Below are 117,807 nucleotides of genomic sequence, written 5' to 3'. Positions count from 1 at the left end.
TTTTTTTTTCTAAATGGAAAACACTTTTAGCAGTAGAAAATATTTTTGACCCTCTTTAGAGAACCTGGTGATTTTCATTTTGATGTGAAAATTGAAATATTAAGCTTGAACACTAAAATTACAGTAAAGGGAAAGTAAGAGTTATTATTTTAAACTAGTTCCTACTGAGTAATTATATATTTATTTTATTAATATTTAGTAAATAATGTATTCTTGTTACAAAACCTGGTCACTAATCCATAGCAATGTAATCTAAGTAAATCAAGCCAAGTATATTCAAAGTGATCTATTTTGCTGTCTTGTTTAGCTCTTAAATATTATTTTCTTTAAATGCTCTTAGAAGAATATCAGTGCAGTGACTACAGCAAGAAGTAGTTTATAATAGGATGTCCTGCCTGATAATACAGTCCTTGCAAATCCATGGCTGTTTGTAATGCAGCATAGCCAGTGCACATTATAATCAATTTTGATGTGTTTGCAGACACGACTTAATCACTTTATTTTTAGATTTGGTGGGATCTGGTGTTTGAAAGGTTGACATGCCTGGGAGCATGTCATGTAATTTGCTCATCTACAAATGAAAGTAAACACTGGAGCTGCAATAGATAGATAGATTGATAGATTGATTGATCGATCTTAACTACATATATTTACTTGTCATAATTCCAGCCTCAGTTTGAAATCCATATGTAGAGACCTTTGGTTTACTACTCCATAATAATGTTGATTTTTTTTTTTGTTGTTGATGTGTTTTTGACAGTCGGTTGTTTAATATCCAATATATATTTTTCTTTTCTATTTTTTCGTCAAGCTATTTATAGAGGATAAAAAATATATATTTTATAAAGGATAAAAAATTTGAATCTGATCTGTTTATCAACGCACTACCCACAGTGTTATTCTTTGCTCTAAATGTACTCACTATTTTCCTAAACTGAATGCTTAGTTCTGTAATCACCTGCTAACAAATCTAATTACATGTTCATGGGATCTGCACACCTTTGCTAATAATGTGTCTCCTTCACAGTGATATATGACATTGTATCTCACTGGGTTAACATTTACGTTTATGACATTAGGCAGACACTCCTATCCAGAGAGATTTATAATTAGATGTGCAGCCTAGAATAGATGTAAGAATCTGCAGACTACTTTTGTCTAGAGCATATAATGTTCCTAGACTAGCCTGTTCACCATTTACACACAAACACACACACACACATTTAAACACTTATTTACACTTTATTTACACCATGTTTTTGGATTGTTAAAATAAATTGGAGACGCATAGTCTTGACTGATATACTACATTTACTATACACAGTGGTATATCTATTGATTCCAGACAGGAAACTGCAAATGCCCATCTCATTTCATACCTATGCCATTTATTAGACTCATAAACTCTGAACATGAAGAGGACTAAAAGTTAGTAGGCTAGAAGTTAGAATTCCACTTGTCTGTGCAGAATCCTTTTTTTTTATATTGTGATAAAATGCACAGTGACAACCGAATTCAAATCCATGTACACATAAGTGGTCTTGGCTAAATGAAGCATGAATTTGATTCTAATGATCAGAGCTTTCCTCACTTGACTTTGCACATCTAACAACACATGGGTAATGAACTATATCAGTAATTCATTTAAAATGTTCACAGACATGGAAAGGGCATGATGTGAGGATGGGAAAAATCTTCTTTTTTTTTTTTTTTTAAATAAAGGTAGCAATAAGCTTTCCAATCACTGAATGTTTGTTGCTTTTTTCTGTGGTAAAGTATCAGATATCACTAAATAATCTACTTTTCTTGTAGGTTCCTTGACAAACATGATTTTCAGAAATGTTAAATAAATAAATTTCAATACAAATTAAATATAATGTAAATATAATGAATAATTTTTTTTTTTATATAATAATAATATCGATGGTAATAAATGCAAACATCAAAGAGTGCCAGTAATAAAATTGTATTCTTTCTTCCCACCATTAAGCAGAATTTCAACTGCAACAGATACATAACCCAATCATAGCGAAGGCCATGCAGCATCTGTGCTTTCTACCACCGCTAGAGAAATGTACTGCCACAGAAGCTGTTGATCTTATTTGACACAGCAACCACGGAATCAATCGCCACATCTTACATATCTGTATAGTTCATCTCTGCAACTTCGTGCATCAAGCACATTGTGTGGGGTGTAGAGAAAATTATTGGCTGTCAAACCCCCAGATCTATACCATCTAGAATAAATAAGAGCACGAATTAAGTCATGGCCAGCAATGAACATACCAATCACCCTCCATTGCAGTGTTTTCCTTCACATCAGAAACTTTATGCCCTTAAGTGCATATGCCAGTATCAGTCTCAGTGTAATTGCACTCAGGGGAAACCTTTGCTGATATTATATTTAACTGTAATTTTTTTTCCAATCATTTCCAATCATAACTTCATCAGTAGAAGTATTTAAATACTAAATGCATACATATATACAATCACGAAAATGAAAGTGCACCCTTTGTGAATTCTATGGTTTTAAGTATTAGTACATAATAAAAAATAATCTGGTCCTTATCAGGTTTTACAATTAGGTAAATACTACTTCAGATGAAAACCACATGACATTGCACCCAAGTCATTAGTTATTTTTACAATAATCAAGCCAAAGTTAAGAAACCATGTGTGAAAAACACATGCATTAAAGTACCGGTGCACATTATTCACTAGCATGTTGAACCACTATTAGCAGCAATGACTTAAAGAAATAAAATTCTGTTTAACTTTATTAGTCTCTTGATTCAGTTCATTGAGTTGTCCAGTCATTTGTGTATGGACTTAAGCATTTGAACCAGGTTACAGACTTGGCTTTCACATCTCTATTCTGTTTATTTTCTGCCATTCTGTTGTAGATTTTCTGGTGTGCTTAGGATCATTGTGCTGTTGCTTGATCCAATTTTGGCCAAGCTTTAGCTGTTGGACAGATGGTATCATATTTGACTCGTGAATTCTTTAGTATACAGAGGATTTTATGGCAGACTCAATGACTGCAAAGTTCCCAGGTCCTGTGGCTGCAAAACAAGCCAAAATCATCACCCTTCCACTGCTGTGCTTGACAGTTGGTATAAGGTGTTTGTGCTAATATGCTTTGTTTGGCTTTAACAACCATGGCACTGTGCATTATGGCCAAACACCTCCACTTTGATCTAAACTGTCCAAAGGATATTGTTCCAGAGGTCTTGTGGAATTTGTTTGTACAGATGCAAGTTTGTGAACCTAAGCCATGTTGCCATGTTCCTTTTAGAGAGAAGAAGCTTTCTTCTAGCAACACATCTACCAACAAACCACACTTGTGTACTGTCAGGAACTTTAATATGTAACATGGTAACTGATCCCTGTAAAGTCTAAGATGTAATTTTTGGATTTCTTTCAACATCTCTGTGCATTGCATTTGGACATTGGGGTGAATTTGCTGGGACAGTCTTGAATACAGTTTTAATATTTTCTACTTGTGAACAATCTTAGTGATTTTAGAATAAATTGATTGAAAATGGCATTATAACCCTTTCCAGACTGATGAATAGCAACAGTTGTTTTGCTAAAAACATTGATGATGTTCTTCTTACTTGACATTGTGTTAGCATGCACCTTAATGCTCCAGACCCCTGACTGATAAAACTTTTTATCAGGGCATAAAAGGGCATTTAATTAGCAGCACCTTGCCACTTAACTTCTTCACTATTTATTTTTAGGACTTTTTGCTTTCACTCATTACATTTTTTACACAAATATCTGTACTTTCTACTTCTTACATTTTCAAAACAGTCCCTTAGTTTAAATCTATTTGGTGAAATATCATTTTTTTCCTCTCATTGCACGCCATTTTCAGTCCATCAACATATTTCCTGTCATTGCGCGGCTTTTTTAATCTATCAGTGGTGTATAATTTCCTGGCTCTCACACACCACATATGTATTCTAGTTTACAAAGATAACAATGTGCAAGCCAGAAGGCAACAAGCAATATGGGGTTAACGTGGATGAGACAGAGGGAGTCAGCACTATATAGAACACAACATCCACACAATGATCATCATGATCTTTTCTCTGCTTGTGTTCTATAATGTGGATGTTCAGCCTGGATACATTCATTAGGTAACAAAATTTTTAACTCGTTTTGCATAAGAAATTAATTAACATGTCAAAATTAACATGTTAATAACGTTAACGAAAATTCATTTTAACTGCACTAATTTTATTAACGCACGATTAATGCAGTGTCTGTTTGACCATTTTAATTAAAAATATAAATAAATAAATATAAAAGAGGCGAAAATAAACGCTGCAGCGCAACATACATTTATTTACGACATCCTTTCTTTACTCAGATAAAAAAAAAAATTAGTAAACATTTGTTGTTTTTTGATGCGCTGAGTCTCAAATCAAGCACCAAAATCCGCCATGATGTACACAACCAACAATTAACCCTCTTGAGGTCGACAAACGTGGCGTTTTGTGGTATTTTTTCCTCATAATGCCGAAACAAACTCAAATTACTCTGTTTTTTTTGATCGTACAGATAAGAGCAATACATCGTTTAACCTGAAAAGGGTCTACTTTTATTTGTATACACTCATAATAACAACAAAATGCTGTGTTTTTGTAAAAGAAAAAAAACAGACAGGGGCGCTCTCTGCGATCTCTCTTCACAGACATAAATATAACATCCTGAATATCAGTGAATACTTGCCATAATAAATATATGAATAAAAAGCTCAAAATGTTTACACCAATTCACAAAACATATATTCTTTGATGGTTTCATCCGTATGAAAGTTAGAAGAGCTACAGTTTCTATGGTATCAACTAATTAACCGTAAATGTGAAAACCTAGCAAAGGTTTCGTTTGGTGTCCCTATTTACTTACTTTAAAACACCATAATTACTTCAATTAATTTACAAGAATATTTTGTTGCTCTATGTTAAGTTTGGTTTCACTAATAAAAAACATACATTTGCATAAAGCATCCATATTTGTTCATGCACATGCTGATAAGAGTATTAAAATGTGAAAAGAATTAAATTAACATTTATATTAACATTTAGAACAGATTAAAACTTGTAATTAATAGTGAGTTAACTCGTGACAATTATGCGATTAATCATGATTAAATATTTTAATCGATTTACAGCCCTAATATTAATATGACGTAAGGTCCAGTTATTAGTGTGACACTAAAACAGGTAGTAGAATTGGCTACTTTTTACTCAAGTACATGTCAGAGCCCAAACTTCTTATCTTTAACTTGAGTAAAAAAGTATAGTCAGTCATTTAACATTTACCAGAGTCTTTTAAAACGAGTATCTGTACTTCTACTAACGTGAAGGATGTGTACACTTTTGCCATCTTTGGTGTGGCTCAGTTTCTCAAGTTTTCTTTTTTGTTATATCTAACAAAAAAAAAAAAAACTAAACAAAAACTAAAAAACTGAATATTTATGCTATATGCATTCATTCAGCAATATTGCCTGACGGTGTCCAAAACCAGTCCTCTTATTTGTGTATGTAGTTATGGGTTTATAATCATAATTTATGTAGGTAAAGAATCAATTAGCCAGTTAATTAGTTAGTTCGTTACTTAACTATGCAAAACGAACGAAGGCATCAATATAATCTTAATCTAAACAGTCTAATTCATTATTAAATGTTCAATAACCCTTGTGCCCATATCTCCATGTTTGATGTTTGACAACTAAATGTGATCTGTTAATACATTATATGGTTAGATTTAATTTTTTCATCTGTGTCCTGACAACATTCCTCAGATTGTTTTTCTGTCTGTGTTTTGTCTTACTCTGTTGCCTTAATTTCTTTTATGTTTCTCATATATCCTAACTGCACATAAATACATTTGTTCCTTTGCAAATTTTAACTTGGTTGACACCAAATTTTCTAGACTGGTTTTTAATATTTTTTTATATTTGTGTAATGACATGCAATGGTAGCTATGACTGATCATATGGTTATGATTGTACCTATGGCAATTTAATTGTAAGCAAAGAAGTGATTTTTTTTTAATAAAAGACTGCCGTGATGATAGACTTCAATTAAAAAAAAGTTGTCAGTATCAGACAGACCAAATTGCAGTGTTTAGTGTAGCCAATGATGTGTATAATGTAATATAGTCAATTATGCTAGCGAAAAATATATTTTGTTAAATAAAGTTTGTGTTTATGGGTCAGTATTTTTTCACCTGGATGCTGTATGTATACACACACCCACACACACATACACATGCGGTTAAAACCAATGCTGCTGTACCCCATATGTCACTGATTTGTACATAAGTCTACAGCGGGTTACCTTCAATTTTGAGAAAAGGTTTAACCTTTTATATACATGATGTCTAACCTCCATCATCTTAAAGCTGTGTTAACATTTTTTTTAACAGTAGGACAAAGTTCTGACTTTAGTTCAAATGAATTAGTTCATTAAATCCTAAACCATTCTAACTGCTTTGGGAAGAAAATACAGCAAAATTAATATGCAATGCCAAGCATCCTAAGAGCTCAAAGACAGCAAAAGTACCCCCGAAACACCCAGGAGTTTTCATACCTAAGCATATAAGCAAATTCACCAAAAACCTTAAACAAGTATCAACAGTTGTAGTTTACAATCAATTCACGATGGTGTGGAAATCAGACAAGACTTGCTATTAAATATTTCCATGCCCTTATGGCACAAAAAAAGAAAAAAAATGTCAAAGGTAGACCCACTGGTTCAAACATGCAAGAGCATGAATGTGCATATTATTAATTGGCCCATCAGGCAGTGCTTAGATCTAAGTATAGATTTCATTATGGAGCTTGGAGTGAGTCCCATGGAAAAGCCTAATACATGGCCTACTTATTTTATAGATGTGTAATTAAAATCAACCTCTAATGGTTCTTAATGAATATAAAAAAAATTACAGCAACTCCTGAGAAATTCTCTTGACAAATGTAATACTAACACATTTTGCAAGCAAGGCTTTGCTTCTGATTACGGACCTGTTATGTGCTGCATATTAGATCAAGTTTCATTTTGCTGGTTACTCCACCAGTATTACATGAGTGGTGCTTTATAATTTTAAAGGAAGTAGCAAGGAGAACAACTTCATCCTGGTCTGAGGAGCAATGGATCTAGTTCTGTTTGGCAGGAATAAACCTAGAAAACACACAACACAACACTTCTTCTTCTTCTTCTTTCGGCTGCTCCCATCAGGAGTCGCCACAGCGGATCATCCGTCTCCATACCACCCTGTCCTCTACATCTGCCTCTTTCACATTAACTACCTGCATGTCTTCCCTCACCACATCCATGAACTTCCTCCTTGGCCTTCCTCTTTTCCTCCTACCTGGTGGCTCCATCCTCAGCATTCTTCTACCAATATAATTCATGTCCCTCCTTTGCACATGTCCAAACCATCTCAATCTCGCCTCCCTCACCTTGTCACCAAAACATCCTACATGCGCTGTCCCTCTAATAAACTTATTTCTAATCTTGTCCATCCTTGTCACTCCCAACAAAAACCTTAACATCTTCAGCTCTGCTACCTCCAGCTCCACCTCCTGTCTTTTACTCAATACCACTGTCTCTAAACCATACATCATCGCAGGTCTCACCACAGTCCTATAAACTTTCCCTTTCATTCTTGCAGATACCCTACTATCACAAATCACTCCTGTCACTCTTCTCCACCCACTCCACCCTGCCTGCACTCTTTTCTTTACTTCTCTAACACACTCTCCATTACTTTGCACTGTTGACCCCAGGTACCTGAACTCCTCCACCTTCTCCAGCTTTTCTCCCTGCAACCGCACACCATTCCACTGCCCTCCCTCTCATTCACACACATGTATTTTGTCTTACTCCTACTGACTTTCATTCCCTTTCTATCCAGCGCATATCTCCACCTCTCCAGGCTCTTCTCAACCTGCTACATACTCTCACCACAAATCGGAATATCATCCGCAAACATCATAGTCCAGGGAGACTCCTGTCTGACCTCGTCCGTCAACCTGTCCATCACCACTGCACACAGGAAAGGGCTCAGGGCCGATCCTTGATGCAGTCCAACCTTTACTCTGAACCAATCTGTCGTACCTACTGCACACTTCACTGCCGTCACACTGTCCTCATACATGTCCTGCACCACCCTCACATACTTCTCTGACACACCTGACTTTCTCATACAATACCACAACTCCTCTCTTGGCACTCTGTCGTACGCTTTCTCTAAATACACAAATACACAATGCAATTCCTTCTGTCCTTCTCTATACTTCTCCATCAACATCCTCAAAGCAAATAAGGCATCTGTGTTGCTCTTCTTCGGCATGAAACCATACAGTTGCTCACAGATGGTCACCTCTTCTCTCAGCCTGGCTTCCACTACTCTTTCCCATAACTTCATGGTGTGACTGATCAACTTATTTCCCCTGTAGTTACTGCAAGACTGCACATCTCCTTTATGCTTAAAGATCGGTACCAGCACACTTTTTCTCCATTCCTCAGGCATCTTCTCACCTTCCAAAATCCTGTTAAACAATCTGTTTAAAAACTCCACTGCCATCTCTCCTAAACATCTCCACACTTCTACCGGTATGTCATCTGGTCCAACCGACTTTCCACTCTTCATCCTCTTAATCGCTGCTCTCACTTCCTCCTTACTAATCCTATCCACATCCTGCTTCACCAACTCCACATCATCCAACCTTCTCTCTCTCTGATTTTCCTCATTCATCAGCTGCTCAATATAATCCCTTCACCTTCTCAACACACTCTCCTCACTAGTCAACACATTTCCCTCTCCATCCTTTATTGCTCTAACTTGCAGTACATCCTTCCCAGCTCGGTCCCTCTGCCTGGCCAATCGGTATAAATCCTTTTCTCCTTCCTTAGTGTCCAACCTCTCATACAGCTCCTCATATGCCTTTTCCTTGGCTTTCGCCACATCCCTCTTACCTGCTGCCGCATCTCCTTGTACTCCTGCCTACTTTTCTCATCACTCTGTCTATCCCACTTCTGTTTTGCCAACCTCTTTCTCCTTATGCTCTCCTGCACTTCCTCATTCCACCACCACGTCTCCTTGTCTTCCTTTCTATTTCCAGATGTCACACCAAGTACTTTTCTAGCTGCCTCCCTCATCACTCCTGCAGTAGTTGCCCAATCATCCAACACCTCTTAACACCACTGAGCCTCTGTCTGACCTCTTCCCTGAACCTCACTACACTCTTCCTCCTTCAGTTTCCACCATCTTATTCTTCCTTCAGTCCTCACTCTCCTCCTCTTCTTCTTCGCCTCCAAAACCATCCTACAGACCACCGTCCGATGCTGTCTAGCTACACTGTCCCCTGCCAACAACTTACAGTCTCCAATCTCCTCCAGGTTGCATCTCCTGCATAGCACATAGTCCACCTGTGTGCACCTTCCTCCACTCTTATCGTCACCCTATGATCCTCCTTCTTCTTAAAATAAGTGTTCACCACTGCCATTTCCATCCTTTTAGCAAAATCTACCACCATCTGCCCTTCCACATTCCTTTCCTTAAAACCATACCTACCCATCACCTCCTCATCACCTCTGTTCCCTTCACCTACATGCCCACTAAAGTCTGCCCCAATCACCAACCGTTCTTTCCTAGGTACACCATCTACCACTTCATCTAATTCACTCCAGAATCTTTCTTTCTCCTCCATCTCACAGCCAACTTGTGGAGCATAGGCACTAATGACATTTATCATCATCCCTTCAACTTCCACCTTCACGATCATCACACCCAACACAACACGCTCAGGATTAAACCATAGAGCTGGAGCTGTGAGTGGGTGAAGCTACCCACCGTACCACCATTTTACCCACCTAGATAGTGTGTGGGTATTATTTCTATGGGCTCATAAACCTCCAGGACGTTTTGTATACAGTGCCCTCCACAATTATTGGCACCCCTGTTTAAGATGTGGTCGTGGACTTCTAAAAATTCTCCTTTTTTTTAAAACAACATAGAACCCAAATGCAAAAAGAGAAAATCCAACCTTTCATTTAAGTACATAACTTTGGTGGTAAAAAAAATCATACATTTAGAAAAAAAAACTTGAAATCATGTGTCCCACAATTATTGCCACCCCTAACAATTCCTCTGAAAAATTTAATTGTTTTTCTTTTTTTTTTATATATTTTTCTGTAGTTGCTAAGGTTGGTCAGGGTATCTAGGGACTTTTACTTAGTAATTCATGATTTCCTGTTTCCCTGGGGTATAAATATGACGTGACACAGAGGCCTAATTCTCTTACCCATTTGTCAACATGGCAAAGACAAGAGAACACACCATTCAAGTAAGGCAGATGTGTGTCGACCTTCATAAGTCAGGCAATGGCTACAAGAAAATAGCCACTCGCCTTAACTTGCCGGTATCTACAGTCAGAGGAATCATTAAGAAGTTTAAAACAACTGGAACAGTGACAAACAAGGCTGGAAGAGGTCCCAAGTTTATCTTGCCACAACACACAGTGAGGAGGATGGTAAGAGAAGTAAAAAAATTTCCCAAGCTCACCGTCACAGAATTGCATCAAAGAGTGGCATCTTGGGTCTCCAAAACAACCATCAGACGCTCTCTACATGCCAACAAGCTGTTTGGGAGGCATGCAAGGAAAAAGCCTTTTCTCACTAACACTCACAAACGTAAACGCCTGGAGTTTGCTAAGCGGTACTGGGACTTCAACTGGGATCGTGTGCTTTGGTCAGATGAGACTAAGATTGAGCTTTTTGGCAACAAACACTCTAAGTGGGTCTGGCGTAAAACAAAAGATGAGTATGCCGAAAAGCACCTCATGCCCACCGTGAAGTATGGTGGAGGATCTGTGATGCTGTGGACCTGTTTCTCTTCCAAAGGCCCTGGGAACCTTGTTAGGGTGCATGGCATTATGAACGCTTTGAAGTACCAGGATATTTTAAATAAAACCTGATGGCCTCTGCCAGAAAGCTGAAGATGGGTCGTCATTGGGTCTTTCAGCAGGATAATGATCCAAAACATGTGGCAAAATCTACACAAAAGTGGTTCAGCAGTCACAAACTCAAGGTCCTCCCATGGCCATCTCAGTCCACAGACCTCAACCCAATCGAAAACCTGTGGGGCGAGCTAAAGAGAAGAGTGCATAAGAGAGGACCCAGGACACTGGATGATCTAGAAAGATTGTGCAAAGAAGAATGGTCAAAATCCTCTCTGTGTTCTCCAATCTTGTGAAATGTTATAGGAGGAGATTAAGTGCTGTCTTGTTGGCAAAAGGAGGTTGTACAAAGTATTAACATCAGGGTGCCAATAATTGTGGCACACATGATTTCAAGTTTTTTTTTTCTAAATGTGTGATTTTTACCACCAAAGTAATGTACTTAAATAAAAGGTTGGATTTTTCTTTTTTGCATTTGGGTTCTATGTTGTTTTAAAAAGGAGAATTTTTGAAGTCCACGACCACATCTTTAACAGGGGTGCCAATAATTGTGGCACACATGATTTCAAGTTTTTTTTTTTTTTCTAAATGTGTGATTTTTTTACCACCAAAGTAATGTACTTAAATAAAAGGTTGGATTTTTCTCTTTTTTTGCATTTGGGTTCTATGTTGTTTTTAAAAAAAGGAGAATTTTTTGAAGTCCACGACCACATCTTTAACAGGGGTGCCAATAATTGTGGAGGGCACTGTATATCCGTATGACCGATATTATTCTCTGCAATCTTAGAAAAATTCTTAATAAAAGGTATACTGTCAAAAATCATGGGCACTGAATCCTACACTGGACTCACATGTCACACAAGGTCACAAAACATTGCACATAATGGCTTTATTGACATATTCTGTAGCATATTTATGTAGTGGATAATGGCAGTTATATAAATAGGTTAGCGCTCTTGCACTACATAAAAACTGATTGAGATTGGTGATTTCTTTACCTCATTTAATGTCTACAGGCATAATTTTTTTTTAATAACATTTATATAATAATATAACATTTGTTATGGTTTAAAATATTATCTCAATTATCTCAAAGAAATTCTACACCAATAAAAAGACTATTAGTGAGTGCATGACATTCACTTATTTAAGAAAAAAATCGTATAAATAAAAACACGTAATAATAAAGCAATGAGATTTTCCATGTTTGACCAAAATAAGGCACATTATAAAATAAGACTGGTGCTCTGTCCACATTAACAATAGTGTGTGTGTTTAATATGAAAATATGTTTCTTATAGTTTTCTAAATACTAACAAAAATATTGGTGCTTGTGGTATATCTCTGATGTGCTGATGTTCTTTGTAGTGTCATTATGACAAGGATTGTTTGAAGGTAAGGTACTAGTAAAGTGTATTGTGAAATGCTGCTGCTCTTTCTAGGTTATTTTTTAAATAATTAAAAGGCTCACTCAAGGCTTGGTAAGTGTTTGTGAATGCTGTGGTTAATAACAGTAGGGTATTCCTTGCTGGCATTCTCAATGCTCATGAGAACATGAAAGCATTATTGTGCCTTACGTAGTATGTCACTGTGTTTGTGGGCTTCTCCATCATTACTTAACAAATAGACAGCATTGAATGGTGGATGCTTATTGCCAGTGGTATTTGTCCTTGGTTTTCTCAAAGATGTTTGTTTTTAATATCTCTGGGGTGCATTTCCAATCTTTAATTTTACCTTTCTTTAGAATTTTTAAAGCTGATCTTCTTCTTTTTCTTTTAGCTGCTCCCTTTTTGGGTCGCCATAGCAGATCATCTGTCTCCATACTACTCTGTTCTTTTCATCTGCCTCTTTCAAACCAACTACCTGCATGTCTTCCCTCACCCCATACATAAACCTTCTTCCTGGCCTTCCCATTTTACTCCTTCCTGGTGGCTCCATTCTCAGCATTCTCCTTCCAACATACCCCATGTCTCTCCACTGCAAATGTCCAAACCATCCCAATCGCACTTCTCTCGTCTTTGACTCCAAAACGCCCCAGATGTGCGGTCTCTCTAATAAACTAATTTCTGATCCTGTCCATTCCCATCACTCCCCCCAAAAAATCTCAGCATCTTCAGCCCTGCTACCTCCAGCTCCACCTCCTGTCTTTTAGTCAAAGTCTGTCAACTAGTCTCTAAACCATACAACCGTATCTAGGTTACATATGTAACACTAGTTCCCTGAGGGAATGAGACGCTGCGTCGAAACGCTTCGGGAATGCGCCGAGTGTGAAATAATGTGTGCAATCAGTCAAAAATTTAATGCTGGCCGTCACCGGCGGGGTGACGTCACAACCAGGAAGTATAAAATGCTATGGAGTAAGGAGAGTGCCAGCTTCTGTAAGGGAGAAGGTAGCGCTGCAGGGAAGCTGAAGGTGTGGCATAGAGATGCAGCATCTCATTCCCTCAGGGAACTAGGGTTACATACAGGAACTCGAGCGAAAACGAGTGTCCAATCACGACAGACTGACCAGTCACTACCCAAGCTGCCATCTGCCAAGGTAACCGCCATGCTGGCCCTCCAGCACATATTTCGTCTCCATGGTTTTCCCAGAGATATCGTCTCAAACTGCGGACCCCAATTCTCGGCTCAGTTTTGGAAAGAGTTCTGCCGCCTCCTGGACATCTCAGTCAGCCTCTCATCAGGGTTTCACCCCCAAACGAACGAACAGACCGAGAGACTCAACCAGGATCTTGAAACGGGTCTCCGCCTCCTTTGCAGTCGAGAACCCTCCTCCTGGTCAGACAAACTGATGTGGATTGAGTATGCCCATAACACCCTTCCCACTGCTGCCATAGGGCTTGCGCCCTTCCAGGTGGTCCACGGTTACCTGCCTCCGACCTTCTCCAACCAGGAACCCTGGTCCGCCGCTTCTTCCGCCACCCTTTTCTTCAGACGCTGCCGTCATGGCTGGAGAACCGCCCGAGCAGCTCAAAAACGGCATTAGGCTTTGCCAGGGGGCCAACTGTAAGCGGCGCCTAGCCCTGCACTACTGTGCCGGACAGCGTGTATGGCTCTCTACTCGGGACCCTCCCCTTAAGGCCACCTGTCGGAAGCTCGCCCCACGCTTAATCTGCCATTTCCCTATTTCCAAGGTCGTCAATCCAGTGGCCCTCCTACTCAGGCTCCCCAGAGCGCTCCGGATCCACACTACCTTCCAAGTGTCCAGCGCTCTTTAGTGCCCTCCGCCAGACCCCCTTCGCCCACCCGGGTCGTTGATGGGGGTCCTGCTTACACCGTACGCTCCCGTCGCCGTGGTAGGGGCCTCCAGTACCTTGTGGATTGGGAGGGCTATGGTCCTGAGGAGCGCTCCTGGGTCCCCTCCCGCTTCGTCCTGGACCCTGGCCTGATTGCTGGCTTTCATCTGGCCCACCCAGAGCAGCCTGCTGGGGCGTCCGGACTCTCCCCTCAGCTTAACGGCTCTACTCTGCTCGCGCTGAACGTGCTCCGACTCCCGGCTCGGTTCTGCTCACGCTCAACGTGCTCCGGTTCCCGGCTAGACTCTTCTCTGCACGCGCTAAATGCACTCCGACTTCCGGCTGGGCATCCTTGCCCTCCCCTCACGTCGGCTCTCCGAATTTGGCTCCCTGAATCGGCACCCGGAATCGGCTCCCTGAATCAGCTCCCTGAATCGGTTCCCTGAATCGGCTCCCTGAATTGGCCCTCTGAATCGGCTTTCAGAATCTGCTTCCCGAATCAGCTCTGCACGTTCACTTCTCCCCTGCTCTCTTCGCATCCACCTTGGATCCTTGAACCTGAACTTTCTGACAGATTCCTGACGAACTCTCTCCAGAAGTCCCAGAAGCAGATGGGGGTAAAGGCGTGCAGAAGCAGCCTCGGCCACGCCTGATCCCACTGGGGCTGGAAAAGTAAGAGAGAACCAGAGGGGACAGGGCAACGTCTCACAAGACGCGAACAGATCCACCTTGGCTTTTCTCAAACCTGCTAAAAGCACATCCAGCATCTCTAGGCAGTTGATGAGCCAATGTAGCTGGGGCCGTTCCCACAGACCTCAGGCGGAGCAGCCACTCTTGATCGCTCCCCACCCCGTGAGGGACGCATTTGTCGTTAGCGTTAAGTGACGACCCAGGACTCCCAGCATGGGGCCTAGAGATAGGAACCAGGGATCTTTCCAAACATCTAAGGCATGTAGGCATTGCCACGTAACCTTGATGGTGTGGTGGGAATTGCCCCTCCGTGAGAACCCATGGTTTCTTAGCCACCACTGAAGTGGTCTCATGTACAGCAGGCCAAGTGGAATGGATGACACTGGACGCAGCTGCCATAAGCCCTAGCAGTTTCTGGAACTGCTTGACAGTGAGAGGCTGCCCTTTTCTGACCTTCCTGATCGGCGTAAGGATGGCCACAATGCGGGCAGGAAAAAGCTGCGTGCGCAAAGTAGTCAAATCCCATATGACACCGAGATAGGTGGTTCTATGTTATGGAGAAAGCACACTCATCCCGGCGTTCAGCCGAAACACCTTCATGTGAACGAGAACGACATCTCGATGCCGGACCGCCAACTGCTCTGATTGAGCTAAGATCAACCAATTGTCAATGTGGTTGAGGATATATACATTTTGTGAAGGTACGGGGTGAGAATGCAAGGCCAAATGGAAGAATTTTGTTAAGTATATTTGATTTGGCACATGTGTATATTTGTATATGTTTTAGGCTGGATGCCCTACCTAACGCAACCCTCCCCATTTATCCAGGCTTGGGACCGGCACTAAGAGTGCAATGGTTTGTTCAACCCTAATAGCTGGGTTAATTTCTTAAGCTGATGTCCTCCAGAAATCGGTGGAATCTAGCCATTTTTAGGATGCAGTTTTCAAAAAATATGAGTTCTTAATTGATGCTACACATAGGTCTCATATTGAGAATTTTTTTATTTAATCTTTATTAGTTTTTGTAGCCTTTGATATATTGCCAAAGCTGGTCTCTTAAAAAAACTAGTTCTATTAAATGTTAGGCCTACAACAATAAAGAACTGTAAACACAAAATATTTCTTATTTAAATATATGCTACCGGTGTGCAGAAACAAAAGTTTTTGGGCGCAAGTAATTTTAAATATGTCTAACAGTCGTTTATGAGCCACATGAGAAGACAGGTAATGAGAAAATTTTTATTTAGGCTAAAGCATCAAAATTAATTCTGGGCCCTGCCCTAATGGCTGTTTTGTAGGGGTGGCTGTGTTGTTTAATATAGGTGAGCAGATTGACACAGTAAAATAATGCATAAATGCACAAGTCTCATTTTATAAATATATATTCAATTCTTCTTGTCCTCATTTCTAAGCATCCTTTCCTTACTTAGGAGCTAAAACATGTGGAAAGAAAACAAGGTAAGGGATAAAGGAGATGCCGTGTAAGAAAGGAGACATGGACTTATATATAATAAAGATGCCTTCAGGGGCACATGTTGACAGACAAGGTGTAAAAGCATAAACTATTCTGGTGAATCATCTGCTGCAAAGTAAATACACTATGGAGATCAAAGTAACACTATGCAACTTTTCCCCCAATCCTATATTTGATCGGCATTAGAGGCAGCTACAGCTAGTTAATTAAATAATGTGTTGGAAAAAAAGGTTTTTAGTAAGCATTTTTGATTTCCCCTTTTTGTCTTTCTTTCCTCCTCATATTTTCCCCTTTATCATCTTTTATCTTCAAATATTCCAGAGTCAATCTCTAAGTGATATCATACAGATCCATCCCCGGTTTCTTACTTATTTATTTAATGTAATTGGCTTATATCTTAAAAGTTCTTTTCAAAGGGGCTGTAATTAGATGGGCTTTTACCTTTTGTTTAGTGTATTCCGACAGAGGTACAAAGCAGGTTTAGAGCGTTGTGCTACTTTTTTGTAGAGCTTGATAATTAGCCCTGTGTACTCTGCATTTTCAGGTTACTTAATATAACCTTCAGTTGGAAGTCCATTCTTATGACAGCTTTAATCTCCCTGTGCTTATCTTGATGACTCAGCTACTGCAACACTACATGTATTGACTATGAGGCAGATTCAGATAAATTAAGCCTGTGAACAGGAATGCAAACATTGTGGTTAAAAAAAGTCTTTACATTAATTATAAGAAAAAAAAATAAGCCAATAAAAATAATTTAACTGCTATATTTATGCTATGTTGTTAGGAGATTTCGGTAAGTAGATGCCACTAAGTTACAGATCATTTGATTTAATTTTCACACTTAGAAACCAATGGAGATGCGAAACAGCAATATATACAATCAAGTCAAGTCAAGTCAAGTCAAGTTTATTTGTATAGCGCTTTTCACAACAGACATTGTCTCAAAGCAGCTTTACACAAATCAACAGTGATGGTGAATGGTGTGAATTCAATCAACTTCCCTTTGTTGAACAAGAGGTATTAGATGGTTATTACTAATAACCTAGTATCTGAGAACAGTGCTAATTCTGTTTGTGACCTGTGGTTGATGTGAGTTTTAGTCTGACTATTGTATTCATTAATTGGACAAGAATCGTCACCCCTGTTTGCTCTCATTTATGAAGAAAAAAAGGCTGCACCATAGGGTAGGTCATTAAGGCAAGAATAGCACAATTAAGCAGAAATGTGACATTCATTGTTTCATGCTGGCACAAAATTCCACACTGAAAGACTCAGGATAATTAGCATCTTCAAGGTTAAGTATTGTTATTTGAATCTGCATCATGCCGTTAATAAAAAGAATCCAGAAAATCTTAATCATCGCTCATCAGCAGGAGTCCAAACACAGGAAGCAGTGACGGGTGGTCAAGGCCAGCAAAGCTTTCTCTGCTGACCTAAACACGATCAGAAGCACTGACCTACATTTACAACATAAATTCTAATATTTGTTACTTGAAATTGTATTAATTTATTCCCAACAGTTTATCTTAATTTTGTAGCGTTTCTCTTGGCTGCACTGCTTCCAGTACGTGTATGTGGATGTAAATTTTTTTGACCAATCAGATTTCAGCCTCTATGTGCTGCCATGTCAATCTAATCTGCCCAGGGCCTTCAAAGTCTGTTCTGCTAGCTCTTTTACCTTAGTCTCTATTAGCAACGGATCTGTTTTTAACCAATCAAATTTCAAATTCGCTAGTTGGCCCAGAATAGCGTCAGCATTTTTACTTTGATTGGAGAGGAGAGGTCGGCTAACCCCGAAGCTAGCTAGCTTGTCTCAGCCTGGGAAAAGAGTTTGTTCACCACTTCCAGACCAGTGAATTCGACCGGTACCACTGGCGTACAGCCTCTGAGGAGCGATGCAAACTATGAGTATGCATCTCTGGTGAGTAGGTTGTATTTAATTTACATTTTTATGTTTTACTCATGTTATAAGATGAATATTGATTCTGAACTGCTCCAGATGATGTAGGTGCACAGTTGCGGTGGTAGTGTAGAGGTTTGGAGTTGTTTTAACTGGGATTCTTGCTTTAATAAAATGGTTTTCACCCTCCATATGTGAAATGCCTCTCTCTTTCTGTAGTGCCATTGTTATATTGTGTTTTTGTATAGTATTGATGGTTTATAAAATTGCAATGTGATAGTGGTGGTATTAAGAGGTGGGTCAAAACTGGTCAAATTCAAGCATAAAACAAGGAACTGAATTACGGAAATCATTGCTTAGGCTTCAGGACAAATGCATAACATGACACTGGCAAGCTTAATACAGACAGTGTCATATATTGATTTATGCTGCATTAAATATGCTGAGCATAATTATTTTATGAGCATATATTATGAGCATATTTATTTTTAGTTATGTGGTATTGGTTGTGTGAGACTTACTAGAAAGTTAGATGCTTATCAAGTTTATGCCCATTGGAGGGAGGAGGTCTTATTAATGGATGAACAATTGAGAAGAACTCATGCATGTACAGTAAAAATTATCACAATATCTTTTGCTAAATTTCTGAGCTTAACTTATTGTGTTTGGTTTCTTTTGTACTATAGAATTTTGCATATAAAAACTGCCTTGACTGGATCATATTGCAACCTGGCAACCATTGCCTATAGGACAAATAAGCAGGGAGCTTGAGTTACTGTATGTGTAAAGCTTTGGGGTTTTGATTTGCCTTTGAAAGCGCAGGGACAATAAAATCCACATCTCTTGGTATAACGCATATAGCACAGTGTCATTTAGGGCAAGAAACTGAGAAATGATCATCTGTATGTGCGTGTGAGAGTGTGAGAGAAGAGACCAGAGAAAAGCAATTCAACAATATGATTTTTTCTTTAAATATTTTTTCCACATTTCTTATTATGCCCTCCATTTTCAAGCTTTTGTGTGGGGAAATGAGATCACTGTGTTGATGACATAATGTTTATGTTTCAGGAACTCTGTATATAAGCTAGTCTTTTGTTCTTAAAATGCCATAGGAAAATCTGAGCTAATTTATCAAAATTAGTGTTCTATCAATAGTTCAAACTTGTCACTGTTATCTATGCTGTCGAAAAGTGAAGGACAGCAGGTTTCAGGCAAAGATGAGCAACTCCGAAATCTGGAGCACACATTCAGAAGATGAATAGGTGTCATTCAAGCTCCCTCTTCATCTTAATGAAATCGATTTCAAGTGAGATCCTCTGCCACTTCTCCTGCCAATCTTATAATTTCTTCTCCTCCAGGAAACTAAAAACAGTGCCAGGGAGCTATGGTACCAGCAATAGCGGCTGTTTTTTATAATCCCTGGAGCACTAGACAGGAAGCCAGGGCACCATCTGTGTAGGGAAAGAAAAAGGACAATAAATGAAACAGAAAACCAAAACAGAAAGTGAGAAGCGTTAGACATGCAGATACCCAGGGAAAATCAATAGATCGTTGAACCATATTCATCATAGTAGTAGTATTTTTATTTCTTATTTGAATTCCAGTTAGAGATGCGAATAGGTGTCTCTTCATGAAAAAAGAAGTGCTAGCTTTTATCATTCATCAGCTATCAACTAATTAAAGCAAATACACCAGATGGTTGCATCTGGGCTTAATTATTTAAGTAAGTTTATATTTGTATAAATGAATATATCAAGGCCTTTAAAGAGTTTACACTGATTTAAACACACTGGTGCTCTGGCCCTGGCACTACTGCTAAGTCCATGTCAGGGAGCCATCTTGGTACTAATCTCGTTGTATGACTGAAGGTTTTTCTGTATCTCTATCTTCTTCTTACTTTCTTGCACATGCACACACATACACACACTGAGTTTTGTCTCATTCCACCTGCTTCATTAACCAAAGCAACTAAAAGGAAATTATTTTTATATAAAGGGAAAAAAACATGTTTCTTTAGATAGATAGATAGATAGATAGATAGATAGATAGATAGATAGATAGATAGATAGATAGATAGATAGATAGATAGATAGATAGAGTGCTTAATATTTGCAAAGGGTAATTGTAAAATAATACATACAATTTTCCTAAACAAAGCACAAAGAAGAACAAAGCAAGGTTTCCTTATACAGTATATGTGAATACCAACTTTATTCCTCATCACTCTTTACTACATGTGTAAGGATTCAATGCAGAAGCTAGAAATTGATGTAAAAACCTTCAAAAGAACCTTGAACCTTGTAAATGTCTACAATATATCAAACTTCTATTACATTTTAAATTCCGAAACACCCACATGATGTTATGTAACTGTGTTTTAGCAGTGAATTTAGATGATTTGAAAGTAACTCAATGCAATACATAGAGATTATGAATTGTATGATGTATATTGATTTCTTTTATTTGTATCTGACATGAACTCTCAATATGATAAGAGCTGTGGATCAAACAGAGTGGCTTACTAGCCCCCACCAACACCCCCACACACTTTCTATTACTTCTAAATAGCGGGATGCGTCGTTCTCAAGCAGATGAAGTCTTCCACAGCTTCTGCAGTGCAGTGATGGACATGACTTCAGTAACCTTGTGGCTCTGGTACTGACCCACAACTGTAGAGTAATGAAAATGTTTGCAGTAGCTGCTCTATATTGCTGATGAGACTAGCACTATCCTAAAATCTCATTTTGAAACAGTATTCAGTTTGTATGAGTATCATACCAGTTCCTACCTGCTTAGATTCATATTCATTAGGAAACCAAAAACGTAGTCCATGTTTAGAACCCTGAGTGGACCAGGACACTGGTACATATTAACTATCTTATCAAAGAAGGTGCTAAAATATTTTGGACTGCTCACCCGGAGTGTTTGTCTCATGCAAATATTGGCAACAAATGCAATGCAAAACATGGAAAAACATGGTTTGGGTAATGTTCATCAATTAAAACAATAGTGTACAAACATTGCTTCACAGCTGTAATTTGTAAATTACTGAAAGGCATATTAAACAGTACATTCCACTTCCAGACCTTCCACTACTTAACCATGACGAGCAGCGTTGACAACTTTCAGGAGGTTGTTTTAACAAAGGAACAGTCACAACAGGTTATAGAATTATTGATTCATCACTAAAACAAATTGTAGCTTAAGACTTGGTCCTGGCCCTCAGTGGCTTGGATTGCTTCCAAACCTATTTCCCACTTACTTCAAAGCCATCTTGCTTGCCTCTTATCTATCTTTAAATTCCATATTTGTTATTTTTCACTTTCTGTGTAGACCTTACCGTCTACAACAGAAGCTTAGAAACTTTCAGTCTGGCCATGGCATTTTCTGATATCCTTATATCAGATATTTCTCAGTACTGAAAATTATTTTTTTTACAGTTGTATGTAATGATTATTTGCTTGACCATGCATGTCATGCCTCTGTTTTATATCATATCTGTTTCACTGTGAACTGCACTTTATATGGTTAAAATGACAATAAGGGTACTTGACTTGACTTGACATGATGTTTTCTTTAATTTTGCATTTGCCAAAAATCCATAAAAGACAATGTTTCCTACTTTGCCTCCTGTAGTGTTCTATATATAGTCAGTGCTAATATATATATATATATATATATATATATATATATATATATATATATATATATATATATATATATATATATATGCAGAGGAAGAAGAAAAGTAGGAGGAAAAAGAAGAAGAAGAGGAAGAGGAAGAAGAACAAGAGAAACAAGAACAAGGAGTAGAAAAAAAATTGAAAAAGAAGAAGAAGAAGAAGAAGAAAGGAGTGTTGTTTGAAAGTCTGTGGACACCTGACTATGACACCATAATGAAATCCATTCACACAACAGGAGACCATGAAAAAACAAAGCAATCTGAGCCAAAGAATGAATCTGGCACCCTGGAGCTATGAGTCAACACTATTTGCTTTGCCACCCTGCTGCCACATTGCTGTGTAAATTTGGAATATGGAGAAGGCAGTGAGCAGTCAAAGACATAAAAAAAGTGAGAAGAAGGAAAGAAATAAGTTGTGTGTACCGTTCAATGGCATTAGTTTACCAAACAATACTGCTTCTGTTAGGCAAGCAGAACAGAAGACATTTGATTGCTAATGTACTTTCCTCAATGACTTGTATTTGTTGACGCACCGATTCAGAACTGCTTTCAGCTGTAGAAATGCAAAGAAAATGCTAGTCCTTTGACTGATGACATATGCTGCTTCAGTGAGTGTGTTTTCTGCTCTTAGACTAAAACATTGTTTTTTTGAGGAAGTGACCCAATACATACAACACAAAGCGTTCCTATTGCATGCTTTTCCCCTCTCTACATACAACAGATGACATTTTGCCAGCTAAATGGGCACCTTCTTGTGTAAGACTCGAGCACTGCTGATGAGTGGCAATGCTGACCTTTTGTTTGAGGTCATAGAAAAGGCTTCCCCCTTCACAGTCTTTAAAACTTCTAAATGGGTCACATGATTCACTGAGTCACCGATGGACATTATATCAGGCTAGAAGTGGGTTACTGGTAAGTCTGAGGGCAGTGATACAAGTGTTGATAGAGGCAGTGTAGGCTTTTGTTCACTCACTTGTCCACTTGTATACATTATTTAATATCCTATGCACAAACAGGACAAAGTGTTAGCAGAAGAAGAGATGATTAGGTTGAAAGAATAATGACACGGGTAAAGAACTAAGGGAAAAACTGTTGAAACAAACGACTTTTGTTCCTGATCAGTCCTTACTATGTGTGTAAGGCTTCAATCCAGACACACGATAGTGATGCAAAATACACTTTGTTAAATTTGTTCAGCCTGATATTTAGCATTTAATGAAAGCAAGGTAAATATGATTAAACAATGAAGTATATTGGATTTTTGGACAGGCTTTGTAAATATATAAATTGTAAAAACTCACATGCTAGCACCAGCCAGATTACAAATAGACCAACATTTTATCTGGAGATAAAAAGGTCAGAGATTTCCCTTTAACAGATCTGTTTGCCAAGATTGATGATTAAAGCTGTTCAGCATTATTGATGAGTGGAGGACTTGGATCTGCTAGCTAGCACAAATAAAGGTTAATAACTTTGATTAATGAGCTTTTCAAATGCAGCAAAGCTTAATGAACCATTGAGCATACTCAAGTGCATGACAAGGCACTTTTCTAAAACGCTATACTTTATTAGTTTTTTACAACTGGGAAATACTGCATAAATAGTGGCCAGCAATGGTGATATAAATGGTGAATAAATCCATGAGAAGAACAGATTCGTACAAAAAGATGAGCTGCCTTGCTTTTAATTACCTTCTCTTCATCATTTTTGTACTGTATACAGCACTTTAACATCTGGTCATGTATCAAGTGCATTCAACATAGAAAAGATTGTCTTCAGAAAATCCTCACAAACATCATCAAAATATATTCAGTGTATATATCCTTTCTATGTGAATGCTTTGTATAGGTAATACACAATCACTTTCTTGCCCAGAACACCTATATCCAAACCATTCTGATATCTGAGCAATAAACAGAAACAATCCTTGTGGCTGTTACTAAAAAGCTAACTCATTGGTGTTCATACACCTGCATTATAGTTTATGAAATACATTTTATGACAATTTCTCTATGTGATCAATAAAGTATTCTGATACAAACGTAATAGGCCATATCAATTTTGTGGTCTTTTTCACTAACACTCTTAAAAGCATTAAACATTTAACATTCAATGGTGAAACTCAAATACAGAAATAAACAATTGTAATCTTTGGGTCACTGCAAATGATCTTCTTTCAGATGTTCTAGCGCTCTACATTCCCATTGGACCTCTGAGAACAGCCAAAATGTGTTGATGCTTACATTTCTAGATTTTCTTGCAAGCTAAGCTGGAGCAGTGGATTTGAGTGCCAGTGTTCATATCAGCCCGCCCTGCCCCGTTCAGTAAAATGTTTTCAAAGGATGCATTTAGAACACTTGTACACTTTTTTTGCAAATGCAGCTTTTATATTTATGTATGTTGGGGCCTCTTTTGGGGTCTGTCATTTTAGGATATTCTGAAATAGACAATGCCAAAATCCAGCATACCACACACAATTTTGGCAGACACACACTGTAAATATATATTATATACCATGCTGATTCCACTTGAGCAGCCACCGCGAAAGAAGCTATTTCTAAAAAAAAAAAACCTGTATTTTAAATGTAATTACAGTTCACTCCTTTTGCTATTCTATCTCCCCTGGTTTTTCTCAGGATCCCCACCCCCTTAGAGCACCTGCAGCTTATGTGCAAAATAACCAATCGATTCAGTTTTGAAGGAATTGATTGGTTAACAACCCGTAAGCTGAGCTTTTTAGAAACTGCATCTGAGACAACAAACTATAGCTCAATGCAATAGATGGAATACTTGTATTTTTGCTTTTCATCAAAAGAACATTTCGACTATCAGCTAGAGCTTTCTGAGTAGTTTTCTAAAGTAACACTATTAATATAATTTTTTTTCAATAAAACTATTTTGTAGTGCTTAAAAATGTAAAGCATTTTTGAATAAGCTCTAAACTCTTTAGCACACACACACACACACACACACATACTCTTGACAAAATTTTTTTCACAGGAATCCCTACAAAAGAAATGAACATTGGCAGTGAGGAACAAAAATACATTTCCGAAGAAAAAAATGACAGCCTATGCTGACTTTCTGACTAGTATAAATCCATTTAACATAGATTAATGTTGTCAAAATATTTGTTCTTGAGATACACTATATATCCACTATCAACCCATATGTGCTTGTCTCCTTTGCTCTAAAACATCGTTGACTCTTATGTCGAAACTGTTAAATGTATTGTTGAATGTAGCTGTTTGAATTTCTGCTTATTCCGCCACAAGAGCATTACTGAGGTCAGGCATTGCTGTCTGGTGAGAAGGCTTGGTGTTTAGTTGGCATCCTAATTCCATTATTACATGTTATATTGCCTGAACTAATTTAAACAGAATTCTTTGCATGTAAATGTAACCATCAAAATTGATTTACAAGAGAAATAGATTACATAGATAAATATGGATATAATGGCAAACTGATAAGTATTGAATATGAATTATTTCTGTATTGTTTAAATGGTGAATATTTTTAGACACCTACTTTTATTTTGTTAAATAACAGAACTGATGTTTTTTTAGCCCAAAGGACTAAGTAGTGAATGCCTGTCAGACAGAGCCCTAGCAGACTGCATTTAAATGTGTAGTGGGAAATCTGTATTTTAAATTCCTGTCTGCAAAACAGAACCATTCAAGGTCTGCCACTACTCTAAGTAGACCATGTGAGAGTAGACAGTATCTTTATGTCAAGTAAATGACACCTCATTTTGTTCTTATATGTTCTGATATGTTACTGACTGGGGTTAATTAATGAACAGAAACAAGCTGTTTTTCTTTTGTCCCACTTGTCTCTCCTGTGTTAAAAGAGAGGGCAGCTGGTCTTGTGTTCTTTAGAGCTGACTAACAGTGTTCCTCTGCTAAATTTGTCTGTCTTTCTTTTTTTCTCCCCTGTCTTCTCTTGGTGCTCTTCACCTTTCTATGACTGTAAATATATTATCTTGTTTTATAGGCAATGTTTAAAGATAGACACAAAACAAAAATTCTTTAAATTCTTTGCCCATTTTATTTCCCTCGTACATTTGCTGTTGTTGGACACCGGATTCCATTGATTCCTCATCGCACACTCGAAGGATGCTTCAGTGCATTTGTATTCTGCTGCTGCCTTCAGGTTCTGTAATAACATGAGGAATTAGTCAGGGCAGAATAATAGGTCAGGCTCAGACAGCAGAGAGGGTTCCCCATCAACACTGGGAGGAAAATGCTTTACAGATTCAAGCCATAGAGTAGAGCAAGCCTGCTCATATGCCTTCCCACTGTTCAGAGATAACAATGGTGTATAGAACAGAAGCAAGGTGTACTTTGGGCATACAAAGTCACTCATATCGGTATCTGAATGGGCCAGTGCAGACAGGAACATGCTAGCTGTTCTGTAGACTTTCTTAGTTGTATTTTATGTTTTCACACAGGCACCTTGTATTGAGAATGGTATACCGATCAGACAATTATATTGAAAATAATCAGAAGGCAATTTTGGTCTAACAATATCAAAAGTGGTAATAAAGTGTTAAATCATTGCCTCTTGAGCCACAAATGCTAGTGCATTATTTTGTACACTATTATACACTGATTCATTGGTTTAGTAACAGAACATCCTTACAACACATACAGATGATTAAGCAGATGAATAAGTGGCAGGTCATTTCAATAATATCTTAATTTGCTATAAATCCTGTGCTATAATGGACAACAATCATAGAGACAATTATTATATGATTAATAAGTTGGGTATTTGTGTGAGTTTCATTTTCTGTCATCTGGACTGTGCACTGTATTGTCTGGATGAATTGACTACATCCCTCCTGTGGCTCTCCCTTATCTCTTTCATGCCTCCAGCTGGGAATCTACTAGCACATGGCATTTCTGCTCAGACTGGTAACACATGAGATAATTTCTCTGAGTATTTTGGTCAGCAAGTTAGCAAGCAAATCTTTATTTATGAAGCACTTTTCTAGATCCAATCACAGAACACTTCACAAGGAAATACATAAGTAATAAAATATAATGTAGCACAGTGGTTTGATAAAACATGATGTATTTGCAAATGTACAGCATGTGCAGAATATTTTACATTTATTACCATAAACATTTAGTTTCATGTAAAACTAAATATAACAATCCTTAGCAACCAGAGATGGTAAGCAGGATGGATTCTTATCAAGCATTTATATAAAAAAAATAAACTATTTATATGCTGTGTGAGAAGATAAGCCACAGTCCCTCTGTTTTTGAAGTGGATGTGTTTTCAGCCCAATGGTGGGTAATATATGCTTTTTGTTTATTCTAAAGGGAACTGTTACATTTCATACTACTTTACTCAACATCATTCCTGCACTGTTGGGCAGATGTAAAAGTTCTCAGGTTTTCCCATGTGTGTTGTATGATTGACAGGTGATGTTTAGTGACTGTGCGAAAGGCTCAGGGGGCAGAAATTTCAAAGTCCTTGCTATTCCCTTTCAAGTCCTGGAGGGTGCTGGCTATTGGGATGCCTGTCCTAATAATGAAATGCTAATGGCACAATGTACACCCAGGTATCCACACAAGCTCATGTTTAAAAGACACACAGACACAAACATACCCACTACTTTCTCCTGGTCTCCCATCATTCATCCATTCTCCCATCTGCTCATCTAGCATAATTACATTTCAAATCTTTACTCCAGTCTGGATGCTGTGTTGAGAGGGTTTGCTTAACCTTCTTATAATACGCATAATAACATTTGTGTAATTATTTGTAACACTCTGTCAAAGATCTGTAAGTAATGATCTTATTTAGTTCTCACTTTGAGGCAAGAAGAGCAGCACAGTGTTAAACTGTCTTCACACAAACATCACTTGAGTGACATCTCAGGCAGCAGTAGAGCTCTGATGTGGTGGCAGAATGGCTAAAAATATCCTGTAATACCAAGGTTCATGCTCTTCAGATTTCAGCTTTCTGTTCTTAAGCAGAGATGCTCTACTCAGCAAAATAAACCGAAGTATGCTTGACCTTTACTCGACAGATTCAACCACTACAATGCTACCTGAAGCCTGACAATGCACAGTCCTTCTATGATACAAGTGTTGTATTTCAGAAAACATTGGCATTCAGCGATTTGTAGCTTTCACTGAAATAAAAAATGGCAGGAATATTTTACTGCCCTCAAACAAAATCTAAAGGCTATTAAATGGTTTATTAGTTTATGGTTAGAGCTAGATGCTAGATAATTTTTAGTTAGAACACCATCATGTCACTGGATACAACTCATTAAGATTGATAAATAAAAAATATAAATAAGATCATCATTAAGATAGTTCAATATAAAATCCCCATAAAATCAGAAATTATTTAACTGTGCAATTAAAGACAAATCTATTAAATTGAGATCGCTTTAGGTTAATGACTAAGCACTTTAACCCATGTAGTGCTGTCATCTTTCACAAATCACTGTTAACTGTGGTCAGTTTTGTGTAACTAAAACACTGCATACTCTTTATTCATTATTCTCATTGCCTGCTGTCACATTCTGAACATGTCAGTTTCCTGCTTGCCAACCTCAATAAAAAATGAAAGGATTTACATCCTGAAAAACTAAACAATGATGTATATTCTTTTGTTTGATGTGCAATAATTTAAAATTCTTATATATTAATAATTTCATGTAGCAAAGACAGGTTTCATAAATCAAAATTTACGATACTTTCTAACTCTGGATTTATTTGTTCCATAACAGTTCATTTATTTACCTGGTTCATCACCATGGTAACATGCTGCAGGATAATTTCCACTAATTAATCAGCTGTTTGAAAAGTGGCACTTATTTACATTTTTTCCCCAGAAGCAGTGGTAGCATTGTGGTGTGATATTCATTGAAATCCTCTGGATTTATAAGAGTGGCCAGTTCATGGTTCAATACTATTTAGAGATAGCAATAATCTCATGGCTTGCACATATTTTTGTAAATATTTAAGGTACATATATATATATATATATATATATATATATATATATATATATATATATATATATATATATATATATTTGCAATATAAATTTTTTTGTCAGGATCATATTGCAAATGCCTAGGCCATGATTATATATGCACACCACATCACATTATAGTCTGAATATAGCCTTGATGTTCAGGCAGTACACGTCTTTTTCTTTGACATTGAACTGACAGAGCTGTACATCAAATGCAAATTTTTTAAGACTTACATACACATGATCTATATCAAAGAGCTGATTAAAGACAGGATCAGAGCACACATTATTGAATCTCACCATAAGATAACCCTACTATTACCCTACACTACATTACTAACAACTCTACTGAAGTACAGTATATCCTGGCATAGGTGGAGACCAGTGATGTTTGCGGATAATATTGTGATTTGTGGTGAGAGTAGGAAGCAGGTGGAGAAGAGCCTGAAGCGGTGGAGGTACGTGCTGGAGAGAAGAGGAATGAAAGTCAGTAGGAGTAAGACAGAGTACATGTGTGTGAATGAGAGGGAGGGCAGTGGAGTGATGCCGTTGCAGGGAGAAGAGGTGGTAAAGGTCGAGGAGTTCAGGTACCTGGGGTCAACAGTGCAATGTAATGGAGAGTGTGTTAGAGAAGTGAAGAAAAGAGTGCAGGCAGGGTGGAGTGGGTGGAGAAGAGTGACAGGAGTGATTTGGGATAAAAGGGTATCTGCAAGAGAGAAAGAGAAAGTTTATAGGACTGTGGTGAGACCTGCGATGTTGTATGGTTTTAAGACAGTGGTACTGAGTAAAAGACAGGAGGTGGAGCTGGAGGATGTTGAGGTTTTCGCTGGGAGGGATGGCGATGGACAGGATTAGAAATAAGTTTATTAGAGGGGTATTAGAGGCATGTAGGGCGTTTTGGAGACAAAGTGAGAGAGGCGCGATTGAGATGGTTTAGACATGTGCAGAGGAGGGACATGGGGTATATCAATAGGAGAATGCTGAGAAAGAAGCCACCAGAAAGGAGGAAAAGTGGAAGTAGGAGGTTCATGTATGTGGTGAAGGAAGACATGCAGGTAGTTGGTTTAAAAGAGGCAGATGTAGGCTGTGGGGACCCCTAATGGGATCAGCCGAAAGAAGAAGAAGAAGAAGAAGAGGTGGAGACCAGTGAGATATACATATATAAGAATATTTTGATTGGTTCAATAAGATTAAATTATTATTAGGTATGTGGCCAACACTCAACATAAAATAGAACTAAATACAAAGAGCCAATTCATTGTTTTTATGTGTTGAAAAATAATCTATACCTATAATCAGCAAATGTCAGAAGTGAATCTAAATAATAAATCAGAACTTTGGACTTATTGTTATGGTTACTTAATATACACAGAAATATACACTTCACTGAGTGTCTTTTAGTTTGTGTTAAATTGACAAATTCACAAAAAAATTAAAACAAAATTTTGCAATTTAATACACGTCAGCAGTTCTCAGGTTGATTTTATAGTTAACAAAAATCATCTCACAAAAAAAAATTATGTCAGGCATGGTTTATATTTAGTGTCTCATGCATCTCATGCAAAGTCTTTCACGAAACATATCCTAGAGGTTTATCCTCTTTATCTAACAGAATCCAATAAGTTATATCCTCTGCTTGATCTGCTTTTTCATACAAAGTCACTTTTGTGCATAAAGGAGGACAGTGTCATCTATTCTGAGTAAGATGTGCTAGTTTTATTCTTGATGTGTGCTTTGAATATCACCATATATTAATAGATTAGTGGATTATCTTCAGAGAAAGACAGAGTGATTGATCAAATGTGATTGTAGTTTATACAAAATGGCAGAAGCTCACTAATTTTTTTTTAGGGACTTCAGGAGTCTTAGACTCCCTGAAGTCTATCTCACACTGTGCTCTCAGTGAAAGTAGGCTATAATTTGCTCCTAGTCATGGCTCTCATGAAAAACAGAATTTTCCTAGTTCTTTCATGCAATTCTTTTTCCAGTATACCTCCTCTACACAATCCTGTTACAACCTATCAGTTTGTTGAAAATCAGAAAGCCCCCCAGTATGTCATCTGGTGGCTTCAGGTTCAGTAAGCAGACGCCTTTGTTATTCATGTTCATCCTGCTAGCATTAGATTGATCTACACTCCTGCTGCACGCCTGTCGGCTCTTAAATCCTCTGTAGCATAGTAGAGTCACAAGTCCAGTAATGACTGCAGGAGCTTGTTTGGAAAAGAAAGAGAGAAATAGAAGAAGGGAAAAAGTTATTTTCGCTCTATTCTGTCAATGGCATTTAGGTCACCTCGGTTAGGCTCGGCTTTGTCATGTCAGTATATGTGTATGATGGTTTTGTATGGTATTCTTACTGGTGAATTTGCATTGTGTTAACTGCATGTTAGTGTAAGTTGCATGTTTATAGTAGCGGGGTACAAAGCTTTGGTCAATTTTGCCCATTTCAATATATTTCAAATTAACATCTTTAACCAAACCTCTGGCTGCCTTAAAGACTACAGAACAACCGAGAAGGTCTGTAAGCACACACATACCACACCAAATCGCATCTTTGATTTCAAAGAACGTCATGAAAGAAAGGTTTTTAGTCTAATACCAAATGTCTAATATGATTCATTTTTAAATAATTTGTATAATTTCAGTAAAATTTGTTCATATTCAATTTGCACTTTAGACTGCTATCCTGCTAGCACCACAGTGATCAAGAAACTTTATTCTGAAGGCTAAATCTACCACCAACACTGAACTTTTACATGTAAATACAGTTATACAATTATACAGTTATATGGTAAATATTTGTTGACACCTGACAATATTTTTTATATTTGCTTACAAAACATCCCATTCAAAATTTTGTCTTCCCTTTGCTGTTTTATTAACCTCCACTATTCTAAAAAGTTTTTCAAATAAATTTTGGAGCAATTCGGTTGGGATTTACCCATTCAGCCACAGGAGCATTAGTGAGGTTGGGCAGTCATATCAGGTGAGGAGGCCTGAGGTGAAGTTGGCCCTTCACATCAGCCTTGGCAAACTATGTCTACTTGGACTTCTTCATCTGTTCACAGGAGCATTGTCATTCTGGAACAGGTTTGGGCCCTTTAGCTGCAGTGAAGGTAAATTGTAATGCTACAGCATAAAGATACATTGCTGCATCAGTTTGGTAAAAGTCCACATATAGGTGCCATGGACATGTGTCCACATAATTTTGCCAATATAGAATTTATTTGGAAAAAAATGGAACACTTTCTGTTATAGCCATTACATAATCAGCATTGTGAACAGAATCTTATGCAGTAGAAAAGTCATTGTCTTGGCATTCCACCGGGAGTAATTGAGTTTGATTAAATTTAAAAACACTTTTCCAATTTGTTAAAACAATCCACAGATCAGCTCTAAGAAATCCCAGAGGAGATTCTGTCCACTACTCCTGAAGAATTACAATAGTCTTGACTGGGTCTAGATTTTGTGCTTTTGCCTGCTCTGGCTGCAGGACAAACTCACTGATTGTTTTTTAAAAACACAAATGTATGTATGCACACTGACACAATACCATGTGCTCAGGTATATTGTGTCCTTCAAACACTTATAAGCACGACTTATAAAATCCATATTCTGTATAGGTTACTTTTACCTCTCTCTATATTGTATGTACCTCTCTAATACACACACACACACACACACACACACACACACACACACACACACACAGACAGACAGACAGACAGATAGATAGATATGTATGTAGATTTCATTACATACAGGTACACAGCAATTAAATGCAGTTTAGCATCTAGCAGAAGTGCAAATAGTAGCAAGTGTGCAAATTGACAAGTGCAGATAAACATGTAAGTATATGTACATGTAAATGTTTTTTCATGCTATAGACTTAATATGTATTTGATGTACATATATATATATATATACAGTGAGGAAAATAAGTATTTGAACACCCTGCCATTTTGCAAGTTCTCCCCCTTAGAAATCATGGAGGGGTCTGAAATTGTCATCGTAGGTGCATGTCCACTGTGAGAGACATAATCTAAAAAAAGAAAAAAATCCAGAAATCACAATATATGATTTTTTAACTATTTATTTGTATGATACAGCTGCAAATAAGTATTTGAACACTTGAGAAAGTCAATGTTAATATTTGGTACAGTTGCCTTTGTTTGCACAATTACAGAGGACAAACGTTTCCTGTAGTTTTTCACCAGGTTTGCACACACTGCAGGAGGGATTTTGGCCCACTCCTCCACACAGATCTTCTCTAGATCAGTCAGGTTTCTGGCCTGTCGCTGAGAAACACGAAGTTTGAGCTCCCTCCAAAGATTCTCTATTGGGTTTAGGTCTGGAGACTGGCTAGGCCACGCCAGAACCTTGATATGCTTCTTACAGAGCCACTCCTTGGTTATCCTGGGTGTGTGCTTCGGGTCATTGTCATGTTGGAAGACCCAGCCTCGACCCATCTTCAATGCTCTAACTGAGGGAAGGAAGTTGTTCCCCAAAATCTCGCAATACATGGCCCCGGTCATCCTCTCCTTAATACAGTGCAGTCGCCCTGTCCCATGTGCAGAAAAACATCCCCAAAGCATGATGCTACCACCCCTATGCTTCACAGTAGGGATGGTGTTCTTGGGATGGTACTCATCATTCTTCTTCCTCCAAACACGTTTAGTGGAATTATGACCCAAAAGTTCTATTTTGTCTCATCTGACCACATGACTTTCTCCCATGACTCCTCTGGATCATCCAAATGGTCATTGGCAAACTTAAGACGTGCCTGGACATGTGCTGGTTTAAGCAGGGGAACCTTCCGTGCCATGCATGATTTCAAACCATGACATCTTAGTGTATTACCAACAGTAACCTTAGAAACGGTGGTCCCGGCTCTTTTCAGGTCATTGACCAGCTCCTCCCGTGTAGTTCTGGGCTGATTTCTCACCTTCCTTAGGATCATTGAGACCCCACGAGGTGAGATCTTGCATGGAGCCCAAGTCTGAGGGAGATTGACAGTCATGTTTAGCTTCTTCCATTTTCTAATGATTGCTCCAACAGTGGACCTTTTTTCACCAAGCTGCTTGGCAATTTCCCCGTAGCCCTTTCCAGCCTTGTGGAGGTGTACAATTTTGTCTCTAGTGTCTTTGGACAGCTCTTTGGTCTTGGCCATGTTAGTAGTTGGATTCTTACTGATTGTATGGGGTGGACAGGTGTCTTTATACAGCTAACGACCTCAAACAGGTGCATTTAATGTAGTGGAGGTGGACATTTTAAAGGCAGACTAACAGGTCTTTGAGGGTCAGAATTCTAGCTGATAGACAGGTGTTCAAATACTTATTTGCAGCTGTATCATACAAATAAATAGTTTAAAAATCATATATTGTGATTTCTGGATTTTTTTTTTTTAGATTGTGTCTCTCACAGTGGACATGCACCTCGATGACAATTTCAGACCCTCCATGATTTCTAAGTGGGAGAACTTGCAAAATAACAGGGTGTTCAAATACTTATTTTCCTCACTATATATATATATATATATATATATATATATATATATATATATATATATATATATATATATATACAGTACAGACCAGATGTTTGGACACACCTCATTCAGAGAGTTTTCTTTATTTTCATGACTATGAAAATTGTAGATTCACACTGAAGGCATCAAAACTATAAATTAACACATGTGGAATTATATGAATTACATGTGGAATTGTGAGCTTCAAGAGGTAGTCACCTGAAATGGTCTTTCAACAGTCTTGAAGGAGTTCCCCGAGAGATGCTTGGCACTTGTTGGCCCTTTTGCCTTCACTCTGCGGTCCAGCTCACCCCTAAACCCTCTCGATTGGGTTCAGGTCCGGTGACTGTGGAGGCCAGGTCATCTGGCGCAGCACCCCATCACTCTCCTTCTTGGTCAAATAGCCCTTGATGCCTTCAGTGTGACTCTACAATTTTCATAGTCATGAAAATAAAGAAAACTCTTTGAATGAGAAGGTGTGTCCAAACTTTTGGTCTGTACTATATATATATATATATATATATATATATATATATATATATATATATATATATATATATATATATATAAAATCAGTTTATATATGTTGTCAAAGCTTTGGTTTTTATTTTGACCTTGAAAATGTATTGGATATAAAATATATTCCTAATGGCTTTTTGATTATTGATGAATTTTAGTCCAGAATTCTTTTACAAAGTAAATTATGTTCCCAATTACAAGTACCATATAAAAAATATATATATATATTTATTTGTTAAAATATATTAATTTGTTATAATGTAGTTTTTTTTATTTATTAACAATAGTTGTTAGTTTTTTTGGATCACGTAAAGCACTGTCTGTTAACTCCAAAAAAAAAATTTAATAAAAAAAATTAAGCATTAAATACAAATATGTTTAATAGATTCAGGATATTTTGCAAACTGGCATCCTTTCCAGGGTGAATTCTCATATCTTATCCAGTGTTCCCTGGAGAGGTTTATGCCTGGGTTTTTTTAGCGGAATCACCTCTCGTGTTTTAAAAGAGCAAAAAGAACCCAGCAGGAGGAATTTGGCATTTGGCAATTTGTTCCATTACAGCACCAGCATACAAGCTGCCATGTGGTTGTCTGTACCAGCACTCAAGCCAATGTGATATTTTGTGGTAGTTATATAATGTATAAGGGCATGGCACAGCACTGTGTAGGCTGTAACTGCCTCTCCAAATAATCCTAACCTTGCTTTATAAACATGAATCTATATTAAAAACATCAGAAAACACTCATTAATCGTTAAACGTTGGAGACACTGGGGACAAGGCAGGACAATACACTCCATATGGTGCACATCATAGTTACACCAAAGTGGAAACTAGCATAACTAATCAAAACAAACTAAGTGAGAGGATGTAAAACAGACAGTAACTCAAGCTGGGCATCACACCCAGAACACCCAATGCTACAGTGTATACCTATGCATGCTGATGCCACTTGCAGTAGAAATGTAGTAGTGTTCATTCCCGACTTCTCCATGCTTTCTGACCTTAATGTTTACAACAGGGGTCATCAACATGGTGCCCGCAGGCACCAGGTAGCCCGCAAGGACCACGAGTAGCCCGCGGGCCTTTTCTAAAAATAGCTGTTTCCTATCTTGTAAATCATTGTTGATAATTATTATGAGAAATCATTTACATGATCAGTGTCTTCACATAGACGAATATCAATAATTATTAATAATAATAACATATAATAAAAGGTAAATTAAGCAAATTTGTTATTTTAGATCAAACTGAAATCTGTGTATCAAACGAGTAGCCCTTCACATTAATCTGTACCCAAGAAGTGGCTCTCAGTTTCAAAAAATGTTGGTGACCCCTGGTCTACAATATAACCACCTCTCCAATAACCCCAAACTAGCTTTACTGGAAACAGCAGCACGTTACTGCTTGTCCATGTTCTATGATCTCTGCAGGAAAACGTGAATGCCCTCTGTGGACGCCACAGAGGTTCTTCTCGCTGTCCACACACGAGGTAAATGATTCGAAGTGTATGAACTGTCCATGGAACAGATCATGAAATCCTGCATCATGCACAATACAGAAATGCCCTCAGTGAAGGAGGGTTTTGTATTTTGACTTGATACAATTTAAATTTTCGAAGCGTCACAGCTTGAAAAACGAGGGGCAGTCACGTGCGCCGCTGGAGGCAGTCGAACATAAGACGCTACACACTCACCCGCGCGCGCAAGCACACACACACACACACACACACTCTCTCTTTCTCTCTGTGTCTCTCTCTCTTTCCTTCTCTCTCTTACCCGCCCGCGCAAACACACACACTCGCTCGCCCGCGCGCTACAGAGGGTCGGCGCAAAAGACTGCACAAGTACAGACCCCGGCGCACGCGCGTGCGTGCGTGCGGGCGTGTGTGTATGTGTGCGCGCGCGCACGTGTGAGTGTTCAGCAGAAGCTGTGTTTTACCTTTCATGACTCGGACTCCCTACAGGCAGAATGCGCTGCGCATCCTGAAGCTGAATTAGTGTGTGAATCTTTGAGGCGGCGCGTGTCTCCGCCAGCTGTTTTCCTGCTGCACTGAGACGTGTACGCTGTCGAAACTAACTGACACACTTCTGTCTTCTGGACGGCGGGGAGACACACACACAAACACCTGCGAAATGGCTAAGGAAACAAAAGGCAAAGGTGAGTGCATTTTCCGCCTTATTCACAGTCTCGTTCTGCCGTGGCGGTTTTGGTTAACAGGTAGAAACAGACCCCGCGCCTTAGCCGCTACTTTAGTCGCTGATGTGCAGGAATGCGTGCTCTAAGCGCACTGAATACCGCACTGTCAATACTAGTCACGTGCTTAATGCCTGAATGGACATGAATATATTTGTGTGTCCTGTTTACAAACTTATATTTTGTGAACGATTTGAATCGATGCATCAGTCAACAGACAGGTTAAACCGTACGGTTTATTTTTAATGGAAATCACAATTACACATAATGTATTTGATGAGTCTTTGCCTCTCAAATGGGTTTGAATATGCCACGACATTGAACAGTACTAGTGATCATTGCAAAAAAACAAAACAAAACAGTATTAGGTAGAAGGGAAAATGCAGTTTTCAAAAGAACAGGTCTTATTTTAGAGATCAGATCTCTCTTGTTTTACTAGCTGTACTTGTATATGCTGTGCACCATGCACAAGAAACACTATGGCTTGACAGTTATACAAGGCTATCCCCTTGTATACTGTCAGAGATAGACAGTGTTGTTTCAGTCATGTCTGTCAGCTACAATATGAGTAGGGGTAGGGGTCCATAGCATTATTTTAGTCTCAAATGTCGAGGGCACTTTAGTGTAAGGCTATTCTACTTCAAAAAAAGATTTTCCAAATTAGAAGCTTTCTCAATATCCGTTATTTTACATAGATTTGTTGTGCTGTCACCGGAATTAACACACACACACACACACACACACACACACACACACACACACACACACACACACGCAATTTCATTTATGCATGTTTACAATTTTATACTTTCCTTCTAAGAATTTCATGTCCAGACTCTCTGAATTTAGTGCAGCATCCTTGCCAAAAGCTATCAACCAATCTGAGGTTTGACCAGAGAAATTCTTTTAACTTTATATTCTCATGACATTGGCTGAAATCCAGTATAAAAAAAAACGTTGCCACATAAATTTCAAACGACAAAGATTTCCTAGGCAAAAAGAATATAGAATCCACATGAAAAAAAGTGTAGACAAATGCATACAGTAAAAAACTAGTCTTGTTTGTCTGGTCCAAATATCTTTTTAATACAATCTGCTTTGGCTCATTTAGGACCTTCCAAGTCTGGTTAGCAGCAAGCATCTGCCCACATCTGCTGTGTTGAAATGCATACAATTATGAACACTTCCTACAGGTGTGTCACTTCAGTATCAACCCTTTACTTCCAAACTACAGTAATAACCTGTAGTCTGGTTCCCCTCAAGGTTTCTTCTTTATGCCATCTCCAGGGGTTTCTTTGCTGCAGTTCATCAGGGACAAACCTACACTTATAAAGAACATATTCATTCTTTATCATCGCATTATCTGTGTAAAGCTGCTTTCAGACAATGTTCATTGTTAAAAGCGCTATACAAATAAAAATGATTTGAGGTGAATTGAATAGAATAGAATTGTATAACCATTACATATTACAGAGTGTCATGGACATCACCTATGTGTCTGTTAGTATTATATTTGTAATCACACCTTCACCAGGGAATACTTTAAACATATATTGCTTGAACAGAATCATGTTTAATATTTCCTTGCAGTGCCTTATCTTTGATATTAACTATGGAACTAGGGTTAGGGTAAGGGTTAGGGTAAGAGTTTCACATATTTTGTTACTTTGTCATCATTTTACAAACTTCAAACCATTAACACAAACCATTGTTTGTCCACTGGTCCAATAGTAAAGTTAGTCCAGTTTCTGGTTAGTCTATTTCTTTTAATCCTGACGTGCATAATTAGTGTGCTGTTGGGAAAAAAATACATTACATTATAATACTTTGTAACAGATTATATAAAATGTATAACACACACACACACACATATGTAAATTGTGTATATATATATATATATATATATATATATATATATATATATATATATATATGTGTATATAAATTCTCTAAACTATTCTAAACTACTCTAAACTATATATATATATATATATATAATTTATAACAAATTATAAAGTAAACAACACAAACTATATATATATATATTCACTTAGTGTTGCACTGATTGCTTATACAAACTTTCTATATTGCATTGACAATGGAAACACTTGATGATAGAAAAGAAAAACGGCATTTTGATTCCTCTGTATGTCTGCACAAATAGTGGCATTAACAAATACAAACCTTGAACCCTGAACCTATGACAATAACATAAAAATCATTAAGCCCATGATAAAGATTTTAAATTAATCACATATACTTTACCATACCTCTGAAATACCGTTGATTAAGGGCCTTGCTCAAGGGCCCCAAGAGTAGCAGCTTGGCAATACCGGCAATAGGCTTCAACCCACAGCCTTCTGATCAGTAACACAGAGCCTTAATCACTGAGCTACCATTTATGCATGAATTAATTAAATAATGAAATGAGAGTAAATAACAAATAGCTGGGTTCTTTGTGGATTGTCCTTGCCCAGTTTTACTACTGCCAATGAGGCTTTGTGAGAGCAATTTTACTGGACGTTTCCTGCTTTGTTTTTACACTGATGATTTGTGATCAGGCTGGTTGGCAGGTTGCATGCAACCAGCATAATTCTTAGTTTATGCATACAAATTTGTGCAATCACTTATAAATCAATGTCTGAGAATGATTCTAAGAGGTCACAAGTATTTTTTTTGTTGTTGACTGAGAGCAAAGTAACCAGATAGAATTCTATTCATAAATTATAGGACGGAAATAATGTGTTAGTGATCTTTCATAGCAACCCTTTGATTTAATATGGCTACCTTTTAACTGCTGTATAGCTTTTATGTTGCATTTTATGTGCTGCTGTATAAAAGGGATTTGCTAACAGCCTGACCAAGACATGAAGACATGGAATTTAATGCTTCTCACATCCCACATCCTCAGTCCATTTCATTTAAACGGGGGGGTTATTCCTAGTTTTTTTTTCTCCCCAACATAAGCAATGTAGCGATATTGCTGTTTAATATAGATTGATGTGAAATATTTAAACTGGAGGAGATGTGGAGAGATAATGGTGGGTTTGTTTTTTTTTTTACACAGTACCAGAATTTTAAACATTTAATTAGAGCCTCTTGTTTATCAGCCAGTAATTCTTTATTAGATCTGTCATCATTTTTGTCAAGTATCAAACACACGATAAAAAAATACATGATTAATTGGAGTATAGTGTATATCCGTGGTGTTTTTACTTTAAGTAAACACATGATTTTCCTGTGGTAAACATCTAAGCAGATGATTGTCTGACAGTTAAAAAGGCTGGTAGTATTCTGCTCAGGTTGATAAAAACATTTGTAGCTGTGTGTATCGTCATTATTACTATAAAGTACATTCGTTATATAGTAAAAAATTGTTCATTGCTAGTACATGAAACTTAGAGTAAAATACTCTGTACCCAAGATATGTGAAGTAATCAGTATGATTCTTATGTGGAATCTTAAATTTAGTGTTTTGTAGAGCATTAATTTTAAGAGCAGCATGATTGCCAGTAAATGCTTTATATTCATTTAAGGTGGTTTAAAAATCATAGTTCATCTAAAATATTTTAGTGATGATATTTTAATAACCTTCAATGTAATGTTGGGCTATAATAGAATAAAGAATGTGTTAATAGACTTAAACAGTTTAAACTGCAACACCTAACATTGATGGGGCATCAATAGGGGGAGTAAATATAACCTGCTGTGCTTCTGCTTATTTTCTGTTGCTATGGTGATGTGAATGACTTTTCACATGTCCAACTTGCCTAGGTTAAAAAAGTAAAGCCATTGTAGGACTTTTTCTTAAAATATCTTATTCACTTTTAAAAAGTCATTGACAAAAGCAGCTCATTATAATCCTTCAGTCCCGTGCAATTGTAACATGATGTCATGATAAATGTATGTGTTGTTTTCATGGTGATGCATTTTGTATGCAGGCTATAATACAGCTTATATATAGTGATACTGAGTACAAATTATTATAACAGATAAATCATCTCATTCAATATGATCGGCATTGTGTTTAAAAAAATGTACAATTACGGGGGAAGCTCTCATTGTATTAAATATTTATGACATCACGTTTCATCAGACGCCTTTTTTCCAAAGCAGTAACCATTATGATAAGCATATGATATTTTTACAATATGATATCTATGCTTGGAATTGATAAGGTGATGCTGTATCCATCCTTAATGGCTTTAAATCTTTATACAGTACATTTTCAGTTCTCTCTGAAATGTTTGTGTTCTGTCTAATTTGCACAACCATTTGGATGGAGTACTGAGCTAAAAATAGACTTTCATGAGAGGCAATAACAGACAGCAGGTCCATGCTCGCTGCTACCCTGCAGTCTACTGTGAGCAGGAAACGGTGGGTAAGCAAGAAAGACAGGGTGCAAGCAATCACACAGCCATTCATGATATATCCAGAAAAATGAAATAATAAAGCTGATTCCTACTGTAAGTAACCAGATAACTGCCAAGGGTTTTAAAGAACACCAGGGGGCTCCTGATAGGGTGGCACATCATTGGGGATGGTCGTCTAAGTTTGTCTCTAGGCAGTAGTGATGCTCCACGACATGGAAGCCATTTATGCCTTTCTTTCAATGGTCTGAGGTACTATATGTTATGTGGCAGAAAAATGGTGTTCTGGGTTGCCAAGGCCCATCCATTCTAACTTGGGCAATCACATTTTAAGTGTATCTGGCAAGGCTAATTCAGAGCCTGTTAGTGATGTCTGAGAGCCAGCAGGGACCAATTCAGGTGCACATTCAGATGTTGGATTTGAACATGGCGATTTAACATGGTCATTGTCTTCTTGAAATCTCCAATAAGACACAGAATCCTGGTATTCTATCAAGGACTTTGGAGTCTAATGCTCGTAAATATCGTCAGTGCTGAGGCAGTGACTTTTCAGTTTCACATAGCAGCAGTACAGTACATTATTCTTGCAGTGATCTGTGGGGTCCACACACTCCTTTCAAATAGCATTTTCAGAGGCCAGTTCACGCTAGGATGCATAAAACAGTAAAGAGACCATAACATACTCATCAAGTGTTTTTCACAAATGTAATATTTATCTTTTTCTATTTAGGTTTGAGATAGGATTTTTCACAGCCCATATCACAGGATAATGTGGTGAGATAATCGTTTTAGACAATTGCTGGATATTGCGCAATGCCTTTAAATCGTCAAGTAACAAATAAGCAAAAGCTATAATTGAAAAGCAGACATAAATGGATACTCTTCAAAACAGCAGGGTTCAGTTTGTGGTCTTAGCAACAAGGTTCTTCATAGCGGGCAATCAAACCAGTCCTCATGGCCCCCAGAGGGTCTATATTTCTGTTCGGTTCCAACTTGTAGAAAGAGTCATAATGAACGGTTTGAGAAGCACTGCATGATAAAGCAATTTACAATTTAACAAAAAAAAATTACTAACTAATGGAGAAATATTTTGTATTTTTATGTGTTCAGTTCATATGACAGCAATGATGATAGTATTTTTGACAGCATTTTTATTGCAGTCACACATGTTTATATTTGTCTCCAATTCAGACCAACAAAAGCAGGGTTACAGTTTTTGTGGTTTACTGTAAAGAGCCCAAACCACTTTATATCAGCTCTGCTAGGATGTATTCAGTGCTGTGACCATATAATCAAATTCGTATTAGTTGTTATTACTTCCAAGTTTGGCTTCTGTTTATATTCTTTTTGCTCAATTATGCACCCCAAAAACTCTTATTCTCTGCATGCTGCCTATGTATGGTAGTTGATATAGCTTGTCCTAGTTTCTTTGCATGCCTTTCCAGGAATAGTAACTAACAAAGGAATGCAGTGTAGTTGTGTTTTTGTCTTTTTACGGTAAGCACACTTGAAGATTTTATTAGCACATCACTGTTTTAAAGGGGTTAGAGGGCCATATGCAGCATTTCACAATGGAGAGTGCCACTTCAGGCAGAGAACTACCAGATGGGAGTGTTTACCAGCCACACTACACATATGCTGCAGGGAAACACTTTCATAATAGGTGTGTGTGTGTGTGTGAAGTTTAACAGAATAGCTGATTGATATTTCTGATAGACCTTACTTCACGAAGCTCAGACCTCCAGATATTAGTAAAATTAAAAGTCTCAAATGGATTATATTTTTCTTTCCATCTAAATGGTACTAAATTAGGTGAATGAACTGTTATTGTTTAAACATTTAAAGCAATCTAAACAGCCCTCATTAATCTATTAAGCAAATCTTTAACATATTTATCTTTTTTCACAAAGCCATTGGAAATTTATTTTGGTGTTTTACTTTTACCCAGCCATTCGTTATTTATATACAGCTATCTGCTTTGAGAATAATGTGTTGTGTCACTGTTATTCTTTAAGTGAAAAAGCTTCCATCCATTTATTTGAACATTTTCCATATTACTATTGTTCTTTCATCACAGCCAGTGTGACCTCTATTTTATTATAGCATTCTCTAATTTTAGTTATTTATTCCAGAGAGAAGCAAGCACAGTTTGCCCCTTATGTTTTCTTTAGCTCATGCTTTCAAGAGTTCAAGTGAAGTTCAACTAAACTCAGCGTGGATCGCTTTTTTATGTGTTCGGTCTGACCTCCTACATTTTTCTTTAATGTAAGTGAGCAACTTTTACATTGCAAGTAAATCCAGGCAGTTTGCTCGTTAAAAGAAATTAATGTATAATTAATTAGAGGTTGACTGATATGGGTTTTCCTCTGGCCAATGCATTTACAATTGGCAATTTTTTTTGGCCCCTTCATCTCAAAAAATATAATTGGCCCCTTCATCTCAAAAAATACAATAGTTAATTTATGAGAGGTGATACAGAAAAATGCCTGAATTAAACATTTAATGAACAACACAGGCCTCTACAATCAGTGGACTTGTTATCAGGTTTTGGTTTTGGTACCTGAGTCTACCTTGAGACTAAAGTACAGCTGGTTGAAGAGTCACTAACAATACAGTTCTAAAATATTATTCTCATTCTCTCTCCAAAAGCAGCATCATATTTAGCCTATAAAATATAATAAGCTAGATAAAGAACGTATGATAAGAACTTCAGGGATTGTTTTTGTGGAGGGTTGGGGTGAGCATTGGTCGGCTTTAGTTTTTTCCTCGTATCGTTGGTTCTATTCGGACGGCTTCAGCTGTTTTTTTTTGGTGTCAAATTGCATGTCAAATTAGCGGCAGAACTCCTTTTCGAATAAGAGAACTCCAATTGGATAATTGGCTTAGCAAATGTGCACACGAGAATAAACGTAACACAGTTGTTATTCTTGCTCGTTTTTGCAACTTAGCAGACATGAATAAAAAAAGCTACACAAATCTGTTGGCTAATGACCATGGCACAAGGAAATGCTGCTTGCTTTATATATTCACAGTTATAGCTCTCTCAATTTCCCCTTTTGGATGCCTAAGACAGACTACTGCCACCTGCTGCTATGGGAGAGTTATGTTCTCTCACGCAAGCACAGAACGTACATGCACGTTTTGGTGCATCAAATGCGCCTTTCTAATAATCTGCCTAATTTTCAGCACATTTGGTCTATTTTGCAGCACATTCGGCTGATGACGATTAATTTTAATAAAATTTGCCCGACTAATCGGCCAGCAGATCAATCGGTTGACCTCTATAATGAATTATACATTAGTTTTTATTTTTTAGATTTATATATAGAAATATGGTGTATTGTATTGAGATATAGAATCTACTGTATAGATTTTCCATGCTTTTTGTCCTGCATCTCTGCAAGCTTTTAGCAAGTGTGTGATGCTTTTCATAGGTTGGGGAAGATTGTTGTCATATTCTGCTCAAGTGAATCAAATGAAAACTGCAGCAAAAATTTGAGAAACAATACGTTAAGTTTATATTGTCTAATACAAATTTGTAACACCTATTAGCAATAATCAATTAAACTAAAATGATTGAATAATAAACACATACATCAGTAATATTATTAATTAAGATATCATCACTATATTCTCTTACTTTTGGAGGCTGCCTCTAGTACCTGCATTTTTGTGCAACCCCTTTGTCCAATTTGAAGGATAGAAGTGCATTTTTTTGAGGCAATACTTTGAACACCGAGGCATTTTATGTATGTACTAAATAATATTAAATTACTTTCAGTAGAAAACTAATCACCCTGAGAGCATTATTCTGCTATTGGTGGACTCCGAGTTGACTGATGTGTGGGCAGACCCGCTCAGCTCTGGCTCAATTAGGCAAATTGAACTTTAAACTACATAAAAATGTGAGGGTTTTTTTTGGAATCCAGAGTGGTCAGTAAACTGTTCTTTTTCTACTAGATATTAGCACATCATTCATTTGTTTTTATCTTGGTAGACAGCAATATAAAAAATAAAATTGTTGCAGTAACTGGTATATAATAGGCTTAAAGTAAACAGTAATACTGTGAGAAACTTAGTAAACTAACTTGTCTTTTGAACATTCCATAGCATCATCTCTATTTTTTAAACCATTACAATGCTCCAGACACATGGCACATTAGTCCTTCTTTGCTTATCAGTTCGAAGTCACTTCAAATGTTCATATGCCCAGAATATATTTTCTGTTTTCTTATATAATGACCTGGTGGTGCACAAAAAATGACTTTTGGTAACCTACATTAGGCCACTTAATTATGTCAGTTTTGTCATTTTCTCTTAGGTCTAAAAAATTATAAGGCAAATGCTTTTTCAGAACAGACCAGGTTGTGAAACACCATAGTGCTGGCACATTTTGAATGTCACACCCTCTGTTGTGCTGTTCCACCCACACAAGTGTAGCATTTCTATTTTTTGACAAATGGATCTAGCAACTGTGCTTAAATGGCAATAATAATAATAATAATACACCAGAATTATATAAGCAAATTAAACTTACGCCTGCATGAAAATTGTTATTGTTTTAATTAACACAATTGCAGTTTTCTGTCATTAAATTAAAAACCTATTAACACTGATCAGCTCCCCAGGGAGCTTTTATGTTTGCCCTGACCCAAATTTTCTGAAGCCATTAAAATTTTATTCAGGGTCTTATAAACTTTATGCCAATTGAATTTATGTGATATACAATTCCGTGAATACCTTTCACATTTTTATTCAATATTTTTGCTTTAAATGCACAGAATAATTCAGATTCATGCTAGTCACATTCGGCTGAGTTATTTGCTAGTTATAGGAGTTATTTAATCATATCTCTGTTTTCTGCCCTGTAGCGACTTTACGCAAACACAGCACTTCTCACTGGTGTATGCGTAACATCACCCAAGAATCCATGGACAGCTCTGATGATGAGTTTTTTGATGCCAGAGGTGAGTGTCATGTTCTTCCAGTGGTGTATTCAATTTGGTTCTTCAGTCTGCTGTTCCAGGTCTCTCTCTCTCTCTCTCTCTCTCTCTCTCTCTCTCTCTCTCTCTCTCTGTATTATCAGCAAAACTACTTTATAATAGAAGCAGGATATTTTAATATTTACTGCAAAAAATGGCACCCAAGACCACTGCTGTAAGCATGATACTATATTTTGCTCCCGCAAATATTCACCTCAACTCAGGATTAGATTTTTTTTTTTAGCTCTTATTGACTTCAGATTGTGCTCCATAGGATGTTTCAACTTTGTAATATATTTTTTTTTAAATCCAATCACATTTTAAAAAACAATTTCCAAACCTTGTCCAGGTCTTGTTTTGTTGTGTCCTTGGTGTTCAATGATCTTCATTTAACTAGTTTTGTAATTTATGGTTATACCAGAACTAATCTGAAAGTTTCATACCAAAGGGGAGCAAAAGAAAATATGGATTATTTTTGGCCAGATTCATGATCCATTCATGATACTGTTGGTTCAGGTCATTTAAAAATATGTTTTCCTTTGTAAATAGGATTTTATTTAATTGATTACTTTTGGTTTTGTTAAACAAAATCTTTAGGGATAAAGTGAACAAAACATACACCAAATTGGGTATAGGTATGCAAGTACTTTCTCTGACTCAACAACCTTTGAAAGATTTATTTATCTTAATCTGAATATTCACCAAGCTTTAAATAGCCACTGGAATCAAGCCATGAGTAAAAACTAGTGTCATCACAGAGCATTACATGCAAAATGCAGAAGAAATGTTTGCATTATTTACACCTCAGGCACATAGAAGCTGCTTCAACATTGAATTGTTTGATAGACGTGTTCTCAGCGGAACTGGGAAATTGGATAATTGGTCATTTTCACAGTAGGGAAGCACTATGAAGTACCCCATAGTGGTTATATAATCTGGAGTTTATATCATGATCTAGGCATATCTTGGTAAATTAGTTGCTATATCAAATGACTAAAAGGCTCTGAATCCCAAAACAATTAACTGGATTAACCAGTTGAGAGGATGTCAGCAAATAATTGAAAGATTCACGTCTGGGGCACAGCTTCCATAATTTTAGCCAATGCCCACCTCTTAGTAGACAAATACACATTTAAACACCTTATATTTAATTTCACATTTGTACAAAGCCTAATTTTGTGTAAATGTATAATAGCATGCGGTGGATAAATATCAGAAATAACGTGGTATAAGAGCATATGGGTGTCTACAGTTAAAGCCAAAAGTGTACTTGCACCTAGATCAAAGATGATCAGTCTGTTTTTCACCATTACACAAAGTATTTTGCCATATTTATCTCTTTTGGCAAGTCAAGTAGAATAGCTACTATATTTAAATTGGAGGAAATTTTAAAACAATTAAGTCAGGGTCTTTTGTCCTTGATACTATGGACAAATCCAAGCAACTGAGCCAAGCACCTCAGTCTGAATTTTATTAACAGATTTCTAACAAATTAAAATACCACAACTTTAGTCTGAAATGTTTAACTGACAAAAACAAAAGAACCTGTGAAGGATGCATCTGATATCAAATATATAGTGTACTGCCACCATTAATTAACTCTAAGTCACCTGACATGCTGCCATGCAAGAAAAGGGTTCCTATGACCACCATAAAAAAGCCAGACTCATGTTTGAAAAAACTTTGTTCATAATGATCAGTAGTATGGAGGGAGGAAAAAAGGTTCAGGCTTTTAATTTGAGAAACACAATTTCAACAAGAAAGCATGTGGGTAGAATCATCATGTTGTGAAGGTTATTTTGCTTGGAAAGGGACTGGTACACAAAAATCAGATGCCATCATGAGGAAAGAAATTACCCTTTCAGGATAGTCAGGACAGAGATTCTAAAGTTATAACAAAATGGCGTAAAGACAATAAAGTGAAAGCTTTGGAGTGGAAATCACGAAGCCATGAACTGAGTGTCATTTTCATCAGTCCCATCTGTAGGAATAGGCAAATGTATTGGCATAGTAACTAGTCCAAGAGTTAGATTTACGGTAAGATTTAAGTTAAATGTATTATGCACTAATACAATTCTACCAAATACAAACAGAAGGTATGTAAACTTCTGGCCCACTTAAAATTTGATATATTATCAGATTTGAAATAAATATAAAGTTCTTTGTATCTTTTTATCAAAATGATCTCTTATGAAAATCAATTAGATATCTTAATTTACTTAACACAGACAATCTATAGTAACATGAGAGATTTTTGAATGTCTTTAGCTAAGCTATATGCAAACATGTAGCCTAATTTGGCCTAGGTATGTGTATGATCTCACGCTAGTTCATCTCTTTGTTATACAGTTTGTCTACAAAGTCCCAAATATATTGACACCTTTTTGCAGACATCAGGAGGGTAAAGAGTAAATGTGAGAGGTTGGTGGCTTTGCAAATGCAGCCTGTGGTGTAAATGTCTGTGATGGAGGAAGACTCCAATGATCTTCTACACTATCCCCACTATTTTTATTTTTAAGCACAATACTGATATAGTTAAGTGTTTCACTGGTTTAGAGATCATTATTATTATTATTATTATTATCTTGTTATAAGATTATGGTTGATTTTATTATTTTAGTTAATCTTGCTTGAAAAACCTCCATTGTGAGCAATCTAACACTAATGACTAATGAAAAGAAGTTGTCAGAGTTGCCCTAAGCATGCCATTTGCAATAGACTCCTTTATTTAATAAAAGGAAACTATACATAGCAACACTGAAATGCATTTATTTATTTTATTATTGATTAAGTGGCAGCTCCTGCAATTCACATCGACTGCTATGTTGTTATTCTTTCATCATAAACCATGATTTCTTTAACTAAAATTGATTTAGAAGGGTGTCTGTGATTTCTAAAATATTAAAGGGCTTTTCTAATGTAATCACCTTGCATTTATAGTGTACCTGGCATTGTGTCCCTATTTAGCCTTGTGTGGGAAATCAAGCATTTCAGTTATGTTTAGCATCCGGTGTGTCTGGTTTGAATCATCAAATGTATAAATATGATGACAGCTAATCCCCTGGCACCCACATTCTCTTAACAAACAGATGGACTATTCACCATCTCTGAATGTGTTTACAGAACAGTGTGAACAGTCATGTTGTAATTTAATTGTAATTGTGTAATAAGCAATTATTTTTCGCTTATTTGGCCGTCATAGATCTTATTTTATTCTGCCAGTGTCTATATAACACCCCGAAGCCACATTTATTCTTAAAATGCTTATATATCGTTAATGAATTTCTGTAGAGTGGCCTTTTCAGTCTCTCCAACCCAAAGTCTGTTATTACTGAGACTGCCAACTAGTTATGAATATTTATAAGCACATTTCAAGTATTCATTAATATTCATTATTTGGCCCATGTTAGTTTTAAAATTCAGTAAAGCTCGAGCGAGTGATGCAGAGATGGGTAGCAAAATATTTAGCAATTAGGGTAACAAGAAAATTGGGAATGTTGACCTTATTACATCTTTTCAGCAGCATTTACTTGGTTGTAGGAGTCAGAAAAGTAACTTTAACTTGCTCTAGTCAAATGAGCTAGATAATAACATTCCCAACAAATGGATATGCATTTTACATATTACTAAGCCATTTTGAAAACAGCAGCCTGTTGCTTGCTTGGGTGTTTATATGTTGTCCTGGTAGACATTGGACTCCACATTAGAGTATAAAAGTGCACTTTTTTTTACTGGTTTTATATATATATATATATATATATATATATATATATATATATATATATATATAAATTTGTTTTTCTAAATCGCTAGAGAAATTGTGTTTTTTTTTTTTACATTCTCTTTATTTATTATTTGTATTGTTTTGAGGGTCAGCTAGCTAGTTTTACCCAAAATCTTTAACACATACTATTTTGGAACACCAGAATTTATAATGTATGACTTTTTTATATAACAGTATATTTGTCAAATTATAATAAGTGTCAGACTCAGGATAATAGAATTCAGCTCCAGATCACAATCCCAGGAATTTGAATATTAAATATCTGCATGCAGATTGTGCATCTTGCATTCCAATCCACCTGGTCACTGTGAATCATTACACCCTTAGTTCTAGAGATTTGTATAGCGCCTAAGTATTCTTCATTTATTCTGTAAGGGTTTATTGAATAATTAAGGGTCCCAAATTTGTACTTTTAACCCTTTCTGGGGATAGCTCTCTTAAAGGGTTAACTCTCGTTTAGGATTTGACAAAGGATTTGGCTTCTAAAAGTGAATGTGTAGCTATAATTGCCTAACTTTCAAAGGTAGTTTTCTTTTAAATGCGGATCAAAGTATCGGTTGCTGTTAATTTGTTTCGATGTGCATGCTTTCTCCTGATTAATATATATTATTTCCTATCCTATTGCTCAGGATGAGAAAATGACAGCTGGTATAAATTAGGCACAGCAGATAGTTAGATAACTATGATATCCTACACAATGATTTTCCACACCATATCATTAATTATATTCTTTGTTGTTTCTGTGATTGTCCTCTACACAAGTAGCTTTTATACAATCATATTTGTTCCATGTGTCATTTCCACTCATTTTGAAAGATTGTCTGTATGTATTTGTGGCTGTTCTGGTGTTTTTATCTCTGGTAATCTAAAAGCACAGCTAAATACTGTGGAAAGTAAAAGGAACATCCATCATAAAATACACAAGTGCATATTGTATTGAATTACTTTTACAGATCATTTTGACAATGCAAATATACAATGTAAAATATTGGTCAAGTAATGCGATAAAAGCAAGTGTACGAAATGCCTGAGAAATCTGTTAGACTCTTTGATTGTGTTTACATGTCAGTCTTATTATAGGCATTTCCCAACGGGACCTTTACTTCCTCTCTAAGAACTACAACCCCAGCATTTCCAGACACATTTATATCCAGATACACTACAATCAAAACAAATAAAACAAAAAAGGTTGGAACTGCATTTGGAAGAAATTCCACTTGAGTTCTGTTGGATTTTATGTATTATGCTGTATAGCTTTATATTTTTTGTATGTCTGCCAAAAAATATTTAACTGGTTATCTTGTCTGCATTGTATGCCAAAAATCACTACACTGTGCTTCATTATGGCCAGATAAAGCAATGTTTATTGTACCAAGGAAGGACTAAGGCAGATTAATGCAGGATGAAATCAGCTCATACTGGAAATAAAGCAGCGCTATGGTGCTCACTAAATAGCTCAGAGGTGGTAGTAAAGTGGCCTCATAGCAGAACTAAAGCAGCTTCATGGCAAAGATAAATCAACCATGAAAGGACAAAAGTGGCCCTGTGGCAGGTTTAAAGTTGATAAATGGCAGGATTAATGTACACTATATAGCCAAATTTTTGTGGATTGTTGTAGGTACACAACTAGGATGTCATTGTATGCTGTGGCATCAGGATTTCCCTTTATTGGAGCTAAGAGTTGACAATACCACATTAAACAATTAAACATCTTTGGGATAAACTGGAATGCTGACTGCACCCAAGGTCTTATTGCCCAACACTGGTCCAACCCCCTAATGCTCTTGTGGATGAATGAGCACAAATCTTTACAGCCACACTGCAAAATGTATTGGAAAGCCTTCTCAGAAATGTTTATTGTAAAAGAAAGTACATTTTAAATTCAATAATTTTAGGTATTAAAACATGAAAAAAAATCATCTGGTTCTTAGTTGGTCTTTTAATTTGGTATTTACATCAAATAACAACACACGACATATTATATACATTATAGATTTTACAAAAATGCAGCCAAAATAAAAATGGCATGTGTGAAGTTTTTAACAACTTTACCATAGCTGCCAATCACATGGCCTTGAATAATTAACATCCGCAAGTGTGACCAAAGTTTATGCAGTTAAGCATTTAGGTGTGTGTGTTAACACAACACCATGGAGGAACGACGCCAGCGATGATCTTAGAAAAGCAATTGTTGCTGCCCATCAATCTGTTAAGGATTATAAGGCCATTTTCAAACAGTTTAAAGTGTCATTTTACTGTGAGGAGCATCTTTCACAAGTGGAAACATTCATGACAGTTGCTGATCTTCTCAGGATGGTGTAAAAAGAAGTCCCAGCAAATTAACCCCAAAGTCAGACCCTGCAGCACTTGGAGAAATTGCAAAAAAAAAAGTGTTTTCTCTTTATATTCTCTCTATAGTTTTCTCTCTTACATAATTAATAAAAGATTGAACAAGTATTATTTGTTTGAAAGTGTTGCCATTAAAAAGCCTCTTAAAAAAACATAGCAGGTTTCTCAAGAGCAAAATTGAGATGTTTGGCCAAAATTGGTTCATGCAACAGGACAGTGATCCCAAGCAACCCAGAAAAATAGACAAAAATAACTGAATATAGGATTTGCAATTGCCTAGTCAAAGTTCAGACCTCACCTTCACCCTAAAATTCTATGCCAGCTCCTTAAGGGAATACATTCCTGCAAACCCAAATGAACTTAAGCAATATAGATTAGATAGTAAGCCAAAGGTCATACAGAAAAAAATACTTCACGTTATTGCTGATAAAGTTGGTTATACAAGCTATTTAATTGTTTGGTGTACTTATTTTATCTATGTACAGTGAAATCCGCTTATCTCGCCCCCGGTTACCTCGACAACCCTATTAAGTCGACGTTTTGAAGTGGAACCGCCAAATTCTCGCTTTTTCTAAGCATTTTTTATCGGTTATGTCGAACCCTAATATCTCGGGCACAAGGGGGGAAAAATTTGCCATTTAACGTCGGTTATCTCGGTGCAGCCGCAGAAGAACTCGCGGAAGTGGCGGAAAAATCAAGGCTTACAGATGCTACAGGTGTTGTATTGTATACTGGTGAATCTCTGCTGTTAGTTAGTGCTAGTGTTCGTAGTGTTAGTAGGGGCACGGCGCGGCTTTGGGAAGAAAAGAGCAGCCGTTGAGAGAGTGCCGGTGGGAAGACACGTACCGGGATACGCATGAGCGATAACAACGACCGCCGTGAACCAACATATACCAACAATAACGGACAGTGAGAGTGTGGAAGTTTAAATAGGAGCTGGTGATGATGCTAAACGAGCACCATATGTGCGTGATTGAAGCCGCGGGAGCTTCAGAGAAAGCGGCCGAGAAAGCACCTGACACGCTGAAGGGGGCCGAAGGGGGCGTGGCAGGTGGATTCCTGACAGATAAACATGTACTGTATGTATTTTTATAGCATGCCTTCTTCAAACAAATCGCGGCAACGCTGTTGTGTAAAAAACCCCTTCAAAAACACGTGCACGTACATTCTCATTTATTACCGCACATCATGTACATAAAGAAATTTCAAGCACATTAATATATTGCCGCCATTTTGATTTTCGTTTATCTCGATCATCGGTTACCTCGATGCTTTTTGGCGACCCCCTAGGACATCGACATAACCGGGTTCCACTGTATATATTTTTGGACATAGTGTAATGTCATGAACTGTTGTTTATCTGAAGTTGTATTTACTGAATTCTCTTATTTGAACTAATTTACTTTTAGTTCTTCAAAGAGGGTGTAATTTCTTTTTCAGTTGACAGTAGCATATTCCAGTTAGCATAATCATCCTAAGATTTTTCTACGAAGTGCTCATTATGATTTGCTGTATATTAATATTGTATTGATTAGGATTTTTACTGGTTCAGGAGTAACAGCTTTACAAAAGTTCATCTTTGTTCTTTCTTCCTTTCTCCGTCCTTGTCATATTTCTTTTTTTTTTTTTGGTTTAGATTTTACTTTACCTTCCATTGTGATCTTTTTTTGCAGCAGCGGCAATTTAATCTTTCCTTGAGTTAAATGGTTTGTGGATTTTATCCCACGAGCCACTTTTCATTTCAGAAGAGCACAATTTCCATTCTCTTTATATTCTTCTATCTTTCTTCTTTTTTGCTTTTATACAGCTCTCACTATTTCATTAGGTCTTTTGATCTGGCCCGTTACTTGCTAAATGACAATAATATCATGGCCATTGCAGCTCCTTAAAATTGATACAACTGTCATTTCTGCAATTGTATGTTCAAACTTAACGGTACAGTCTAATGAAAGCACTAAAGAGACAGGATGATCGTGAGTGAATGTGAGGAGTGACCCAGTAGCTGCCGAGCTTGATGGAGGCAAGCAGACCTGACAGAGGGCTGTCACAGCCACCCCTTCACACTCTGTACTCGAGGAATGTGTTACTGTCACATAATGCATACTGATCTGTCAACTGTTCCATCCTGTCTCTGTGGCTGTTTCCCCAAAACAGTGGTTTGTCATTAGGCAGGCACACTGTCAGGATAGTTAGCAAACACGAGTGGCTTTTAAGCTACACATGTACAATTAATTTAGACTCAGAGTTCCATACATACATTATATTGGAATGGATAAAGCAGAAAAAATCATATTGTATGTTATTTGTCAGCCAATCCCTGTATATGACCTGTTGTAATTTTGTGTCTGTATGTTGTTTGCTACAGAGGTACTAGAGGGGAAGACTGCTATGCTGTTGGGAATGAGTCAGTGGAACTCTAATGATCTCGTAGAACAGATTGAGACTTTGGGGCAGATTGACCAGACACAAGGTAAGTGTAAAGCATCAACTTCTGATTCTAATTAGGAACAAAACTCAAAGCACCAATATTGCTGCAGAATAAACATAGATTTTTACCCAAGTTTGTAAGTAGGCCTTTCTTAATTATTAGGTAGTAGCTCTTTGTGGAGACATTTCAGCAAAAAACATTTTAGAAATACACCTTAGTTAGTGTACATAAACAGTGTGAATACAGTAGATCTGAAAAAAGAAAATTATACACCTCATTTAAAATTGTAAAACATTTACTTTGATATAGCCATACGAATAAATAAAGTGAAAATCAAATAGCAGTGACTCATGAAAAAAAGACAACCCATATAATAACTTTATTATGGTTAACACCCTTTTATAATCATAATAATATGATTTTGCTCATTGCTAGTCTAAGGATGACCAAATGAGACGAATTTAGATTTGTTTTAATTGTTCAGAATTGAAAAGATGTATTATTCACAAAATTAGAGCATCTCATCATCCATAGCAACACAGCCATAGTGAAGCATGGTGGTGGCAGCATCATGCTATGGGTCTACTTCTCCTAAGGTGGGACTAGGACTCTGTTCTAGGGGAATCATGAATAAGTCAAAATCTGTTTTACAAGACTCGCAGACCTGAAGTAAATAAAAATCTGTGGACAGAGCACAAAAAATATCCCCTTGCAATATTTTAGGTTTAAAGCATTTTTGTATAGAAGTGTGGAACAAAGCAACAAAAAAAAAGATGTGATAAGTTGGTACAGCAAAGTTTTAAAGCAAAAGGTGTGGTACATATATATTAATTTAGGGTTGTGCACAAGAAGTTTCTTTTTTATATTTGTTTTTCTGCTAAGTTGTTGCTATGTATTAGAGGTGGAAAAATGTCTGGTATGATTTATCTTGGTTGGATTCTTCTACATCATAAAAACTATTTTAACTTTTACTTTGTATGCTTTTTATATTAACTGTATCTGAAATGAACCATGATTTCTTATCGGTCTCAGGCAGGTTTGCAACATAATCTGGTGTTTCCTGTTGGTGGTGTAACCTCAAATGACTGTATAAGACTGTAGAAAGGACATTATTCATTATCCTACATTCAGGTGCTCATGTTAGTTCTCACTCCCCAGTGTTCTGTATTGTTTTAAAGACTATAATCAAGTCAAGTCAAGTCAAGTTTATTTGTATAGCGCTTTTCACAAAGACATTGTCTCAAAGCAGCTTTACAGAAATCACACTCTTGATATCACCCAAATGAAGATGGGTTCCCTTTTTGAGTTTGGTTCCTCTCAAGGTTTCTTCCTTTTTACATCTAAGAGGGTTTTTTCTTGCTACAGTCACCATGACTGCTCATCAAGGATTAATTCACATCGTTCACCTTAACTGTTAAATTCTGTAAAGCTGCTTTGAGACAAGAATCTTGACTTGTCTTGACTTTGACTGTTCACTTAACAGTTAATGTCTGCTATCATATACCCTGCCACAGTAATGTCCACTAAAATGTAGTTGGATTTTCCACAGTTGCACCATAGGCTAGTCTTAGGGATATTATAGGAATAGACTGGTCTCTCTGTGAGGAGGACACACTTTCTCTCTCTTGTTGATCAGGGAAACAATAGGACAAAATTCCTTAATATAGTTTGACATTTGTTTAAAAATACTATTTAAACAAATTCCTGTCATCCATCAAATGACAAAAACCCATATAGAAGAAAAGTAGTAAGACTGTCAAAATGAGTCTTACTGTTTGTGCTGTGTAGAGATATAGTTCAAATGTTTTTACATAAAATGTATATATTGTGATAGAGAGTTTAATTAAGATTTAATGTATTTTAAAACAATTTGAAAATCTTTTTCTCAACACAGCATGAAAGGTGTGGCAATGAGCTTTTGGTGTTTTGCAGTTGAAAGATTTCACAGATTACTCATTATAATTCTGTGATGTTTGATTGTAACTGGAGTGCTTGTTAACTTGTCAAATTCACTGTCACCTCTTACTTGTTCTCCACACAATTAGACACTATATGAGATACTAACAAGAAAATAATTGCCTAAGCTTAAGTAATCATAACTGTCCATAAATTGCAAGTTTAAAATGTGATTTCCTGAAAGCAGGACGAAATTAGCCAGCACACAGTATTGCTTTTCTCTTCTACTTGCTCCTTGAAAATTAATTTCCAGTTTTTCAGAGAACATTCTTGCATCAAACCATAATTACATGGCTGGTACTAACAAAATGTATATTTACACACCCACTGCATTTTTTTTGTTATTTTTCGACATGGATTTTGAATGGAAATGAAAGAAAACTAGCTAGAATAAACTTGGATTCCTGTTTCTAACTGGACCCGGCATTAAATGAAGTAGGTGTTCAGTGGGCGATAGATTAATTAGTCTGTCAGAGCCTGGTTTGCTAAAGGCTGACATTAATTAGGAAATGCTGCTGAAAAGGCTCTAAAATGCCACTGGTGGGTGTTTCATTGGTAGCAGACTCAAGCTTTTTTAAACATTCTAAGCTGAGCTCCAGGGTCTGGAGTTCAGTGCTTTTAGTTATATTCATTTTTGTCTGGTGTTTCATTTTGCAATCCACTTCTAGCCTGCTTAATTATCCAGACTTTCATCTTTTCATACATATATATATATATATATATATATATATATATATATATATATATATATATATATATATATATATATGTATATGTATATATACTAAGGATGGAATTAATATAGTGTAATTACGAGAATACAGAACAGGTGTGCATTAGGAACATTGTAACTTGTAAGTAAGGGGGTCCTCTAGAGGTGTGGTGGTCTGTTTTTTTTGTTGTGTGGGAAAATATTTTACATAGAAAATAAAGGCTGCTTTAAAGAAAAAATAAGATCAGAGGCCATCAGTCTATCTTACTGATGACTACTGATTTAGATTTTTCTGCACATCTGCTCTGTATACCTGTGGGGAAATAGTGGGGAAAAAATTTTAATTTGATTCTCTGCTGATTTTGTAAATTTAAAAAACAAAGAAAATTTGGAAGGGGTTGAGCATACTGTTAAAGTTTAAAAGTTTTTTTTTTTTTTTAGTCATGCTTGATCATTTGGTCATTGATTTTTCAGAGCAGTGCTGCATTTTATTTATTTATTTTTACCACCGAGTGAACTGTGATGTAATGATGGAATGAAAATTGGCACAGATCAGCTCATTAACCATTAACACAAAATAAAAATAAAGTAAAATCTAATCTTGTTAATGTGTTAAGTGTGGACGTGCTTGAGCTTGAAATTTAAATCTGGCCAGTACTACAGTATGTTGTCTTTACATTTACAGTAGCTGTGTCTCTCCCTTTCTTGCATTTAAGTGTAATATCAGGATTCTTCACACATTTATTTCAAGAAGAACACAATGTATATATCACTTACATTTAATACGGTAACGTTTGTTTTGCTTTTAGGCAATATTTTGTCATTACTTCTACAGTATATGGCTGTTTATTAGAGGATAGTCATTATAGATTTACTCTGTTAGATGAAAATGTCTTGAATGAATTGTATTGGTGGGATAGTTTTAATGCTGTTTTTCTCATTAAGCTAATACAAAAGTATACTTTTAGGTGTCCGTGCCAGTTTCTAACATGAGTCATGTTTTTTTTTTTTTGGCAACCATTTATTTGTTCCACTCAAATGAACAACAAAATTGTATCAGATACAGGCATAGCTGGACTCAGGAACATCTGACCGCTAGCCACTATTTGACCTTGAATTGGTACATATCGTCTTGTTATTTATTTTAGTCATATTTCTCTTTTTGGATCAATTTGTGGTTAATTTGCTTGGGCTAGACATATTCAGTCTGCATTAGGAACTCATGTAATCACTATGAATGCTCAGGGTTATTTAGGGTGAAATGTCTCAAGTGTTCCTACTTTTTGAATGCTGAATGTTGTTGGTTTCAGGGAATGAAGATCAAAGATAAGGGGCTATAATTAACCATAGTTGAATGCTTAGCAGGACTAGTTTGGATTTATATTGAACACAGAACAGTTATGCTCATTCAGTGTTGCTTTAAATACCACTTCTGTATTCCATTGCCCTGGAGTGGTGCATGAAACTGGCCTGCAGTGGTCAGATGACATTTCTCCATTCTTTAAATGTTCAGTCTCTGTTAGCTTGTGCCCACTGTAGCCTTGGATTCTAGTTCTTGAACCATAGGAGTGGAACATGATGCATCTGTTTTCCAGTGTTGTAGCCCAAGTGCTCAATATGTTAAGAGTACTGAAATGCTTTTGAGTTATCATTGTGAGTTTCTGTGGTGATTTGGGTTACCAGTGGTGGACAAATACCCACACCATCTACTTGAGTAAAAGTAGAGTAACAATGTAGTGAAGTTCAAGTAAAAGTCTCCACAAATGGTAATGCTTCAGTAAAGTACAGATACCTGAAAAAGCTACTTAAATACAGTAACAAATTATATTTACTTTATAACTGTCCACCACTGGTTATTATATCCTTCCAGGTAACTCAAAAGTCTTTGACTTCCTTTATCAACAAGCTGTTTCTGCACAAACCACTCACAGGATGTTTATGTTTTTTTCCATCATTTGTAAACATTTAGAGACTAAATGTATTTCTAAAAATTAATTAGTCCAGCCCTTCTTGCAGTAATATGCTTGCTAAGGGCATGTAAAATTCACAGCACCTTGCAGTGGATATGAATAATTAAGAATATAAAATATCAGAAAGCCTGATGCTATTCTGGAAAATACTGACTCGGATCAAGCTAGGCCACCCCCGAAATGTATCCCAATATCATCCATGTCTTTTGTGATGCAAAAAACTTTTTAGCCAATTATTGACGACAGAGAAAGCGTTAATGGCCCCTTTATTAAAAATCTTTTTCGTCTTCTTTTTCTTCTGTCTCTTTCGGCTTCTCCCATTAGGGATCGCCACAGCAGATCATCCATCTCCATACTCCCCTGTCTTCTACATCTGCCTCTTTCAAACTAACTACCTGCATGGCTTCCCTTACCACATCCAAAAACCTCCTCCTTTGCCTTCCTCTTTTCCTCCTTCCTGGCGGCTCTATCCTCAATATTCTCCCACCATTATACCCCATGTCCCTCCTCTGCATATGTCCAAACCATCTCAATCGTGCCTCTTTCACCTTGTCTCCAAAACGTCCCACATGTGCAGTCCATCTAATAAACTCGTTTCTAATCCTGTCCATCCTCGTCACTCCAAACAAAAACCTCAACATCTTCAGCTCTGCTACCTCCAGCTCCACCTCCTGCCTTTTACTCAATGCCACTGTCTCTAAACCATACAACATCGCAGGTCTCACCACAATCCTATAAACATTCCCTATTACTCTTGCAGATACTCTTCTATCACAAATCACTCCTGCCACTCTTCTCCACCCACTCCACCCTGCCTGCACTCTCCATTACTTTGCACTGTTGACCCCAGGTACCTGAACTCCTCCACCTTCTCCACCTCTTCTCCCTGCAACCACACCACTCCACTGCCCTCCCTCTTTATCACACACATGTACTCTGTCTTACTCTTATTGACTTTCATTTCCCTTCTCCCCAGTGTGAACCTCCACCTCTCCAGGCTCTTCTTAACCTACTCCCTACTTTCACCACAAATCACAATATCATCCGCACCCATCGCCACTGCAAACAGGAAAGGGTTTAGAGCCGATCAATGATGCAATCTAACCTCCACCTTGAATCAGTCCTTCTGCACACTTCACTGCTGTCACACTGTCCTCATACCCCTCACATACTTCTCTGCCACACCTGACTTCCTCATACAATACCACAACTCCTCTCTGGCCACCCTGTCGTGCTCTTTCTCTAAATCCACAATCACACAATTCAACTCCTTCTGACCTTCTCTATACTTCTTTATAAACATTCTCAAAGCAAATATTGTATCTGTAATGCTCTTCCTCGGCATACTGTTGCTCACAGATAACCACCTCTTCTCTCAGCCTGGCTTCCACTAATCTTTCCCATAACTTCATGGTGTGACTGATCAACTTTATTCTCCTGTAGTTACAGCAGGTCTGCGCATCTCCCTTATTAAAATTGGTACCAGCACACTCCTTCTCCATTCCTCATGCATCCTCTTACCTTCCAAAATCTTGTTAAACAATCTGGTTAAAAACACCACTGCCACCTCTCCTAAACATCTCCACGCTTCTACTGGTATGTCATCTGGTCCTATTAACTTTCCACTCTTCATCTTCTTAATAGCTGCTCTCACTTCCTCCTTACTTATCCTATACACTTCCTGCTTCCCCATCTCCACATCAGCCACCCTTCTCTCTCTCTCATTTTCCTTAACAGCTGCTTAAAATACTCCCTCCACCTTTTCAACACACTCTCCTCACTAGTCAACACATTTCCATCCTTAATTGCTCTAACTTTCAGAACAGCTTGTTCCCTCTGCCTGGCCAATCGGTACAACTTCTTTTCTCCTTCCTTAGTTTCCAATTTCTCATACAGCTCATGTGCCTTTTCCTTGGCTTTTGCTACATTCCTCTTCACCTGCTGCTGCATCTTCTTGTACTCCTGCCTACTTTACTCATTACTCTGTCAATCCCCTTATGCTTTCCTGAACTTCCTCATTCCACCACCACGTCTTTTGCCTTCCTTTCTATTTCTAGATGTCACACCAAGTACCTTTCTAGCTGTCTCCCTTATCACTTCTGTAGTAGTTGCCCAATCATCCAGTACCTCTTCACCACAAAATTTAAACTACGGTCTTCCTCCTTCAGTTTCCACCATCCTAATCTTCTTCCAGTCCTCACTCTACTCCTCTTCTTCGTCACCACCAAACCCATCCTACAGACCACTATTTGATGCTGTCTAGCTACACTGTCCCCTGCAAACACTTTAGAGTCTCAAATGTCCTTCGGGTTGCATCTCCTACATAGAACATAATCCACCTGTGTGCACCTTCCTCCATGCTTACACGTTACCCTATGCTTCTCCTTCTTCTTAAAATATGTATTCACCAGTGTCATTACCATCCTTTTAGCAAAATCTACCACCATCTGCCCTTTCACATTCCTCTATTTAAGGCCATGCCTACCTCTAACCTACATACATACCTCTAACTCACTCCAGAATATTTCTTTCTCCTCCATCTCACAACTGACTTGTAGAGCATAGCCACTAATGATATCACCCCTTTAACTTCCAGCTTCATGTTCATCACTCTATCGGGAACTCTCTTCATCTCCACTACACTCTTACGGTACTCTTCCTTCAGTATCACCCCTGCACCATTTTTCTTTTCATCCACTTCTCGATAGAACAGTTTAAACCCCCCTCTAATGTTCCTGGCCTTACTCCCTTTCCACTTGGTCTCCTTAACACACAACATGTCTACCTTTCTCTGCTCTATCATATTAGCTAACTCTCCCCCTTTACCAGTCATAATGCCAACATTTAAAGTACTGTCTCTGTAGACGTCTTTCTCCTCTCCTTCTCCTACTTTGGCCAACAGTAGTCCAATTTCCAACTGTACACTGTTGACTAACAATACCTGTGGTGGTTGTTGGTAAAGCGAACCTCGACCGATCTGGTATGAAATTCTGGTTCGCAATCCGCATATTTGATTTGAAAACACATGTTTTACGCTGGATTCCCTTCCTAACGCAACCCTCCCCATTTATCTGGGCTTGAAACTGGCACTAAGAGTGCACTGGCTTGTGTAACCCTAATGGCTGGGTTTATTATTATCTATGTTGACTTTAGGTCCGTTAGGACAGTGACCACACAGGGGAAGCGAAAGTAACTGTATCATGTTTATTTGAAGTCAGAAACAAATCCAGGGGAATGCTGGCGGTCAGGAGTCAGGAAGATCACTGTAGCCATAAAATAGATTTGACAGCGAGTTAGGTCGGAACTGGAGCTTATGAAGGCGAACCGGTAATGAGTGACAGGTGTCGGCGATTAGCGCCAGGAGCGGCTGAGAGAGAGCCGCGGAGGGGGCGTGGCAGGAGGATCCCTGACAAGGTCCAAGAAAGCACTGAATTTTAAATAATGTTTAATCCAAAATCTAAAAAGAAACAAGGGTGTTCAGTGGCAGTGTTGAGGGTACTCAAAAATATTTGTTAGATTAAGCTTTGGAAGTTGAGTTTAAGGAAAGCCAGGCTGGATATGGTTGTGTTGGCCTTTGAAGTTGGGCACTTAATTGCAAAACTAACCGTCATTCGTCAGTATTCCTTAAGGATTCTATCGTATTCCAAAGCTGTATTTTGCAATCTGAACTCATCATAACACTGCTGTGTGGCCTTAGTCCTTAGACTCTTGCTGAAGCCCAGAGGACAGGCTGTGGGACCTACAGAGCCACTTCAAGGTCAGGCCACTTCGAAGTAAGTTATGCCTGCTGCTTCAGAAACTCTGAAATCTTTTTCTCTAGAAAGCTTGTATCTGATTGAGGTCAGCTCAGTGTCAGTGTTTCTTCATGGCTGTGCTTTACTCAGAGAAAGGGCTTTAGTACCAATACTTGGGGTGATATTGATAAAGTGGCATGTCCTCCGACAGTCTATCACAAGTTTGTGTTGGATGATGGGTAGGGCCACAGAGCGGTCAAATCCTTGAAGAAAAACAATTCTCAGATAGTCAGAACCAGTAAACTAAGAATTGGTACATGGTCTATACTACAACAATGCTTTCTTAAGGATTCTCTGGAAAAATGTCCAAAAGTGTCCAGACGGTCAAAATTGCCTTATGAGGTTTTGGATGAGTTTTTAGATTGTCTAAAGTAAGCTATAAGAGTAAAGTAATACAGGGCAAGAGGGCAAATTGTAATGTTTCTGGCTCGGAGACACTGACAGCTAGACAAACATTGCAAACTCACTTCTGTACCATTACAATGCACACTTACACCACCTGGCTCTAGCTTTCTAAAGGTTTTTATTTTTATTTATCATGCTTTTGGCATAGCTGTTGTATTTTGCAGTAATCGCTAATCTGCATAAACAGCTATGTTCTGCCTGTTGAGCTTTTTTTTAAGTTCTTTGTAATGTGATAACCATTAGTTTATGTCTACCATAGTTTTTATGTAAGGGCATAAAAACTTACCATGCTATCATTTTGAATTAGCCAAAGAAAGAGTTATGTGTCATGAAAAAGTAGTGGACAGTGTGTGTCATTCAGTGGAACAGATTCTGGACAAGAGGGTAAACTGTAATTGTTTTGACTCAAAAATACTGACAGAACACTAAATGGAGACCCAAACTGTAACACACACTCACCCTGTAAACTTACACCTCTAGTATACACACACCTCAGATAGGCTTTTTCAGAGAGGTTGCATGTTTAGAGTTACATGTGACCTGTAATATCTTTCTCTTTCTTTCCCTCTCTCCTTTACCTCTGGGATGCTTTTTTTAGAGAACCTGTGTCGTGTTAACCAGCCTCGGTGCATCCACCAGAGAAGCATTGATGGACTAGATAGCCTTGAGGTAAAAGATCCAATAGTTTCAGACATTGCTACTAATTATTTCTGTAGTTGTTCTACCATTGTGACTGCATAGAATGTGTCAGCAGGTGTTGTACACTACAAAATAAAAAAGACAAATATTTTGATGCAACAATGATTGCTGTAAAATTTCCCACAAATAAGAAACATGGACAGACATAATGAGGATATATATAACAAAAGGTTTGACCAAGTTATCTATTGCAGTGATCTGTTTAATCCTATTATCTGGTTTTTTTTGTTTTGTTTTTAATTACATCACAAAAATATATAAACCTTGTGGTGGCAGATGGATATCATATTAGCTTTAACTTTAGTATCTGTTGTATATGTTGTATGTTAATTTACACATGAGCCAACATGCATTTGTTACCTCTTGTTACCTGCATTGTGACAGTAATGCTTATTGGAATTAAAATAAATCAAATGTACTTAAAACTGGATGTTATTATAAAATATAATTATAAATGCTGCATGCTCTATTTTTTTTATTTAGTTTTTGCATTAAAAGATGTGAACACTCCTTTTGTACTCAGTTATGAACCAAACTACCAAACTCTTATCTCATCTGAAGGTCCAGACTAGATATTAGTCCACACTCAGTGAATGTTAAAATATCCCAACAACCACTTCAATGTTATAAAATATTTCCCTGTTGTATCTTTTTATTTGTTGATCCCTCTCTTGTCTCCTTTACCACCAGACAAGATGTAAGACCCAGGTGCTTATATTGGTGGTGCATGGGGGGAATATTCTGGACCCGGCAAGTGGTGACCTGGGGGCAAAGGCAGCAGACGTGGCAACTCTTTCCTCAGTTATGGAGAAAGTCGCACAGGCTCACTTTGAAGCTGCCACACATCACATACTAATCAAGCTGGTGCCCTGTCCTGCTGTATGTGCGGAGGCCTTTTCCCTGGTTTCCACGTGAGTTGATGAGATTCATGTAAAATCATAAAAAAGGATTTCATTTTAAAGAATATATATAGTTTTATGGAACAGTAGAATGTATAAGGCTGGTTAAATATGTTTTTCATGGCATGCTGTAAATATTTTTTATATAACTCAATGGAAGAAAGGATACTATACAAATCTACACCAAACAACTTTATATGAATTATATTGGTGGAAAGAGTAAAATTCTCCCTGAAAAAAAATGTATATTGGAAGAAATCTGTACAATAATAAGTTGTACTGTGCAGATGTCTTATTTATTAGGAACCCCAACCATCTGCCTATTTTCTCCTGACCATAAGCACACTATTTTCTTGTTCAGATGTTTTTTTCCTGGTAATTTATTTGTGGGAATAATATAATGTCCTCCCTAAGTAATGCACATAGGATTTCACAGACTATCTACAGCAGACATTTCTCAGTCTCTATCAAGTCATAAAAGAAGTCTGCTAAAATAACTAAAAAGTGCATTGAGATGATAAGTTTGCTAACCAAAGAATGGATTTGCCTTGCTCCGACTGTGGTGTTAGCAGAAAGTAGAGCATAAACGACCAAACGCATGAGAAAAATTCCTGTCTCATATAATATGGCTTCAGTCCATCTGTTACTTAAGGCAGCTTACTACTTGTATTAATCTATTTATTTACTTTTTTATTTTTTTTTATTTTTTTTTTTTTTATTTTTTACAAAAAAGGAAAATTCAAATTGATTCAATATATTTTAAAGAAAAAATGCACAAAGACACAAAGGCATTAGTCAATTATAAAGCAGAGATAATGCAACTGCTAATGGATTATTTTAATCTCTGCATATTGTTGAACTGAGGGGCCATATTCAATGTTCACACTAAGTGATAAACACAATTTTCCATTAGGTAGAGTTTAAAGATAATTCTTAATTTGTATTACCACTGCTTGCCAGTTTGCAAAAAAAATATTTGAAGTAGGCTTACAATGTAGTTACCATATTTTCCAGACTATAAGCCGCTACTTTTTTCCCACTTTGAACCCCGCGGCTTAAACAACGAAGCGGCTAATTTATGGATTTTTTCTGGGTTTTTCCCGGTTTCACAAACTTCAAGCTAAAAAAAACTGAGCCCCATAACATTAGACCAATAAAATTGCTGAACGGGTTCAGGTGAACCAATTAAATTCTTTATACCAAATCGACCTCCCACTGAATCGGGCCGCACCACATCATAAATATGGATGATGTTCCACTGACGTTTGACCTGCTGCTCACTCGGACTGTCTACAGGAAAAGCGAATCGTTTGTAATGCTGAAAACAACCGGGCATTAAAAAAAAAACGCATTTCACCTGTGTTCTGAGCTGCACGGCATCGGGAGAAAAGCTTCACTGATGGTGATTTTTAAACGCACGACGATGCCAAAAGAAAAACTTGTTGTGAAAGAAAGGAGGAAGACAGTAAACAATGACTTTCTTGGTAGGCTACTGTTTAGATACAAGCCGTGTAACAGACACTGTCTTTCGTTAAAGCCTGTGTAAAGTTTATTAGTGTCAAAATAAAAATGTTTGTCAAATTCAGTGGGTGCAGCTTATTGGACCGGACATTACGGTATATCAATCATTTAATGAGTCCGTTGTAATGTCTTTTCTTATCCCTGTGGTTGTAACTGATTTATATGGAAGAATAAAATTGCTAATGGCAGGTTGTATATTATAATAATAATAAGAAAAAGAAGAAGAAGAAAAAGATGAAAAAAAGAAAACAACGATAATAATAATAATAATAATAATAATAATAATAATAATAATAATCCTTCTGGCTTTTGACTCATTATTTGACCTTGGAACAGACCCAGTAAGAAAACTGACTGGACATCAAGGACATCTGAATCAATCGATGTCTCTTTGTCTGTATCTTTAATGAATGCATTCTAGCTTCTTTTGAACTTCTAACAGTAAGACACTAAGTGAACACATAAATATTGTTGCACTTTCTTTCCCTGTCAACTTATCAATATCATGGTCATGTACTGTGGATGAATTATGGTCTGCATAGATGGTCGTGCTTTATTGAGTCAATGAATAGAAAGTACAAGTTTCCTGCGAGCAGCCTAATGTAATGCCCCACTTAATTATCCTTCTGCTGGAGGCTATTAACTTGGGGTAAAAAGCCATAGACATAGCAGCACGATGCACAGTAAGCATGCTCACTCTGATGTTATGTAAGCATAGGAAGAAAATAAAAATTCATAAGTAATTACATGTTTCTGTCTATATCAAATAATGTTCTTTCTAAGCGCCAAGTTAGTCAGCTTTTTTAAATCGTTGTATTCTGTGGTGTTTTGAGCACTCTTTAGCAACCCCCACCCCCACACACACACATATACACACACACACACACACACACACACACACTCTTCTTTCAATAATTGAGCTGTCATGTTTCCATTTGCTGTAGTTTGAGCTGTTAATGGTCAAAATGCAAATCCTGACGAGATCTTTCAGGGTAATTAAAGGAAACATTGCCTTTAAAAAAATACAAAATTTAACATTTATTATTGCTAGTTCTTTTCTCTGTGATGGACTAACAGAGTTTATCCCATTGTTTTTAGAATAGGCTCCTATCCAGAGTAACTCTGATCAGGGTCATGTGCTACCTCATTAAAATATTTAATAAAAGTAAGGCTGTCATTATAAAGAATTATTCACAGAACAGAAAACGACCAGTGTTTTGTGATCTGATTTGCAAAAACACCTGGATTGTAGGTGACAAAGGTGAATGGCGTGAATCATTCAAGAAAAAAGACAGTTCACATCCAGGCAATTAAATCTGAATATAGCATTAAAGTTTGATATGTTCAAGTGCTTGATTCTTATCAGGGTTACTGTGGAAATTAAGGTGCCAAGGGTTGCTGTGCCAAATTAAAATCTTATTCCAATATTACTGATTGGTTTAGGTAATGCCAGCACAATGAATTAAATTGAATAGTGAACAGTGAATATAGGTTTCTAGCTCTCTGGCTGTATGTACCCTTTCCACAGTAATACAGTTAATAGCAGATATTTGTTGGGAACTATTGAAAGACATAGTGCTTGTGAACATTGTTGCTAACCAAGTGTATTCATGTAGTTTATTTACATTCAGGTGAACAACCAACATGAAAATATATCATCTCACCAATCATGCATATATTAATAGATGGCTGTAGGAACATTACAGTTTTTTGATTTAGGGGCTTTTACAGTGACCAGATCTGAACCTGAATAGCAATTCTTTTGAAATGTGATAAAAAATGTCTGTTGTACTTTGCAGCCATATGTAGGTGCAAAATTGAACCAGTCATTTCAATAGTTTAAAACATTTCAAACAAAAATTCATCTTGTAGAATGCATGCTATTGCAAATGTGTTTTATTCAGAAAGCTCCAGCAGGCACAATCTACTAGTGGATAAGTGTAATAAATGGGTAACAGATTATATGTTTTGTCCTTACCATTAAGTGGCACCAATATTACATGTAAAAAGATGCATTCTTTAGATAGACTTGTAGCATCAAATAAAGACTTTGTAAATGTCTCATAAAATCTAAATAACGTTTGACTGAGCTGTCCTCCACTTTTATAAAAATAAATCTGTTGCTTCCTTTATAGCTATTAAAATAAAATAATCTAGTATCTAAAATATCCTGTTTTCTGACACTGCCATCACATGTGACCCTCATGTCAAAACTCATTTCTCAGACAGATGCTTATTTCTTATAATCTTATAATGAGCTTCTTATTCAGGTACAGCTGACTCATGAAAGAAGCACAACAGGAAAAGTAAATAAAGCTGTCTATTAATGTGAACAAGCATCCATATGTGTTTTTCCAAATGAATGCTTAGCAGAAGACTGAATCCCTTCGACAATAATGGATAATTTCTGAAATACGACCATCTCCGTTCTCAAAGTGGAAGCAATGTTCTAGATAGCGCACACTTATCCTTCTGGGGTAGACACAGCATGAGCAACACCTATCATTTGTAACCTTGTCTGTTAATTGGGAAGATGTCAGTTTCTGATGGTAGTCAATCATGGCTTTCCGGGTTAATGATGTGTCTAAAAGGTTATGTCAATTGACAATGTGCTGACATTTTCCCAATCGCAAGCAAGGTTGTTGCGAAGTTGTTGAGACATAAATGTGCATGACATGCTAACATTCTGTACAGTATATGCTCTATCTGGACTGGTAATTTGTGGATTTTGCTGATTTAGAGTGTGTGCTAGAGTTAGTGAATTAAGGTTTGATGTCACTGTTGTTGGTTCTCCATTAATGAGTCAAACAAAGCATCAAAACGTATACATAATAACCCTTCAACAGGTTTGGGCCCATCTAAAAGCGTAATATTGACTACCTTGCTCAACTACAGTTAAAGCTTGGCTATTTTCAGAGCTGACAGATATCACCCATAGAGCATTGAGCTCAGTATTCTGCATTTCTAACCCTTTGAAGGTTTTGTCTTTCAAGGCACAGAGGTTGCAACATGCATCTGTCCTAAAGCTGAGTGTTATATGGCCACGGTGCTAATGATGGCACCTACTGTTAAAAGGGTCTCTATAGCAGTGCCAAAAATCAATTGAAGCTCAATACCATGGTTTCCCCATTAGTCTGCATTTTCTCATTAGTTTGTTTTTTTTCTCTCTTTTATAGGTTTTCACTTTTCGAGTGCCATTGGCAGGTGACAGACATGCAGTTATTTGAAAGTGATGTCTTTTAGGAAAAAAGTCACTGCTGTTAAAAAAAAAAACTGGGTATTTGTGTGGGAAAATAGATCATTGTGCTGGCGTTATTTTACCATGTTACACCATGCACACATTCCATTATGTCAATAGTTGAAAGATTGTGTATATTTTTTCATCAAAGAAAAACAGTGTGAGGGTACTATGGCACCTCTGCCACCAGCTGTTTGCATAGTTGCATAATAGTACAACTTAAAAAAAAAACCGCACACAACAAATCTGAAATGTACCCTACCTAGTGGTTTAAGTAAGCGGGTGTCTAAGTAACTGGTCTTTAGAGAATGCTGCTTTATAGCGAAGGTCTCATTTATTAAAGCACACATGCTGCATGTTCTACAAAGTTCTATGTGTACAAGAATATTAATATTCATCACACATGTATACACAGTTATGAAACATGGATCTTGATACATTTCACACATTCTAAATTGTTGCTTTTTATAGCCACACTCATCTGATTTATATGATAAACAACTTCCCTTTAAAAAGCAAAGTAGCCTGCTTGAGGGGCTGAGAAAGAGTATTTGTGTGCATTATGTAGCCCCAATTACATTTACTGTCTGATATCATGTAACATGTATTTTATTGTGAATGCCATGAATTCAGATGTTTTCCTTATTTGACTCATAGTTGTTTGGTAAATGCCACCTGCCCCTCTTTGAACAAAAGCACTTAAGACCAATTAAAATTGCACTGAAAGAACAAAATCGACTGATGAGCCACTCGTTACCATCATTTCCAGTGGTTTATAAAAATTTGGAATCAAATATAGCATCATCTCAGTCGATTTTTAGATGTGCATTTTATATGACTTAATTTGGCATTCCATCTGTTTCACCTGTCTGCACCTTGTTGTAAGCACCATAATTATGTAATTATTATCTCAATTATTATAATATGATTGACAGTATAAGGGATAAAAGCATGTTATACACAGATTAATTGCTAATACCTTTAGGGGTTCCTTTATATGCATGCTCAGGAGTGTGTGGAAATGTATATACATATACAACCAAATTATGACTGAAACACATGTACACAAGAAGTCCAGGAAGAAGCCAGCAGTTACTGTCTTAAAAACCTGACAAAAGATTTAAATACACCTGAGCTAGACTTCAGGGGTGTCTCAACTTGTACATTTCCACCAGAACACTGAGAATGTTATATTATCATCAACATTGGTCTTTTGTCTGTAAGTGTCAGGGAACCACCAGCCACGCCTCCCTCCAAGGCTCACACTCTCACTCGGATGCTCCCTGCTCTAATCACCTATACCTGTTCCCCATTTACCTATCCCCTTTATAAGGTCCCGATTCCCCCTCACTCACGGTCGGATCTACTCGTTGCCATCATACCACTCGTGTTCCCTGTTCTTCCATGCTTCTGGCTACGCTTCGGATGAAGTGCTCTAGATAAGTTTGTGTTTGTATGTTTAGTTTAGACATTGTAGTTTACTCCCGGTTTCTGACGCCTGAATATCTGTGTGAATTTTGCAAATGTAAGTTAAATTAAAAATTAAAAGTTAAATACATTTTTTACATCATCTGGGTTTATGAGAACACAAACATCATTCACATAAGCTGCTAGTTTAACTAGAACTACCTCAAAGGAATCCAGGAGCTACAAACATTATTATAGTAAGACTATAAGGCTCAAATATAGTGGCATTCAAGTTCTTAAAACAGTAGTTAATAATAAAGGGTTGCAGTAAGTCTGATGTTTGTGTATTAGGGTTTATATGTAGGTAGACTTTTTAGATTATGTTTTAATATCACAGATGCCATGAAAGGCTCAAAGGTCTTCTGGGTCTTTTGATCAATACTTGTAGACAAGACATTGTACGAGTCAGGACCAATTAATTTCCAGACACTTGGCAGAATTCTGCTGAAAAGCATCCAGCACAGGTGACTTGCCATTGTTCTGTTTTCACACAGCTCCTGTTATCTCACTGAAAGTCATTGGGCTTTATAAATCCCATCTGTCCTTTTCTGAGAGGAGCTTAGTAGCTACAGAGATATCAGTCAAGTCTCTGACTGATAGTTATTCATAAAATGAAATTGCAAATGAATTAATTTCTTGTGTGTCCTTTGTTTCTTTGTCACCTTTGAGTCCTAGCTGTTAAAGGCGCTTCATCTCTCTTGTCTTTTTGCTAGAATAAAAAAGAGCAGCAAGACTGCTCTTGCTGTGCCATTTTGTTCAGCTTGGAATACTTTAATCATTTGAGATTATCCTTGTCTTATTCTTTCAATAATTTTGTAAATATTATTTTAGTGGTTTCAGTAAAATTTTATTTATCTCTGTTGTTGATGCTGCTTTCCTTAAGTATTTTTTGTTGATTGCCATCATATTGAACTATTAAGGCTTTGGTGCTAGGTGTATTGTACTGATTGCAAAGTACATATATTTGTACTTTACTCATTTGCCAATACTTACTTAATATCAGGAAAAAATTCCTCTCACCAAGATTTTAAACGTATTATTTAAAAATAGCCTTTTACCTTTATTTTATGCTTAAATCATCAAGCCAAATTCTTCAAAATGTGTTTACCTGCCAGTTTTCACCCACCAGCCAGCATTTTCCTATGATACAACTTCTACTTGGGGTCCTCGGAGTAATGTGAATCCAGCCAAATGCATCACAGTTGCTACCCATGCTGTGTCACAGCAGTGTATGCCCTCTTCCACATGCATGATGCCTGCAGACACCCACATTTGGCACTGGTTGCTGTGATTGACTTCCACCTTATGACTCCCTTGGCTTCTAGCTGTAGATGACTGTTGCCTTCTCAAAAGTCCATTTTGTAATCCACTTACCTGAAAAGATGATACCAAAAAGTAATGCTTGCTGTTTGGGTACTTGGGTAATTTTTAGGGTAAAGCACTTTGAGGACTGCTCTGAGAAATTAATTCGAATGTTGAGATGTTATATGTCAATCTAATTTTTATTAGAAAGTTGGCAATACTTGCACAAGAACTGCATGCCTATTTTAGAGATATGGTTGATTAATAGACTAGAAAGCAAACTATATCACATGTATTGATATTTATCTTAATTACAGCACCAAGACACCTATTTCTCCTTAGTTATAATGAAACCAACATCAAAACCAATAAGGAAATTCATTACTAAAATGTAAAATTTGAAAGTAACAGTCAGCGACTGGGATTTGTGTCATACTTGAGTTGTATGTTGCCCTGATATGACTCAAACTGGGGAGACGTGTACATTTTCAGCCTTTATAAAAATGAGTTAGGATTGACATTCTTAAAGTGTCATTCATTTTCTGACAATTTTATGCTCAATAATTTATTACACTGCTAATGGCTTGAAGCAGTAGTCAAAGCAGAGGTGATTTCATGGTGCAGCTATATTTTAGATTTATCTAGGACTTGAATTTTTCGACTGGGCAATATTTTTATGAAATATTAATTATATGTAGTGAAAATTCATACATTACAGAGAGCACATACTGCATATCTCATACATGCACATTCCTTGTGTGAGATATGCTCAGAGGAATATAATGCTGCATCAAGATTGAATGGAAAATTTAAAGAGAGAGAGAGAGAGAGAGAGAGAGAGAAAAGAGAGAAATCGCTTCCTACTACATGTGTTTGACATGATTTTAAAGAACATAAAGGCTCATGGTTCAGTGGAGACCCAGTATCCACTGAAGTCCTTGGCTCTGTCTCAGTAACTTCATTTCCCCATCTCTCTGAGCACAGAAATCTTATCTGAAAATATAATCTGTGTTAGTTCAGTGAAGGCATCCCATGATCATGGTTGCATTTGCAAGATTTGTAGAGTTGCTGTTTTATGGACTGATTGAACTTTGTTTTTGTTTTAGCCTAAACCCTTACAGTTATGATGAGAGCTGTGTGTCGAGCAGTGTGGACCACCTTCCACTGGCAGCTCTCCCCCTCCTCGCAATTGCAGCACCGCACTACCAGGATGCTGTGGCAGTAGTTATAGCCCGAGCCAATCAGGTCTACCACAGCTTTCTGCAGTCCTCTGAAGGACAAGGCTTCACCGGCCAGGTTGGTCTCTTTTGGACTAGAAAGTAGGCGTATTTTTTATTTTACTAAAATAAAATAGCCCAGTTAGAGCTTTAGTAAGGAGAATCTGTTCTAAGTTGGTCTTAGTATAACATTAAAGGGGAGCCGTCATCACAGAAGTAATTGGCAGAATTTGGTGGTGGTGTGTGAGTCATCACAGATGAGTCATTTCACAGTGGGAGAGGAATCTCTCTGCCCATTTCTCCTTATTCCTTAGCTCACATGATAATTACAGTAATGCATGATTGTTAATTTACAAAGCACGAGTGATTTCTAGAGGAAGTGTCCTTTGTTTGTGTTCAGTGTAGAAAACCTGGGTGGACCGACACATTGGGAATTTAACCTCCTGACCAAGAAAATAAAAAAATGTATGCATCAGAGATTAGACTCTGAAATGTTTTTGTCTAACCTTTCCTTAATCCAAATGAAATTTGAGCAAAGATAATGCATCACGAATAAGTAATTAAAAAGCTACAGCAGTTGTTTTGTTGCTGTAATTAAGGTTATTGACAGGCTTATTGAGCTGTGACAGCCACTGAGACCTCCTACTGTGACACGTTGCTTTTGCTATAGGTTCTGACTGGTGTGTTTGTGTGTGCACGTGTGTATGTGCTGTTGAAAAGGTGTGTCTGTTGGGTGACTGTGTGGGTGGCGTGCTGTGTTTTGATGCACTCTGTTTCAGCAACACCACACAGCATGACAGTCCTAATCACAGAGGGAGACACAACAGTACGGAGAGCCTAGGGGTATGTATTTAACAAAACCAATTACTGTGTAGCTTAGGGCTAGATCCTGAATTTGCCTTAAAGATCTTGCATAGATCTGCATCAAAGTTGTCTTTCTCCCCTCCTGTCAGTCCTACCTCAAGTGATACCTCAAGTGATTGGGTTATTGTTTTCTGGATTCAGTATAAGTTTTATTTGTAATTACATTTTAATTTTAGTTACCTTTAAAAACACCCTATTTTAATATGACTATGTTAAAGACTGTATTTGAATGTTCTTGAAATACATTTCACTATATAATATAACAAATATTGGTGCTTAAATAACAGTATTACTTGTAATAAAGATTTTTTTTCTGCTGCATTGTTTGTTTATATCGAACACAGAATAATCCAGGGCTTCTAGAAGAGGCCAACTTGGGTCTATGCTCCAGTAAACACCTCAGCAAAAGCAACACTGACATATCAGCCCCTGATGGGAGTCGTGTGAGGAGAAAAAGACTCACTCGCAAACAGAGTGACTTGTGTGCTATTGACTCCACCAAGAGCCAGCAAAATCCAATTCTCAGCAGGCAAGCTTCATAAACACAACAGATTCTCATGGTATTATCAGAATGATGGCACATGTTTGGCACACCTATGGTAATACAAAAACAGAATGCTTGAGTTTGTTTCATTTTCTCATAATTTAATACATGCATTTAAATCAACTGCATACATCTGTTTAGCCTGGTAAGCCTTAGCATATGTGTGTAGATGGCATTTTGCCATGTGCCAGTGAATGTGTCAGTCTCTTTCACCCTGCAATTATGTGGCCCACCTGCCTTCCACAGCCTTGTAATGCCTGTGCCTGTATAAAAACATGCAGTATGTGCATTAACTGCTGTTATTATTTTAGCCTGAAAGACGTATTATGTTATTAGGGATTCCTTGCAGTATAGCAGCAGGTGGGACACCAGCCCCTCTTATGTGCCTGACACTGGTTGGTACTGGACAATTTTGATGGTCATTGTAGGATTACAATTCATTTAAGAACCATACCTAGCCTTTGCTTGCAGTTTCTCTGAAGCTGCTGAGAATCAAAGGCTCATATCTGGGCCACTTGAGCTTTTTCCAATGCCCTCTTGTATCTTGCCACCACTGTCTGAGTAGAGGGCTTTTTGGAGTTGACGAAGCATAGAGGCTAGGGATGTTGAAATGTTTAATATCTCATTGCAATAGGTTCTGTGCAATCCACTTAATAATATGAGTTTGTTGATGCATGGCACTGCTCTTTACAGCCCAGTATTTGAGGAGCAGAATTTAGAGATTGTATTTAAACATATTGATTGTCAAGGATAATGATTGAGGCAGCTTGATTGTAAGGATGATATAGACCAGGATTTGCCAGGATTTTGTTCAAGTTTAAAGCCTGTTCCAGACACCCCAGTCTATCATCTTTTTTATTAGAACCTTTAGAGTATGTGATCATTTTTGTGTGTAATTATTATGGAGTAATTATAAAAAGATTACTTTTCCTGCTTCTAATTACACTTGCCAAAACCTTTTCTTTAGTTAGAGCTGATTTATGTGTGCATTGATAGTTTTTTTTTATGTGTGTGTGTGTGTGTGTGTGTGTGTGTGTGTGTGTGTGTGTGTGTCTGTCTGTCTGTCTGTCTGCATGTGTGTAGTCTGGTTCAGGAAGGAATAAATCAAAGTCCTGGAGGAAGTAGCACAATGCTGAATCCAGGCCATTTTGACTTTGAGGTGTCAGAATGTTTCTTGCTTGGCTGTCCACTTGGACTAGTGTTAGCCATGAGACGCACTGTTCTTCCTTCAGTCGAAGGTGAGTGTGTCATACTGAAGCACGTATAGCCTGTGGCACATTGTTCTGTCCATACACTTTTAGTTTGCACCTAGCAGACAGTCTAGCTCAGGGGTCACCAACATATTGCCCACAAGGACCACATAAGTCGCCCGCGGGCCTTTTCTTAAAATAGCTCACCATAGCGCCACTTACCAGTGAGCTGCATCTATCTGTTTCCTACCTTGTTAAATCAGTGTTGATAATTATTGTGAGAAATCATTAACATGATCAGTGTCTTCACAAAGATGAATATCATTAATTATTAATAACAACATATAATTAAAGGTAAATTGAGCAAATTTGTTATTTTAGAAGTGTGTATCAAACTGGTAGCCCTTCACATTAATCGGTACCCAAGAAGTAGCTCTCAGTTTCAAAAAGGTTGGTGACCCCTGGTCTAGCTCTTTTACACCAGTGAATTACAATCTATAACCACATTACATTAGCTAGCCTTCAGTTTCACTACAAAAAAACAACAACCTGTAATTCTATGTATTTTTTCATACCTTTTTGTGGCAGTGACTCAGCTGCAGCCTGCCTGCTCCCAGATCTTCAACCTGTTCTACCCTTCCGACCCATCTGCCTCCAGACTGGAGCCCCTTCTGCATTCTCTCTTTCACCGGGTGCCTCCATTCTCTGTTCCACGATACCAGCGCTACCCACAAGGCGATGGGCGCTCGACTCTTATTGGTGAGGAAAATAGACCCATGTAGACTTTTAAGACATACAGTATGACCATTCAACAGTTTTCATACAAGTGCCAACTACTAGTGGTACCTGATCTTATAGCCCCCTGCTATTTACACAGTCTCTGAAAGAATGATTTATTTGCTAGCTTACAAGATGCAGTTTGGTGTTAATAATAAATATTCTAAATATAATAAAAGGATTAATAAAGTCAATTGAAAACCTACAGAAAAGACATCATCCTTCCTGGAATGTTTAGGCATATGTTTAGACTGTGTTTTACATTTTATTTGCTATATGTTCATTGATAATTTTATGTGACCAACAAAAATGATGAATATAAAAACTGAGATCAGTATTTTAAATTGTAATTGAATGGGTGTGACTTTCAACCTCTAAGAAACTAAATGACTGACCTACAATTATGTGATTTAATTAACACCCCATTGACCGTAAGGAAATAAAGGGTTGAGAATAGATATCGGTAAACATGCACACATATTCTGGTTTAATGAGTAATTAATTACTCTAGCCACATGGTGTGGTTCTGGAGCCGCCCCGTGGGTAAAGTAGTTTCATCATTACAGTCATCAGAGATCCGCTCTGCATGTCTGTAAATGTGATTAATGTCTGTAATATCCAGGAATAGCTGGCCTGTTTGTCTGTTAATGGTTTGTGGGCTAGTTCTGTATGTATAATTGAAATGTGACGGCAAAAAGTATGTTTGACAGACAGGTATTCAGAAATAACTTTTTTGATAATTTTATTACCTGTTTACATTACCTTCCAGTTTTGTATCACAGCTCTACCAAATTGTCCTAACTGTAAAAATGCTTAAGTAGAATATATGGCTGTGTTTCATCTTATCTTGATTATTTCCTAAGCAGAAACAATCAACCTTTTTGTTTCTTCTTTAAGCTTATTCATAAAGACTTAGGTCATTTGTTAAAATCCTTTTAGCTAGCTAGCTATGTATTTTCAAAACAATCTGTCTGTCTTTCTTTTTTTGTTTAATTTCCTCTTTTTTTCATCTCCAGTTATTGTTCGTCTGTTAGTCTCTTACGTTTACAGTTTTTAGACAAATGCAGAACTTCTTTTTCTTCTTTCGTCTGTTTGCATCGCAGTTGATCATCCGTCTCCATACCCCCCCTGTCCTCTACATTTGCCTCTTTCAACCCAACTACCTGCATGTCTTCCCTCACCACATCCATAAACCTCCTTCTTGGCCTTCCTCTTTTCCTCCTGCCTGGCGCCTCCATACTCAACATTTTTCTACCGATATACCCCATGTCCCTCCTCTGCACATGTCCAAACCATCTCAATTGCGCCTCTCTCGCTTTGTATCCAAAAGGTCCTACATGTGCAGTCCCTCTAATAAACTCATTTCTAATCCTGTCCATCCTTGTCACTCCCAGTGAAAACCTCAACATCTTCATCTCTGCTACCGCCAGCTCCCTTTCCTGTCTTTTACTCAATGCCACTGTCTCAAAACCATACAACATCTCAGGTCTCACCACAGTCCTATAAACTTTCCCTTTCATTCTCTCAGATACTCTTCTATCTACTCTGCACTCTTTTCTTCACTTCTCTAACACACTCTCCATTACTTTGCACTGTTGACCCCAGGTACCTGAACTCCTCTACCTTCTCCACCTCTTCTCCCTGCAACCGCACCACTCCACTGCCTTCCCTCTCATTCACACACATGTACTCTGTCTTTCTCTTATTGACTTTCATTTCCCTTCTCTCCAGCACATACCTCCACCTCTCCAGGCTCTTCTCAACCTGCTCTCTACTCTCAGCACAAATGCAGAACACGAACGCAAAACACAAAACAAAATAGAGAAGTGTGCAACAGTTATGTAGTAAACTAGTGTCAATGGCCCTGTTCATACTTGGTATTAATATACGTTAATACCGGGTCTCGAAGACATCTGCAGTGACCACATGTAATTGCATTTGCAAATCTTGTCAAGGAAGCATAATATCACCTCAAACTCAAAATTAGCCAAGAAAAAGCTAAAATTTTAAGTTTATCATTTTTATATTTAGCCATCAGATGCATCCTCAAGTTAAATCATTTGAAGTATTTGTTGCTAAAAAGCTATACCGTAATTTCCGGACTATTAATGCACCCATATATAAGCCGCACCCACTGAATTTGACAAAGATTTTTATTTTGAACATAAATAAGCCGCACCTGTCTATATGCCTACATTGAAACTAATGAACTTTACACAGGCTTTAACGAAAGACAGTGTCTGTAACATGGCTTGTATCTAAACAGTAGCCTACCAAGAAAGTCATTGTTTACTGTCTTCCTCCTTCCTTTCACAACAATTTCTCTCTGTAGTTTTTCTTTTGGCATCGTCGTGTATTTAAAAATCACCATCGGTGAATCATTTCTTCCGATGCCGTACAGCTTTTTGTTTAAGCCGCTGGGTTCAAAGCGTGGGAAAAAAGTAGCGCTTATAGTCCGGAAAATATGGTAATCATATAGTCATTTGGGTGTGAGGCATTACATGAAAATTTCATGCATCACATTTCAGGTTCTCTCAACAATCATAAGAAATAATAGAGGGAAGTAAAAACACGAAGTACAATATGAGTTACACATAATATAATTTTACAGTCTAGGTTGAAAACAATCATCATTAGTTATTTTGCTGGGATATTACACTGATCTATAGGATTTGTGGGGATCTGTTTTGGTAATGAAACAAGAATCACCAGGTGCTGGGTAAATATAATACACTAGCAGTTGCTTCACACCACCAGCCTAGATGCTACAAACCCACAATATCACTCAACTGATTCAGCCAAGCATTTTCAGTCACTGTGTAGTGAGAGCATTGTAGTGCTAATGAACTTGAATACAGTGCACAGGCAGTAAAATCAAATATAATGTGAAATATTTGTGTGACTGTGTTGTAGCTGACCAATACATTTTGTTTCTAGAATATGTTCAGAGATTAAATTGTGTACTTTGTGGCAGTGTAGCATACTCAACATTGTAATATAACCATCTCGTCTGATGACTGACAATATGCTGCATATACAGTATCTCAAAATGCACCCCTTCCAAACCCTACATTATTTTAAGTCAACATCAAGACCACCATTTCTAATTATATGTTTTGATGTTGCCATGGACACATTGAGGCACACAACAAATGTTCTATGGCTATATGCATCCCAGACCACCAATGTAAGACATCTGAGTGATCAAATCACTATAAGCATTTTACCCTGTTTAGAATTGTGTTGGCTCTCACTTTATGATGGGATCACCTCAACCAGGTATTAATAACAACTGTAACCTTTTTGTATATTAATCCAACTTTGTACCTGGAATACCCTATCTAGTAATTGAGTGGTTTACTGCTGTTTAATTTCCTAATTAACAGCCCTTCCTGGGTTGAACTGAATATGTTACAGTAGAAAAAAAGAAATGTTCAGAAGAGGGATAAAAGCAGGGTTTAGAGAGCACACTGCTGCATCTATATCCTTCTACTGACTTCAGGCACTAATGACGCAAGATGTCTCTAATATTTCCTGTGATGTGCAAAAGTCTAGTTCAAAAAGCTTTAATTTACTTAGCAGAACTTTATACAATAGGAAGAATGGCCCAATTGAGATTTGGTAACACAGATGATGGAGCAGTGGTATCCCATTAGCATTTTTCTGACCATATCTGTCCCAGCTGATGACCTCAGTTACTAAACAAGCTTTATTGCTTTAAAAACCATTGGTTGACTAGTTCAGCTTCCAGTTTTGTTAAAGTACATGGTCTAGGGCCTTAAAGAGGAATATCTAGGAGGAGTTGCTTTATACATATTTTTATTTGGTGCATTTGGTTTTGTGTGGAAAATTTGTTATAAATAGCTCTTTCTGTTTGTTTGTTTGCTGTAATGTCAAAGAAATTACCATATTTAGATAGCACAGATGTGAGCTGCATGTAAAAGTCTTGCAGACTAATGGTAATGCCTGAACATGTAAACAGAGATTTTCAAGATGGTACAGTATATAGGATTGGTATTGCAGTGTGTCTGGTTTTGGCAGTGACATACACATTAGCAAATTTATTTATCTGTGTGCATGAATCACTTGGTCTGGGAAAACAATGCAAAAATTCAAGTATGGTCCTACTTAGAATGAACACATATAACAACATGCTTTCTATATCACATTTGTCTTACTAGGTTTGAAGAGCTTATAAAAAGAGCCAGTTGTTATAATGGTTGTTTGGCTCTGTGATGAATAACTGCCTCTGTGGTGGAAGCAGGCAGGTAAGGGACACATTAATTCAGAAAACTCAGTGAAGCGTAAAAGCAGAGTGCTTACATTAGTAAGCCTGTTAAAGGGTTTAAAATCACTTTTTCTCAACACACACAGAAGTAAAAGTAGGGCAAGTGGATACCTGGGAAATCAGGTCAAGTGAATTAAGTCATTTTTTCTATTTACAAAAAGTGGTTAGGTGGTTAATTGTTTCCTTTTTTTTTTTTTTTTTTTTTTAGATTTTTTTTTTTACTTTTTTTTTCATGTAGTCATCAATGTGCGTCAATGCAGAACATTTAATCAGCAAATAAATTGAGAATGAACCCTAATCCGGATTATGTTAAGAACTGTTAGAAAGTTATTTATTATACATGCCTTTCGGCAAGATTTGCCAATTTACTGTGTATAAGCAGCAAAGCATTAAATTGAATTTACAGTTGTGGGGCACTGATTCATTTTTAAACGAAATATTGCTCACAATGCTGCCTTTTCATTTCTCTCCCTTTAAAGCTGATGACATCCATGGACACCCTGATGTGTTCCTGGATGAAGAAACTGTGCTCTCATTTTCTCTGAGGGTAAATGACACAGAGGGAACAGTGAAGCAGGTGGTTGGCAAAGGGCGCAGGGCAAGTCTGACCAGCACAGACAGTCAAGCATCCGGCTGCTGGGAGAGCAAGCTCAGCTGCATCACTGCCAACAGTGAGTGTGTAGGCATACACTGTTATACAAGCTAAACTTACCCTCACCCACTCAGAGCTGCCAGTCATATTGCACAGATGAAATGCATTTTTTTTACTTCAACTATCGAATTATTTTTATTAAAAAAAAAAATAAATGATTAAAGTAAGAGTAAATAATTAATTGCATACGCATGTGTCTATTTGTGTGTTTTAGTCTCCAGTAGCTGGTGGGGCTCTAAAAGGCTGGACTATGCACTTTATTGTCCAGATGTATTGACTTCATTCCCCACTGTGGCTCTGCCTCACCTGTTTCATGCCTCCTACTGGGAATCTACAGATGTGGTGGCCTTTCTACTCAGACAGGTAATAGATAAATCTAATATAATATCTCTGTGTATTATGGCACAGATATTGTGCCAAATATTTTATTGCATTATTTCACTTTGTCCATTTAATGTATTTAAATGCTATCTTTGTGTGCCCTTCAGTTGTACCTTACTTGTATAATGGCTTGAATCTAACTGATTGAATATATGTACCTAATGCACAAATTCCTGTTTATGGTGTAAAGCTGCATTGCACATACACCTTGGACACAAGAGGCTCTGGATCTACCACAGAATACTTAAGATAAATGAAAAAAATAAAAAGAATAATGGGAAGAGGGGTTTATTATTGTTAATTGCCTTCTTAGTCAAATATCAAAGAAGGCCTTCACAGTTGAATTGATTTATTAAGGTTATTGTCTAATTTATGGTATCAGGACTTTATTCCTTTGGTGGTATGCGTATTAATATTATCTAAAAATCTAACTAGCACATAAAATAAGGTAAAAGGGACAGATCTTTTTTTTTTTTTTTTTAGATCAAATTTTATACTATTATACAAAACTGTCAACACACTGACTATTGCATTTTCAAATAAATTTGTTTATTCATTTGTATGTCTCTTATTCATCCAATGTCTGATGAAATCCAGACTTGGAATTTCTATATTATATAAAAAATGAGGAAATGCATCATTGGTTGCCTGTGTGTGTTTCTGTGATTGACAGGTGATACATTGTGACTGTGTGAAGGCTCAGGAGGCAGACAGCTCCGTCTGCACCTCCTTCTCCCCTTCCAGCCCCAGAGAGAAATGGCTACGTAGACGCACACATGTTAAGCTTAGGGTGAGCAGTACACCATTTCCTCTGACTAAATTTAGAAGTGAGGCAACTGCTGACAGAATATATAATGTGTTATTAGAAATAAAGGTTATAAGGTTTATTCAAGCTTTATAATGGATTATAGCTAATATAGTTCACCAGCTGCTTCAGTTCTGTTAAAGATTAGGGGGGAAAATCATGCTTATGTTTATCTTGAATACAGCTACAAGCTAATTTACATTTTTACCGTTATTTATTTATGTTTTATCATCTGTCAATTCCCACCCACCACGGAGCAGGGAAGGTGAAATCTAGCCGGTGCTTTCATCACAAGATACACAGGCAGCCACTGCAACTTTTCAAGTGATTGCTCATGCTGTGTCACAGAGCAGCTGTGCATAGGTATATGAAACCCAGATGCTGCTTTGGGCTTGACATATTTTTATTGTCACCCACTTGGCAATTTGCAGATTTTTTCCCATTGAAGCAAACAGAAATCATATAATGTATGAAGATTTTTCTGGTGATGTTGAATTTAAGAAACGTTTCATTAAACAGGAGAAATCTCACGCAATTTTTATGATTTCATTTTAATATGAGAAGCAGTCTAGTACTTTTTATTATTATTTAATACTGTTTAGCTTTTTAAGAAAATAACATTTTATAATTTTTAAAACATTTTTTAGATGTAGCTTATACAGTACTTAATGGGGTGGTGAAGTGGTCTAGTGGTTAGGATGCGGCGCTCTTACCGCTGCAGCCCGGGTTCGATCCCCAGTCAGGGAACCAACCCCAGCCACTCTTAGTGCCGTTCCCAAGCCAGGATAAATGGGGAGGGTTGCGTTAGGAAGGGCATCCAGCGTAAAACGTGCCAAATCAAACATGTGGATGATCCGCTGTGGCGACCCCTAATGGGAGAAGCCGAAAGAAAGAATTTTTTATACATTACGTCATGTGGTTGGACCTTTCAGTATCATAGACTTTGTAAAAAGAAATAAATATATAAACTGCACCTGAAAATATCAACTTCTTTACATAGATATGTTTTGGCCTATGAGTGATGCACTAATGTGGTGTGTTGTTGAACTAACTCCTTCTGAGAGTAGTTGCAACCAGCAGCATTTAGATTTCATATGCAAGTTCCAGTTGAACTTGGAGCTCTTTTAATCAATGCCTTACTAGTTACTAGGTTCACTTGGCTTCCTTTCTTTTTTACAATATATTTCTAATTTTAAGCTTGAAAGTTAGCTTAAAAGTTACTATTAGTGATAACTAAGAATTTTTAATGGAGAGAATAATGGAATTAATGCAGATGATTTAGTGGAGAGGTAACACCCTCTTTTGGAAGAACCCTGAACTGCAGGAATGAGTCTTCAGGACATCATAATGTATTCCACTAAATAAAGGAAAACAAGAATTGTTTAAACTGTTTCTCTGTTTACAGAATGTCACTGCCAACCACAGAGTTAATGATGTCATTGCAACTGAGGAAGGGCCACAGACTTTGGTTGGTCGCTTTATGTATGGCCCTCTGGACATGGTGACTCTGACAGGAGAGAAGGTATTACAGTAAATTTCATCAGCCTCATTAGCTAGAGAACATTTGTGAATAGTTGTATTTGGTCTAATATTTCTTCCTTACTACCACTTTGTAGGTGGACATATATTTAATGATGCAGCCTCAGTCAGGGCGTTGGGTGCACTTTGACACGGAGGTCACCAACAGCAATGGCAGAGTGTCCTACACTATCCCTGATAGCAAAAAGCTGCCTTTGGGAGTGTATCCAATTAAAATGATTGTCAAGTAAGTTAATGCTGTGTGCCTACTTTCCCCACTAGCAAGTTACTCTTGTTTTTATGAATAATAAAACAAGGCAGTTTTATTCACATAGATTTTGAGATTATTTATTTAAGACTGACTTTGTGAGCTTTACAGTATATGGACAAAAGTATTGGGACACCTGACACAAATTGTAGCCATATGTGGTTCTTCCCCAAACTGTTACCACAAATTTGGAAGACACGATTGTTATTGTTGCGTTTGGATGCAGTATCATTAAAATTTGAACTACGAGACACAAACCTGTTCAAACATGACAATGTTGCAAGCTCGAAGAAAAAGCGAGCTACGTATATGATATATAGATATGGTATAGAGCTTTGACTTCAATAAGCTCTGACCTATTGAACACTTTTGGGATGAACTGGAACACTTACTACACCCCAGCCACCTCGTTCTACAACAGTACCTGATCAGTACCAATGCCCTTGTGGATAAATGACCACAAGTCTCCACAACCGCAATGCAAAATCTAGTGTACTGTAATTTCCCAGAAGAGTGAAGTTTATTATAACAGCAAATAGGGACTATGGGATGTTCAAAAGCACATAGCATCTTAGCAAATGTTTAAACTGTTCTACTCAGAAAAGATGCAAAGTCACCATGCAGGAGGTAGTACAATTGTTTTCATGGCAATTTATCTCTTTCACTCACTTCTCTTTTTTTCTGGTTTTGTTTATTCCCCTTGTATTTCTAAAACCATATTTCTTTGCATTGACCTTCAGGGGAGACCAGACAAGTGCAGAAGCTTTCCTGACTGTTCTGCCACGGGGAATGGAGTGTGTGGTGTTTAGCATCGATGGGTCTTTTGCTGCTAGCGTCTCCATCATGGGCAGTGACCCTAAAGTACGTGCTGGTGCTGTAGATGTGGTCAGGTGAGTAATAAAATATTAGTTAGGAGACAAAAATACACACTTACAGGAAGATACAGCACAGGCAAGAGAAAAAGTACAATGACAGGGTGGAGAACAATAAAAATAAGGTAGATTTTGATATTTTTATCAAAATAAACATCAGCTACCATATCACTATTCGTGAAGGGCAGTATATGGATCTTTTTAAACATACATTATGAATTATAATTTTTAAATAAAAGAAATTTTTTACTTGGAGTTGGCAACCACTTCAGTTTATTCTAACACCAAGCACTTAACTATTTGCATGGATTCTTTTGTCTGGAAAATAATAAAAATTTAATCTGGAATAGTGCCATAAAAAAATGCTGCTGTCATAGTGTTATACATACAGAATGTACTGTTTGAGTGCCACCTACTGTGTTGTTTAAACACCGTAACCTGTCTGAGACTGCTCCATTTAATTCACTTATATACTCGCACTTATATACTCAACACTTTATTTATCAGTATGGTTTGGTTTATCCTTCAAGTATGTTTACTTATTATTTGTTTTATGGCAAACTAGCAAATTAGTTCATTTTTTGAATAACAAAACACTGAAGTCTTAACAATTTTTTTGCAGTTTTTTTTTTTTTTTTTTACAATACAGTTAAAGGTCATTAGATAGGGCTGCTGCTATTGATTATTTTAGTAATCACATATTCTAATGATTATTCCAGCAATTAATCGAGTTTGTAATCTTGCGTACCAGTGTAGTTTTATTCATTACTAGAGACTCAAAGCACTTTTGTACGTCACTCTGGATAAGGGCGTCTGCTAAATGCCGCAAATGTAAATGTAAATGGGATAAGAAGAACTTAGTAATTAGTTTTTCTTTCTATTTTCTTTAAAAAAAAAAATAAAATTGTAGTGCGGAAATGACCATAAAATAATATCAGTGAAAACTAAACTCATTTAATATCCATATTACAAAATACAAATGCAGTTGCATTCAAAAAGTCCTTCCGCAGTGGCTGTGAGGAAATAGTTATGGGAAACTATTTGATTAATAATAATTATTCTCACTCATGTACTTATGTATTAAATATCACACAGTATCGTGATGTGGTTTTCTTGTTTTCAGAAAAGCTGCTTGAAATTCTCCACACACTAAATCCGTGTATTTATTGCCAGCTTTAAAAACGTGCTCCACTACCTGCTCTATGCAGCCACTGCAGAGGAACTTTTTGACTGCCCTTAAAAAAGACAGACCTACATTAGAGAGAGGATTATATTTCCCAGGGTGACTAAGTAGATATTATAGAGAACATTAATGTTGATTATAAACCACACACACACACACACACACACACACACACACACACACACACACACACACACATATATATATATATATATATATATATATATATATATATATATATATATATATATATATATATAAATAAAATAATATTATAATTATTATATTATAAATAACTATAATTATTATAGTAATTATTATAATTACTATAATAATTTTAATGAAACAATATATTTTTTTCCCAGGAATTTTTTGACAATACTTAAGTGACTTATAAAATGAACCCTTAATTTCTCTTAATGTTAACAAGAATAAATGTTATATTTAATCTATATTTGAGTTTAATCGTGATATTCAACGTAATAGAAGAGGGGTTGAACGGTTGGTCTATTGGTGTGCAGCACCCCGATTAAATTCTGTCAAAGTGATAAATGGCACAGTTTAATCTATTTGGGGAGCATTACTACAATAGTAACATGAATAAGATAGGTGTATAATGAGTGTAGTCTAAGTAGGATAGGAAAGGGTTTTGTGACAGTAATGATTACATGAACAGGTTGGTAGCAAACATGTAAAAACTACTGAGATTTGTTATTTAATTGTTGTTGTGATAGGCATGCTCAATAATCATATGCAGAGCCCAATAATAATGAAGAACTAGATTTCCTCCAGGTAGTTGTATTGTGTATTTTTAGCACCAGAAAACATAGAGGGATTGTTGTACGGTCCGAATACCAATTTTCTATTTTTTTCCATTCTGTATCATTTCGTTTCTTATCTTTTAATACAACTTGGTGCAATTTTATAAGGAATTGTGGATGTTATGTTTTGGTTTAAGACACTGGCAGGACTTGGGTTATCTCATTATTTACATCACTGGGCGTCCAGACATGCAGAAACAGAGAGTGGTTTCATGGCTTTCCCAGCACAACTTTCCCCAAGGGATGATCTTTTTCTCAGAAGGTTTGGTGCATGACCCACTCCGCCAGAAAACCATCTTCCTTAGAAACTTGATTCAGGAGGTAAGATTTTCTTCGTCTGCTTTTCGGGTTATCTTCACTATCAGTTGCAGCACAAATACAAGAATGTAAAAGACACTTTCTGCATGTTGTTAGTGTCACATTAAGATCAACTCTGCCTATGGCTCCATGAAGGACATCTCTGTCTACAGCATGCTGGGTCTCAGCCCCAACCAAATATATATAGTGGGCAGGCCATCCAAGAAATACCAAAACCAATGCCAGGTGATCAAGCTTTCCATTCATCTTTATGTGTATCAGGAGTCTTCCATTGCCGTGCTTTCTTTGTGTTGCTCTGAATTGCTTTCCCTTCTACTGTCTCCTTGCAACCTGACCTGATCCTGGTTTTACTATGCTGTGCAGTTCCTCAGCGAGGGCTATGCTGTGCACCTTTCTACGCTGCAGTTTGGTCACCGGGCCCGGGCCAAGAAAACCTCATCAATGCGCATGGTGCTGCGTAAGAGCTCTTTTGGCCTGGCATCAAAGCCGGACTTCTTGTCCAAGCGCACACACCTAAGACGCACCATGTCTGTGCAGCAGGCCGAACCGCCCATGACGTTGAATCCCAAACCAGAGCGTGCCCAGAGCCAGCCTGAGTCCAATAAAGAGACTGGTGGTAGTGAAGGAGGTGGCCATGTTATGTGGATGCGAGCAAGCATTCACCGGGGTAACACCACTCCCTGATCAAACAAAGAGAAAAGAATGAGAAAAGAGAAAACCTGGTTTCTCAGTACATTGTCCAGGTAAGTCTCTTCTCAGCAGTCAACAGTTATGTGTGACATAACAATTCCCCTTGCCAGTGACACTGTTTTTCCTCCATTGTATATCTCATCATTTTAGCGGAGTAATGGGTCTTTCCTATAAACACTGAAAAAAACATAGGCAAACTATTCCACTGTGTGAACCTTGTATCCTACAGAACTTTAGAGTGTGTTTTTTGGTTCCAACAGGACATACTTCAGCATTGATTTCAATATTTTAACTGTTAAATAAATTTGATAGTCCAGATTTATATACTGTATACTGTTTATACTACTCAAGTTCTTATGAAGTACTTGACTCTTATGTAAATGTTTACAATAATTTTCTGGCTGTTTATTGAAGCTTTTCAGCTCAGTGGCCAAAATGTTATTTATAGGTCTACTTGTTTTTAAGAAGTGACGTTTGGTTTCATTTTATTCACTTCAACTGACTAGACAAATAGGCTAATTAACTTAAAGACGTCAATCATATTTGAATTGATGATTTTGATTTCCATTGCAAATGTGAAGAAAAAAAGAAAGCCAGGATATGCACTTTAAGAACCACTTGAGAGAATGACATACTTGCTTAGTCACTGACAGTATTTATGAATGTATTGTATTTCCCATTAATATTAAGGGATTTTTTAATTTAATCTAGTTAATTTCCCTTTTTTCCCCCAGCGTTACTGATATTCATAATAAAACTATAGGTAAAGCTATTATTAGGAGCAGCTCTCTGCATCTCTTGCTGTCATTACTCTGCTGAAATATGAATTCACATGTCCATTTTAGCTAAAGACAGATTTCTCTATTTAAATTATTTTGTGCAAAATTATTTTTGCTCCATTAGATGTGTGGACTGAATGATTATGTCCCTTGTTAAATTGCAGTTCTGTTTATCTTGTGAATAAACCTAGGTATTCAGATGGGACTTCATTTGAGAATCACGAGAATCCATCCGAGTGTCCATCCTTCAGTGCTCCATTTCTCTTCTGTATTATCCTCACATCTAAACCTTTGGGTGAGGCACCACTAATGACGTCTCTGCTTCAAACTACACCATAGACGGCTTGCAAAATCTGCCTTATCCTCAACAATGCTGTTTTAAATAAAGCAATAACTGAGGTTCAGCAGATTTGAAATATCAATAAGTCATCATTCATTAATGATTAAGTATCAGAATCCAAGAACAACACTTTTTGAGTTTCGGCTCTTAAGGAGACAACAACCCAAATATTTTCTTTCCGACATACAGTCATCCGATATTGAGGTATTCTGTCAATTCACCACAAGAAGAGCTTTTCAGCCAAAACATCAATACGTCTAAAGCCCAAGGAAATATGTACAGTTGAAGAAGAAATCTCATATCATGCTGCTTGAACTGGTCTTGATGCTGCAATAATCCTGTTGTGTAAATTATGCTGACTCAACACTGCTCTCTGGGCAGCTGTTCGTGAGCTGGATGGGTCTAGGCTGCCCTATGCTAATACTATGCCAAAGTGCCAGTTTGACCCAAAACTGCTGTTTCATCGTGCAGCCACTCAGCCAGAACAGTGCATATGACAGCATTGAACCTTTGATAGGAGAAGTGCTGAACTTCTCCCTACCTCTCTGCGAGGTCATGGCTCATGTCCCATCTCTCATGCCTGCTATATCAGCAACTGGGTATTATACAGCATCACTGGTTTCTGTTTTGGCTAAAACTTTCCTTTAATAGAAAATATGTAAATGCTTATATCTGTTTTATTTTTTACTCTAAGTGATATCTGTACAGAAAGCACGATTTCCAGAGATTTAAAATGGAGGGCAGCTTAAGTGTATTACATGTATTCTGTACATTGTGATTTGCTTGAATTTCTCACTTGGGTGATTATTGTAACTTGCACTAAATCAAATTGATTATGGTACTATTACGTATAATTGTTTATGGCTGAATACAGCAATGTTTACCATTCAAATAATGGTTTTGTTTTTGTATTGTAATAGTGGTTGTTGTTCAGAAGGTTGTAACTGTACTGCCCTAATATTACACAATAATAAAGTAATTGTCCTATTCAATAGTGATATTGTTTACATATAAATTACTCATGTATAGACTGTACACTACAGGCCAAAAGTTTGAAAGTAATGCTTCATTGGGGAAAAAACCTTTGGGTAGCATGCTTGACAATGTAACTCCCAAAAAAGGTTCTTTAAAACCATGCCTCAGCAGAACCATTTTTGATTTGCTTGACCAGAGATATTCATGTTTTATCCACATATTCCTTTTCTACCATGAATATGGACAGAGGAAAAATTCTAACAATGTACTACAACACTATGCTTTATAAAGTAACAATGTAGGTTCACAGCAACAAAGTACACATATTGTAAGTGATGTGTAGTACATGTACAATATTTAGATATTAAATTATAATGTAAAACATGTTATGATACATATATATATATATATATATATATATATATATATATATATATATATATATATATATATATATATATAAGTAATAAATGTTACATTACAAATGCATATATTTTATGCATTTATGACTTCTCAAAAAAAACTCATTTAAAAATTGGAATTGGAAACATTGTGCATTATCAAATCCACGGTAATCCTGTGAATGTGTGTGAGTGTTAAGTGTATTTAAACAAAAAAATATGCTTACGCAGATTGCTACCATTTGTGAAGGAGTTTGTTTTAGCTTGAATTAGTTTGGCAAGATCAATCAAGTGTCTTTAGGAAACTATAAAATACTTCCTTTATGCCAGTCTAAAACCTTTATTTTTTGAGTGATATATAGTAGACTGTAATAAACAATGACCCTGAGGGCTTTCTGTCTGTAATTTATTAATGAATAAATCTAATAAATGTATTAGAGTATCTCTTAATCGCTTAATCTATATGTCAATAAACACTTGGTATTTTGGTGGCAGGACTAAAAGACAAAGATTTTTTAAACTTGAAACATTCACTGCTTGTTTTCATACTATTGGCCTGTACAGTCTATATCATATAAGATCAATATGACATATGAGATGTTAATTGTCTCTTGTGTTGTATTAGTGCTTTTTTATTTAATGAAAACTGTTTTGCAAGGAATTTTAAACTGCAATGTTTTTTAATTTGCTTAACCAAAGTAAGTGACACTTCTATAATGGACAATGTCATTTATATAGACCACTTAGTATGAAGAAAGTGTGTGCGTGTGGGTGTGGGTGCATACTAGTGTACAAACATGCAATCAACACTTCTGTATTTATTTGAACTGTTTTGTGTAAATGAAAAACAGTTATGGTGTATCTTCTTTTCTGTCCTTTTCAAGAGGTCATATGGTTGATAAATACAATCTTAAACCGAACCTGCAGCTTGAGCCTGTGTGAAGAAGAAATTTGAAGTTGTTTATATAAGCTTGTGTGAGGTGTGAATATTGTCACTTTCTGAATTAGTATACTCAGTATATGAATGTATTTACAGCCTTATAGATGTGTGTGTAATCTTTCGTAGATATAGACTCGTGTATATTCAGAGAATATATTTCTAATTTATTCAAGTTATTTATTTTAAGATACAGCTATATCATTTATGACAGGACTACGGTGGTGTAACACACAATTGTGGTAGTTGCGGCCAATAAAATTGCCTTTGGCTAAGTGTGTGACAAAACTTTTTACTGCAGTGAAACAATCAATACATTTAAACAGATAACAGTGAGTTAACATTTATGGTAATCCGTAATGGATTTAATGTACATACTTATATCTGCACACTGAATATATTTCTCTATGAAAGTTGTATCATTTAAACATTAGCAAACTTTTTCCCTTGATGCTAAAAACATTTACTAAGGAACATTCTTCCTTGTAAAGGGGGACTAGTTTCATCCTATCACCTAAAAATAACACACCATGGACACCCTGGTAAAAAAAAATTTAATTATTCTTATTTTATAATGACCTTTCATTATTTCTAAGCATATAATTAAATTTCTTTGACTTTATAACACTAGTGTATTTTACCATATGCAACGTAATATTAGCTTATACTCTAACCCAACCACCTCACTGTAACCTTGCCAAACTTTAGAGCCTGTTCTTTTGGTCAGGTTTAGGACAGTGTTGTTAGCTTGAGTCTGTAAATTTGGGCTAATGCTTAGCTATATAATTAGAACCATTTTAATACCTTAAGATAGATTTACAAATAAACCATGTTTAAATTATCCAGTATATTCTCTTCCATAGATATCTGCACTTAGTTGCTCTAGCACATTAGTGGAATTAGATAAAACATAAGTACTTTAAAGATTAGAATACTCCTCTGTCCTCACCAGCAGACCACAGGATCTTACATAAGCATGTTACATAATCACTGTCCTTAACTGCAGGTTTGACCCATCAGGCTCATGTGGATTAGTTTCCCACTGACTGCTCATACTGGGAAAATCTTGCTCTTTTCTACTTCTAATTAAATGACTTTCAAAAATTGTTTGTTTTTTCTGATTATTTCTACAGTTAGAGTGCAAAGCGTTATCTAACTTAAGTTGATGGCTTTATGGCCTTGGTATGTAAATTAGTTTATTTGCATATTGTATATTGAACATACACTGATGAGGCATAACATTATGACCACCTGCCTAATATTGTGTTGGTACCCCTTTTGCGGACAAAAAAGTTCTTAACAGCATTAACTTCTTCAGCATTTTGAGCTACAGGAGTTTGGCTGTTGAATTGGACCGATACTGACCACTGCAGACTGGTAACATCCCACAAGAGCTGCAGTTTTGGAGATGCTCTGACCCAGTCGTCTAGCCATCACAATTTGGCATTTGTCAAACTCACTCAAATCCTTATGCTTGACCACTTTTCCCAATTCTAACATATCAGATTTGAGGACAAAATGTTCACTTGCTGCCTAATATATCCCACCCACTAACAGGTGCCATGATGAATAAATAATTATTGTTAGTCACTCATTATATTATAATGATATAATTTAATGTTATGCCTGGTCGGTGTATATGCCATGTGGATACCTGATCCTTATTTAGGCTTTAACCGACTGTTGCCACAAAGTTAAATCATATGATTGTATAGAAAATGTATATGCTATAACATAACTCTTCATTTGACCTAAGGGGTTGAGCTTAAACATGTTTCCACGTTAATGAAAGTTCTATGAACACATGGTTGCCATGGATAGAGAGAAACTGAAGACCTCTAAAGCCTGATGAACACCTTTGGAATGGACTGGAGCACTAACTGCACCCTAAGCCTCTTCATCCAACATTAGCGCCTGACCTCACTATCGTTCTTGCTACTGAATGGTCAAATCGACACAACTAACTCTAAAATCTAATGGAAAGCCTTTGTAGAGCGTTGGAGCATTTAAAGCCAAGGTGGACAACATATTGATTTAAATGTTTAATGGGGTCTTTTTGCAAGGCAAATAATTTATAATTGAACAACTTGTGCTTCCAACATCTTTCATTTGATACAATAATTTGTCACTCTTTAGTGTGTGTTTAATGTAGTATGAAGCATTTCTTTCTTGATGGCCATAGACTTTTCTAGGCTGCACAACATGTTGGAATGTAGTATGCTTAGTTATTCTTAACATTGTTACACTTATTTATTAATAGTATCACATTTTGGCAGTATTTTTGGACACTTTGGTTGAAAAAAAGTTATAAATGTTTAAAATCTACAAATCATTCCTTTTTTTAAAGTGTATAATATACTTTCATATACTTGTATAAATTTCTCTTGTGATATCTAAAATATCGTTAACAATATTGTAAACCATTATGTAATGTTTCTAACAGCATGTATAATGTAATGTTGATAACAGTTTCTATAATACTTTAAAATCTCAGACACTTTCCTATCCTCACTAGAGTTTTCATTGGTCTAATTGGTAAACCTTTAGGTATGCAAAAATAGTACTTTGGCATCATGACCCGTGACTGCACAGCTGTGGCCAAAAGACTCTCCTGCAGTGAGTCTTGTGAGTGTGGATTTAGTGAGGAAAAAAACATTTTTTACAGTGACATTTTTTATTTTGTCCAAGTCGAAGCTTTTGTATAGAAACTTCTATCATGTCATCTTCAACTAATATTGTGCTATCTGTATATGTCGAACAGGGGAGCGATGTCCTCAGCTGAAGAGGATGGCACAGCAGTTTACTTAGCTGAGGGGAAATTTCAGTGTGACATCCTCAGACGAGGCTGGGATTTGCATTGGTGCCCTCTGCGTTGTTGGGTGGCATAACAACATTCTCTTCAGAGCAGGACAAGAAGGCTAAGCGACATTCTCCTCTAAACTTGGAGGCATATCGATATCATCAGCAGTCCAGGAAGACAGACGTTCTCTGCAGAGCAGAGAGGAAGCACAATTTCCAAAATAGTGAAGAACAAGTGGGTTATTGTGCCAGCCAGAATTTAAGCCCCCTCCCTAAATACCTCCTTGAGGTGCCACTTGATGTCAAGGCTCGCCAAGAGTTAACTGAGGAGTCCATCAAGTGGGTTAAGCTGCTTCTGGCTCTTTTGGATTTGATGCCCCTGTTCCCACATACAAACAAAATTTTTTTGCTGTGTACATTGACTCTTTAAACTAAACGGATAAACAAACTAAGCATAAACTGAAAAAGTGCGAAGAAAACCATTATGACAAACAAAAAGACATTATCACAAACAAGAATGATGTTAACTCTGAATATATACCGAAGTGCTAATTATCATGCATGTAACTCAGTTGCACTAACAGACGCGTGACATGGCCTCCTGAGACAATGGCTGAAGGCACAAACATTTATGACCATATTCCTGACAGAAGAATTTGTTAGAAATCAAAAAAAGGTGTTTTAGTCTCATGAGAAAGATGATATTAGGCATAGTTATTATTTGTGGTATTCTTGCAAAAAAAAAAAAAAACCTAATCGTTCAGCAACTTGAGGCATCTACGTTTCTTTTTCTTTTTTGTTATTCTTGATCATGTCTAACATCCTAAATATTTGTCACAAGAATAATATTTATTATAAAGAGAATAGCCTCTATAAAATGTATAAACTACTAAAAGCAATGTTACTGACTGTACAGTCTAATGGATAATAAGCACAAAGAGCTTGTTGTTAAGAGGCAGAATTATGGTTATAATTTTAACAAAAATAAACACAAATAACCTAACACAAATAATAAATTAATAAATAAAAATAGTTTCTTATGCATTCTTATACTTATGTTTTAAATGATGGCAGTAGTGTGTAGGCCGATAAACCAGAGTTTAAGGTTCCTGAAAATCCTAATGATCAACATCCTCCAGCTGCATACAATGCATTCCACTTTCCCATGCTGTGACTGTATATTTCACAGCGGTATTCAGGGTATGAAGCATTCAGTTCAATGCATTCTTACACTGATTTAGTAAATAGAACATGCACATGTGGCTAGATTCTTATAAAAATGCATATAATTATATAAATAAAGGCTGGTAAGGTGAGACATATTTTAGTAATCATTTTTATTTATTCATATGACATGAACATAAGTAATAATGTCTATATAATAATAATAATAATAATAATAATAATAATAATTAAAATTACATGTTGAAACGTAATTTCATGTAACAGCAACTTATGCTCTAGCTTTATGTTTGAAAATCATGCAAAAGCAAAAAAGATTTTAGTTCAGGAGCTATAGATATTGTTAAAAGTTGTAAGATATTGTTAAAAGTTAAAACTGTAGTAATTTATTGTTTGGAAAAGATACAGTTATGTTAAAAAGAAAGCACACCTTTGGCTTTACATATCAGTACATAATAATCATCTGGTCCTTATCAGGTCTTAAAATTAGGTAAAGACAACATCAGATGAACAACAACACATGACATATTACACCATGTAACTATTTATTTTACAAAATATAACCAAAATTAGAATACTGGATTTTTTTTTTTTTTTTTGCAACAGTTGCCACTGGCTTGCTCATTGTAGATAAATGTACAATTATAAAGAACAAACACATGCACTAAACGTATACATTCTTTTATAGCTTTATATTCGCTTTATCTTTGTAAAACTGCTTTGAACCAATGTCTATTGTTAAAACACAAATACACAAATAAAACTGAATTGAATTGAATTGAATTGAATTGAATTGAATTGAATTGAATTGAGAAAGTCGCTATTTTTGAAAATAACATGGCAGCATGGCTTAAGTTTGCAAAGTTGCATCTAAACAAACCACAATAATTTCCAAATAACTGAAAGTTTGATAATAATGGAAGAAATAATAATGAGAAAAAATTAACGGAGAAACATTACAGTGGTTTGACTTATTAAGATGTCTTATTAAAATATATCTAATATCTAAAAGATACATATAACCGTGTTTAACAGTTTACACAGACATTTCTAAAACACAAGAGCATTATGTTCAAGACTTTAAGAAAATCAAGATTCATTTTTATCACTATTTCAGATTTAAGAAATCTTGCTGTATGTTTACATCAGTTGTTTGTCACCATCATACCTTTCATCTCTGCTCTCTTTGTTTCCAAGCTCCTGCATCAGTTCCTGAGTTTCTTCCTTTTCTTTGAGGTTTATTACTGGTCTGTAGAACCCAGTTTAGTCATGTTAAACATAGACACGATGTTCGGTATGGAACATTGCATTTAGAGGTGCTTTCCTTTATAAAAAGGCAATATTATCAGATTTCTTTGTGTGATACACATGCTGTGAGGAAAGTTTTCATGCTGTGAGTACACTCTTAAAACATTCCACAAGGGGAAATATTGAATATATTGTTTTGTCTTTGCTGCATTAATGCCATCTAACATTATTTCTGGACCATATAGCAGTTGTTAAATAAGATTAAGATGATGACAAAATTGCATTATTAATATTACTATGATGATGATTATAATAATTATTATTAGTGTTGTTTGTTATACAAATCTATTTATATTAATGCATTATTTTAACAATATCAGATTCAATATTGCTGGTTGGATATCATTTCAAAACATTTTTTTCTAAATGCATAGTTTTTAGTTTAGTTTTATGACAAAGCTCTATTAAATTTTACGCAAAATGCAAGTGAAGTTCTAGCCACTAGTACAAGCATGCATTGCTCATTACTGATTGAATCAAAGAATCAAAGCTCGTCACTGTCTGCATCTCAATTAATCAGTGAGCTTTTATAGATTGTGAAATCTTGTCCTAGAAGTCAGAGGAATGCACAGCTGCAGCTGAGACACTGTTGCCTTTGGTGAGTTTGGGCTTAGTGAGGACATCTGAGTAGATCATGGACAGACCTAACCACAGAGCTGAAGCTCCTTCAATGGAGCCCAGTGCCAAGTTCTTCTGCTGTAGCTGTGTAAGGCGCTACCTCCCTCTGGCTTACCGAGAGGAGCTCTACCACATCCTGAGGATGACTGGGCCCCTGGTGAGTGACTTCAATCTCAAACATTTGTAAGAGAAAGTGTTATCATCCTAGCTTGTTCCCTCATAGATTCACAACAGATGATATTCGAAAAGAAAAATCTGATGAATGATATTTTGATTATTACCAATTGTTTCCAATCTTTTATTGGGTACTTTAATTAACTGTGGATTGTTTAAATAAAGTAAATTCATATTTAGAAAATATTCAGATTCATATTTCGAAACACTTGTAATAGTAACATGACTGGAAGCATAGATAAATCAGTAATTGCTTAATAATTCTGGTAATGTAAGTGACCAGTATATCACAAATATAAAGGAATCATATAATAAAAGATCAAGTGGAATACTGTGCTATTATTACACATTGTTACATTATTGTTTAAACTCAGGACAGTTGTTTTTTTGCCCTCTTGGCTTTGCTGAGTCTTTCATCTCTGTTGGTTTGTTTGTTTCCCCAGCTTGTCTGCCGGTTCTTGAATTTCCTTCTTTTCTTTGTGGTCACAATGTTCTGTGGCCGCCTGGGGAACACTGTACTGGCAGGCTATGGCATGGCTTCTGCTGTGAGTCGCCCACTGTATCCAACATTAAATACATTTTCACAGAATTCATTATTAAAATACTCTTTTTTCCTATCATGTACATTAATGATATAAAAAATGCATCTATTGTGTTTTTTCAGACAATAAATGTATCTTCTGCAGCAACTGGATTAGGGCTAACTTTGGCATGTGATACACTCGTTTCACAGGTTGGTAAATAATATTTTCTTTTTCATTGACTGTGATTAAGATATTTGAATTTTAATTTATAGTCAGTATTTAAATAATATTGTACTTTAGAATGAGTAAAGGCTGCTCTGCATTAGACATTGGAAAATATTATTAATTTGAACCCACTTAATTTACTAATGTTAGAAATCTAGCAGATTTGATGGAAGCAAAAACAAGACTTATTTTATGGTTGCTATTAAGGTGGTAAAGCTGTTCAGTCATTTTTCTTATCAGTAATTAAGCTTCTGTTTCTTTGTGCTTTTGAACACAGACCTTCGGCAGTAAGAACCTGCTACATGTAGGAGTAATCCTGCAAAGGAGCATTCTGATCTTGCTGCTCTTTTGTCTTCCCTGCTGGGGTCTGCTTATTAATACCCAGTCCTTTCTACTCCTGGTGGGACAAGACCCTGATGTAGCCAGGTCAGATGTAATTTATAATTGGATATAACAGGTTTAAATGAATACTTGTATACACCTCATATATGTGAATATATATTCAGTAAGCACATTATTAGGAGCATCTATACACATACCTATTTTTCTTCTTCTTTCGGCTGCTCTTATTAGGGGTTGTCACAGCAGGACATCCGTCTCCATACTACTTTCAAACCAACTACCTGCATATCTCTTGTCACCACATCCATAAACCTCCTCCTTGGTTTCCTTCTTCCTCGTGGCTCCATCCTCAGCATTCTCCTACCGATATACCCCATGTCTCTCTTCTGCACATGTCCAAACCATCTCAATCAGGCTTCTCTTACCTTATCCCTACAACAACCTACATGCTCTGTCCCGCTAATAAACTCATTTTTAATACTGTCCATCCTCGTCACTTCCAATGAAAATCTCAACTTCTTCAGCTCTGCTACCTCCAGCTCCACCTTTTTTTTTTTTTTTTTTACACGTTTTTTACTTAATGCCACTGTCTCTTAACCATACAACTTAGCAGTCTGTATACATACTTGTATATACAATTATCTAGCAGCTGTGCGATGCAAATATAGGCCAGCCGCCTGTAATAACATTCATACCGAATATCAGAATAAAGAAATAAATGTGATCTTAGCAGTTTTGACCATAGCATGATTGTTGGTATTTCTATAACTGCTAAAATTTGTAATTTCTATACATAACAGTCTGAGTTTACATGAATGGTGCAATAAAGAAAACACAACCAGTGACCAGCAATTCTGTAAAATAAATTAAGCAATTCTGCATAATATATGAGCCTATTATTCAGTATCTTTTATCAAGTACGATTTCAGTTTATGTTGCTATGCTACATTTTGATGATAGTGACTGCTGAGGCATTAATAATTGTTTCCTAATAAGTTATGGCTCTACTTTTGTTTTTTAGGGTAGCCCAGATTTATGTTGAGGCGTATCTTCCTGCTATTCCAGTAAGGCCAAATTTGCACAATATACATTATAAAACCTATACATGTATAGGTCTATTCTCATGTTGGTGTTATTTTTCATGTTTCAGGCTATATTTCTGTACCAGCTGCAGGTGTCTTACCTTCAAAACCAGGTTTGTTGAACAGAGTGATTTATTCTGTAAATGGTCAAAATGTCTAAGATCTAAAAGTATCTGTGTCTGACATGTGAAGTAATTCCTTGAATATATCTGTTTAGGGTGTGATTATACCACAAATGTATGCATCGGTGGTGGCCAATGTTGTGAATGTGCTGGTTAACTACATCTTGCTGTTTTGGTGGGATCTTGGAGTACAGTGAGCACTTTCCATTTATTCCTTTACTTTTCATTTATTCCTCCAGTGTTGGGCAGTAACGCGTTACCAGTAACTAAAAACTTTTAAGTCAAATGTAAGCTGTGTCTTTCTGGTTCGAAGCTCATATCTACTGTGATAAACAGCACCTCCAATCTGTTGAAGCTCCTCCAGGACCTCCATGCCGGAGGAGCTAGAAGCTAGAAGCTAACCCGGTGTTCTGTTCTACATTGTTGATAGTTTTCAAACACTATATATATATATATATATATATATATATATATATATATATATATATATATATATATATATATATATATAAAATTATTATTATTTGGGGGTTTTTTTGTGATTGTATTTCAGTGGATCTGCAGCAGCCAATTGTTTTGCCCAGGTGTTTTCCTGCTTCACTTTGTTTGCTTACATTCGATTAAAGAAACTCCATGTTAAGACATGGGGAGGTAAGCATGGTCCTTTGCACAATACAGTTCATTTCACCAGTTACTTCTGTTCTGAGGCTAAGTATGAATCCTGAGTCTGTGTTCGGTTAGTTAGTAATGAAACTCGACAGTGCAGTTATGCAGCTTATTATTATTCCTGCTTCTTCTGTAAATTCAGGCTGGTCCTCAGAATCACTGCAGGAGTGGGACAACTACATGAAACTGGCTATTCCTAGTACATTAATGTTATGCTTTGAATGGTGGATCTATGAAATTGGAGGCTTCCTAGCAGGTAACCTCTTTCAAACATTTATTAATTGGATGTTAGGTTTGAAGAATAATTTACTCTTTCTCACAGGAATGCTGGGAGAGGTTGACTTGGCTGCTCAACACGTGGTTATAATGCTGGCTTATATAAACTACATGGTAATGAAACTTCTTTGAATAGATTCTCCATTGTTTTGCAATACATTAATGACAATAGCTCAGTTATAATGCACTTCAGTACCATAATCAGTTATAGACAATACTTTGATACTACACTAAGTTACTGTAAGGGTTATATGTTTACTTGAGTTTAACATAGTTGTATTTCTAACTTGTTGTATGCTTACTCTTAATTATTTATTCCCGTAATGGAGTCATTATAAATTACAAATATCTAGTCATTTCTCATAATGCCTATGACTGTACACTAAACATATGTCAGTGGGTTCAGTTTAGCATCCATCTATTTTAATTTTGATCTGAATATATATTCTGCAAATTCCTGTCGCTAACTATGTACAATTGTAAATGGATGAATGTGTGTGTGTGTGTGTGTGTGTGTGTGTGTGCACATGCACGTGTGTGTTGTGTGGTGATATACCTGTAGATCCCAGCTGGTTTACAAGGTGCAGCTTGTGTGCGTGTGGGAAATGCATTAGGAGCTGGAGATACAGCTGGAGCCATTCTTACTAGCAAAGTGTCTCTTATTTGTGCAGGTTATTAATGGCATTACCTTTTTTCATATATAAACTGTATTTATAGTCTCTATTTTAAAGCACATCATTTATTTGACTTCATGTTTAGCTGCATTGGCAATCATTCAGGGTCTGGTGCTTGGTGGCACAAAAACTGTCATTGGATTTTTGTTCACTTCAGATGAGTAAGTATTGGATAGTCAGTTTTTTCTATCATTTTTATCTTAATATTATTAGTTTTTTCTTTCTGAACAATAATCAAAGCATGAATGTTATTCATATAATATAAAACATACAAATTCCTTTTAAATCTTGGCCTTCATTTGCAGAACCATAGCAGAGTTAGTTTCTGAACTCATGAGCATATACTGCCCCCTTCAATTCTTCAATGGACTATTGGTGAGTTTTTTTTTATTTTATGTTTGTGATAGCAGGGATTCTTAAAATGATCATCAGATAGTATTTGAATTATGCATATATGTGTTATTACGTCCGTAATGGTTATTTCTGAACATCTGAAATATTATTTCTAGGCTATGGTGAGCTATTGAGAACAAAATAATCCTTACAGTATATTCATACGTAGTAATTACTACTTTCTTTCGGCTTCTCCCATTAGTAATAATTTTACTAACTTTGATAATGCTGGGTTTTTATTGTAGTAACTAAATAGTAAAAAAAATTGACCTCTGGGGTCCCCTGCATCCAAATTTGAGAATCACTATTCTTTACAGCTTCATCATTTCTCATTATAGTGTACAGTGTTCTAATATTTTGGCATAGCATGATGACATTTTGGTGCTTCCTATTAGCCATGGATGTGTAATCACTAGATGTGAGATTATGACTGTTATTTCAGTGTGTTGGCATGGGCATAGTTCTGGGCACTGGGCAGCAAAAGATTGCGGCTATTGCTAATCTAATTGGATATTACTGTATTGGACTTCCACTAAGTATCACTTTGACCTTCCCTGCCAAGTTGCAAGTTGCTGGTTTGTACTTTTTAAACAATTGTATATAAATAAACCTATAATGTAATTATTATAATCATATCTGGAGCCAAAAATATTATATGATGCTAATCTAATTTCTTTGTTAACAGGCTTTTGGTGGGGCCTTTTAATAGCAGTCTTCTTGTTATCAATCTTTTCATTGTCATCATCTTCAAATTAAATTGGAAGAAGATAACAGAAGAGGTATTATGTCAAGTGTTTATCTCACATGAACTTGTATTTGTGGTCACAATGGGACAAATGTCATGATTTAATGCCTATGCTTCTTTAAGGCTATTGAGCGTGCTGGGAAAGGGAAGAGCAGAGGTCTATCACAGCCAGAGTTTAGATCCAATCACCGTCTCTCCGGTAGCTTTTTTATTGCGCTCAATCATTTAGAGGTGGGTTTCTTTTTTCCCATTAAATTTTTAATGAGCCATTCTGGATAAATATTGCCAAAACACAACAAATAATATGTGAATTACTGCAAATCAGAATCAGAATGGTTATACTGCTGTAAACTCTGAAGAAGTGGACGAGGAAAGGAGCACTTCATTGGCTCAGGAGAGATTGGCAGAGGTTCATGAAGGAGAAATGAGAAACGAAAATTCAATCTCTACCTCGCAGAACAAAATGACGCAGGAAGGAGGAATGAGCAAAAAATTATCTTCCCATGTCTCAGCTCATCATCAGAAGAGGACTGACTGCTCTAACTGCTCTCCTTATACTCAGTGGAGGGATGGTTGTACATTTTATCCTGCCTCTGCCTGAGGTGCCATCCATCACAAATAGCACTTTGGATTTAGATAATTCCACTTTATCTTCTCCTTTTGCCACACAAATGTTGTCTTTTTGAAGCTAAAAGATCCTTGCTGGACAATAGTCAAAGTCAAAGTGTTTTTATTTAGTATTGACCTTATGCTGTATCATTTACAGTGTATTGACCTTAGTGGTATTCAAACTGCCATTGCTATGATAGAGAACATTATATAGACAATGAGAAAAAATTAGAAAAATGAGAATGTTATTAATCTACATGAGGTAGAAATACAATGGCAGGAAAATTTAATTTTCTTTTTCTAATCAAAATAACATAGTTAAATATTGTTAGGTTGAGAGATAGGCTAATTATTATTTGTTTAAATTGCACAAATATAGTAAATTAATAATGGAATCCATAGACAGAGAATTAAATATAGTCACTTACAAATAATTTATTAAAATATTCATTTCTGTAACTCCTGAAACATATAACAAGAGATTGTAAACCTTCTGTATGTAGCATTGTACCTTCAGGTAGCTATTCATGCGATTAGTCTACAAAGGAATTAATGCCCATACAGTAACAGTGACTAATAACTCTCTAACATGGCTTTAACACATTGCTACCTCTTTACAATTATATTTAAAGTGATTCCTACAGACAGAATAATGAACATGGCCAACAGTGTCAGGCCTCTCCGAACCACCAAGACCCCTAAAGGTAGTGTGTTCCTGGTTGTGATATAGTGTGTGGGGAGATTCTCTGTCAGAATCTCAGTGTCAATGTGAGGGCCATCTTCCATGGAGAGATCCATGTTAGCCTGTTGTACTGTATCTGTCAATAAAAATAACGTGCTAATGTCATGCAACTCTGCCTATTACTTATTACACTTTATTTAGGTTTACTAAACAGTAAGTACAAAATATCAGACATATTCTTACCATTCTCTGGGCTGTCCAATTGGACCCCAGCTCTAATCTGTGCCTATAATCAGGGGCAAGGTTTTACTATTACTGATGTAGAAGTTTTACAATGATGAGTGCAAGTAATTGTTTATGGTGCTCTTACCTCCTCTGTGGCCTTCACCCAGTTTAGCTTGGTTAAAAGAACTAGGAAAAACTGACTGCAGGAACACACAAATTAAAAGGCCAGTCCAGAGACCTATATGAGACAAAAGAAGTGTGACTGCATGCGAAAAACTTGTATATGAAAAGAGAGTGGAAGGAAAAGTTATTTTCCTACCAAATATGCCCATTTTAGCAGCAAACATCAGAGACAGTCCAATAGGAAAGCCTATGCCATAATATCCAACCAGGTTCCCAGCTGCCCCATACAACTGTTTTCCTAGGGCTTTGGCCATAATCCCACCAGCTGCCTGAATAGTAAAAAATACATATTTTAATACATTGTCAATGTACAGCTTTGACCAATTTGTCTATGCAAAATGTTCCATAAAAATAACTATCCTCCGTTATGTGCACTTCGTATCGTAAATGGAGTTTAAACATTAAATAGATGGCTCATTACTCACTGCTGTTGCATCAAGGAGATGAAACGGTGCATAGAGCACCATTACTCTACTGACTCTCTCTAATCTCCCTGTGATGAGAGAAAAAGTTTGTCTCACAGCTTAATAATTTCTCATGCTACGCTATTACATAAGCACACAAACACCAATATGTCATTTATTGCTGTACATGGGCAAAGTTCGAGTACAGAGTTGAGTAATTTTAAGCAAACAATAAGGTGTAGCAGTAAACATCTGAAGCTTACAGTGCAAATAATGTGATCATATATGAATAAATAGTAGAGTAGTAATAGTACCAGTTATTCGAGTTCACCTCTAAAAATAAAGCTGTCAAAATTAACATGTTAATAACACAACATCCTTTCTTTATTTAGATATAACAAAAAAAATTATAAACTCCAGCAAAAAAAAAAAATGTAATCACCAAACATTTGTTTTACTGATGCACCAAGTCTCAAATCAATCACCAGTCCAGCACACATCCGGCAATTAAAACTGTCTGTTCTGTTTGGTGTCCTGATGATTTACGTAATTTAAAACAACAAAACTACTTTAAAACATTTACAAAAATATTTTGTCTTCAAGCTCTATGTTGAGTATGGTTTCATTAGGGCTAAACTGAAACCATGGCTGCCAGGAGAAATGCACAAGCTTCTGAGGGCTAGGGAGGCAGCATTTAGAGCCGGTGACACTGCAGGCCTAGCAACAGCAAGAGCCAACTTGTCCCATGGAATCAGGGAAGCAAAACAACAATACAGCATTAAAACATCTGGATATTTCAGCAACACCAGAGACACACAGAGTCTCTGGCAAGGCATCTAATCTGTAGCAAACTATAAACCCCTGCCACAAACAATGACATATCGCTACGTAACAGCCTTTACTAATTCTTTGGCTGATTTGAGACCCAAAACAACACACAGAAACAGAAGATCCTAACTTCCCCACACAAGCAGGCTGTATGTCTGACCCCAGTCGGCATAAAAACCCTACCAGGATCAACCCATGCGAGGTATCTGGTGTAGACAACATACCAGGTTGGCTTCTAAAGGACTGTGCTGAAGAACTCAAGGATGTACTAAGTGACATCCTTAACATCTTGTTGAGTCAAACAGCACAACCTGCATGTAGGACAGAGGAGCCGGGAGTGGCTCTGATGTCGAGGTTGTAGAACCTGACAAAGGTTGTGGGCTGGGTGAACCTCCAGCGCACCAGGCCATAGAGGCCACAATACCCCGGGTAGAATAAGCCTTGACTCCGAAAGTAGTGGGAAGACCAGAAGACTCATAACACAGACAAACGGCATCCATAATCCATCTACTGAGTGTCTGCTTATCAGCCGGGAAACCTTTCCTGTGAGGGCCATAGCAGACGCACAGCTGCTCCGACTTCCTCCACTGACTTGTCCTGTGCTCGCACTGGAAACAGTCGATTTTGCTTTTCCTGGTTAGGGGCTAGGAAAGGAGGAGGGCAGAATGCCTGCAAAACAACAGGTCGCGAGGGAGCCGCAGGCAACTTAGGCACATACCTCATTTTGGGATAAAGAATAGCACTGGCTATGCCAGGGGCAAACTCCAGGAAAGACTTAACCGACAAATACCTAAGGGCCACCTCGGCCAAGGGCTTGAGGGGGGGCTCAGATAGAGCTGCCAACACAACGGGCAAGTCCCACACAGGCACTCTGGGTCATGTCTAACTAGTGGTGCTCACACCACATGGGGAACAGATGCCATTTAGCAGCATACAACCTCCTCGTGGAGAGAGTTCTGGAATGGAGAATGGTCTCTACTGCCTCAGTAGAGAGACCAGCTGCTAGAACCTGCCCCCACAGCCACAGCTTTCATAACTCTGGGCAGGGGTGAACCAGGGTTCCCCCTGCATGTGAGAGGAGATCCCTCCTCAGAGGAATTTCCCAAGAAGGTCCCTCGAGGAGTGACAGCAGGTCCGTAAACCATGGTCTGTCCAGCCACCGAGATGCCACCAAAAGGAGACAAGCTCCTTCCTGGCAGATTCTCTTCAGAACTCCCGGGAATAGTACGATAGAGGGAATGGCATCCAGAACTAATGGGTATGGGTGAAAAGAGAGCAAACAGATCCACCTGGGCTATGTAATATCTCTGCAATATTAGCTCCACCACCTCTGGGTGGAGCCTCCATTCCCCGGGCCTCGGCCCTTGCCTCAAAAGGGTGTCTGTGCTCCAATTCAACCGGCCCAGGATGTAAGCTGCTCTTAATAAGAGGAGTTTTCCCTGGGACCATAGGAAGATCTGCCATGCCAGCCTGTACAGAGGGTGAGACCGGAGACCCCCCTGGTGGTTGATTTTTTGAGACCACAGACATGTTGTCCGTACGGACCAATACATGGTGACCTCTCAGGTCTCGGTGGAAGTGTTCCAGTGACAAGAACATGGCCATTATCTCCAGGCAGTTTATGTGCCATGAAAAATGTGACTTGTCCCACGAACCTTGGGCGAAGCGGCCACTCATGACCGCTCCCCAATCCATGAAGGATTAGCGTTACGCGATGACAAAGAGCTTCCAGGATGGGGCCTTTAGACAGGAAGGTAGGTTCTCTCCATACTTTTAAGGCCCGCAGGGCTCGCCGCGAGACCTTGATAGTATGGAACGGATTGCCCTTTCGGGGAGAACCCTCTGACTCTGAGCCACCACTGGAGGGGTCTCAAATGGAGGAAGCCAAGTGGGATCACACTGGCCGCTGCTGCCATGAGACTGAGCAGCCTCTGGAACTGTATCACAGTCAGTGACTGGCCTGCTTTTACTCTCTTGACTGCAGTGAGTAAGACTTCGATCTGGGCAGGAGACAATTGTGCCCACAACACGGTCGAGTCCCACACTATGCCCAAAAAGGTGGTTCTCTGTACTGGAGAAAGCACATTCTTCTTTGCATTTAGTCTCAACCCCAATTCCTTCATGTGGGCGAGAACTTTGTCAAGCTGCGGCGTGAGAGTGCTAGGTTGAACAGGAGGACCCGATATTGGTAAGCTTTGCCCCGAAAGCAAATCTCAGGAACCTCCTATGAGAAGGAAGGATAGCTATGTGGAAATAGACAAACCAGGCCTTGGAATTGAATCTAAGACACGATCTCCTTGGGAGTGAGCATCTTGAACCTTGAGACTCTTGAGTGAGCAGTTCAAAGAGCGCAGATCTAGGATCGGCCGCATTCCGCCATCCTTCTGTACTGGCTGTAGTAGCCTGACTCTCTGACTAAGGGAGGAACCACCTCGATGGCCCCTTTCCTTAGGAGGGTGCGCACTTCCTGTTCCAGGACCAGAGCCTGCTTGTGTCCCACCTTCACCGTTGCTGAACAGGCCAGAAGTAGCTATCGGTGTCAGCCAGCTGCTTGAACATTTCTGCGGTCACGACGTCCGCTTACGGTTCAGCGTCATCTTTCAGCCGGCAACACCGGCATGCCCGCCATTTTGTTTTTGTATAAATAGCCACCGGCTGCCTGCGCTCGCTGCCAGATTGTCTCGTTCGGCTCCGCGCTTTTTTGTGACCTTTCTGCCTTTATTTTTCCGTGGATTGTTTACTGCTGGATATCACGGTTTTTTTCGGATTTTGCCTGCCCTCAGTTTCCGGATTTTTGGATTCCCCTTTGCTCTGTTCTCCGGCTCACTCCCTCTGTCTGTTTTCGGACTCCCTTCTGTTTTCGGACACGCCCCCTGCTTCGCTCTCCCGGTGCCACGGACTTTCACATTAACCCAGTGAGTGCTGCTACGATGTGTTCATAAGTATTCGGACATTTCTGCTTTTCTCCGTTTATACCCAGCGTGTGCTCCATCTACATGATCAAAAGTATTCGGACATTATTGGTTTTCTTTTTTTTTCTTTATTAACCCTGTGTGTGCTTCTGTTGTTTGCTCTTAAGTTTTTGGACATGTTGCTTCCCTGCCTGTTCTATCCTCTCTCGACTCATATCATCTGGTGCATCCTATGATCCATCTGGAGCATCCTATGATCCGTCCTATCATCCACCTAGCCCCGCACCCGAGTCACTGACAGAACAATCTGGCCAGCTATGGATCCCGCGGATGCTACCGATCTTCAGGCCACCCTTAATGCTCTGGTCCAGGTTTCCGCCACCCATGAGCAACGGCTCCAGGATATTACTTCGGGTCTTCAGCAGCTTATTCAGCGTCTCTTTGTGGAAAAGAAGGACAAGAGCCTCCATCCCTGCATTGACTATTGGGGCCTAAATGCCAAATTAACCCTGTGCGTGCCGCGACTGTGTTTTTGTGCTATTGTGTCGGACATTAAATATTTTCTGCCTGTGCAACCCTTCTCTCTCGACTCATATCATCTGGAGCATCCTGCATTTGGGTCCTATCATCCACTCACCCGAGTCACTGACAATCGGGGCATTCAGCAGAAAAACCATGTCCACTTCAGGAATTTCTGACAGGGTGAGCCACAGATGCCTTTCTCTGGCTATTAAGGCTGACATGGAGCGTCCAACGGCCCGCGCCGTTTCCTTGGTGGTTCTAAGAGTTAGGTCGGCAACTCTCACAGCCTATCGGCCTGGTATGCCTGCAACACACCCATAGTGTGAAGGCAGCCTGCGGCTTGACCTGCTAAGGGTGAAGTGGCTTTCAACGGCTTAGTAGGCAACACTGGAGCCTTCAGCCATGCAATACCTGGGGAGAGATAGCCAGCTAGCTTCTCTGCAACCCTGGGCATCTCCCCATAGCCGCACTCCCTAAACGCTACTATATTCGTGTATAGCGAATGCAGGGAAATGGTAGCGCACATATATATATATATATATATATATATATATATATATATATATATATATATATATATATATATATATATATATATTTATAAAACAAAATTCACTGTTAACATTTACTCAGATGTATATATATTCAGATGTTTACAAGATATATTCACTGTATATATATCCATTTATGACATGTATACTGCTGTTACCTTCATACAAAATCTGTTTCTATATTGCACTGACTGCTGATATTTTTATACAGATTTTGTTATTGCATTGACATTGTAAACATGTGATGAGAGAGAGAAACAGTATTTCGAATCCTCTGTATGTCTGCACATATAGTGGCTAATAATAAACAAACAGTTGCATAAAGCATTCATATTTGTCCATACTGGTGTTGATTAGAGTATTCAAAACATGAAAAGTATTACATTAAAGTACATTTAGAACAAATAAAAATGTGCAATTAGATTGTGATTATTCGTGAGTTAACTCACAACAATCTTGCGATTATTCGTGATCAAAAATATTTTAATCGATTGACAGACCTAATAAAATAAATATCAAATAAAAAGTGTCAATAAAAATTATAGTAATAAAACAGGTGTTGTGCACTCACTGATCATTTGAGAAGATGTAAGAAATGACATCTTTGCTACTGCCAATGATAACTGCAAAGCACACTGAGACGGAGACTGTTTCAAGAGAACAATACGGTTAGCATTGACTATGGCAATGAAAAGACAAGTAAAATCAACAATTTACAAGAGAAATGACTTTTGAAGAGAGAAAATCGCATATAGTGCTTTCTAAATGGCATTGTCATGGAAAGAAAAGAAAGGAAAGGGGCAAACAAGGAATAATTTCATCAAAATGGTGGCATCTCATTTCTAATAACATTTGAAAAACCATAGTGTTTCAACAAGAACAGTGGCTCTGTGATGAAAATGAACATTCCAAATTGTCCCTCCTCTGCACATGTCCCTTACCTTGTCTTCAAAACGTCCTACATGCGCAGTCCCTCTAATAAACTCGTTTCTTCAGCTCCACCTCCTGCCTTTTAGTCAACACCAGTGTCTCTAAACTATACAACATAGCAGGTCTCCCCACAGTCCTATAAACTTTCCCTTTCACTCTTGCAGATACTCTTCTATCACAAATAACTCCTGCTATTACTCTTCTTCACCCACTCCACCCTGCCTGCACTCTGTTCTTCACTTCTCTAACACACTTTCCATTACTTTGCACTTTTGACCCCAGGTACTTAAACTCCTCCACCTTCAACAACTCTTCCCCTGCACCACTCCACTGCCCTCCCTCTCATTCACACACATGTACTCTGTCTTACTCCTATTGACTTTCATTCCCCTTCTCTCCAGCATCTACCTCCACCTCTCCAGGCTCTTCTCAACCTGCTCCCTACTCTCACCACAAATCACAATATTATCCACAAACATCATAGTCCATAGAGAGTCTTGTCTAACATCATCCATCAACATGTCCATCACCACTGCAAACAGGAAAGAGCTCAGAGCCGATCCTTGATGCAATCCATCCTCCACCTTAAACCAGTCTGTCGTTCCTACTGCACACTTCACTGCTGTCACACTGTCCTCTTACATGTCCTGCACCACCCTCACATACTTCTCTGACACACCTGACTTCCTCATACAAAACCACAACTTCTCTCTCGGCACACTGTCGTACACATACTCTAAATCCACAAATACACAATGCAACTCCTTCCGACCTTCCTGACTTCTCCATATACATTCTCAAAGCAAATATTGCGTCCGTAGTGTTCTTCCTCAGCATGAAATCATACAGTTTCTCTTCTCTCAGCCTGGCTTTCACTACTCTTTCCCATAATTCATGGTGTAATTGATCAACTTTATTCCCCTGTAGTTATCCTCTTAATAGCTGCTTTCACTTCCTCCTTACTAATCCTATCCACTTCCTGTTTCACCATCTCCACATCATCCACCCTTCTCTCTCTCTCATTTTCCTCATTCAACAGCTGCCCAAAATACTCCTCCATCTTCTCAACACACTCTCCTCACTAGTCAACACATTCCCATCTGCATCTTTATTGCTCTAACTTTCAGTACATCCTTCCCAGCTCGGTCCCTCTGCCTGGCCAATCAGTACAAATCCTTTTCTCCTCCTTAGTGCCAAACTTCTCATACAGATCATCATATTCCTTCCTTTGCTTTTGCCACATCCTTCACCTGCTGCTGCCCTCCCCTGCCAACACCTTTTTGTCTCCAATCTCTTTCAGGTTGCATTTCCTGAATAGAATATCATCCACCCTATGTCACCCTATGCTCCTCCTTCTTCCTAAAATAAGTATTTACCACTGCCATTTCCATCCTTTTCACAAAATCTCCCACCATCTGCCCTTCCACATTCCTCTCCTTAAAGCCATACCTACCCATCACCTCCTCATCATTTCTGTTTCCTTCACCAACATGCCCATTGAAGTCTGCCCTAATCACCAATCGTTCATTCCTGGGTACACTCTCCACCACTTCATCTAACTCACTCCAGAATTGTTCCTTCTCCTCCATATCTTACAACCCACTTCTGGAGCATAAGCACTGATGCCATTTATCATCACCCCTTCAACTTCCAGCTTCACATTTATAACTCTATCAGAAACTCTCTTCACCTCCACTTACTGCACTCTTCCTTCAGTATCACCCCTACACCATTTCTCTTTCCATCCACACCATTATTGAACAGTTTAAACCCACTCCCAATGTTCCTGGCCTTCCACTTGATCTTCTGAACACTCAACATATCTACCATTCTCCGCTCCATCATACCAGCTATCTCTCTCCCTTTACCAGTCATAGTACCAACATTTAAAGTGCCCACCCTAACCTCCACTCTCCTACACTTCTCCTTTCCCTAATGGCTGGGTTTGCCAACTACTCTATACTGTATGGCCAAAAATATGCAGACATAAGTGTCATCCTTAAACTGCAGGCACAAAATGTACAGGAATGTATAATCTTAGGATATTTTTGCTGAAATGAAGAGACCCATATTCCACCACATATTCCACCATGACACAAAGTGACACTTTGCACCCAAAAGTACCTGCACAGGCTATTGAGATCTTGGCAGACAGCTTGGCCTGTTCTGTCTTTCCAGCTCCCAGAGCATTTCCCACTTTTACACCACCTGCCACACTGAAGCCTACAGGAAACTACAAACAGATTAAGTAGTGATCAGTATGGTCAACATTATGTAGATTCAAATATATATATATATATATATATATATATATATATATATATATATATATATATATATATATATATATATATAAATAAAACACAGATCATTTACTTTATTTATAAATTTACCATGTATGCAATATTGGCCAGTTCATAGGTAACAGATTGGGATGCCAGCTCTACTTCACTTATCAAACCTTCCAAGCAAAAGACATACAACAAGAAAAATAATCAACACTGCATGTTATATGTATATGTTACATATAAATGCGCTTAATACAATAACAAGGCTGAGCATTATCATTTCCTTCCCAAACACTTGCATTTTTTTTCTTTTACCTGCCAAAAATGCGCCCAGCTCATAGGTCCACCACTCTGCACTTAGCATTAACAAGCCTGGAATGCCCAGCTTCAGAAAATCACCCCACTCCTGTAAACTATCCATGGACAAGCCTGCACAATGACAAGACATGGGATGTACACATCAGTAAATCAATACTGGTAATATTTATCTGTAAGTAAGGACATGTCTGTTTTAAATATAATACACACACACACACACACACACACACACACACACACACTGAACAGGCATAACATCATGACATTATAACATTTTGAATGACAAGTTAATAACACAGATTATCTCTTTATCATGGCACCTGTTAGTGGGTGGGCTATATTAGGTAATATGATGCATTAGTCACATTTTGTCCTTAGAGTTAATGTGTTAGAAGCAGGAGAAATGGGCAAGGGTAAGGATTTGAGCAAGTTTAACAAGAGTCAAATTGTGGTGGCTTGACGACTGGGTCCAAGAATCTCCAAAACTGCAGCTCTTGTGGGGTGGTCAGTATCTATCAAAAGTGATCAAAGGAAGGAATAGTGGTGAACTGGCGACAGGGTCATGGGCAGCCAAGGTTCACTGATGTACAAGGAGAGTGAAGGCTGGCCCGTGTGGTCTGATCAAACAGACGAGCTTCTGTAGCTCAAGGTGCTGAAGAAGTTAATACTTTTATTGCTCGACGGTCCATGAATATTTTGGCAGCAAATGGGACCAACACAATATTGGGCTGGTGGTCATAATATTTTGCCTGATTGATGGTCCTTAATTTATGCCTGGCCTTACACACACACACACACACACACACACACACACACACACACACACACACACACACACACACACACATATATATATATATATATATATATATATATATATATATATATACACACACACACACACACACACACACACACACACACACACACACACACACACACACTGAACTGAAAGAAAAAATTGGTACAAATATGTGTACTATAAAATACATAAATACATACATATACACACACATTTCATTTTTATATACACTAATTATTGCCGTGAGAAAAGACAACTACTGAAACCACCTCGGAAAAAACACTAAATATTTGGATTTATAATATGTATTCACCATGCCAAGTGTCCTTATGTAGACCTTTACATCGTATGTAAAGAAACAGAATAATTGCCATGGAATATTGTGAGACAACATTGGCTGCTGCCGATCCACTGTAGATTAAACAGTTACAATAATTATACCTCTTTTAATAATTATATTCAATCATTATCTCAAAAGACATATTATTGTCAGGTATTTCTATAGGTTTATAATATATATTGTCTTTACTCACACAATGCCGAGATCCAGAACAAAAATGAAAAATGTAGTTGCACAAGGCATTGATCACATTGCCTGCAGCTCCAGAAATGACTAATGGCCATTGGATTCTCTAGAAGAATATGCATAATTATAAAGAGATTTTACCCCATTCTTAAATCTTCAAAATTTACTTACTTGATTTTGCAGATATGTTGCCTCAGTTATGAATGTAAATAATCCCTATTTGGAAAAAAAAACACTGAATATATTATTGTTTTTTGTAAACTGGGTTCTCAGTAGCATTGAAAACTTTAGACTCAAGAAGTCATATACAGTATATATACTTACTGGAAGAGCAGCCATATAAATCTTCACATATAGCTGAGATATTCTGAAACAGACAAATATAGGTGAATGAAAACTCAGGTAAAAAACCACCATTTTACTGAAATGAAACATGCAATACATTTAATATGGTTTTTAATGGTAAACCAACCTGGCCACTTCAGGGTTCTGTTTAACAGCAATCAGTATTGACTCTGTGTTTATTAAAATGGCCCAGCAAGGGAAGCAGGCCATCATTAAGATCAGAAATGACCTCTGTATAATCACGCCAATTCGCTTTAGGTTCCCACTTCCAAAAGTCTATTAGTCATTTAAGAAAAACAGCACAGGTATAGAAATAGAAACCAAACATATTGGTGATGGATGATGGAAATGAAACACATTTATAATTGTGGCCTCTCTATAAACGTGCTGATTCTTTCAACAAACCAATGTGTGTGTGTGTGTGTGTGTGTGTGTACTTGAGATATTAATGTGTCGCACGCTGATGCCAAGCCATATCCTACAGAAACAGCTGAAACGTTGATAATCTGTAAATAATAAAACATTGTATAAACTTTGGATTTTCAGAATTCCCTTTGGTAAGTCCCAACGTTATACTGGTCATTTGTACTGGTCTTGCTGGTGGACTGAATAAACATGGACTAGAAAGAAGGGTGCAAGTGTACATACAGCTGTAGCCAGCGCCACCCCCTCCAGGCTTTGCCTTCCCAGATGTCCACAAAACACAACGCTGACAAAACCGATCAGGTAGACCATCACGTATGACAAAAACTAATGGAATAAAACAAGTAGAATTTTAGAAAGACACGGAAACATAACGGGTTTTAACGAGAAAACACAAAACCGCCTACGAGAGGAGTTTTTATTAACCACAAATTCCGGGAGCTCGTGAACGCAGCACCGCAGGGTTATAGTAAACACTGATATACATATATATAAATAATCACAGATTTCTTACACATGCACGCTACTAACCACAGGCAGAGCCAGACTTGCCACCTCCTTCACTTCTTTTTTTAACTCGATGGGTATAAGACTGCGAAGCCGCCTGAGAAAACCGCTGTGCAAACTTTCAGCCATATTTACAGCTTGTTTGGAAAATGTAGTACTAAAGAGAACTGAGAACGATATGAGATGTTTTTTTCTTAGATAAGTTCTGTGAACTCCGCCCCCAATAAAATAAACAGCTGAGCACAGACTTTCAGATCTATCTGATCTGTATAACAATATAACCAAAATATAACTAGTGTAGTAACAGCTTTACTGCTAGAAATGATGTCCGCTCATGTGCTCATTTTTTATACAATGCATGAAAAAATTCGTATTTATTAATCAGTAATTAGTTGATAATCATGATAATCAGTCCTCCTGTTGAATCAGCGTAAAAATATATATTCACTATATTGGCAAAAGTATTGGGTCACCTGACCTTACCTGCCATATGTGGTTCTTTTCCAAACTGTTACCACAAAGCTGGAGGCAATCAATTGTACAGGATGACTTTAGATGTTCTATAGTACAATTTTCACTTTACTTGAACTTGGGAGATCCAAACCTGTTCCAGCATGGCAATGCCCCAGTGCATAAAGCGAATTTCTTAAAGATTTGGTTTACATTCTTTGGAGAGGAAGATCTTCTGCTATAGAGCTCTGATCTCATCCCTACTGAACAC

At 37.3% G+C, this 117,807-nt stretch overlaps 3 protein-coding genes across 5 annotated transcripts; 2 read left to right on the top strand and 1 right to left on the bottom strand.

Annotated features, from left to right (window-relative positions):
- Positions 1 to 37,037: 37,037 nt before the first annotated feature.
- Positions 37,038 to 91,936, top strand: pitpnm3 (PITPNM family member 3). Of its 3 annotated transcripts, none has more exons than XM_046863478.1 (20): positions 37,038 to 37,169; positions 46,447 to 46,542; positions 55,056 to 55,160; positions 64,554 to 64,624; positions 65,345 to 65,565; positions 74,188 to 74,377; positions 75,019 to 75,141; positions 75,507 to 75,691; positions 76,790 to 76,944; positions 77,485 to 77,655; positions 82,441 to 82,632; positions 82,828 to 82,976; positions 83,668 to 83,784; positions 85,205 to 85,321; positions 85,416 to 85,564; positions 86,326 to 86,475; positions 88,599 to 88,782; positions 88,876 to 89,004; positions 89,143 to 89,522; positions 90,440 to 91,936. In XM_046863478.1, exons 1-19 carry the CDS (start codon positions 37,145 to 37,147, stop codon positions 89,461 to 89,463), a joined length of 2,850 nt encoding a protein of 949 aa, XP_046719434.1. In that variant the 5' UTR covers positions 37,038 to 37,144; the 3' UTR covers positions 89,464 to 89,522; positions 90,440 to 91,936. The 3 variants fall into 3 exon arrangements, with proteins under 3 accessions (XP_046719434.1, XP_046719435.1, XP_046719436.1); XM_046863479.1 differs by having other exon boundaries at positions 74,188 to 74,400; positions 75,078 to 75,141; XM_046863480.1 differs by lacking the exons at positions 37,038 to 37,169; positions 46,447 to 46,542; positions 64,554 to 64,624 and having other exon boundaries at positions 90,440 to 91,935.
- Positions 91,937 to 97,717: 5,781 nt separating this feature from the next.
- Positions 97,718 to 105,232, top strand: slc47a4 (solute carrier family 47 member 4). Its single transcript, XM_046862943.1, is given in 20 exon segments — positions 97,718 to 98,275; positions 98,744 to 98,965; positions 99,426 to 99,527; positions 99,647 to 99,715; positions 100,009 to 100,157; positions 101,095 to 101,137; positions 101,224 to 101,268; positions 101,373 to 101,470; positions 101,831 to 101,928; positions 102,086 to 102,199; positions 102,266 to 102,333; positions 102,782 to 102,890; positions 102,979 to 103,054; positions 103,199 to 103,268; positions 103,729 to 103,861; positions 103,972 to 104,013; positions 104,016 to 104,065; positions 104,155 to 104,262; positions 104,357 to 104,440; positions 104,508 to 105,232. Coding segments are annotated over 19 exon segments (1,809 nt in total). The 5' UTR covers positions 97,718 to 98,275; positions 98,744 to 98,824; the 3' UTR covers positions 104,718 to 105,232.
- slc47a3 (solute carrier family 47 member 3) lies at positions 104,745 to 117,270 on the bottom strand. The gene is given in 19 exon segments (XM_046862944.1): positions 104,745 to 105,458; positions 105,566 to 105,608; positions 105,693 to 105,744; positions 105,746 to 105,785; positions 105,867 to 105,999; positions 106,156 to 106,219; positions 111,513 to 111,594; positions 114,002 to 114,110; positions 114,271 to 114,338; positions 114,481 to 114,594; positions 115,599 to 115,696; positions 115,819 to 115,847; positions 115,849 to 115,917; positions 115,983 to 116,027; positions 116,136 to 116,178; positions 116,284 to 116,432; positions 116,594 to 116,662; positions 116,805 to 116,906; positions 117,111 to 117,270. Coding segments are annotated over 19 exon segments (1,626 nt in total). The 5' UTR covers positions 117,216 to 117,270; the 3' UTR covers positions 104,745 to 105,246.
- Between the last annotated feature and the right edge of the window lie 537 nt (positions 117,271 to 117,807).

Source organism: Silurus meridionalis, chromosome 12, assembly GCF_014805685.1.
Source record: "Silurus meridionalis isolate SWU-2019-XX chromosome 12, ASM1480568v1, whole genome shotgun sequence".
Classification (NCBI taxonomy): Eukaryota; Metazoa; Chordata; class Actinopteri; order Siluriformes; family Siluridae; genus Silurus; species Silurus meridionalis.
This window is presented reverse-complemented; position numbering and strand designations above follow the sequence as displayed.

Coding starts and splice junctions, on each gene's coding strand:
- pitpnm3 (XM_046863478.1), top strand. CDS start 37,145: ATGGCTAAGGAAACAAAAGGCAAAG. Junction 37,170..46,446: donor TAAGGAAACAAAAGGCAAAG/GTGAGTGCATTT, acceptor TCTGCCCTGTAG/CGACTTTACGCAAACACAGC. Junction 82,977..83,667: donor TGGCCTTTCTACTCAGACAG/GTAATAGATAAA, acceptor TGTGATTGACAG/GTGATACATTGTGACTGTGT.